Consider the following 144,179-nt stretch of genomic DNA (forward strand, 5'->3'; position numbering starts at 1 on the left):
CATTTTTAATGCCTGTCCGCGTTCTTTTTTCTTTTTTTTTTGTCTAAAACTTTTGAATATGCAGCTCTTACTCATGATGAAACAGACTATAGTTGTCGGGCTTATGGAAAGATATTATATAACTAAAAAAATGGCACATTAACGCAAAAGACAAAAAAAAATACATAGGCGCACGTAATAAAAGAAATGACATTCGGATGTCAAAGACGGCACCTATGTAACTCCCACCTCTTATCAAACACATTTCCTCTAAAAACACTAGTGAGTTCGGAATTTGAGACGTGTTCTGCTGGCCTCCAGTGTACACCGGGATAGAAAATACTGCACATGAACTGAACCTCGGGGGTGTGAGGCATCCGGCGCAAGGAGTGAAATGCTTTTTTCACCATTACACGGCTTTTGGTAGCGCTACATATTCGATCAAAATACAATAGAGAAACGACATCACCGTTATCATTTCGCATCGGTGAAGAGCCATCCGATCTGAATTGTTTTATATCTGGGCATGCGACCGAGGCGCAGTACGCATTCCCAAACTCGGCAAGCAAACGATGCAGGCCTGCGTTCGTTGGTAGTAATCCGGGCAGAAGTAGAGTAAAAAAAATACGTTCAGCCTTTGCACTCTGGTGAAGAAGGAAGACCAGCGGAGCTGTACAATGGAAAGTAATGGCCGGCCGCAAGTCGGCAAGCCAGAGTGGAAAGGCTGCCGCCATCTATGAGCGACGGCGGCAACCAGATACATGGCTTTCCGCCGTCGCTCATAGATGGCGGTAAGTGTCCAGAGTTCGGTGTCTTCATTTCTTTGCGGGGAATACGATCCTGGTGAAAATAGACCTTAACAGCTCCGCTGTAATAAGATGCCACTCTCATTACGTAACACAACTAGGATACGGATGCATGGAAGCCAGGATAACGTCAATTTCAACTGAATAAAACGTGTTTTCAGGAGCACGTGGAAGACCTTGCGGCGGCGTCTCGCATTGCCGACGCCTCGCTGGCGAACGCCGGCGTGCGTCGCCTACAAGGCGGGCGCTCGGAGGCATAATCGAAACTTAACTTAGCTCAACTTAAAAAAAAGTAATAATAATTTAGCAACAGCAAAAAATATCTTTCCTCCTAATTTTTTTTTTTTTTTTAGGTTGGACAGATAAGGTCGATTACACGTTTGGCTATTTCGAAAGTTCCGGGCACCGATGCCAACATTGCTTTTTATGGCTCTCAAAACGGCAGTTTCTGCATAAACTGGAGATTATGCCATTTAATTAAAACCCAACGAAAAGACTGAAAATTTAATACAAGCAATCCAATTACTACTAATAATAGAACAAAGGAAAACAGTATTGCAGTTAACACCCAAATCCGAGTTGCCAAAAAAAAAGAAATCTCAGTCTCTTCTTTTTGGAGCACCTATTTGGGCCCAAAATGGCGTCTTTCAATGTTTGCACTTTAGTGTAAGATAGGGCATGTTATTAATTATTATGCACCCACCTAAATTTGTGTGGTACGTAATCATTTTGTGACGATGTTTTTCTTAACTACACGGGTTTTATGCAAATTCCAGAAATTTAGAACATAATATCAGGAAAAATATTTTTTTTTACACGCAAATTTTTTTTTTTTTTTTTTTTTTATTTTAGCAAACTGCTAACGTTTCCTACAATGAACTTCTGCTTCTAAGATGTCAGTGATGTTCATAATCAAATGACAAAAGTTTTCTATCTAAATTAAGAACTGTAGTTTTATAGCAACCTCTAGAACTCGAAGAAAACATTAATTTGATTGCGCGAAAATAATATATTCTAGAATTATTTTAGTGGCACGTGCTATTTGGTTTACGTTTTATTTGCATCTAAAATCCCCATGCAAAGCGGTCCGCACTGCCCTTCATCAATCAGAATAGACCCATCCCGAAACTACTCCCTCTTCAGGCAGATATTAAAACCCTGCACAGTGACGTGCGCAAAGGACACCATTAATGTGGCAAGACTATTACTTGTTTAATACTCTTCTTAACTGTATCATATATAAGCGATCGACTTTCTATTTGTATTGTGTCTTTTGCACACGCAACTGTGCAGTATTCCAAACGCTGCCAGAAGGGGGCGTAATTTCGGGATGGGTCTATATCTTGTTACCATGTCTCGTGCTTCTACGCACAATCGAACTGCCAGCTAGGGAATTAAGCCTGACACGCTGTTAATCTCATCAAAAGGTTGCACAGAAGCAGAAAGGCAAAGTAAACACATCAGCTGCTCCAAAAGGTTCTTCAAAATTACTCAGACGCATCACGTCAATAAGGTTGTTCCGGAGTAGCTGTAGATCGAAAGAGCGGCGGACTTTGACTTTGCTCTGGTTTCAATGCGTCTAAAGAGGAGGGTCACTTTTAAAGCTCTAGTGTAGGTTTTCATAATATTTGTATGTGTGTGTGGAGGGAGGGGGGGGGTGCAGTTTATTTAGTAGATTCACAAAACTTGGGGGACGCATTTTTATTGTAGACGTGTTAGTTGATATGCTGATTTTTGCTGGCATTTTACAGAAATTATACTTACGCGCTACCGGGTTTAAACGTGAAAGGGGAAAAAGGTTTGATGCCAGGGGTCAGCAACCGGCGTCCCGCGGATCAATATTATACGGCCCCCGGCACTCACCAAAAAAGCCCCCCCTCTCCAAACTCTACGCCAAGAGGTATGTTTGTTTACAAACCCGGTATAACTGGCATCATTGACTCTGACCAAGAGATCAAGAGATTTTCCTGATAGAATTCGCTGATTTGCTGATCCCCAAACAGGCAATCAGCCGAAGAATGCATTTGTAGCGAAATAATTTGTTAAGTTTTCCGCTGGCTTCCCTGAATTAAAGGGAGGCTCAACCGAGATTCGGATTTCACAAAACGAGCTTGCAGAAGTGTTCAACAGGGCGCCATAAACCACGAAACATCACTTACATAGCCATATCTCGAGTGGATGGCCGTATTTATGGTAAACAAAAGGAGCGAGTGAGGGAGAATGTTGACGTCATCTTATCGCAGAAGAGTTGAGAAGGAGGAGAAACGGCCTCGCTCCCTTTCCTCTCCGCGCCCTCGCGGAGTCAAAACGAAAAGAGGAGGAAATCAGAATCGCGAGGTCACGCGTATTTTCGGCCTTGTGCGAGCGCCACTCTTCTTTTACAAAAATACGACGATCCGTCGGAGACACCGCTTATGAGTGACGTTTTGGGATTTGTAGCGTCCAGCCTATCGATTCTGCCTTGTTTCCTGAAATTCGATTTTCGGTTCAGCGTCCCTTTAAAGGGATACTTCAACGAAATTTGAAATACATCCGTCGTGTTCAAAAATACGTTGAATATGATCCACAATATCCGTAAATGACAATCGCACGTTTGTATTTTGAGCCTGGTGGCTCTATTTTTTTGTTATAAACGGCCAATTCTGGCAAGCGCTCGGAGAAGGCCCAGCTTAGAGCACGTGACATCCGACGCAATCATGACGTATAGGTCGTCTCGGGACGAGCAAAGCTACGGCGAGGCTGACGTCAAGAGAATGGCCTATAGTCGTTCCAGCCAGCGAAGCGGCTGCTTTTGTAAGAATTCTGAGTGACGGTTAAAGGGACCATGAAATGACCTTTTTACTTTTTCCAGATAACTTTTACATTAAATCGTCAATGTTAACTGAATGCCGAACAGGCATCCGTTTTCGTCTCCGTTTATTAACTTCTACACAAAAAATTATTGAAATATCGACTTTTTCATTCTCTCCAACTGACCGCAAAACAAGCCGTGACGTAGGCCGTTTCCGGAACCGGAAGTTCTCTCGGCAGTAGGAGAATGGGAGTGTTAACGGCAACGAGTTGGGGTGCGCCGGTAGGTTTTACTGCGCTGATGACACCGACGTATTTCCTGAATCGGCGCCTCTCATCGCCGCATCGCAGCTGAGCGAAATTCAGTGAGATATGTTGCGCTACAGCGACAGCATGGGACTAGTCCCATACGCCGGTATGCCTGTTGGGAAGTGCAGCGAGTCTTCCGGTGAAGACTCCAGAAGTCAACCACCCTGTCATTGTTGGCAGAAGGGCCGGCCCGTGTCAGTCGTTTGCAAAGCGACGTAGATGGCGTTTTTCGCGGCCTCGGAGATGCAGGAGCGAGCCGACGTTAAAAAAGATACGTTTGAACTACGAGTGTCAGCAAGAGCCACGTAAATACCTGTTTACACTCGGAGCGGACGCGCGCGCTTGATGGAAGTGCTGTATTCGCGCTGTTTGTAAGCGCTTCGGGACCGTTCTTTTATACGATTGCAACTCGATACTGACGCGACACTCGGCAAAGAAAGGTTGGACCGGGGTTGTACGTATACCTCCCACGAACTGTTATAGCTCGACAGTGACGTGCAGTCTGTCAGAATAAAAATGGCATACCAATAACAAAGTGTACATACCGTGTTACGAAGGTAATCCATACGGCGTTTATTTCAGCTCTATATCACACAAAACAAGAAGATAGAATCGACGAGAGTCCCTTTTCGACGAGTGTTCGTCAACACTGCCTCGGAAAACAAGGGGAAGAGATTGACCTCACCTCTTAATCTAAAATTGAGGTCAGTGATCAAGCTATAATACGGGAAGGGTCCACAAGGGTCACGCGGGCATATTCCATTTAGCACGCCAGCCGGTCGTAGGCAGACGGTCTTGCGACGAAGCAACGCAGCGCCGAGTCGGAATGCCTGCTAGGCCTATATTCTGAGCAGCTCGCTTCGTCGGAGTCGGTGGATCCAGCATTGTTGTTCGTCGTGGTCTGTTTTAAGTACTGTTTTCTTGCTGCTTGAAATCGGCACGCGCGGGAAGAACACGTAGAAAAATAAACGTTCAGTCAGTCAGAGTTTTGAGAGGAAGGAAAACAAAGAAAATAAATGTTCGTCGGTCGCCGCCACCCAAATAACTGTCGGCCCTGCCCTACTCAGGGTTGCCAGGTAGGTTCTAGCTCAAACCGCCAAATGCCAAAAAGGTGTAGCCCAAAAGTAACCAAATGCAGGAAATTCATATAGCCCAAAAGTAGCCATATTTGAAAAATCTGCAGAGCCCAAAAAATCGTGCGCTTGAATGTACCAGCTCAAGGCGAAGGAACGGCGTCAGCATATCTAGGGTTACGAGCAGTTTGCAAGGTCTACACATCTTGAAATGTACTGCAAACTTTTATTTCAAATACAAGCACGTAACAGCATTTTTCACACGCGTTTCTACAGTAACATAGTTATGAAGCACTTGCTCGTGCTCGGCTGACAAGCTTCTTACATATGATTTCCCTGTTAAAAGGGGCAAAACAATTCTTCAATAGGGCTGATGTCCGTGCATCACTCGTTCTTTCCAAGGAAAGCAAACTCTACATAGAGGATGTTTTCAAGAGTTCGAAGGGACATCCTGTTCCTTAGTTCTATGTGAGGGACTCGTGACTGAATGCTCTCTCCACGGCGGCCTTCGACTTGTGCAATGTCAGGAGCGCGATGGCAAGCTCGGGATAGCAACGGAAAGATGGCTGCTCCTGCGCTTCTTAACTTGGCCTTGTTCAGAATATTCATTGTTCTAATTCTGTTCTGTTTTGTTATGGCTCATTTCGCTTTAAGAAACGTCTATGTTTCGTAAAAAAAACCTTCTTCGTTATATGTAACACATCACGCGTCATCGGACGGCATGAAATTCTGCTGGATGTCTTGAGTTGCATTTAGTGTCCTTTCTCCTCAGAAGAAGTGCCTCTTGTACGAGGATGGTGGAAAACTCGAGGAGATAAAAGACGCCAGTATGAAGGAGAAAGGACTTGGGAGCATAAGATAAGCCACAATAAATACAAAAGTGATGTCTTCGGAGATGAATCTAGGACGGTAGCTCACTGGAGCTAATAGGATCTGGCGACGCTTACGCTTCTTCGCACAGAAAGTCCCTTAAAGCGGGAATTTCGAAAAAGTGGACGGTCGCTTTGTGCCCATGCTGAAGTGTCTTTTGTACATCTACTCCAACTAAGAAAAAAGATAGCTGCGTTAGAATCCGAAATAGCCCAAAAATAGCCCCATAGCCAAGCGTCTTATTTCAACGCCAAATGCTTAACGAAATAGCCCAATTTGGCTATTAATAGCCCAACCTGGCAACCCTGGCCCTACTGCGCACGCGCAGTAGTTGCTTCGTTTACCACACGATAGATGGCGCTTGGCTCTCAGCATTATCAAATTTGGCAATTTTCGCCACACATCTCTAATTATGCTACAAAATGTGGATCTGAATATTATTTAACAAAACTTTTAGGAAACATTCGCCGGCTATTTATTGTTTACGATCGTGCTCCATTTCCGCGGATGCATCGTAGTGAACAGGCGAAGGAAGGAAGGCGCAAAAGAGTCCAGTTTTCTTTTAAAAGTTCTACAGCAAATAATTTTTTTGGCTCCCTATTTTTGTGTTTTTGTGTTTCTTTTCACACCTTTTACGACGTGCGGTGGATGAAACTCGATTTTAAAATAATTTCATGGTTCCTTTAATCTTCTATAATCTTGTAGAGGGACAATAGCGACGTCTGGGACGCACAAAAGGAATTCTCGGGATGAGGGGAGTTCCTCCTTCCCCTCTTCTCTCGTCGTGGCCGGAGGGGCCGGAGGCGAGACAACAATCGCCACTACCTGTCAGGGTTCCTAGATGGGCATTACAAACGAGGCGTTAGCGACATATACCAGGTGCTCTTTGCTAATCGTTTAATTCGTTTAAAAATTCCTTTTCGTTTATTTTTGAACAGTATATTGGTGTGTCCGACGTAATACTGATCCTTTGAACACATATTCGCGACTCCAGCGACCTATAGGGGGCGCCACCAAACAAACATGGCGGCTGAGTCCAGGTCGCGCCGGCTCGGCCGGGCCGCCTGAACAGGGGGCGCGTTCAATTTAACAGATTTTCTTTTGTTTAGTGCCCAATTTTATAGGTATTTGAACTGAGACGGTTAAGTGTAGCCGGTGTAGATAAACTTGCAAAGCATAGTTTTGTTTTGCCGGTGTTTTTTGTTCTTTTCATGTCAAACTCTCGTTTCGGAGATTTCGTTCAAAACCGAAACTATAGGCTCCGGAGAGGCGGTAATATACTAATCAGTTTTGATCATCTAAGGAAAGCGGCGATGACTACAGAATTCTTCCACAGAGAGTAACTTTTCAGCTAACTCGCATGCCTCGACCATGCGACTTATCTGTCCGCGAAATCGAGCTTTTGTGCGTATCCGCGTTTAGGAAACAGCTCCAATCGTCCGCTCGGTCAACAACACAGGCTGCAGGAAAATTACGAAAATTAAGCAAGCGCTTCTTGAGCCAAGGACCATGTTAACCCGCTGACGCCCCACTAAGCAGCTGATACTCTTATTTCAATTGAGCTTTTAGTAGCGATCGAGAAGTCATTTTGACGAGTGGGTTATGTATTATATTACGTACTATATGGTCCCACTAAGGCGATATGAGTATATTCTTCGGGTTGAAATATGAGCTTAGTTGATTAGCTATGAGGTGAGCTGCTGAATAAAAGTATATTTGACAGACAGAGAGATACTACTTAAGCTTAGCCGAATGGTTCTATAGCCGGCAGCACGGAGAAACACTGAAGAGAGTCTTCATCGAACATTCACGCAGAACCTCCCTGCATTGAACTTTGCTTCAAATCCTGAGCGGAGAGAATGAGTATATTTTTGTGGCCGGTCAACCTGACCAATGTAGACGTATATTGCTGCTGGTTTCGACGCCCTCGTAATATAAATATTGGAGGCGCGATAGGTCAAAATGCCGTGACAGCATCTAACGTTGCGAGACTCCTCCCCCACCTTTTGAAAACAAATAATTTCCCTCATTCATTATTTGCAGCGAGCAGGTTTTCCTGAATCAAGTAATATCGAAATCAGCCTAACTCCTTCAGTGTGGTCCAGAGGCTATTTCGGCGAAAAGCAGCCAATATGAGTAGCCAACGCACCGACCGGCGTGGGTGGCTCAAACTTGAAGCTAATCAAACACGACCAAACTCAAGAAAAGCAGCTCTCGAACCTTCCCATTCACTTGACTGCAACATTGGTGTTTCCTCAGTCCACTGCTCTACATCCTTATAAAGAAATCACTTATCAGTTACCAAGGAGTCGTCACTTTGAATGTGATTCGAGACAGACAAGAAATCAAAACGTTTTTCCGTGATTCCTCCCCATCCAAGAAATCGAAAGCACGCGACCGTGTGCTGTGGAGTAAACGGGCTTTCAAACACGTAATAGAAGAAAACAGTCTACTGAGGCTTCACCACACTAATGATCACTCAGGAAAACTTAAGAAATATTCGGACCTTCCTCAAATTACACTGTTCGCCACCGCGCCGACAACACGTGTCCGCGAATGCCACCAGAGACGCGGAGGGGCGCGGAGCGACCTGGACCGGCTGGTTCCCGGTTTTCCCACTTGGTGGCGTCCGTTTTGCTGGAGTCGCGAATATACCATAAAATAAGCGCCGAAATTCCGTTGTAGTTCCCCTTTAAAGCTTTTCCGATCAACTAAATCTAACTAAGTATAACTATAGGAGTCAATTTACTGTACTAATAATCACCGCATTTTTTTTACCTATACTAAATACATCGTACCTACTTTCCTCTCGTTACTTTATCCTTTATATACTCCTTTATATAGTCTTAGGGCCTCTGGCCCTGAGAATATATAAAATAAATAAATAAATGCTTGTCGGTGGAACCTGGCAGACCATTAATCGCTTTGAAAAATATTTGCAGCCACTTTTATCTCGGAAGTCCTATAAATCAATGCATGAAATGTTAAGGAGTTAACGTTATGGGGTCGTATTGGTATCACGTGACAGTGTGACCTGACGCATCACGTCGTGGTGACGACGTCACGGCGTCAAATCGTGTCACGTCCCCTGACGTCATGTTACATTCCTCGTTATGGGACATGCGCGGGCGGACGCACGGACAAATTTCGGGAGTGGGGGCTTCGGTTACAAGGCATTCGATGCTTAAAAAAACAAACAAAAAAACAGTATAAAATAAGTAGCAAACACCTTACTACATGAAAAAAAAAACACTTCATGCAATGAAATTCTTGGTTCCCTACATGAAGGGGGATATTCGTAACGCTCCGTAACGAATCCGACGTTTGTACGAGTACTACGGTTGTGACACCGAGTAATGGCGAATTCGGGGGTCAATCGCCGGCGGCACCGGTAACCAAAACCACGCCAGCGGCGCACCACGTGACCCTTTCTACCCAAACACAAATCGCTGGCAACTGGCGTTTTCGTTTGCCAGTCGCGCGTGAGCTTTGCTAACTTCTTCTAATATTTTATGGTACAGGCACGCTGTGTGCACCAGCAACATATATTTAGATTCTGAGATGTGGGTAAGTAGAAGTAACTTGACAATATATATATATATATATATATATATATATATATATATATATATATATATATATATATATATATATATCAGGGTGTCAAACCGGAACCGAACCGAACCGAAAACCGGAACTGAACCGGAAAAAATATAACGGTTACCGGCTCATGTCAAAACGGTTCGGCCACGCGCTGTTGACAATGAATGTGCTATCAATGCCATTTGTTTTTTAAGTGCCGTCAACTGACACACACCTCGCTTACATATCTTTCTTCTCCACTCAGTCTTTGGAATATAAACGCTGCATCCATGAATCTTGACAAACGCTGCATCCATGAATCTTGACATAGGAACCAGTATTGCGCTGGTCGCGGCTTGCACGAAAAAAAAAAAAAAAAATTGAAAAGCTGTGAAAAAAAAAAAAAAAATCGCGTCACGGGATTTTATTTTTCTACAATCTCGTAAATCCTAAATGCTGCTGTGTGCTCATTTCATAACACGTTTCTAGAACGCGCGAGTTCTTGAAGCTTGCTTCCATCGGAATGAGAAAAGAAAAGACTGTGGAGTTTGATAATAATGCATCCGGTTTCGTATAGGCACTTAGAAGCTAACATATTTGTGAGACAGCGAACTCTTCTATTTTAATATTTATCCTATTGCGTCCTTCTGGCGTTGCGTTCGGTGTAGTGTTTTTCATATTTCGTATCTTGTTTAATGAAAACTTCTTTAATGGTCTAATTTGAGTTACCGAAGGCTAGTTCAAATAAAGAAAGCTGTATTTTCTCTTCACTGTTCCTTCAATTGCTTACACGCCGAGGTGGCGGGATAGTTAGCGAGTTCTACTTGTAAGTGGGTTTGTAAGGAGGTCGCGGTTTTTACAACGAAACCATTCCTGGTAGAAATCCCTGAGCCTTACACTACGATGTATCCCGTTTCGTATGTGCTGATTTCAGATGTTTTATTTGTAATTTATTTTGATGTTGCAATTCGTCATTTATAATTTCCGAACCGGTGCGCGAACCAGGTCAGCGCCCCGAACCGGTTCGCGGATCGAATTAATCGAACTGGAACTGAACCGGAACAAAATAAATTTACCTGAACCTGAACCGTAACCGAACCCGTATTTTTTTCGGTTCGACACACTGATATATATATATATATATATATATAATGAAAAAAGTTTATATATATATATATATATATATATGTATATATATATGTATATACTTTTTTCATTATGACAATACCACAGTCCGCACAAATTAAATGTAAACAGCGTCGCTGTTTACATTCAATTTTCATGTTGTCACCTTTTTCGAGAATCCTGTCTTTTCATTGCTCCCACCTCTTTGATATCGTAATGCGCGTTCAGGTGTCGAGCCGCAAAAAACATTTAATCTTTATCTTCGTTGTTTTTGCCATCCTTTCTTGTGGCTTTGTTTCCTACTCGAACCCGTTATCGGCGAGCATTGTATCGTTTCGTTTTCTTTGCCGATTAGTATATGACGATATTGGATAGTATAGCAGACAAGCTACTCAACCTCTTGGAGCTCGGGCAAAAATTGTGCCGACAAATAGACCGGTCTCACCATGCGTTCGGCGCATGCGTGACACCGCCATAACGTTTTTTTTTTGTTGTTGACAGGAGACAGGCAGCAGTGCACAAGACGGCTCGTGCCGCCTCATGCTCTGCACGCGCAGAGCTCCAGTCAGGGGGTCGCACGTGCAAAGACTGAAGTTCCCTCGATGCATTGCGGCGGCGGCGGCGGCGTAACCAAACTGGCTGGTGAGATCGGTTGTCACAGGTTCGGATGTTAAAAATCCCATTTAAACAAACAAATTTGGAATTTGACTTGGACCGCTGTCCAGGTGTTAGGACCACACCTTGGCGATAGACATCCTGAGAGGCGGGAAAAATTGAGAGCAAAGCATGCCGACGTTACGAACAGTATTTTATATCAAATAATTCAAAAGTAAGGGAAAGGCGCACAGGACGTACACACATTGAATGAAAGAAAAAAAATATCAAAAGTCAAATCGAGGTTGTCATACAGTTTTGGAGTGGGAGAGCCGAGTCAGCGTTCCAAGGTGCAGGTGGAGGTCCGGTTCGTTGCGCCGCCAGTCAGGGTCGAGAGCCATGGTGGCTTGGGTGTCGTAGTGACGCACAACACTCACTCACAAGCACTCACACCCCTCTCCGTCGAATACCTTCTCGGTGTTCGAACAACCATGCCGACGCGGATCTGCTCAGCGCCGACCATCCACACCGTCGCAGCCTTGCTCCGCGGTGTGTTCCACAAAACCTCGCGCGCGCGGGCTAAGCTCGTGCTCCTGTCCTCGGCGCTCGCGCACCCCACTCACAAACACGGCAACGGACAACAACATAACCATTGAAAAGCACAAGTAGCTATTGAATTCTGTGACATCGGTCTATTGCCGACACACGCCTGAGAAACGCCACCCGAACGGCGCGCACTCGCCAACCTTTCACCACGCGAACGCCCTTGCCGGAGATATGTCAAAATATTTTGCCGGGAAATGACCACCCGAGTTAGCCATAAATGGCTGTCCAGACCGGATGCAGCGAATGTCGTCCCGGTAAGAAGACCGTACGCTTCTATCAAAACGTGAAATTTGCGGCGCGAGTGTCCGTTTTCAGTTTGGACCACGCTAACAGCACAGCTTTCCTCGCCGTCGTTTCCCACGGGGAAAGCGTGGTACTACGCGCTGCGCTACCGTTGTGCACATTTTATATTATTACATTTTTACTATCAATGACGAAAGACGTAAGGGAATACTTTTTTGAATATCTACTACAACTTCCGCTTCGTCAAGAATGTCACCATCGCCGTGATGCCGACAAAAGGTGGTCCAGAGCGCGACATGGGCATATACTTGATTTACCTCTAAGCCGAAAGTGCTACAGCGTGACGTGACGAACAATCGACGCATGTGTGGTCCAACGAGCATGTATATCCTCTACCGCATTCTCAGGCAGAATGAATGACGTCTCACAGATCAGTAGATTCCAGCCCTGTTTTTTCTGCGATAGCAATTCGGCTGTGAAAGCGAAACAAACTGACCATCGATTGTTCGCTTCTGCAAAAACCGACAAAATTATAAAAAAAAAAAACTTGCAATAAATTTGGTACGTAAAAAAACAACCCCACGCCCTAACAAAACAAAACTAAATAAATAAATTCAGTTACGTGTAAAAATTAGGTACCGTAAAAAAACAAAAAGAAGTGTTTGTTTGTTGTACAAAAGCGTGCTTGAGATTTACGTGCAGTATATCCCTTCCTTGTTCGAAAATATCGTAGAACGATTACTTCCTTATGTTCCATTTTCGCTCGATTTTCGGGTGGTTCTTCGCGCATGTCCGTGCGCGGTGCGATGTACTGCTAGCAGTGCGCCGCCGCTGTTCTGTGCGCGCTAACTGCGTCGCGCCGTGCCCATGCTTGACCTTTTGCCGCGTCCCGCTCTTGGCCTGCACGCGATCTACGCGCGGATCGCGTACATCACGCCAGTCAGAGACAGCTCACGTGACAGCAGTCCATCATCCGAAGAGCCTCGGTGAGAAGTATAGCATTACGCGGATGGCCTTTTCCCACTACGCATTTTCTTTTTTCTCTCCCACGACGACAATATTTTGGCGTTCGCGCTTTGCTTCGCCACATGTTCTCTAATAAGTGAGCTGCGCTGGATGATTGTCGAGCTCGGGAAGAGCAGCGTTCGCAGTATTGATGTTTCCGTGTCAGCGGCTCACGACTCATTGCGAATCGTCACGGTTTTGGTACACTGCAACACGTGACCAACTTGCGCCATGGTTAGTAGTATCACTTTTAGCATAGCGTGACCGCATGCAGGCTCGCGCTGCACCCTTGGAACATGATTTTCAGCGCGCGGCAGGAGCGTTGCAGTGTCAACGGTAGCCATGCGGTGAGTAACTCTATGCTAAAACTGCCTATTAACGCCGTTGGTGTGTTTTATTTATTGCTCCATCAAATATAAATATTCTGATTATGTAATCCAGTGGAAATAAACATATTTGATACACTAACCAGATAAACCTATTTCTGCTTGCCTTTACGCCTTGAGATTTTATACACCAAGAATTGTGTTCACCACACGCGCAGGTCCTTTTGAGGACACTCGCATCTTATTTAATGGGACATACCAGACTGGCAGACTTGTTGCATTGGGCTGCACTCATTCCACTTTTCCTGAACACACCTCTGAGCATATACTTTAATCGTATGTGTTGATGCATTTTTATATAGCAGGACACTTCCTATACGTAGACCCTTTGCAGAACCCCATCAAGCGACACAATTGTTTGTTACCATTTTTTTTCGGCGTAAAGCGCACAAATGGGCCCCAGTTCACGTCAAATGCTAATGCAGCATTCGAGTCCAATAGGCGCTGAGCCGAGTTGACAGTGATGGCGGACGTAAGATTCTTTTCGAACAAATGACCAAAGTGTGAAAGCCTGGGGTAATTAGAGTAGTAGCTACTGTAATTTGTTTCATCACAATTTGGCAAACAGCAAAAGCTGCAGTCTCGGTGAGCCAATATGCACGTTGGAGAGAGGCACATGACAACATGTCATTCAGAGTGCTCGTCTGCACAGATTTGTCACACACCTTCGCTCTGTCTCTCTGATTGGCTCGAGGGGGCTGTGGCGGTTGTCCTTTTCCAGGTTACAATGATTTACAATGATACAAATTATAGGCAACTCACACTTTTCAAAAAAGGCTATTAAAGAGACCGAAAGGAATGGTCAAGATTTTTTAACAAGACTGCTCTTCAGGCAAGGGATGAACACAAATATGAATCATCTTATCCAGGTAATTAGAACAAGCAAATAATTGACTGACTAATACAATGCACTCTTGACGAAAAAAAGTATTGCTGCAATAAATCGTACGAAAGAAAAAAAGGTGCAGTTAATCTATGCATACACCAAAACAGTTGTTCTTATTGCAAGTCGAATAGCTTTGAAGCAGGTGCCTGCAACGATTTATTCATCCCCACACTCAATAAAATGTCATCCTCGTAGCTGAAAATGAGTGTGCACTTCGCACTCACCAAAAAAGGAGGAAAGGCAATCGAATGTAGAATCGTCAATTAGCACAAAGGGTTAAAGGTCACAGGAGCTTCCTTGCTAAAAATTGCTATGGTTATTCGGTTACGCAGGCCTGAAACAACTTCTCCTAGGCCCTAACGCGACGTATACCTTTCGTGTCGATTCATAGACATTTCAAAGTTCAAACCAAGCTAAGAGAACGCGAAAATTTCATGCTAAAAGCACTCAAAGTTCTATCGATCCTCGAACACATCCCGGAATCCGAGCACTGGTACGGCGATACGGCTGATGCTGTCTCACAGGTGTTAATATCCAGATGATCCAGAGCGATCTTGCTCAAAAAGAGTATAAAGTCTCATTCCTTCATATTTTCACATCATGCCTGCGTCAGCAAGCACGAAAAAGCCCGAAATCGTCGGAAAGCCGCTGCACATCACGGCTGCCGCGGCTGCCGCGCACCAAACAAACTCGCATCTGCCAGCTCTGGGCGCTGCCATCTTACCTTCGACGTCACGGCTCTTGTGAGGTCACGTGACAAGTGGTCACATTTGTGCCAAACATGGCGGCAACCGGGGAGGTGCCACTTCGGTTGTGTTGTGTTGCTTTATCACTCTAAGCCCCTCTACCTCGTTGTGCGATCCCCACGTTACGTCATCAAATTTTGCAAAGGAGAGAATGAATGAAAATGCTTGGTTTTGTCCTTGAAATTACACCGCAACAAAGAAGTTTCCTGGCCAGTGGCGTTGCGTGCGAGTATCCTTGAGTCCCAGGTGTGCCAGCAAGCTCGTGTAAAGTGAAAAACATTCCAGTTGAATATCGTTGCACCGCTGTTCTCACTACAGAAACCCCAAAACGAAATCCGAGTCAGACAGCTGAAGTGTTTTTTTAAAGCAACGTACGTGTGACGAATATGACTTTTTATTACATCCGGTGTTTGGCTGTTTGTCTATCTTGGTAACGATGTCAAAGTTTTTTTTTTTTTTCATATGCTAAAAAGAAAACAAAGTAATATCTTTCTAGAAAGCCTATTATGGTTATATGGCGTATTTATGTGATCGACGAGGCGCTTACTGGGGGCCTATATTGCCGCAATTTGTATTAATAATAAGAATACAATTAAAATAGTTTAACACGTACTTATTGAAGCTCTAATATAATTTGTTGCTTATAATCTAATCTCAAACGCGCGAACAATTATGGCAATCAAAAGTGTGCAAGTTATCATCACTGGTGTCAATTGCGGTATTTTTAATTAACAAGCTATAAAATAAAAGTAGACTAAACTCAATTAAAACAATCTAGCTAATCTGAGAAATCCATCTAAAATTACATAATTCCGGGTACAAAGTTGCCGCCAATGTTTCCGGAACAAATGTCCCCCCCCCCCCCCCCCTCCCCACCGCCGCCGAAAAAAAAAAAAAGAAACAAATTATCTTTTTTTTTTTTTTTTAATTACCCATTTTCCCAGAACATTTATTTTTTTTTAATTCTTACGCACCGTTGCCTTGCCAATCTCAGCGTTTCCAGTTCGAAGGAACGCCTACCTGCTTGCTCGTCTGCTCACCGCAACACGTTTCGTTGGCGTTGGGAACCGGTGAAAGAGTAGTGAGTTTTAGCATTGCGTATACGAGCGAACGCAAGCACTTTGTGCTAGCGTTGCGCGTTCCACACTGCGCGTGCGCGCAGTTCAAAATTGCGGTCTTAGATTGAAGCATGGTGAACGACGTTCGCCATGCTCCAATTTAGAGTTGCGTGGAGCACGCAACCCTAACGGAAAGGCACAGTGTTTGCTTCTATACGCAATACCAAAGCTCTCTGACGAGGTACAACCCCGTACCGGCTGCAGCACTAAATTGGAACAGTGAAGAATGTTGTTTGCATTCGGAAATGGCGTTTCGCAAGCCATTATCGCGAGCAGTTCCGCCGTGCCCGCTGAGCAGGAGAACCGGGGGACCCTCACTAGAGCGCTTCCCGTTTCCGCCGCGGGAGGGCGAGCAACGAGCTGCAGACGCGAATAGCTGACACCATAGCAAAAACCGAAAAAGAGTTTTTTTTTTTAATTGTAATAATTGTTAATACTTCCCGCTCCCGATGAAAGAATAGAATGGCGGCGCTTTAAGAAGAATATAGAAACGGAGTGCCGCCACTTTAAGCGTTGCTTATGCAGTGGCTCTATACAATGACCAAAGCAGGATTGACGGAAATTACAGAAAGATATCGTGGCAAGCTGGTGATCTTGTAAACGGCGAAACGAGCTTTACGATGACCGCATAAGAAGTAGGCCACCGAGCGTCAACATTGTAGTATTAATAACTCCCGCCTCCTGCCTTTCATCCCCATTTCTATGTTTCACAGTTTGGCCACCAGGCTGCTGCAGTTTTTGCTGCACACCTAGATAGGCTTAGGCGTCCCGTTTCTCTTCTTCGCGCCTTTTCCGCTGGGTGGAGCCAGTTTCATCGGAGTTGCGGATAGCCTTTTTGAACGCTGCAGTTAAGAGCTTACGCCGCTAATAAACGTCCACCCCGGTCGTTGGCAACGAAAGGTTGTGGCTGGAGTGTGCGCGCCCATTGAACAGTGAGAACCAGGTGTTTCAAGTGCTGCTTTGCTTTATTCGCTATCTTCAATTCGTCATGCACAGTTGACTCGCAACGCAAATGGCAAGGTGCTGCGTCACGCGCCGATTGCAAGACTGGCAAACACAGATCAAAACGTAAGAAGGTCAGATGCATCACACGGACAACAACAGAGCGGTGCGCCCAGAAAGTTGTATTGCGGATTCTGGCTCTTAAAAGAAATGCAGTGGCGAAGTGCGAATCTGCACCAGAGCTGACTGCGCAGTCAACAACGATCCAATCAAGTTGGCGACACCAATTTCGATAACACGATCGTTTTCTACGAATATGCAAGTATAGGGTATAAATGCACGTAATCACAACGAAGAAGTCATCACCCAAACGGCACGTCGACAACGATTCACCAATTAGTAAAATTTATTAAACGTACATCTATTAGTTCGGTTTGGTTTGAATCGCATTGCCAAGGAGGACTCAGCAGCATCACACACACACACACACAAAACAAAAACGTGAAAACAATATATATTTATACTATATATATATATTTATATATATATAAAAGAAGCGTGGCGATTGGTGGTTTCAGTCTTTACCTAGTCAGCCGTTGCGCCAGGCAAGTGTTGACCCTATGCACTCGTGAGAGAGGAGAATAATGCGACGACCGCCTTCGCGGATCGTATCGGGGGCGCTCAGGCCGCTCTTCATTATCACGTGGCGAGGCACACCGAACAAAAGGTCGGACCTCTCCCAAGAAGCAGATACCAGGTCGTCGGCGCTGTCCTCCCCTCTCCTCACTATTAAGTCACTCCATCTCAGGTTACGGTACGTGGACCGTCGAAAATTCTTCACACCCTAACATACTCGTCATCAAAACGGAACACAGCACTTCGATAAAGAAGAAAAAAAAAATGATAAAAAGAACTGCTGACTAGAGACAAGTTCAATTGATCCGAGGACTGCACCCAAAAAGGTAACAAGGGAGAAAACAAAAGGGTGCTGGGTGTCCTCTTGCTTCCCGCATACTTGCGTGCACGTTTCAGTCAGTTCGATTCACACTCTCTTCCACCGCGTCACACACCTCATACAATCCCTGCTCGTCATCTCACGCGGTTACGTACAGCGAGTGAGTGCAGCTCTTAGCTTGCAACTATACCGAGTGTATACATTTAGTAAGTACAGAAACGAGATGGGCCCAAGGTTCCCGGTTTAGGGTGTAACAGCGCTGGGGAAAAAGGACCAAATACCGTCTGGCCGTGAAGGAAGGCCATGCGAGAAAGAGGAGAATTGAAGGGGGTAAAAAAAAACATCTGTATCCGTAAGCTGCCACCGTGGGGGACTGCTGTTTTGTTCTAACCTACGTCTAGGACAAAAAAAAAAAATGAAAGCCATTTTACAGCTATTGTTATAATCCTAGTAGCCAGAAAAAATCTAAGCAAATATAAGGCACACCGAAGAGACTCCGGCGTTTTTGCTAAGAATGGAACGAAGCTATATTTACATCGATTACTACGTTCTCGTCTAAAACTAACACGACTAACTTGGTGTGAAGCTAAAGAAAGTGACCAGTCTTCAGGTTAAATACCCCTTTCCCGAGGAACGTCTGCGATATATCACATGACCACTTTGCGACGCAATAAACTGGCACGTCTGCCGAAGCATATCTTAGTGACAAAAAAAGAAATGTCTCTCACTAAGCTCGTTTCTCTGGAATGATAATCTGATGGGTTCGTATTGTACAACTGGCATTCTAGGCCATTTTTTTGTTGTTGTTGTAAACATTGGCCTCCAAAGCGAGGGAGAATTTTTGGGCAACTGAAGGACTTTACTTTTCATAGGTACCCTGCGACAACACTCCGACAGTGTTCCGACCGAGTGCCGAAGGCGCGAAGACGGCCTCGTGCAACTACTCGGCCATGCTTCGGACGCACCCGAAGGGAAACGATCAAGTTAGCTTCCTGGATAACGTGACTGCGTAAGCGTGTAAGACCGCTCTGTGCTCCATGCAGTACAATCTAGATGCCACGGACACTCATGGAAGCCTCTTTATGTTGTCTCTTGGACCACAGCCAAGTCGAGACAAAGAAAGCTCTCAATGAAGCGTAACCATATAGTCTCAACCCTAGCTCTTCTTTACCGTGATGTAAATAAATAAACTGCAACGAAGCTTGGAAGGGTCCGAAACCGAACACGTCTACGGTTCTAGACAAATAGTATACTAGAGATATCGGGCGTGCTAGTTTAACGTGCAACAAAACTAGAACTAGAGGTGAAATTACTGTCGAGTTCATGCATGAAAAAGTGGAAGTTTACACACGGGAGTTGTAGTACAAAAAACGACGAAAACTACCGGTACTGCGAGAGAACTGGTATGATGGGATACCACAAGGGAGCAAGGCTAGAGTGCATTGTGCACGCACAAACAAAGTAGAGGGCGCGGGAGTTGAACAGCTAGACGCCGGAGGGACCACAAGACGGCTCGATAATCGGCGCTTGTTAATGCATCTAACCTAACATCAAAAATTTCTCTATTCGTTCAGTGCTGTTCCCCATCACTTCCAGTTTCGCGCCGCCCACACACCAGTGTCTCGTTCCGCGTATAGGTTGAAAGTGCGCTTGCTAATTACTCAGGGTCTTGTAAAGTGACCTCCCTTTCGTCTAGTAGTGTATACTTTATAATAAGGTAAATATGGTCAGTCTGCCCTTGTTGCCGCAGGCCATAGTGTTACAAATAACATAACCTTTTTAATGGTTTAGCCTGGGAGAAATGTCACTGTGAATACATTGTCAGATGTGCACAGTCCTTTCAAATCTTGAAAAACGATATGGGCCTCGATTCTTCGGAGAAGAAAAGATAGAAGCTTAATTAACGCTATCACTCGGACGTAGCTGCCCAAGTGGTTTATGAAAACGGTGCAGACTCTTGTATCAAGTGCTGATTGATTTAACACTTCATGTATACAGCCAACTTTTCCCACACCGTGCACAATGACAGTATTTTCACAAACATACGCACACTCACAGTCCAATGTTTCAGTGTCATAGGCAGAAACAATTTTCACAGTGCCAATGATACATGACCGAAATTCGGAAGCACTGGTTATGTTACCTGAAATATTGGCTTGTGCTCCAAAGCAGACCGTCAAACACTTAAGATCAGACGCGTCCGGGAAAGAGTTCTAGAATGCAAGCAGAACAACTATATTTTGTAAGAAAGTCTCGCTAATAAAGACCATCAAGGTACTTTGCGGTAGTGGGTTCAGAATTCCAGACGGTAGGCAGCACAGGACGACTCGTGGTCTTGTAGATTGATGGTGCACCTGGACGCAGACGGAGCCACGTCGATCTTCTGTTCTTCCAGAGCCTTCTGGTTGAGGGCGATCCAGTAACACAAGGCGTCTGTTTCGTACGTCGGGATAACGGTCACAGGCACGTCCGGGTCATCCCAGCCACGCTTGGCTTCCAAAAGAGCGTTGAGGACGTCTTGGCTTGGACTGGTTCCGCTGAGCACGTAATACCGAGCGCGAACACGATTGAAGAATTCAACGTCGCAGTAGGCGGGGTCACCGTGGTGGGGGACGTAAGTCAGGTCGACGTACACAACGTCGCCTTTTTGCACCTTTTTTGTGCGTGATGTCTTGGAGGACAATGTGTCGTAGGACCGGGGTGGTTCTGGAAGGACGGGAAGGCCAAGAGGCTCTCCCCAGTCGTCAATGTTGAAAGGGGCACCACCCCTGTTTCCATTCCGCTCTTCTGGAGCCCCCCTAAACGCAGTAATGCCGTCGTCGTGAGAGTCCGCACTTGCGCTATCTCCGGGCACTGGGACATGTCGTGTCTCTACAACAGTAGTCTTCCAAGAAGCTTGCTGGACGATGTCTTGCTCCGCACGAGGCAGTTCTTGCCATTCTTGATCGCGTGTAAAGTCTCTGGTCGCGCCATCTCGAGGTTCAAAGGAGGTTTCAGATCGTTGTACAGATCCTAGGAGAATTCTCGAGGAGCCTTCCGGCAGTGCCTGCAGACCCGCTACATCACCTTGTAAAGTCCAGGTCTCTTGTATTTCGGTCACTGGTCCTTCCACGACGCGCCTAGTAATTCTGTGAATGTGTGGTCTACTTGGACTGGATGGGGCTTCGCTTTCCTCAATGACCACCATCCTTTGGACGGACGACGTAGACTCTCCATTATGTTTTGTTCGAGAATCGAACGGAGACCGAGGACTCGGAGGCTCCGACGGGGTGTTTCCGCCCGACAATTCCACGAGTTCAGGGTAGTCCGGTTGCAGGGTTTTGGCGAAGACTGGTTCTTCCACCAAGGGGCTGGCGTCACTCGTCAAGCTCTGTTCCATGGCACATTCTTCGTCTTCCTCGTAAAGTGGCTGTTCCTCCAGCATCTCCTTTGCAGCCTGCTTGGTCTGGGCTGCCATGAACTGCAAGATTGTCTGTGGATCGCTGCCTTCCGGGGGAAGGCAGGTTTCTTCGGCAGGGTATCCCATCGGGAAATGCATTTCGGAACTACTGCTTGGGTGATAGACCACCTGTCTCACCTGGGTGACATGCGTAACATTTCGTTCCTCCTCTCCCTCAACCGGTCTAACTGGACGCACGAGTTCCAGAGGACGCTGCGCAGAGGAGTCCGATGCACGCATGCTAAATTGGCCGTTGAGCGACTCCGAGAGCGCGGAGGTTGCTAATTCTGTTATGCGAGCAACTTCTTCCATTGCCACTTTTTGAATAGAAGAACCTGCGTGCTCTGGAAAAGAGATTCCTGAGTCGTCGGATCGGGAAATCGGAGTGTCTTGGTCTTCGCGGTCCGCAGGGAATTCATAAACCTGCCTCCGAACAGAACCGTCGGAAGTCTCTTCGTTTTCTTTGTGTTCTTCCTGATGGGGCGAACGAAGCTCTAGAACGCCTGACGTTTGTAGCGTTGTTGGGAACCCTTCCTCAGCGTAGTCGAAAGAGCCGGGTGCACCGGTAACCGACCGTTCCCAAACTGTACCGCCTTCGGCGCTATCGCCGGTTTTATAGACGTATGTTATAGTTGTTTTTTCAGACCCATCTGTTAGAGAGCGATCGAGGACATCATCTCTTTTGAAGCCCGCGTCATTAGGGTGAGCATCGGAAGGGTGTTCAGCTTGGTATGTTGTGGACGTTGTGTCAATTCGATGAGTTTCCGGCTCCATAGTCACATGGCGCAATGGTCGACGACCTTCATCAATATACCCAGCTTCGCTTAGCTGTTGCTGGTCGTGCATTTCCAAACCTTGAGCCGTTTTTGACGATACAGCGTGCTCCTCGGGAATTTCAGTTTTTGGCGATCCCATGTCGATCCCGTGAGTCGTGACTTCGGAGGAAGGCCGTTCTGTTTCAAGAGGATCCTTACAAATTCCTTCTAATGATTGGGGAATACAAACTAGTTCGGTCGCCAGTCCAGCAGCTAATCCAGCTACCAGTCCGACACTAGGTGACAGTGGTGTCTTAGCATCTGAAGGGGACTGATCATCGTGTTCATGTGCCTCTTGTTTTGCATCAAAGTGTTCAATCCTTCCAGATTTCTCATCAGACTTTTGTTTGTGGCTAAAAAGAGGGACTCTTTCTGCATCTATTTCGCCGTGAAAAGGCTCTTTACGACCACCCTGGGTCTGGCACTCGTCTTCCGAAGGTGCGTGAAACTTCTTGGGCTGTGACTCTTCAAACATTAATATTTGAGCGTCTGTCTCCGGAGGTATAGCTCCTGTGAGTTCGGCACTTTTTTCAGAGGCTTTGTGAGCCGCCTCTTTCCCGGCCCGTTTTATTTCGGAGCACACCTCCTCAGATTCCATCACACAGACCAACTCAACGGGAAGGCCAGATGCAAGTCCGACTGCGACATCCACTGGTTCTTCCGTATCTGGCTTATGACTAACAGACGGTTCTAGTTCCATTGAACCTAACGTCTTTGCGAGTGAAGATATGTCTTTTTGGAGATCTGTAGAAGACTGAACCATGCACACAAGTTCTGTCGGAAGAGCAGATGACAAAGCAGCAGCAAGTGTGGGCCCTTCCTCGTCTAATTCTTTCTCCTCCGTTGGGATAACAGCTTGAGTCGTGGGTTCAGTAGATTGCATTCTGGCAGGAACATCGTCCTGATGATCAGGTTGGGAAAGCTTCAAGGATGTGTCTTCTTCATCTGTCGTGGCACCTTCCAAAAATGCGGCTTCGTGAGACTGTTCCAAGCGTACAGCTTGTTCAAACAGGGTGCTTGTTTTATCTTCGTCATCAAGAGTTCCGAAGGCCGTCGACGGTGTTGGATAGTCTTCTGGTATTAAAGATAATGGCTTTTTCGATCCTGATTTAGCTGAGTGCTCATCGTGCAGTTGAAACCGAATCACCTTAATTTGATTCGCTTCTTTCGTTAAGTCGTCTTGCTCAGTTTCGTCTACGATTTCGGTCACTGTTGCAGCACCGTGGAGCTCCTCCTCGGGTTCCTTCCTTATTTCTTCACCAAGTATGCCAACTGCACCCGAAAGTTTTTTTTCTGCCGTGATTTTCGCATTTTCAGTTGTTTCGTCACTAACTACTTCTGATCGATCGATTTTCATGCTAGGCTCTTCAAAAGGAGTTGTATGCTCTGACGTGTCCATTCCTTGGTCTCTGGAGATCTTGCTTAAGCCCGATGTCAGTTCGTCCAATGGCTTCAGGTCCTCGTCTATTTTCTTTTGCGGAATGTTTTCTATAGAGCCCGAAGACGTTTTCTCTAATTGCGGTGTCACAATTGTCTCTGTCTCGTCTAGTACACCTTCCTTTAGCAAATCCGCGGAGTCAATGACACAGAGTTCTGTGCGTAGAGCTGCAAGAAGTCCTGAGACAATACCATGTTGCGGAACATCTGAATGCGTTGGCGACTTGATATTATGTGCAGCAGGCTCTTTTTTCTTGGCATCATCCTGCAGGATTTCAGACTCGTCTTCTTTAATAGAAGTAGTGGGAACGACTGAGCTCGAAGCAAACATGCTGCCTGAAAAAGCCCTTGCGGGAGTCCTCGCTGGTTCTTCAGTTTTTGCCAACTCCTCGGCCAAGCTAGATTCTGGCTCAACTGGTGCGGCATGTTTCTTTGACGACAAAAAATCAAAGATTCTATCTTTTTCCACGTCCTTTTCAGTCATGTCTGTTTGTTCAAAGTGTTCGGGCCCCAGTTGTTCCTGAGAGATTTCTCTCTTAAAATCTTCCCGCTCTTCATTTTTGTTGTCATAGAGAGAGCCCTTTTCAATGCCTTCGTTTGTGATATGTGCTACTTCATCATTGTAATCTGGTTTTTCTAATTCCGCATAGCTTCTTTCCTCAGATGTCAGGCTAAAAATAGAATCCACGCTCACTCTGTCGTCGCGGGTTAAATTCAGTCGCTTTGAATAGTCATCCAGTATTTCAGTATCTCTTGCTGATACGGACTGAGATGATGGAAGCGTGATGTCTTTAGCTGAGCTACCAATCTGCTGCTTTTGTTCTGGTAACGTGTAAAGGCTCGTACTATCATCCTGCATTTGTTCAGGAACTGGTTTAGAATCTGACATGGGAACTGTTGAGGGTTCTATTTGTTTCGACACAGTGAAGCCTTCCTCCCTGGCTGTTTCATGTGTTTCCGAGAGTTGAAGCTCGGATTGTTTTTCGGTTGTGTTTTGAGCCACTGCGTTTGTCATGTCCTTAGTGGATGAATCAGGGCGACAGTTTAATTCATTCCGTTCGCTTGGCACCGCAGCTTCTGTTGTACTAATCTGCACGAGGCTCCCCCTTCTTTCAGTCGTATCTTCGGGCAAGCTGAAATCCCCTTCTTTGCGCGTCGTATATTTTTGGTCATGCGTTAATAATGGCATATAGTTCTCTGATTCACGGTATTCCGTGCCATAAACGTCAGCTTTTTCCGGTTCAGACGAACCAAGTGAAGTTGACGACTTCCGTGCAACCATTGAAGTTTCACTTTGTCCTTGAATTTCGTCATCTGCACCACTGGTCAAATATTGTTGGCCCGGAGCACATTCTACCAGCCTACTTGCTTGTGCTGAATCCTCTCTGCCAGCTTTCTCAATGTGAGATGTATCACTCTGTACGCCTCCATCATCGCTCATCCCATTACTGTCTTCTTTCTTAGAGTAATCAGCCGCAGCGACCTCATGCGCTGCAATATCACGATCAATTGATGGCAAGTCCTTCGGTGCTACGACGTCGTCACCGTCGGTTGGAGCCTTTACTGAGAAAGTGTCTTGTGTTTTCACCGATTCGATACTTGCAGGTTTCTTGGGTGGACTGTCGTCTCCTTCACTCGAGATGTCCGCTTCTGATGATTCTTGGGGAAAAATGGAAGGTTTGGACTCAGTAGGCGTGCGAGCTTTCTTTGATAAACGTGAGCTATCATGTGGAATTTTGTCTACTGGCGAGCTCGGCAAAGAAACATCTGGACTTGAACGACTTCCCTCACCATCTATTACGCTAGCTTCTTTCAAAGCTTCGGAGCCGCTGTCGGATGGGGGAACTTTCAGGCCCTTGTCCTCCGGGCCACATTCCGTGTCCGAAACGGACGTAATAGAGCTTTCATACTCCAATGAAGGTCTTTTCTGCGAAAGTGTGAGAGCTGGGTCTTCAGTTAGGGAAATAGATGCCCTTGGATCTTTTATCGGCTGATCGGTTATTTCCACTGAAGGGTCTTTCATTGCCTCTGTTCCACCTCCTGTGTGTCCGCTCCACGGAACTTCTTGTTGGGTCGTTTCCCCGGAAATAGGTTTATCGCTAAGGAGGTCTTGGGAGTCCACGGCCGTCGAATCACCTGGGATTGAAGGAAGAAGATGCTTCGGATATGTTGTCGGAGCAAATGTTGTCCGCACAACAGCTTCTTCTGTCAAACTAATATAATCTTCTGCCAGCTTGTCGTCACACTTTTCACCATCTTCAATCCCTTTGCCCACAACATCTTTCAGAGTCTCAGTGACGTCGGAGACTTTCGTCATTAGAACGGCCGTGTCCGGATGTTCAAGGTCAACTTTCAGCTGACTTGCCTCATCTTCCGGGATTTTGTTAATTTTATCATGCTTGTCACCAGTATCAATTTTCTGAATCTCTGTTGGATCCTGCAATGGTGCCTCGGATGCCGGAATTGTCTGTTCTTTTGGTTTTGATGGTTCAAGGAGCTCAGTTTTCGCTTTAGTAGTCATGTCAACTTCGATGGGAGTTTCTTCTGTGCTTTGTCTGTCGTCTTCCACACGGTCTTCTCTCTCGTCTTCAGTTGAAGTGAAGGTACCTCGCTGAAGCTCGTACTGCTGATTTAGTTTCTCTGTTTGAGAAATTGTTTCTAGCGACATCTTATCGTACGACTTCTCAACTTGATATTTCTCAAACTCTTCTTGGCTCAGGACAGCACTCTTATCACCTCTTTTTCTCGACGAATCGGGCTCTTGAATTTGATCTTTGTGAATGGAAGTTCTCATCCAGTCTCCAACCCCCTCCACTCCTTGTTCAACCAGATTTGCTATAATTCCAATTTTTGGTGTCTCTGCATCGTTGACGTGATCTTCCATTGTTTTTACCTGATATTTTGTCCCGTCCTTGGGGAGTACGTCAGTTTCTGTTTTTGTTTGCATAATTTTGCCATCTTGCAAAGTTCCACAAGATATCAGGTCTTCTCTGTCGGGTACTGACATTGACTTTGGTAGAACAGGAAGTTTGATTTCAGAATTTGCCAAAACTGCATCTTTTGTGGGCTCTTGTTTCCCTGTGTCATGTTCAGGGGCTGGTAAGGTGTCTGTTAATTTTTCAATGAACCCTTGAGTTAATTCGTGGGCATCAGCAGCTTCTGACGGTTTCGCCGGTGGCTGCTTGCTTTCCATGGTTTTTTCTTCGGGCACTTGACCAGGCACTTTCTTGCTCGATATGTCCTCTGTTTCTGCTGGTTCAACGCTGATATCACAAGGAATTGCTTCTTTGTGCAGCTCTGGCTCTGTTTCTTTCTCTTTCCATGCCAAATTCGTCTCTTCTTCTGCGTGGACATCAACTGAGAAGACCTTTGGTACCGACTCCACGTATTGTATATTTGGGCTACCATTTTCGTGAATTTCGTCGTCTATCTTTTCTGTCAGCTCTCCCAGATCTTTTGCGGCCAGTACTTTTGGCTGCTGAGATATATCTCGCGTCTTAGGATCTTCAAGGAGTGAAATCACTTTAATTTCAAGAGTGGGCTCACTGACTAATGGCGTCTCAACCCTTGAGGCCTTTGAATGATCCGTAATTTCTGCGGTACCCTCGGGTTCTTTCACTTCCTTGAGAATAGTACCTGCCTCACTTGACTCCTGGATAACTTGGGAAGTAGACGGGTAAGATTGTCGGTCATCATCAGGGGTCCTAAGGCTTGTTTCTATTAATTCGCCTTCTTCAGATAAACATTCGAATTTCTCTATATCAGTTTTGTCGAGTGCTTTGTCAGAACCGTCCTGTCTTACCCGAATGGGAAGTTCGTCTTTTACACTCTCTGTGCCTGATAGCAGCACATCAGGGGTAATATTTTCCTCGTCTACTGTGGGTGCAACCCTGAAAGTTTTTTGTGTATCCGCTGCCTCGCAGACATCTGACTTCACTTCCGTAGCTTCTTTCACGTCTTCTTGTTTATCTTTTAAAATGTTATTGAAATCTTGATCTGGTTCCTGCTTCTTTATTTCTTTTACAGCTTCATCAGCTGAAGAAACCACGAGCTCCTCGCTCTTAGAAGTACTATCTGGAAGCTTGGTCAATATTTCTGACGAGGTGTCTTCAAGGTCTTCATGCTCACTAGCTTTTATCTTTGATGTCTTCGTAAGCTCCTCATGCTCTTCATTAGCAACAGGCAATGATGACGTATGGGAACGCTCTTCTGTGAAAGATTTTCCCAAAATAACTGGCACTACGTCGCCCAAGACGTTTTCTGAGGATGGCGCCAGAGTTGTTTCCATGGGAACCTTTTCTAAATCTTCTTTGGTGTCGGACAGGAAGATTGCGCTGTCAATTCCTGGCTTTGTCATATGAGCCGTTGGCTTCATGTAGTTTAAAGTTTCGACATGCTCGAGAAACTCAGTATCATGGCCATTCAGCCGTCTTTCAGCAGGATCAGATTCCAGTGCACCACGTGGGCCTTCCTCCACATATTTCATGGCGTCCTGTCCGTCATCCGGTGCCGCGTCTTCAATAGGTCTCGAAGCCGTCTCGTGCACATCCCGTACCGCTGGTATGTCCTGCTTCACATCTTCCGAACCGATGACTGACAGCTGTTCTGGAGACTTCGCGGGAGGGGCTTGATCAACATCAGCAACGTCCGCCGGTGCTTCAAGAACAGATGGTGCGGTTTCATAAACTTTAGAAGTATCTGATATATGCGTGTCAGTGTCGTCTTGTGGAAAGCGCATTTCGGGACCTAGTGTTCTCGATGGCTTGTCAAGTGCTTCTTCTGGAAGCTCCTTAGAAGAATCCAGTCCCCTTCCATCTTCAGGTTTTTGTCTGCTTTCGTTTGGTTCTAGGGTGTCGGACTGTTTTGGAAGTACCTCCTCATCTCGTGTGTCGTCAGGCGCTCTTGCAGTTTGCACGACAGGCAGTGAATCGTCAGGAAGAAATGAATCATCTTCTCCGTCTTGTTCGGGCTCTTCTGAGTGTTGATCTTTTATAGCAACTTGAGGTATTTTGCCGGGATGTTCAGCAGATTCTTCTGAAGGGCTCGAGCCGTCTTGCTTGTCGATGAGTCCGTCTGAAAATAAAATATATAATAGCCGTGTTAAAAAAACTATGTTCTCAGCGGCCATCATGTCTTACCTTTTAATGGTGACTCTCTTGAGAGAGAAACGGTGTCTGGAAGATCTGAGGCAGGCAAAGAAGATTCTTCAGCTAAGATATCCTCGGGCTTGTCGGCTGATAATATATTATGAGAATCCTCATCATGTAAGTCTTCAGCAGCTGAGGATAAGAATGATTGAGTGACTTTCTCTTCGCTTACGTGTGCGGGCGAAGGGGCCGTAGGGCGCACATCTGTGCCATCTTTCAGGCAAATCTTCCCAATTTCTTCAGCAGACGCATGATCACCAAGTAACAACTGCCTTGCTTCTGGCCTCTGTTCAACTTTCTCAGCAAAGACAGTCGGTGCTTTGTCTGAAGGGGCTTTGTCAGTGAGTTCATTTAGAGAATCAGCTGGTGGTACATCATGTTGCGAAAGTGGGACATGGCTAGCAACCATTTCACTTTGTAGCAAACATTCGTCAATTATTTCTTGTTTGAGAGATTCTAAAAGGAGCTTGTCGTCTTCGTTAGGAGATGCATTTTGTAGGAGAGCAGACTCGGCAAAAACCTCATTAATGTCAGACTCTTTTTCAGGTTTCGGAAGATGTACTTTTAGAACTTCTGATGGTGATCTGAAATCAAAACCAGTGGAAACGCCTTCTTTGGGGACGATTGCGTCTTCCTCGGTTACCTGGTCTTGCAAAGCTTTAGCAAGAGGTATTTCCAGGCTTTGCTTTACATTTAAGTTTTCGTCAGTGGGAAAAGTAGCTTCCATTCCATCGGTGACCTCCCCAGAATCTGCTTCAAAAGCTTTAAGGTCTTCCAGTAGTACGTCATCGTCTATTTGGTGATGCGCTCCCGGAATAAGCTTCTCTAAAACGGTCTGCGGTGCTTCAGAGTGATCGACTGCTTTTACTGTTGATGTATCCAAGGTTGCAGGTATTTCACTTTTTACTAGGGTTGCTAGCGATGCCAAAATTACGTCATGCTCTGCTGCGTGTGGTTCGAGGTCGCTTAAATCAAGCTTGATTTCTTCTTGGGGTTTTTCAACTTCTTTTTTGTCACCAACATGAATTCTTACCCCCATGTCAGGTGATTTTTCGTAAACTGCCGTCTCTTGCTTTTGGACGGGAACGTCCATAGCCTCCTCCTCGACGTCAGTCTTGTGTGATTGATCTAAGCTTTGTGACGTAGGTGCTAAACCAGCTTCCTCTTTTGATGGTTGAATTCGAGTGGAAGACACTGGCTGCTCGGCAATGTCTTCATCTCTTTTTACCAGGCCCGATGTGTCGGGAGCTTCCTCTTTATGATGCTCGTCGATAATGTGCTCACTTGTGGTCTTAAACAGCGTGGTATCTTCATCCTCTCTGGGGAAATCCTCTCGAAGGTTAGTTCCGATAACACCCGAAAGTTTGTCGCGGTGTTGTGGATCTGGTTGCCTTGTAGTTTCACCACTACTTGGTGCTTTAGCTTCGGAGGGCAGATATGGGGGTTCTGTTTCCTTCTCGGATATTAATAAAGATGTGTTTTCAACATCTTCAATATTTTCTTCTTGCTTCTGAGCTCCTCCATCCTCATCTGTAAAGGCTTCGTTCTCTAGTTTGGTCAGAGAAACTTTGTCAGCTGAAGTATGACAGGCGTCCTTAGGCTCTTCGGGTTTGTGATGTTCAGTGTCAATAATATGCGGGCTTCGAACGGATGTTTCGACGCGATCGGAGTCTTTTTGAATGGCAACGCTTGATTCGCGTTTGCTAAGGTACGCATCTTCTAGTAGTTCCTCTTGAGTCCCTGGTTTAGTTTGGTCTTGTTTTTCTGCTTCCCTCGTCGGAAAATCGGGACTGACTCTAACTTCGCTTTGATCCGAGGTAAATGAAACGACGAGTTTCTCGTGGTCTTCAACAGCCTCAGGCTCTACGGGAATGACCGATTCTTCGGTGGTTATTTTCGATTGACGGGTTGGTCCTGTGATATCTTCAAACAACTCCTTAACTGCACCCCTTGACGGTTTACGTTCGTTTAAATCTGTGAAATCTGGCATGTCAGGTGGTTCTTCGCCGATTTTATGTTTTGCTTCCTCAGTTTTTAATTCTAAAGTCGTTTGATCGTAGCCATCCGACATCGAACGTGCTGGGGTTTCTTGTGCATTCTGGTCTCCAAGTAGCTTTTCAACACCGAAGTCTTTTTGAGGCAAGTCGAATTGGTCGATCCGGGATTTGTCTTCACCAGATATATTCTGTGGCACTTTCCCCATGGTTGCTGTCATCTCTTCGGGCGTAGAAGGATGTTGCTTGAGGTGGCGCTGTTGGAGGTGATCCACTTTTTTGGGTTCATCAGTTTCTTTTGAGACGTCATCATCATGAAGTTCTGGATAGTCACGTTTTGTTTGTTCAGCTGGCTCGGACGGCGTTGCTGCTGTATCACCCGGCAGATCCGAAACTGAGTCGTCGGAAATACTTTGCACTTCAATTCTTCTCTGGTGTTGTCCCTCGTGTTGTCCAGGACCAGAAATCTTCTCGGATACTCCGAGCGTTTCGTCGTCTGACCTTGAGTCCTTCCTTGGCTTCTTAGTCGTCTTTAAGTGCACGTCTTCATCTAAAATGTCCCTTACAGCTGATTCTACGGGATGAATATAATGATCTTCATCGTCTGCGAACTCACGTTTTTTTCTCAGCGGGGGAACAGCCTCCTCAGAAGCAGCGATTGTAGGGGTAATAGCTTTAACTCCGGAGAGGTCTTCACTGCTAGGCAGCTTGTCACGAGTAAGCTCGCTTTGAGTTTCGTCTAGATGACTTAAGATTGGGGCCGAAGAGTTTGCTAAATCAGCAGTGGCCTTGAGTGCGTCCTCTACTAAATTTAGGTCTTGTTGAGGAATCTCGCTGTCCTCTTTTTTGATTGCTAAATCCTGAACCAGACGTGGTTCGTCTTTTCTTTCTTCGGAATGAGTGGGAAGTATGACGGGCATTTCATTTAGTTTAGGAGGTTCTGTTTCTCGTGCAAGTACGTCCGGAGCTTCTTTTTCTTTTGTGTGTGGAGTCCGGGCGTCAGGTATGCCATGAAAGTGACTCTCATCAAAAGTCAATTCGTCTTGTCGCTCGTGGTCATCTCTAAGTTTTTCAAGGTCGATTGTTGCTTGTTTTTTAGAAACTCTGTCATCCGCCTCTGACATGGGCTTGCTGTCTCGCTCCCCTGGCGTGTCTATCTCACTTTGCTGAATGACGGCACGTTCTTCAGGCCGCTTTTGTTCTTCAGGCGCAAGTGTATCTACACCAGGAGTTGTTGCTTGCAATTCTAAGCTGTCAGATCCATTAGTTAACGACCGTTCTTCATCGCGTGATATGAGAGGTTTCAAATCAGTTTTTTCCGGTGACTGAATTGTTTGGGCAGTAGTTTGGGAAGAGGTATCCTGGGTTAGTGTACTTGAATCGTCGGGATAACTTCCTAGTGAACTGGTAACTTTTGGAGTAGGTTCTTCCAATTTTCTAGGTTCTTTCTCCTCCTCTTCTTCTTCTTCTTCCCTGAAGCTCTTTTTCGTTTGCGACACGCTTTCGTCTTGCGTATCCATATCCTCCCCGGGCATGGAAAACTTTCCGCCAATGGTGTCTTCTTTAATGTTCTGGTTCGAATCTTCTGAAAATTCAATGGGCTTGTCTTTTCCAGATGGGTCATGCTCCGGTTCTAGTGCTTCACTGCTTTCTTTGTCTTTTTGGAAACTTGGCTTGTCGTCGCTGAACTCATGCGCTTTCTCTTTTTCCATAACGATTTTGGCGTCAGTCGTTTCCGCTGATTCCCTTCTTGCTTCTACAACAGCCCGAGGAACGACACTAGCATCAGGCTCACCATCTCTACCGCCGACTTCATCCTGCAGAACGGGCTCCCTCAAGTGGGTATCGGTTTTCTCGCTCTCCGGTGACATCGGAATATCCGCGGTAGTTTTTTCAGCTTCGGTGGATTGCGGCCTTTCTGATTGGGCATGATCTAACCTTGGTCTTTGAGAATCTTCAGGCTCAACAGCTTTGTCATCGGAGAGTTTGGTGGCGGCGGCTTTGCTTGGTTCTTGTTCCTTATCTTGAGCAATTTTACGTTCTCCAGGAAGAAAAGCTTTGGGTTTTGGTTCAAGATCCTCGAACTTCTCTAAACACGGAGCTTCAGTTTTGGTTCCGATGAGGAATTCTGACTCATCAACGATGTTTTCCGCGGTTCCCACTTTAAAGGGTTCAAGACCTGTGGTTCTCTCAGGCTTCAATGTTATAGGCGTTGTCGACGTATCACCATCCTCCGAGGCAGTTTCATGTGGTTGCATTTCTGACTGCTCTCTAGGAAACTCCGTGGTCTCTTCATAAATGCCACTGTCGGGAGCAGTTGGAGACGAACTTTCTTTTGCGATTGATGGAGCTTCAAAGTCTTCTGCTTTATAGTCAGGCTCTGGATAGGAAGCCTGTTCAACACCCAGGTCCTGGGTTGCTAAAGCAGTAAAACTAATATCAGACTTTATTTCATGATCGGTCTTCTCGGTGTGCACAGGTTCTGCCGATAATGCAGGCTTCTCTTCTTTTTGCTCGGTCTGACTTGCATCTCGTTTTTCAGGGGGCGCTGCAGTTTGCTCTTGGTAAAGTTCTAGTTCATTTGTTTTACTCATATCTTCTTTTGGGGAATGCTGCTTCGCTGAATCCGAGATAATTTCTTCTGTAAAAGCAGTTATTACTTCAGCGGATTGTTTCGTCTCCGATTTCATTGGTTTGATTTCCTGTTCCTTGGGCTCGTCATCTTCGAATTTGCTGGTTTCTGTCTGATCACTTTTTAAATACTTCAACGTTTCTTGGGGATGTTTGTCCATGATGGAAGGTGGTTCTCTGGCGTGTAGCTGAATATCTTCGTCTGTAGGCAAATGTTCCACTGGTCTGGAAGCGGCATCGCTGGGTTTTATTTCAGCTTCCTCAAGCCCCTCAGAACCTACTGGAATGTCACAAACGTCGCCGAGACTTTCATCAGCCTTTTGTTCTTCTTCATCTTTCCTTTTAGCGTGTTCCAGAAAATCTTTTTCCACTAGTGATTCCGAAGAGAAGCTCCCATCGTCAGGTTGCGCAGCTTGAAATATTTTTCCTTTAATCTCTTCAGGCTCAACAAACTGTTGTGTTGGTTTCGCTTCTCCAGGGATATCAGGCATTTCTTTTTCTGTAACTTGTTCTGGCTTTGATTTAGGGAGAGAAGGGTGCTTCTTTTTAGCATCTTCATTTTCAGCAGTAGTCAAGAACGCTTCGTGATCACCGTGTGAATCTCCGGCTGAAATATCTTCGGCCGTCAGGGGCTCAGCGCCAGGAGTCATCTCAGCAGAGGGAAGCAATTGGGAGCTTTTTCTACTGATATCTTCGAGGGGTACCATTTCTGTGTCTGAGACGACAGAAGCCTGCTGAACATCTGAGGTTTCTTTTTGATCTTTCAGTTCACGAATGTCCTCCTTATCTGACTCTTTTTTGTCTAATGCGTCTTCTGCTTTTTTCACAAAGCCGTACTCCTGCATCTCATTGTCGTCGCTTAACAGAGAATCTCTTTTACTATGGGGTACTTGGGAGTTTTCTGTAAGAAGAGGAGACCTGGCTGTTGCCTTTTTGTTGCCTTCATCTTCCCGTAAATTATAATCCGTCGAAGGCGATCGTTCATCGCGCCTTGCAACATCTTGTTCTTTTTCGTCTTTGTGACTGACTTGAGAGGTGGCTAGTAATTTCTCTTGACTTTCGTGTGCTACTTCATCGCCATCGATATTGTTGTCAGGGGTAAATGGAGGAGTAATAGGCCCCGGTTGCTGTTGAATATCAGCGACTTGGGGCGTTGCACCTGTCTCCTCTTTGTGGATCTCAGTGGAGTGAATGGTGTCAACGGTGATTCCAAAAGGGGCTTTAAGTTCAGGAGAAAGCCCCACTTCTTTTACCTGGTGAATATTTGACTCTGCCTCCCACGGTTTCGCTTGCTCGGAACAAACTGGTGCCATCTTTTCAGCATCTAGATGCAACGGGACGGCTTCCTCTTCTTCGATTGGAACTTCTCCTTCAATGGAGTCCAAAGAGTCTCGCCTTTTCATTTCCGCGACTTGTTCTCTGGAAACAAGCTTGTGTTTTTCCATAGCAGCCAAAATATCTTGCTCTGTGGATGGAGCAGTGCCATCTCCGACTTCGCGTGGTGTATCCAGGGAATCTGGAGTTCGCTGTCCGCTGGAGAGGGCACGAACTCGGCTCAGGTCCGCTTCAAGAGCGCAGGGAGGAACAGATGCGTTGTCTCTTGGCGAAATCTCTAGAATTTCATCCTCAAGAGAAGGAACGCCTTCAGACGATGCTGATACTGTCGGCTCCGGTGATGGTACATGGTCTAACTCGTCGAGCTCACCTTTTTCATCACTCGGTTTCTGCTCTGACGGCTTTTCTTCCCTACCAGTTTCCTGTAAACCTGCCACAGCTTCATGTAAAATTATTTCTTCTGGAGGTCTGATTTCACCTTGTACGTGAAGCTTATCGAGAGCTTCTGGTAGAGGTTCTTCTAGTTGATCTGCTTCGATTGTCTCCTTGTGGCTTTCACTGCTTCCCACTCCTTCAAAGCTTGGCTTTTCTTCCTTGGTCGCTTCCGTCGCTTCCTTTTCTTCGATTGCCTCTCTTGAAGTTGAACTTTCATCCGCAGACTGACTCACAAGTTCAATTCTTTTGTCGGGCTTCACTTGGGCGGTTGGTTTTTCGCCAGCCTTCGAAAGAGCAACATCAGCGGCTCCTTCCAGCGCTGCCAAAGCCTGTTTTGCAGTCCGTGCTCCTCCCCTTACCGACCTCACTGGTCGTTCATGCGTCGGCTTGGAAGGGGCGTGCTTGGGGGAACTGGAGGCTGAACTAGCTGGTGATTTCGACCTTGAGTCCCGGACCAGAGGTTTTGTAGGAGGAGTAACCGCCGGACGCGGCTTCGCTTTCGTAGGTTCGATTGCTTTGCGAGCAACAGCTTTAGCCTCCACGGTTTTTTTGTTTGTCACATCCTTGGCTCCTTTGGACTTTGCTGTTGGTTTCGGCTGGGTCACTTTTTTTACTTCACGTTTAGCGGAAGCTTTCTCCGTGGGCTTGTGCCTGTCACTGGGTTCTGTTGTATCCACTTTTTTTGCGTCGCCTTTTGTTTTCTCCAAAGTTCTGTCGGTTATGAGGTTGGTCAGTTCTTTGTCCACAATGTCATCCTGATCTTTCTTAGATAGTGCTTCGACGATATTGTTCTTCTCTATGATATTTTCAATGGCTGTCGTTTCATCTTTCACGGAGAGCTTGTCTTCTTTCTTTTCGTCTACTTGTTCCGCTATCTTGTCGATAACAGTTTTCTTTGGTTCTTTTTTGGCTGCCTTGTGAGCAGCTTTTTTCTGCTCTTCTGCTTGTCTTTTGGCAATGTGCTCGACGGGCTTGTTGGCCTTTACTTTGGAAGTTGCTTTTGGTTTTTCCGGGGGCGTCGGGGACGGTGACGGTGATTCCACTTTTCCGGTTGCCCTCCTAGCCACGCCAGACCTGGGCGGAACGGACGCCGCCCGCACCGGCTTTTCCTGGACCTTGGGCTTCTTGAGTCCGATCCGCGTCTCAGCCGTCACCGCACGACTTTTTAACACAGAAAGGTGGCTCAGTTTCTTCAAACCTTCAAATATGACGCTCTGTGTTGCGCTGCCAGGCAGCAGGATGCGGGTTACAGGCTCGGACACTTTGGCAGGTCGCCACACCAGAAGCACACACACAGAGCTGTCCTCGTCGTTCGCACGTCCTGGGCTCAAGACGTACATCTCGAGCGTCCCGTGTCCGACCTTGTGGTACAAGGTCAATGGATGCTGGTCTTGGCGACAGGCTTGAGGAGCAAGACCCATTTCCCGGACTCCTTGTAAAAATTCCAGTCCTTGCGCAACTACGCTGACAAGAAGCTGGTCCCGGTCTTTCTGCAGCTCCTCATCGGACGGAGACTTGACCGCATTACAGAAGACGTGTCCCACCTGCGGGTAGACTCTCTCGAGCGCTTTCCTCTGCGCAAGAGCAGTGAGGCCGCACGAGTTGAACTGGTTGAATCTGGTGACGAGGACCGAGTCCAGGCGGTCCAGGTGTCGTACAAACTCCCAGAAGCAAGGCTTCCTCGCGAACCCGCCGTCCACAAGCAGCGTGAAGCCGGTGACACCGAACAGGGCGCAGTCGCCCTGGCCGCCCGGAAACACGTACATGGTGGGCCTCCTGAAGCGGATGTTGCCCACCACGCTGGACGATGGCAGGAGGCTCGTCAGGGGCGGACTAGTCAGCACCGTGTCCAGGCAGGAGAGCAGGTGGTTGGATCCCGCCAGTTGGTCCACGATGTCCGGAGGGTTGAGGCTCACCCCGACCGGAGGCTGGCGCCAGGAGCCCTCGGGGGAGCAGTGGACATGGAGGGTGTGAAACCTCTGCTTTCGCAGGGCCTGTTCGACCTCTGGATCATGGAGGGCCGACTCCAGGTCGTGGCAGCTGAAGACGCCGTCCCGGAGGATCCAGTCCCCCGACCCCCCGAAGGCGTAGCCGGCGTGAATGACGTGTTTGTGTGTGGTGCCGGAGAGCATCATGTTCTGGAAACATTGCCGGAACGTGGACACCTCTGGGTTGAGGAGCACCTCCAGGGCGAGGCTCTCGGTCGAGTGCTGGATCAGGAGCTCTGTTCCAAATAGAGGAAACGGGATACATAAGTTCAATTCACCGTGTTTTTCTTTTTCTTTTGTTAAGGTAAGTGTTTAGTAACAGGAAGGCGTCAAAAGTCACGGTGTTTAGTCAGTGCCAGCTTAAGAAACGCAGAAAGTGACAATTCCGAGCATCCTGTTATCACTCCACAACCAATGAGAGTGTGGCATTAGCGGATAAGATCGCCGAAGAACGAATTACGAAGCAAGAAGCGTGAACATATGAACATATCATTAAATCAAGCCCTGCAGTTCTTATAATGCCTGGCCCTATAGTAGAAATTGCTCTGCAAAAGGTCAAAATAGGACTGGTCAGAAAAACTTTGCCGGTGGGCTAATCAAGATTTGAACAAAGTTGTATCACGCGTTTGCGTTTAAAATAAATGCGCAAACATGTTTGAAGTATCTTATCTTATATGACGCCGATAACGAGACGCAATCAATAGTCATAAAACGCAGTGTTAAGATTCCGGTATACCACGGCGGTTTTCGTAAATACATGGATTTTATATATAAAACATCGAACTATGATGTTGTACTTCCGACTGCATCTCTGGAACTAATTTTTTTACTTTCGCAGGCACGTCGTAAATAATCGTAATATTGAAGGTGATATAATTTGGAGATGAAATTAATAGATGTGACAATTATATTTTGTAGCAGCTTTTTTTATGCCATTCGCGAGGCACGCAATCACAATCTCTTCAATCTCAATCTAAAGAAATGACAATCTCAAAAGGTTGCCCAGCTTAATTTCCCAAACGTTAAAACTTACTTCGGAGATTTCTATACCTCATGTCAGCCCAAGTCTGGACGTATCTGACGATACGTACCTATGGTAGGGTGCCTTCATGTCCCGAACATGAAGGCACTTTAACCTATGGGACCAATCAAACCGCGTCGAAAGAGCAACGTCATTGTGTTTTCCACGTCTTTGTACGCATTCGATCAGAGCTAAGCCAATCATGTACAGGGAAGGCTCAGCGACTTGACCATAGGTTTGTTCGTGATTCTGTATATGTGTTAGTGCCTTCGACTGCGCTCACACTTAGGGTGACAGAGAGTATAGTGCTGCGGGCATTTCCCCAAGAGGCACGAGGGAACAAATTAAGCAACTGACTCCGGTGGAGATTTAAGCGTTAGGGAACATGGACTGCTCCTCTGTTCATCGAGCCTGCCCGACTTCAAGAGGGTTCTGACTTCAAAAGTGTGTACGAACGCGACAGTCGCCTGCGGTGACTAGGAGAGCGAAAACACTGCGAGGTTAATTTTGAAAACGGGAAAGCGTACCGTTGTGAGGGCCAGCGCTGACCTTGACCGACAAGCATGTCTTTTCGGCTGAGGAAAGGTCCGTGCCCGTTGCCTTCACGTCCCATGATAACAGTCCTGGAGAGAAAAATAGTAACAATTATAGACAACCCCACACTCCGTTCACATCAACGGTAAACAACTGATAATTAACGTGGCGGTGACAGTGCTCAGGCTGGAGTAAGTGCATAGTACACGTACTAAATATGATTCTGGGAAATCGGTTGGCAGCAGTGCAGAGTATCGCTGGGATCAAGACATAACTTATGAAGGGTTATACAAACTTCGACTTCCCCTAAAAGTTACATCAGTTTACGTGTTTTGCAGAGTATTTTATATTTGACGCGATTACTGGAGCATCGCGAATGGATATACGTGAAAGAGGATCATCGTATAGATACATAGTATAGCTCACATTAACCTACCGCGCGATCACAATCAAGGGCCGTTTGTTTTATGCACAGTCTCCCGCAATATGAAAGCCCCATTCGCTGAGGCAGTTCATGCGGCGGTATACTGAGCACATTTTGGCTACATTTATTTTTTTAGAAATAAAATGTAATTTACTCGACCCCAGAAATGTGGGCCTGACCACAAAGAGTCTAGCACAGCTGCCTAAAACATGAAAAAAGAGTCAAAGTGCAGGCTAGCTGGTGGAAGTCAACCATTTCGTCGTTTACCATGAGACTGGGTTTCTTTTAGAAGAGCTGTCTGTTTTTTCTGTTACTTCTGCTCTTCTAAAAAAAACCCAGTCTCAGGGTAAACGACGAAATGGTTGCCTAAAACATGTTTCGACGAATGGGTCTTTTTGTATTGTTGCACATCGTACTTAGGAATAAACATAGCGCGTAAGGAAATATCGACAAAAAACACGTTCGTGCATACCTAGAAAGAAAAAAAAAAGCTAACGATTGGTTCTGAAATTAAGATTAAAGATCAGTGCAAAACATATAAGGGTGGTACGTGAGTGCTTCACCGGAAAACTATACGTCCGCTTTGTTTATTTTTCTGGTTACGCATGGGTGTGGTACTGTACATACGTGGCAATGATTACATTTTCCACATATGTCGTTGTGCGTAAACGTTCTGGGCTTGTAATCTAAAAAACAAAAACTAATAAAAAAAGCGGTGGACGGTTCAAGTGCTTTGTTTGTTTTTACTGGACTTACTGACCGCAGCAGTATGATTTCAGCGCTGCTACTTCTGGTGTTTGTGCATGCCTTTGTAATGTAATAACGTTTAAACAAATCAGCCACAATAGTCACCGACAAGTTAAGAAACGCGGGGCGTAGTTTATCATGTTAACACTTCTCGGGTCGTGATTGCTTCCTCGGCGTTTTGATCGGCCAACGCCGCCATGTGATTGGCTACGGAGGGATAATGAGATGGAGGGGAACACGCCACGCCCTTCCTTCCTTGAGTTGTCGGTAGAGTGGTATTTCAGTATTTGGAGTCACCCGGCGCATTGAACGTCGCGATCCGTGATCAGTGATGTAATGTATATTACGCGTTATTTCGGGTAAATGCAGACGGCTATCCCCAAGCGTAATGTCTTCTCTTCTTCAATAAAAAAAAAAAATCTAAAAAAGTTCTTAAAAAATGAGTTGGAGGTGAATTTGAGAGTAATTTTTATCCAGTGAATCTGAATACCGCATTGACCTTTTTTTTTTTTTTCTTTTTTAAATAGCGCGAGTGTGCGTGCGTAGCTCTGATGGGCGCTGAAGATGCGCGAGAGATTCCAAGAACTGGATATGACGTCACTCTCCGGGAAGGAGGGGCTTCGGCAGTACGTAAAAAAATTAATTTCTGCAACCTCCGTGCTCCAAATTAAAAAAAACAAACAAACAAAAAAACTAGATATTTGTGATTTTGGATGCCAAATAAAGACGATTTACAGGTTTTTCCTCAAATACAGAACCTCTTCAGTTTCCCTTTAAGGGTATTCTATGCTTCGTTTCGCCTTCCGTACGCAGGCGACGCTACGTGCTGATGGCACTAATCAGACTACGTCAAAAACGCACCATCAGAATGTTTGTCATCTTTCCGTACGTGTTCTATCATCACTGAACCAATCAAAAACAACAAAAGACACAGTGACTTGCGCTTTTGACGCTGTTTATTGGCCCCATTAGCTTGTAGCGTCGGCTGCGTCGAGACTGAAGCTGAAGCGAAGTATAGCGAAGCGAAGCGAAAAAACTACAATTCCTGAATAGTCGTCTTCGTCATGACGGTGCGATCGAAATTTCGGGGGCGCAAGGCAGTCCTAGATCACAATGCGGTAGATCCCCCCTCCTCTTTCGCCCACGGTGCTTTCCGGGCGGCAAACTAATTCTGCAGCAGTGATTTTATTTAAATCATCAGTACCATCCAGGGCTTCAATATTGTATGTAATGTTGTTTTTTTCTCACTTTTTCGTGAATGGCGCGTCATGTGCCCCAACAAAATGTGTTTTGAAATTTGCCTTAACTCTTCCGCCTCTTCAAACATTTTCAAAATTCAGCAGCGGCTTAAATCCCTGAAATGGTGCGATGAAATTTTTTTTTTAATTAGGGTTAAATGAATTATCCTATAAACTCTTTACGGGATAAAACGCGGGTGCTTTAACGTTCCATCCAAATCATTATATACTATTAGAACCTCACCCGTACCTTATTTACTCGTTAAAAAAAAGCTTTGAGTGTATAAAATCAATTTGTAAAGCGCCAAGGAACGAGTGATGCAACAACCAAACTCAAACTACACAAGCGAAAAAACAAAAAAGGAAAATATGAATTTTTTATTGGCAAACGTTCTTACGCGGGTATGGTCCACGAGACTGATTAGAAAGTTCCTGGAAAGTTTTCCTAACGCCCCATTGGATGCCGCCCTTTCACGCCGGGAGTTTCTTGCCGCAATTTCGGGGCTGCGGACGGGCTGTCAGTCGGCAAAATAAAAACATCGGTATTGCTCCTGGATCCTATCTAAAGAAGAGATTGCCGCAACGTGGTCGTGATATGGACGGCCACGCGCGGGAATTTTCTTCTACAAATAAAGCAATCCTGGACCAAGTAATAAATGTCTATAGTGGCAATTGGAAAAAAAAATATTATCCCAGGTACGCACGTGTGCAAGCTGCCACGGGGATGAATAAAAACTGTAGGTAGCGCTCAGTTTTCCGTAATTACCTTTTACCCTAGAATGTAGGCCGAAAATGAGACACATTTGCCAAGAGACCCAGTGCGAGCGGGTTGGCGAGATACGTTCACTGATCGACGAAGGACCTTTCCGAAATATTCGCGACTCTTTGTAATAAGCAAAAGTAAAAAGTATAGGCAATATATTTGCATTAAAATCTGCACCAGCAAAAAGTATTGACTTGGAGGTAATTGAATCCGAATTTAGCAAGGACACGCACACACACACACTCACACACACATGCACACACACACAAAAAAAAAGGAAGTTATGTCGACCTTTGGAGTATTATTGATTGCGACAGAGCAACCAAGAGTTGAACATTTGTCTGAAACGGGAAGCCGGAGCTCGTCGGACATGCTAAATACTTAATCAATCTCCTTCTCAGTGCCGAAGGCTCGTCACTGTTTAGTCCGCAACGAGTCTAGGCATGTTCCCGAGCGTAATCATCGTTATCTGTCTGACATGAAAATAGTTTAGGTTTCTCGTACTGATTTAGTATTCAAAGACGAGCCCCAAACTAGGTTGTGGCTACGGGTTGTGAGTTATGGCGGACTTGCACTCTACATGTCTGGGTCATCTGTGCACCTCGGGACGAGCGTGCATGCGGAGCTAACGGATGACGCAAGTGATTTTCAAGGTTTCGAGAAACGTGCTTAGGATATATGGCACGGTACCGGCGTCCCATAACTCGCGTGGTGCTGTTCAGGGTGATTAGACGAAACTGCGTAGGCATAACTTATGTTCCTTGGACCAATTTGAGATTACATATGCACAGCTAGATGAGTATATTACGTGGGTTATCAAACGAGCCGCCGGTGTTTGAGTAATAAGAGGTTGTATGAGGCGTTTTTCTCGTTAAAACGTTCGCTCACTAAAAAATGTCGAAATGAGGTTAGCAGTTATAGTAAGTGAATATAATAAAGTCAACGAAAATGCTTGTTATTAAGAAGTCATTGTAAGTGAATTTATAAAGCCAACGAGAATGTTAGACATTTTAGTGAAAAACCCGAGACTGAGGTAATGACAGACGACGACAAGGAAGAGAAGGAGAACGTCTAAAAAAAATTTCACTAAAATGTTTAATATACACCAGCTCACTTGCGCCCAATTACGTTCTGCTCAGAATGTTAGCTAGTAATAAGTAATTGTAAGTGAATATCATAAATCCAACGAAAATGCCAGCTAGTAAGAAGCCATAGTAAGTGAATATCATGATGTCATCGAAAGTACTATAGTAGCTAGAAAGAAGTTGTAATAAGTGAATACAATACAGTAATCGAAGATGCTAGTTAGTAAGAAATTATTGCAAGGGAATATCCTAAAGGCAACGGAAATTCTAGCTAGTAAGAAGTCATAGCAAGTGAATATTGTAATGTCAGGGAAACTGCTGGGCTAGTAAGAATTCATAGTAAGTTAATATCATGAAGTCCCACTAAGTGAATATTATAAAATAATCGAACACGCTAGCTAATTTAAGTAACGTGGAGATAATCCTGGGCACTCGCTATAGAGAGTCGATGTCTCTTGGACTGAATTGCCGAAAACATACTATTATCTGAGCTCAGTGGTGGCATGTTACTTATGTGGCGCCGTTTATTTTATTTATACTCAATACGCTGTTTTTTTAGTTACACCTGTTAGTATTGGGACGCTAGAAAGGCTCTGAAGTGGATCCCGCCTGTCGCGAAAAACAACCTACATCAACGCACAACAACATGCTGCTATAATTTTAAATAAGTTATTAAATACCTTTGACGTAAAGTTAAAGCACCGCACACGGAGCTGCGTTTTCAATGTTTATTTTAGTTTCGTTTCAGAAATAAAGCACATTATACAAATGTTTTATTGTCACTGTTTTAACTGTGCACATGAAATAGTTTCTTCAATCAAGAAGAAGCAAAGCTGCACAGAATGCCGCAATATACACAAGTCTTCCAACTATAAAGAGCATTAAACGAAACGTCATTACGTGCCACTTCCTAACGTTTTTTTTTTAATTATTATTTTTTTTGTATATTAAGTTTGTCGATCGGTGCATTAGTACGATGAAACGAATGTGTCGTTGTAGCCAGGCCCCGGTTGGAGATTGTTCTCTGGGTACGTGTTCTAAGCTAGTAACGATAAGAGCAGTCACTCCGTGGCGAAATGAATCAGTTCCGTGTTTTATTGCCCTTAGCTTACAGAACACGTACCCACAAATGGGTGACCCGGTTCCTATACTCACCCGTCGAGAGTCGGATCACATGCTCCAACTGGACGTCATCCGCCCTTCAGCGATCGACTGGTCATCTCCGCATTCCCTAAGGTTCTTTCCCCATCACCACTAAAACCAGTGCTTGTTCTAAGATGTCTACACTCTAAGAAATGCCCACTCGTGTACTTACCCGCAAAAATCGTCATTCCTGTCTGTAGTGTTCAGAACAGTCAAACTTTGTGTGTGTGTGTGTGTGTGTGCGTGCGTGCGTGCGTCCCGCCTCATCATTCGCTGAGCTGATTTCGTAGATCACAGAGATTGGCTCTTCGAGTGTTCTGAGGGTAAATAGACGCGCAAGCATTTTTTAGAGTGCACGAACGTTAGTCGCGGGCGCTGAAGAGGGCACACCACCGGAACGTGAAAGCCATCCAATATAGCTGTTAACACAGTCACACAATCTTTACAATATGGATACTCACTTTACTTCCCATTGTGAAAAGGTACGCACACACACACACACACACACACGCACGCACACGAACAGGCACACACACACAAACACACAAAGTTTGACCTGTGACTGTTCTGAACACTACAGACAGGTAAATGACGATTTTTGTACTACTGTAGCCTCCGTTGGCTTAATAAAGGCAGGACGGGGCGTCTCCCGTCCCGAGCATGTTATTATAATGCCACAGGCAAAAGGAACAGCAGCATACTAGCCGATGAGAACGCAGAAGCACAAATCAGGAAGCTTGAAGTGTCAACGTAATATACCCGATGTTAGTGACTTTATAAAGATCCGAATTCATGCGGAGTGATGACTATATATAGACCCTCTTTGTGCACACCGGTTTATCCTGATCTTGACTCGTTCTAAAACACGTTCCATGGAACTTCCCCCTCCATGTTTATTACACTGTCAGATGCCGTATACGTTGTTTCGCGAGAAGTATAGGAGCGCTGTAGTCAAAGAAGACATACAGGGCGGATATAGAGGGGGGTTCCGGATATCCTGACCCGGGCCCCCTCTTGATTTCTGCATGTGTAAAATTTAGGGCGTAAAACGAGGGAGAGGGGGAGGGGGTTCCTAAACGGATGGTACGCTGACCAACCCCTGCCCGCCCCCCCCCCCCCCCCCCACCCCCCCACCCCCCCCGCTCAGGAAATTCCTGCATCCGCCCCTGAAAACATACACACCCTCGGAGACAAGTACAGTAAAAACGCAAGGTGATTCACATCTGAATTTATTCGCTCGATCGGCCCCATCATGTCCGTAGCGTTGGCTGCTGCGCTTTGACGTTAGGTGGAACAAAGTATAGAAAGCCGTCGGGCCAAGACATGCTGGGCGTGCTCCGTAGTTAGGCTTAACCGGAGGACGGGGAAGCGAATGCGGCCCCGCCGGCCGCGAATCGATCGAGGTGTCTGCTGTCGAGACGGGCAGACAGGCGACAGCGTGGTCACGTGGGGCGGCCGCTCGCCCGCCAGACGCGAAGCCGCCGCCGCCCGCCCGCCCGCCCACGCCCTGCAGCTGCAAAGATTCATTGACTCGAGAAGCAGTTATTGCGTTTGTCCGGCCCCTGATTCGATTTAAGGTCCGCGCGGGATGTCCGGTCCGTGAGGTGTTGCGCACCCTGCCGCATACCTTTATATATACTATACACGTCCGATCGTTTTAGTTTTGCCATGCTTTTTATTCGGCGCGGACGTCGGGTAGTTCATATTCTGGGTGTTTTTTTACGGATTTGTTTAAAGAAAAGGTTTAAGAGATACACCAACGTTGTCTGTGCATGTGAGTTGTTCGATCAGTCGATCAATCAACTAAGACCCGTTGATTCACTTTTTAGATAGTGAAAATAAGCGTAAACTTGCTGAGCATCATCAAAAATCACTAAATCGGTGAATTTGAGAAATATTTGAGGCGCGCGAGAAGCGCGGTGTTGCGCTAAACGTCACTACTCGTGCAACAGGCGCAAGGCTGTCGGTGCGAGAGCGCAGATGACAATATTATCATCCGCGTTTTCGTACAGCCAGCCTCGGGTTCAAACCCCGACGCCCAGTACTCGGTATCTTTCTTCTTGTACTTTCAGTCACAAGTTTGCCTTATTAAACAATTTTATTATATTCCTTATTCGACTACCCTTTCCATTCGTAACAATATACTGTGTCTCTAGCTTTACAGCAGGATATCTCAAATACATATCTGTCTCTCTCTCTCTCTCTCTCTCTATATATATATATATATATATATATAGATATATATGTATATATATAAAAGCAGAAGCCACCGAGGGTCAAACAAACTTGGAAGGTTTAATTAAACATGTATAAGTCATACAAAAACCGCGACGTTTCGAAGGGGGACCCTTCTTCCTCAAGCGGGATATATATATATATATAAATACATTTTTTTTTTTAACGTGTGGTTATTAGACGCTGTTCTTCTGGAGCTTCGAAGCCGTGTCCGCTGGTTTTTTGAAGTTGATGTCGTTATTGATTGCTACGAGTTTCATGGTTACGGATCGAAGTTGGCGCTTTGTTTTTGAGCGCCGCCGTCTGCTCTGCGCGAGAATGAAAGAGACGGGAAGTGTGGCACGCAGTTGGATCGATAAATGTGCGGCTGTTCTCTAGTGTCTCGTCGACAGCCCTTCGGGGTGATCGCTAGGCCCGAAGCTTCCTTTTCACCAGAATCCTAAAGGTGCTTCAAATGACGCACTAAATTTTCCGTAAAGAGGAATCAGGGGTGCGCCATACGTATTTACCGGTTCATTTTCCTGTTGAAGTATAAATATACGCTCGGCTTATTCACTTGTACACCCCTGTCAATGTTTATTAAAAAAAAAGAATATTATCATCATTATCACCGTAATTAGCATTATCAACATAATTATCATCACCATCATTATCATTTATTTTGTTTACGCTCAATAGGCCCTTCTATAGTATACCTGGTGATAGGGCGTTACCGGGCAGCATCGGCAGAGAATATTGCGAGGCCAGACTCGGTCATGTAACCTTTCCACTTACCTCGCATGCTTCCACGCTGACCAATAGGGACTAATGTTACGTAGCAGGTAATAAACCGGCTAGATATACGTATATGCTGGCATTTACTCATAAAGACTGTGTCCTCGTAGCTTCAAACCTGCATATACAATTCCCGCTTCTTTATCTTTACACGAAGCACGCTAAGCTTCCGTAATGACCTTTTCCAGGCTATCCTGGGGTTCCGGGTCCAATCCCATCTTATACAGTCAGTGTTACATCATAGACTTTGTCGAAACATTAGAATTCCGCCTTATTTGATCATGGTTCTTGACCGTGCTTGTTGATAAGATATATTAATAAAAAAAATGAAGTTGGTGGCGTCATTTGAGCAATTCTTGTGTTCGTCTGATGCGATCAATGACTCTGTGGTTCGTCCTTTTGTTCTCGTATCGTCTTCTGCGTCTTGATTACTTATTGACGTAGTACGTCTACCCGGAGAAATGCGTGTCCAGAGGATTCTCCGAGGACATGGTTAAAACGCCGAATACAACAAATAAAATGGCAGAGCATCCTTGTCTCAGAAACAAAGTTAAAGAAAAAAAGAGCACGAAGAGATATCGTTTATTCAGCTTTGAATGTTTAAGGGTACTTGACTGGACACACGGAATGTTTATGGAACGGTCTGAAGGGGTGGGGTTCGTTGCCCCAGGAACGAAAACGCGCTTCGGAAAAGGGCGTCGGCAGACAAACATGGAAGCCTTAACTTGACCATAAACAAAGGTGGTTCAATTATGTCCTCCATATCCACGGGGAAGCACCAGCTTCTGATGGTTTTAAAATTTATCCTGTTGTGTATTTCTTACAAGACAGATAAAGAAAGCCCTCTAGTCTATAGCAGTATCTTCGTAGATAACGTAGGAAGCCAAGCTTGATAGTGCAATTATTACGAAACCCACTAAATAATTTGTTCCCCACTGCGCCGTAGCCGCACCGTTTTGGACTATACCAGTGTCCCGGCGTATACGATAAGCTGAGTGCAAGATCGTCCACTTCTTGCGCAAGGGTTTCAGTGACGTCAAAACGCTTCGAGCTTTGATTGGTTCTGATGGGAAAGATAGTGGGTAGACTCTACCCACAATCCTTCCAATCGGAGCCAATCGGAGCTCGGCGTTTTGACGTCATGCAACCCCTGTGCACGAAGCAGGTGACTCCGCGACCTCAACCCATGACGGTGTGCGCGCTTGGCTGTCATCGTCATCACGCGTTCCCTGCGCCTTCTCTACGTTGCCCTTCGATCGGTGTGCTCCTTCTTTGCATGCCGACGCACAAGAGACGCGTTTCGGAACGCTAGCTCTCCGTATAGTCTATGACAGCTCAAGAGACGTATAGGGCTTGGCTTATGGTACGTTTACGCTCCTTTTTTTGTAATTCGCTCTTCGCTCTGAAAAAAAAATAAAATAAAAAAAAAGACTCCAGTTTGTCCGGTCTCCAGCAAAACATCTCGAAAGAGTCAGTCGCTGCAGTGTACGGAGGAAGCACGGTCAATGGCAATACTGAAAAAAACGTTTGAGCCTCCTCTGAGAGACTCCAGGCATCTGAGAAGTGTTCGGCGTTCTTGTCGGCCTTATGATGTAATATCATCGGCGGTGGCGCGATAATTTAAGCTGCGCGCCGACTTGTCAAGAGCTTAGATGGGGCTTCAAATTTAGACCCATTTTTAGTTGCTACTTATTTGTCCCGATTTTGCGTGTCTAAGTAAGTTCCACGAAAGCATTGTTTAAAACTTAACGGTCATTTCTTTTTTAGTTCGCTTTAATTTGCTTCAGTCGTCCCAAGGACTAAGCTAAAAAGACGATCGAGTGGGTTCAGGGTTTTCGTACCATAAAGCTAGCGAAGAGAATTAGTGCCCAACGAACCCGTCCACTCGGAGCTTTTTTTACTTCGGTACGAAAGAATCGTTGTATTCGAATAACTTTTATCTGTGACCAACAATTGAGACAACTTTGCGACCAGTTATGGAGAACATAGATACCAACATACGTGAATCGGGGACATTCTCGTAGCCTATAATTTACCTTGTGGCGGTACAGCTGAAGTGTTTATTTATTTATTTATGTCAATAACCGTCAGAGCCACTAGGGCATTAAAGAGGGGAGAGAGGCAAGGTACAGCACAAAATTCAGTAAAAACAAAATCAGGTACAAACGATGTAAAACACGAGCAGTCAAGGTTAGTATCAACGAAGATGATTGGTTATCGCTCTTTTGAGCAAAGAGGTGATGATATGGACACTAAAGATGCGGGTAGGTGGTTCCAGTCGGGAGACAATTCTGGCTGTGAAGGGATCAATGTAGGCGTTGGTATACTAGACTGACGAAATCCTACTTTGCATTAATGGTCAAGGCGAGCAGAGATATGCGGGAGAGGAAGAAGAAACTTTTTTTTAGACACTTTTTAGAGTAGGGTTAGAGTAATACATTTTATGGAAATTCGACACGGGCGGCTCTGAATTCCCTCATTTCCACAGCCTGTTACACAATGTAAAAAAAAAAAAAAAAAAGAAGAAATTAAAAACCAAGGTACCTTATTTTAATAACGCAGACCGTTCTACATATTAAGGTTCGCTACTTCTGAACATCGGAGATGTGTTATATATAATTATGAGAGCATTTTTGGAGCTCACGACCAGCTTCGTTTTAAAATCCACGAAATCGCCAAGAAAAAAAATATTAACAATGAACGCAGAAATACAGCTCTTATTTTATATGTATAAAAAAAGAAAAATAAAACTCGTAGAGATTCAGTTTGCATGGTATCGATAGAGCCCTCCGCAAAATAACGGTAGCTTTTTCTTTTTTTTAGGTCATTTTGAGCGCAGTTACGATGAGCGCGGCGTTTATTTTATATCTATGGACGACCCGATAACAGCCAGTTCTTTTCATAAAGTTTTGAGATCATTAAGCGCACCATAACCATACCAATTTACGTGGAAGCGACATGTGCTATAAAAACACTTTTCCTAGGAAAGATAAAAGTAAGCGAAGTCTTTATCGCTAGAACCATAGCGCAACAACTTCAGCGCTAAAATGCAAAAAAAAAAAAAAAAAGAAGAAAAAAAGAAATTATGGCTTTCTTTTTTTAGAATGTTTGTCTACAATTTTTTATACATTCCGTCGAATCAAAGATGAAGAGGGGCGTCTGGTTATTGGCGTGGTTTTAGAACCGAGCGCCGGCTTCAAATTATTCACTCGGTGGACAGAGTGCTTTTAGTGCCATATGCCTGCTTTCGTACTGGTAAACTTTGATTCGTGCTAAAGGTTTTATTTCAACGTTCACGACGAGCAATGGAGGCTTTGGGTGAACTGGTGTTAATTCTTGTCACGCTTCCTGATAACAAAAAGTGTTTTTTTTTTAAATTTATTTAAGCATATATACGCATTTCCTTCAATACAAAAGAAAAAAATGAAAACAAAGAGGAATATGGAAAGAGATAGACAGATATGTCCATTTAACACAATTTTTTATAATTTCTGATGTAATACCCTCGACCTAGCTATAAAATTTTCTTAGTCTAATGAATCGGTGAAGTTACGCATCTGGACCAGTACACTTTTTTCTACAGCAGTCGTACGCGCCGTACATTTGAATGAGCGAGTCAATTCCGCGTTAACTAGCTTTAACTTAACTTGACCAACTTCGCACGACGACAGTTAATTTATTACCAATTGTTTTTCACTCCGAAAAAAAAAAAAGAGTCAAATATCACGTTTCTAAGTCAAAGTAAAATAAGGTGTCGTGTTAATAACTACCCTAGCAGGGCCGGCATTCTTTGCCACAGATATCGTTCGCACGTACAACGGACTTTACGATCTTATCCTCCCCCGTAATTCCCTTTTTAATTTGCTTCTCCAAGACCCGTCATTAGCGAAAGCGCTTCGTTCCTTACTTAGCGATAGATCGGAAGATCTCCCATCAAACTCGGCCCGAGGGACCTCCGTCAGGTGTGGCGCTCGCGTTGATGGATCGTCCTTGCTCGGCGCTCTGACTCAGCGTATATGTTGAACCGCGGCGGACGGTACCAGCCGTCCGAGCCAATCCACGCGACGTGATGAGGCCACGTGACTACGTCCCCGCGCGCCGCCGCACCTCTCCTGGAGATCATCTGACACGCACGCGGCATTGGATTTGACTCGATGGCTCGTAGGCTCTTCCGCGGTCCATATCGCAAGGTAAAATGGAGTGGATCGCCTATACGCGAGGCCCCGTTCAGAGTTTCCCGAAGATAGCGCAGAATCGATGCTCGTTAATTAAATGATAGCTTTCCTCGTCACAACTCGTTTGGATAACGTTCCATGCCCATATTTGGGACATGGTGTTTCGCACGTCGCGTGCAAAGCTGCTCCTTGAACCGGTCGCCAAGCTTCATTCGACGCACGGACGTCCCTGTTATTCCCGACGTAAGTGGTCGTAAGCGATCGTAACGTAACGTAGGAAAGCGTCCCTGTGTGAACCGACCTTTCATCTGTTCGCCGTCTCAAGACCTCTTTGCGTACTATAAACATCTCCGGAAAAAGATAAGGGAAACCAATGATCTTAATTTCTCCAGTGGTCGCTGAGACCCTTGCGTCTCGAGGCCCGTTCAGACACTTGGGTTTGCTTGGGACCCAGTCCGTGCGACATGAAACTGTGAATGCGTTAACAATCGGATGGCGGACGCCTCCTGTGAGGATTGATCGCAAGTGCGCATACGCTGCGTTTTCGCGGTGCGAGGATGAAAACAGGAGGAAAGGCGGAGACGCTTGCGAACGATCGACGCTGTCGGCACAAGCTCGCAGGTGCGGAAAGCGCGATTGCAAACGCGGCCCGTGAACCACGTGACCCTGAACGAGCAGTTGAAAACTCTCGATACACAGGCTCTCGAAGAACAGACTGGCACGCTGGCGCCATCTGTGAGGTGACCCTAGGACTGCACTAGAGCGAAGATTTCGCGCTCTTTGTGAGATGAAGTGTGTACGTACCATATATGAGAAATTGTCTTTTATAGCAATATTGAATGTTTTATTTCAGCCCAAGAAAAAAGAGATAATAAACGATAAAAAAAACGGAAATTGCAAGTGTTCCATAGCCACCCGACAGATGGCACCAGTGTGGTCTCTCGTCGCAAGAGGTCACGAGAGGTCTTAAATCGCTCGGTCGTTAGCACTCGATGCTAGGGACTGGCCACGCCCTTTCTTTCTTAGACTATTAGTGGCTCTAGTAGCCATGAACTGCAGTCTGCCTCAAGTTGTAGCGGAGACGAAAACACTGAGAACCCAAAACAGATCGATCACGCTATCGGTATTTTCAAAACTTTTCCCACTTTTTACGACGTGCAATGAAGAGCGTGGTGGTGGAAACGTTAAAACTAGTTTTTTTTTTATTAATATTACTTTTTTTTGTTTTTTGGAAACACATAATGATGGCATATAAAAAACTGCGGGACCCACGGCTTTGAAAGATAGTGTGATGGACATTCCGGATAATCGCCTATTCACCCACACGTGTTTGCCTATTCAACTACCGAATAATACCAACGAGAATGGAAACACCCGGTGGCTTAATAACCTGCGTCACACATCGTGCAGACAGTTTCATAAAAAAAGTTCTTAATTGCGTTACGTGTCGTACGAAGAGCGAGCGTGTTTGCGAAACACGACAATTTTGCGCTTGATTGGATGTTGCGTTGTCAGTTTGGACGTTGCGACAAAAAAGGGTTTGGGATTAACGTCGGAAATTTGTTCTCATGCAGCGACCCTTTACTCGAAACTTTGTAGAGGAAGGACAGGAAGACACTGCTCTATTCAAACCAGGCAGCCCAGAAGGCTTTCTCATCCGCGTAAACTTGGAAACAAATAAATGAGCGCACTTTTATAACAGAAGCTACTATATAACACTTTAAGCTGTTTACCGGTGATCATTTTTTTTTTCATATTAGAAGGGACGTTTTTGATGGACTGTCATAAAAAAAAAAGACAAGTTGTCTGTTACGTGCTAAAAAAAAAGAGCTATATTTGAAATATTTTTTTACGGTTTTATGTTTCGGGTAGTCCTCGCACAAATCACAAAAAAACAAATTTGTTTTACCATCATTATCACAAAACATGCCGCTTTCATAAGCTGTCAGCGAATATGTTGAAGTACGACCGTGGTAATCTGTGGAATTTAAAATGAATACCCCAGCATGGAGTACACGAATGCACGCTGTGATACGACGTACTTCCAGGTCGAATCCGGCAGGAGCGTGTTCTTCGAACTGCTGCGTTGCGATGCGTAAAGAACCCCGCTTGTATGTCAATACCCAACTCCTTATTCTGGTAGATAACGACGCGAGAATGGAAATAGGTGTAGACGCCTTGTCTTCCTGAGAACGAGGCAATATCAAACGAATTCCGATTGTCTTAAAGACCACAGGCGGATTCACGTTTTTAAACTCTAAAAATGTAAAAAAATAAAATAAAACATGACTCGCTACAAAGAGTTTTTTTTTTTTTTTTTGCTTACACTGTTTTTCAGATTTTAGCAATCGAACAGTTACATTAAGAGGCGTTAGTAAACACGTAAATTATTTGTTACTAATTCCGACAGCCATTGTTGCCAATTTTATTGCGCACGCCAGTTGTGCGAGGCACCCACTAATTCGTATTATGTATTTTTGTATTAGCCAATATAAGTATGAACAACTCTTTTTTGATGGCACTATGTGCCTGATATAAAGGTTTATATTATGTGATATAAAAGTTTATATTATATTTTGTATGTATTCCTAAAACCTCGCGATGACAGTACATAGAGTCTGAACTCGGAAAGAGGTTGTGGAGTGAACCTAAGGTCATCAATTCTTGTTTAAGTCGAGAGAAATTAGCTCGCCAGGAATTCGTGCTGACGAGAGGCCTTTAATTTCTTTTCTTTTTTTTACGTTTATGCCTTATTAACTCTGGTCGAGAATCATTAAGATGGTCCCTACATGCTCTTTCTGGAAAAAGAAAATACAAAAAATCAAAAGAACCTGAATTTTTTACTGACGAACTCGGTGTTGAAACTCCCCCTTTCCCGCGGAAGCGTAGACCAAAAAGCGCAAAAGAAGCAAAACAAAGTAAACTGTTTAGAACGCATGCCTCTTCACTGCCAACATATATTACTTTTTTTTTTCTGGGTAGGAGGTATTGCTGGAAATATATTTTTTAGAAGTTTGAAAACCTTGGAGATCCTCCTCTAAACGGATAAATCTACAAGAAAAAAAAAAAATTTCGAGTGCTTGAAGAAGGGGAACCTGACTTGAAAAATTGCGAAGTCGGCTAGACGTGACAAATAACCTCATTTTAAACACCCAGACGCGTTTCTGCCTCGCGTCGTCTCGAACATAGTTATTTCTTTATTTTACTTGAATTTTTTTTTTACAAAGAATGATAGCTTCGAACAGTTTTAGTTGTTTTCCGTCTAGCAACCTCGTCCCCTCAGGTTAAAAAAAAAATTTGGAGAGGAAAGGAAAAAAAAAAAAAAGAAAAAATACCCGGAGCACAGTTCTCGATTTCTATCCGTTGAACGAAATAGCATTTTTTAACGCGAACTTGGAAGAAAAAAGAAATCGATGTATAAAAAGAGGAAGAAAGTTCTCTTTTTTATTGCCCGGACCCCAAACGAGTATCAGGTTGGGATTCTGGATGTCAATCGGGGAAGTCATGAATTGCTTTCACGCTTCCATTACACACCGTGTCAGTTGTACGTCCGCAGGAAAGTCGGATCTCAGAATGGTAGCAAAGACAACATTGCATTGCTTAGAAAAAAAAAAAAAAGAACTTGTAAAGTCGTTTGATTTTGGAACGAAAAATATAATTTTTCACGCGACCTTGGAAGCACAACGACATGTCGGATTGCAATGCGAATCATTCCTAAAAGAGAAAGCATGCTTGTACCCTTATGGAGTGAGATTTTAGCCATTGAGAAGATCGTCGTTTTTATTAACAAATACAAAAGACAAAAATATGTCAAATTTTTTTTAGGAGTCCTTGTAAATAGCGTGCGCGGAATCTGTACATCGCTCGTAAGTTGTGGCATCATTTGGGACTGCTCCATCCATCCGAACGAATAAAAGTAGCCTGCAGTATGTGTATACCTCAAAGAGAAACAGCTCTTTTAGAAAGGCGACGTAACCAGTTGTCGAGATCCCATTTAAATCGGGGGGTAAAGACAGATTCTCGAATGCGCGTTAGCGAACAGTGCCCTCCAGCTTCGGAGTTCCTTTCATCTCCACATGCGCGCACAACACACCATACTCGACGACATACGGGGAACATCCTGGTGGGGTGCAGCGCAAAACGCATTTCTGTCTGCTTCTAATTAAGGCGAGTGGAGTAGCGGGATCTGCCCGTCGCCCGCACAGCCAAACGTTGTCAGCCCTCTCGTGGATGCATAAGCGACACAAAAGCGTCTACCCAGTAAAACTACAACAAAACAAAAAACGCTCAAACGTCTAACATCCCTTCCTTTATTTTTATTTTTTTCCCCTCTCGTGCGAACACATCGACCGCCGTCGGGACGTCTGCGGCTCCTCTTCAATCTAGTTAGTGCTCTGAGTCAGAGCCCAAAAGTAGCCGACGCGACCAGTCGCTGCGACGTTGATCCCTAAGCTGACAGTGCGGTGGAGGCTACGTTCTCGTTGGAGCAGTCATCCCTCTATCTTTCGCCACCCGATCGCGCTCCCAGCTTCTTCCGTACCGTCAGCTTAGCGGTGAACGTAGCACATCGTCGTCGACTGCGCGCACCGACGATCGCACTGTCCAAATATGCGCCTGCATGCCAAACACTCGGAGGCAAACACACTTACGCGCTGGCACCCCGGACGCAAAAGTGGCGAAGCTAAACTCGAGAGAAAACACGGTACTTTGATGAAGGACGAGCAGGCGGGGGTGTTGTGTAGTGAAGGACGTACACTGGCACGGCCCAACCCTAAAAGCATGCATGCTCACTGCCCGCGAACTGGGAACTGGAGGGAGATGAACGACCTCTCCTACCCCTTCCCCTTCCACGGCACGATTCAATTTGGCCGAACCGTCGGCGCCCGTCGGTTCCGGCCGCGCCGCACGCGAAAACGAAATGATGTCCGGGCAGTGTTGTGCCACCCCGCCGCTGGACGGCGACGCGGTGGCAGCGGCGGCGAACGGGCCCAGCTAGTACGCGAAGCTAGTGCGTACATTTTAATGCGCGATAAAGCAATGTAAGAACATATATAAAAAAAGACTGAAAGTAAAAAGAAAAATGATCTTAAGGAATGAAAAAAAAAAAAAAAAGGAAAATGCGCAGTTTATTGCATTTGTCCGTTAGCTGTTCCTTCCCGACCAAAATGGTTTCTTGATGCGGCTACCTATTGTGAATTTGGTTGTCGCTTGGTTATGGCTGTACGTGCGTCGAACGCCTTCGACGCAGCGAACTGACGATTGTGACGCGGTTTCTATTGCATTTTATTATTTATGGCTGTTACGTAATTTTCTAGTTGTTCCCATACTGGCGTCAGAGGCCCGGGCTAAATAGATGACGTTAGGAGCATAATGATGATGATGATGCTCGGGGGAATCGTAACCCTAAAACAAACAAAAAAAAAAAAAGAAAAAAATAGTCGTTTTATTACGGGAACAATGTCCCAAGGATCAGAGATACTTAAAAAAAATTGCGGTGGCTTAGCTCGGCTATGCCAGGGCAGCCAGGCCATATGTAGCGTGAGCTTATGCGCTCAAAAAGAGAGGCGCTATCACGCGACTCCGGTGCAGCGTCAGACTTGGCTACTGTGCAACGGAGGCGCACAGCTGGGCACGCGGGGGCGCCAATGCGTCTGCCGCGGCTATGACGTCACTCCTGTGGAATGCGCAGACCGGCGAGGCGGGCGCGGCGGCGGCGGAGCGCGCGGCGGTGGCGGCTCCGGCGCGCCAGCTGTGCACCGTGTGACGTCACTGCTCCTAGCGCATGCGCAGCACGGCTCTTTGACAGCCACGCAAAACTGGTCAACCTCGGCCAGTGTAGCTCACGCTACAAAGAAACAAAACAAAAAAACAACAACAAAAAAACACGTTTCTACTTAACCGATGCGTACAAAATATGTCACGACTAACTTTTAAAAACTCTTATGAATATCAGATCGGCTGGTTGCTCAAAGTTCATTTAAAGATCTCATACAATACAGTCGGTATCACGCGAAGTGTAAGCGAAATGAATTAAAATGTGCATAATTAGGTTGATCAACAAATTAAGAAATGCGGGGCTTGGCGGACTCTGAGCATCTTATAATGCCTCGGCCACCAATGGGACCACGGCATTGGCCATTAGAGGAACGCCGCAGAACGAATCGCGAAGCAAGGAACACGAACCGAATGACGCGTGCCATACCTTTTCTTAAATTGTCACTGACTGTGCAGCGTTCTACTGCGAGGGAGGATGAGTTTTCTAGAGTAGATTTGTTAAGTTGTCATAATATTACGAGATGTATTTTTTTTTGCTTATTTAATCGATACTTTACACGTCAAGGTCATATAGTTACTGGAAGATATCCTTAGTGCCCGAAATGTTCACATTCGAATATTGCTAATTCGCCTAAATGTTCTGAATTTTTTTTTTATTAGCGGGAAATTTGTATTTTTTCGAGATAATATCCCCATCTTGATCCGCGCCGCAGTGAAGGCTAAAAAGAATAGATGTTCTTTCTTTCTTTTTCAATTACCTCCCGGAGCGGTGGTATGAATAAAATGAAAAATAATGGTTGCGCTAAAATAAGTCTCATAAAACGCAAAATAGGAATCTCCAAAAACTAAAATAAGCTCGTTTACTTTTAGGCGTTTAGAGCCACGCTTCGGGTAAAGCGATATATTATTCTTGTTCATGGATCGGCGGATCCATATCGAGCGGTCTAATGTTTATAGCCAAAACGAGTAAAACGATTGGAGTGATAAGGCTGGACTAACGACTGGGCAGGCGCTATGAACGGTAGATTCTGATAGTGTACTTTTTTTTTTTTTTTAAAAGATAGAATTGTGAATTTGGCGATGCTTATTACATCAGCTAACCGGCTAGAGCGTTAATACGGGCACCGCTCTTTCAGTTGGCTTTATCGACCGATGGCTGGTGATACCGATGCCATACATCTTAGTGCCTTATCTCGTAGAATTGCAATCTGCCTTATTTTATGTGGTTAGTGTGCTCACTGGTCCTTCGCCGCATACTAAAACGTGGGCATTACTCCTTTCAGATTTCAAGATTTGTCGCATTTGCTTCACATTACAGGATTGAAAATCAGAGATTATAATAGCTCATATATTGTACGCAATGTTTTTGTTATAATTTTTATTAGCGTTTAATTAGCTCGGTAGCTCAAAATTCCCTTCCTCAACCTATAGGTATAGATGATTGATTTGCATTGTTTTGTGTGTTGAGTAAAACCACTCAATCTTCGTAACCCTCTAGAATGCAGGCGTTGCCGCTTTAAAACGAATGGATTCGTTTCATTCTCTTTACATTCCAGGATTTTAAATTTGGGATCATAAGGAAACATATATTGTATTTCATTCTTTTTTTTTCGTAATTCGTGAATTAATGTTATGACACAAAAATAGCTCCGTAGCTCATACAAACAAAATAATTAGTAGCTCTTCTTAGGGGAAGTGAAACGAGCATCCCAAGATTTATGAGCGCTTCAAAATGCGGGCTCACTTTAATCGCAGTCGCGTATAATCGGGATAAAAGTTCCAGATGCGAGGAAAAACAAATGAATGTGCGACTGACGAGCAGCAGGAACACTGGGCGAAATTGTTTTCTGGGAACAGATGCCGGAGTTCTCACAATTAAGGCCATCACGGTCTCGTTGCATCTTCTAACTGGTCTCTCTATATAACAAAAATGTCGAGAAAAAAAAAGACCCGAAAGAACATAATTACTACGTCAACAACAACTAAAACGTTCTTGCTTGTCCCCGCCCCCCCCCCCCCCCCCCCCCCCCCATAAAAAGAAGAAAAGAACACGTAAGGTTGCGAAAAATAAATGTGGAAAGAAACTGAATTGCACACCGACGTGCACGAAGTGGGGAAAAACATAGTGCCGACGGCAAAAGTAAAGTAGTCGCTAACGCTGACGACAGATGGCAGCACCATCAGCGCTCCGAAATAGCAACGCCAGAGCGTCGTCGTCTCCCAAGTTAAGTGCAACGAAGGCAAGCTAGTCAGGACTCAGTAAAGGGGGACTTCTGATCGGCAGACACACTGCACGTTGGCACGAAGGAGAGTTTGCACGCGAGCGCATCAACTATACTCACTGGCAATCTAAGAAACACTGGGCGTGAGCTATTTATTATATTCGTGCTTTTTTTTTACTCGTGGTTCGTTCTTTTCCGTTTTCATCGGCTAGTGGTGCATTCTCATGAGCCGCATTAGCCGATCACCATTAACCGATCGCCATTAGATGATCGGGACTCACCGCGCACGCCCTCTGTTTCTTAAGTTGTCAGTCAATATAGCGAGCGACGCGATATGTAACGTACGCTTACAGGAAGCATTTTAGCTCCTACCGAACCTGAGACGCTGGCGCAGCAAATGTGCAATGACTTAAAACGAAAGAAACACACAAGAGGACGAAAGCTGTGTCATCTGTTTCGTCCTCTTGTGTGTTTCTTTCGTTTTAAGTCAATGTAGATTACCAACACGCTCAAGTCTATAATCAAATGTGCAACTTTCGTTATTCCTTCTGAGCCTCAGTGTGATTGACAGTATCTTTCGTAACGCCATTTGAAAGATAATTGATTGCCATTATTGCAGTTTCGCTATTAAGAAAACTTCGCTGCTTAATAACTGCACCCCCCCCCCCCCTTATGTAATGCCCTAACTGGGCCTTTCAGGTGAAATAAATGATATGAACTGAAAAATGAAATTGTTGAAATAATCCGGTAAACACATATCTTATTTTGCGTGTCACAGGTAAAAATCTTGGACGGAAAAAGGGGGAAAAAAAAAGAAAAAAAGAAAGAAACAAAGCAATACAGATCGTTGTCTTTTTTTTTTTTTTCTTTTTTTGCCATTTGGAACTTTGCTGGAGTTAGGGACCGACCACATGATTAAAAATAAATGGCATTGATCTTAGAGATGGATATCTTTTCTGAATGATCGATTTTGTAATTAATTTTGCCGCACGGTAATGGTAAAATGGCCAGAACATTTGCTAGTTAAATGTACAGATAAATTGGGTGCCCAACCTGTCCCGTCTGACCTATCTCTCATTAAAGTATCCCTATGCCTATCTTTATATTTTTCTGTCAAAAATGTAGAAGCCTTGATAAAAAGCTGAAAAAATTAGACAGGCCGTTATGTTTTTGTTTTTTTAAGTTAATTTTCTGGATTCGGTAAAATACTTCTATAGGCTCCGAGTTTTCGACGCAGCAGGTCAAAACCGTTAGATGCAGGCGTGTTCTCATTTTGAGCATCTTCGTGATCATACGAGGGCGTTCTGACCCGTTTTGCATTTCATGCAAATGCTGATTTAAAAAAAAAAAAAGTTTTCTCGAAAACATAGGCTATGCAAGGGAAGACGTTCAACAGTGTCAACTCAAGAGAAACCACTATATACATTCTGAAGGGGACAATGATATCAATCAGCTTTTAAGGAAACACAGCAATAAAATGTTGCGATAAACGTATTGTTATTGTTGTGCAGCCAGCGGAGAGCACGCGACACCCGCCTCAATCGTGACGTAGATTGTCTCCGGACGAGCAAAGCTGCGGCGAGGCTTACGTCGACAGGATGTCGTAACCGTTTCAGTCACCGAAGCGGCCGAAGCACGCCAGCGATCGGGCCATTGTAACTAACGCCAAAGCTGTTTTTGTACGAATTTTGAGTGACGCGTTAATCTTCTGTAATCTTGTAGAAGGACAATAGCGACGCCTGGAACACAAAAAAAGACAGTCCCGGTGAGAGGGGAGTTCATCCTTCCCCTCTTCTCTCGTGGTGGCCCGAGAGCTGCCGAGATGACGTCGTGAGGCGCGACAGCCATCGTCACTTCCTGTCAAGGTTTCTAGACGGGCATTACAAACGAGGCTTTAGCGACATCCACCAGGTGCTCTTTGCTAATCGCTTAATTTGTTTTAAAATTTCCTTTCGTGTCTTTTTCAGCAAGAGATCGGTGTCTGACGTGATATTGCTCCCTTGAACACGAATACACCAAGAAATAAACGCCGAACATTCGTTGTAGTATCCCTTTCAAATATCGTGGACGTGATTAGCTTAGAATGATATATATGAAATTGACTGCAAAGTGGTACAGAACTCTAAAAATCAGATTTGTTTAATATACCTATTATGGTGACGTTTGTGGCATCATGTGTATAGTTCCTTCGCTTACCATATTTGCTGGGGTAACAGCCGCGCTGTTTATGAACAAAACCTGTGGGTCTGCTTCCTCGCGGAGCACGGGGATTAGCGTATCACAGCAGTCGGCAGAAAAATGGCAGCGATTTGCGGGACAGAGATGACGTCTTCGAGCGAAAATGCTGTCTGCTCAGATCTCATTTTTATGGAGAATAGAGTTCCCGACCCCGTGAGTCGCTGCGTGTTTATGCAGAACGCGATGATTGGTTGTATATGCGTTCTGCAGGAAAGTAGACTTAAAGGTATTGTTCATAAAGCTATTAGTCAAACAAATACAATATGACAAAAAAAAAAAACAAAAAAAAACGTAGCTGTCCATTTTTTTTAGGTTTCACGTAATCATATTTTGAAAGAAAAAGTCGGAAAAACTAAATTTGGGTTAGGTCGTTGTTCTAAAGCATTCAAGTCTTTGGCGAGCTGCAGTGCATGAAAAACAAACTTGCGAAAAAAAATACCAAGAGATTTTGAAAACACACTGCAGGAGCGGAATGTGTGATTATGGGGTATATTTTATTACACATATGAAACTAAATTTCAGAGCGATAATAAACATTTCGTTTGGTCTTCTGGCACATTTACAAAGATGCCGATGTTGCAGTGTCAAGCATCCTTTCACCGAAGGCCGGCGAGACAAAATAAAACGCATAAAAGCGAGGGGCCGCTGACCACAACCGGAAGATGGCTGAAACTTGTGCCGCAGTAAATCTGAACGACAAATATAAAAACTAAAGAAAAAAAGAAAAGCAGGTTGCCTCGATAAAAGTTTACTGGTATGTGCGGAGTTCGGTCCCTGTGGAGCCTCCGCCCTGGCGAAAAACAAGCTACTGGCATCAGACTCGTGCTGGAAGTTCGAAAGCGAGCGGTCGATGCACTTCACTTCCGGGCGCTATTTAAGCACCCCATTTCCGGTCAGACTTCAGCAGTTTTAGGTTTATGGGGCCGGCAGTCTCGAAAAGAGATGAAATGGATTATATAGATTGTCGGCTTGTATCAGGGTAAACGTTGCCTGTTTTTTTGTATTTTTTAAATTATATTGTGTTTGACATTTACAATAAATGCAAAAGATAGCCGCAGGGGCGCCCTCAAAGTCCGTCTACAACGCCGGAGAGACATTCAAAATGACGACGACATGATTAAAAAAAACAATACACACGACTGGCCGGTGCAGGTGTTGATCCTACAACAGCCTTGTTCATAATTGCTAACATTTTTATCTTTTTTTTTTATAACAACATGTAACCCTATTTTTGTGTGTTTAAACTGTGCGAGTATTTTGTTGTTTTTTTTTTACCTAGATACCACAACGTCGATAAGATCCCCCTATAGGTGGAGTAATTCTCTTGCAGCTTGCAGAGCTGACGTATGGAATCGAGACGCCTGCACTTCGTTTCACCCAAGTCCAGACGCCGCCGACGTCACGAGCTGATGAGAGAAATCAGGCAGCGTCAAAAGCGCACCGTCATGGAGTCCGTCATGTTTCTGTACGTGCTCTATCATCGCCGAGTCAATCACAAACAGAAAAGGCCCAGTGACCAGCGCTTTTAAAACGCTGCTTGAGTAGTCCCCTTAGCTTGTGGCCAACATTTCGACCTCCGCTTGACGATGCCGAGGCGGATGAGGGTATAATAGTCATACAGACACACGCACACACCGGGGCCGTCTGCACAGACGGCAGCAGGAGCACGCGAGCATGCGCAGTTACGGCGCTGGAAGACAGTTGTCTTTTTCATCTGCCTTCCTCTTTTTGTCATCATCTTTCTTTCGGCTCGGGTGCCTCGATTATTGGCGAACTTTCTGAGCGAAGCCCCCGAGCTGCGTCTGTACGAAACACTGGTGTGGCGTGGGAGCAGCAGATGTAGCCAACGACGCCGGAGACGACGACGACGACGACGACGACGACTTCCGGATGCCTGCCGTCGTTGCTGGCGGCAGCCGCCGTCGGAAGGGTTCGCCGAGCTCCACCGGCGACTCACCTTCCAACTATTCGGGGTCTGCTGCCAGACTTGCGTCTCTTTTTCTTGCTGCTTCAAACGTGTCTGCACTACTTCCCTTTTATTTATTTATTTTTCTCGTTTTTGCTGCGGATTCCTAAGAAACAGAAACATGGAATAACAAAGTAGGAACGCCCTAACGGAATGGCAGAGGCGAGGAAAAGGAGAAACAGGAAGAGAGAGAAAAACAGAAGGTTTAAAAAGACTCGCTTTTTTCGGTGACGTAACACCGGGTTCACGCTCCCTTAAAATAACAAATTGTTGGAACAAACGATATTGAGCTAAAGCTTAACATTTGACCTCTTGAGGCGAGTTATTGCACAAGGCTGGCATCATTGTAAAACTCGAAGCGAGGGAAAGACGGAAAAGAGGACCAACAAACCTTCGTGTTCGTTGTCCTTCGTCCCTTTTTAGAGTCGTTCCGGGGTTTGCAATGTCAGCCTTAAAGCAGCTCGGCTGCACTCTTGATTTAGTTATATTTTGTTTAATGAATTACTCTTGGGGATTCAAAAAAGATGTTTAGGCTCAGGAACGAAGTCGAGCATTGTATTCACGCGATGGTCAGCCAGTTTTGCTTGAAAACTAACTTTCTGGTGAAAACAAAAAAATTTACTCTTTTAGCCGCTAATCCCACAATGCCGTGCAAGATACGTGCTCGCTGAACCAGTCAACCATCAGTCTTGCACCATGCGATTATGCTAATGCGCACTCTGCGCATACTCACGTGTAGAGAGAGGGATTAAGCGATAAAAGGCAGGTATCGATTAGGGATTAAGCGATAAACGGCAGGAATTAATCGGTCTGGCGAGCAAGTAGCTTCCACCGCCCTTAGCTTAGCGGTGATAAGAGTTGAATTTCAACTTCAATTATTAAACTTTTTATTTCAATGTCCGCTCCACACGACACGCTCGTAAGAAAACGGCATGGTTCTAGTAAATAATGACCAAAAAATAACAAATATTTTAGTTTCTTGAGCAATAACTACGAAAATAACGCTCAAGCCCGAACCGTCCAATTCTTAAGTAATCCACAACTTAAGAGAAGCGAAAGAAAATCTCAGATGCGGTGATAATCCTCAGCCAAATACGATCGCGTCCTGCCTGAATCCATGAACGATACAACAGTGATGGCGCAGGCGAGCCGGTGTCAGGTTATAAAACACCCGAACTTGAAGCAACCAAAGTAGGAGGGAAAGGACGACATAAAACTACATGTTCAATCTGAGGCATCCGACTTTAAACTGGACCGAATTGAATGTTATTTCCATTGACTACTTCAGTCAACCCATCGTTTACAGCGCAAGCTGTAGTCACCTATAGCGTTACGACCAATATTGAACACTATACGGAACGCAAGTTCGTCTGCTTCTTTTGCAGGGGCTGTGGTGACGTCACAAGGCCAAGCTCTGATTGGCTCTGGTTGAAGGATAGTGGGTATAGACCTCAAAGCAAGCTGCCTCGAGGTCTGCCCACTATACCCTTCAACCAGAGCCAATCAGGGCTCGGTGTACCGACGTCACCACAACCCCTGCAAAAGAAAAGCAGACGAAGTTTCGCTCGACGCATTGGTTGGGGCTTTGTGCGCCTCCAATTGCAGCTCGAGCGGTGAATTGAAGTGCAAGGGACGCATCTGCGTTGCACGCCGAAGTAACGAGAGGCGGCTGTTTCCCTGAACCGAGGCAAGGCGTTGTTCTGATCAGATTACCGGAATTTGGGGATGAGAACGAGGCTTAACGGAACGAGCAGATGTGTCCTCGAGCAATGCCTCAAAGGAACGCGAACAGAAAAGTCGGCACGTGTGATACAATTAAGTATCTATCGGCCCTCGTATCGAAAAAAGATACAAGTCGGAAATACGCATCGCCATTCTTAAGGCGATGTGCTGCATCTCGCAATATGGTAGTCACTTGGCGTCCCCCGTGCATCTCATTATCTCTCCGTAGCCAATGAAATTGCGTCATTAGTTGATAAGAACGCCGAAGAACCAATCACGAGACCGCAAGCGTGAACAGAATATGCCACGCCCTTCTTAAGGTCTCAATGACTATACACGAACTCAACTATGTTACGTCACGGCGCGGTGGTGGCGCGTCAAGCAGACTTCCGGTCTGGGGCTGCACTCTAAAAACCGTTTGTGCGTCTACTTTCACGCACAGTCCTCGGAAAGCCAAACAGCGAAACTTACGGAGGCAGCTCTGCGAATGACGATGCCGAAACATCTGTTTAGACCAAAAACGCACTCTGAGTTGTGACATTAAGCAATGCAAAACGTCACGCTTGCATTGCTTAATGTCACAACTCAAACTGCGTTTTTTGGTCTAAACAGATGGTTCGGCATTGCAATTCGCTGAGCTGCCTCCGTAAGTTGCGCTGATTGGCTCTCCGAGTGTTGTGCGGGAAAGCAGACGCACGGGCTTTTTTTAGAGTGTGTGGGCGGAAGTCACCATGTGGGACGTGCATTTCTTCGTTGTTTTGAAGAAAACCAGACAAAAACCTGTTCACTTGTCAAAACGCCGCGACGAGGGCTGTACCAAAAGAGTCGAGAAAGGTTTGAAGGTCAGTTTTCATGTGCTCGGTTCGTCTGAGACCGGGGTTATGTGCCGTGAAAAGGGAAAACCAGACGCCGTCGGACCACGATTGCTTAGGCGGGAAGTACTTTGGGTTGAATTCACGGATACTTGGGGTCATCAGATTTATTTGTTTTGTTCCAACATGAACGCGGGAAAACCGTCAAGTTTTACGGACCACCTGCGGGCCACTTCAGTGCGTCTTGAAGTTCAGCGCGTCTTTAAGGAGACAACACCAAGCGCTTCGTGTTGTCTCCCTTAGTCTGTCCGTGTCTTGCGGGGCATTTTGTCAAAAGTTACCAGTGGCCATCACCGACATGTTATGCCTGATTTACTTGATCCGATTCTGCTTGCGATTTTCAGTATCGACGTCGACTATTTCAGCTACGGTTCACGCTTTTGCAGCTCTAGCGACGTCGCGACTGAAAATTGCGAGTGGAAACTCATCATGCGAATCAGGCTTTAGCGTCCATTCTGCGGCGTCTACTCTGAATGAACCGCCGTATGTCACATTATTCAAGCGAAGATTTGTGGTGTAACGAGCCTCGGTAATTTCGCTGAGGCCGCTCACGTAGTCAGACATCGTCAGGAATGCGTAGAATCAACAATTCCAGCGCAAAAAAGGGCAGGGGGACTCACACCGACGCCGACAACATAGCATTTCTATGGCTTGTTTATGGGCGACAGCGAGCTTCTTGCCCACACTCCATTGCGCATGCGCGTCGCCGGTGGCGACCGCGAGGGGCGCTCCGGTTTGTTTGTAAACATGAGTTGACCTATACAGGGTGTCTCTTTTTAGGCTTAACAGATTTGTTTAAAAAACAAAAAAATAAAGCCGTGAAAGCTACACTAATGCGCGGTTTGTGCAGCTATGTGCGTAATGCGGCCAGGGAGGCAGAGTATAGAGCGCCAGTCGTCACGATAAGTCTAATAATTAACTAAAATTTCTAATGAACTTTTTGTTTTAAATATTGAAAAAAGACGCATGGTTACAAGTAGAAGCTTGCTGAGCGTCGTTGAAAACCACTAAATCAGTAATTTATTGGAAGACTCTGAGCGTCTAGGAAAGCGCAGTATAGTCCGCTAAAGTTAGCATTCGTGCAACAGGCACAAGGCTGGGTGGAGAAAATGCGGATGATAAGAGACGGAAAAATCGCGTGGGCGCGTTATCGCATGCGTATACCCTTGCTCCTGCTGCGCGAGTGGTAATTAATTAGCGCTCCACCGTGCTACCCACGTGCTCCAAGTATTTCTGGTGTTGACTGATTTAGTGGTTTTCGATGACGCTCAACGAGTTTCTAACTTAAAACCACAGGTTTATTTTCAATAATTAAAACTTTATTTAACCTGTTTTAGTTAATTAGCCATCTGATCGTTACGATTAGCGCTCCCTATGCCATTTCCCGATGGCTGTATAACTCACCTGCCCAGACCGTAGTGTGGTTTTCACGAATATTTTCAACAAGTACCTTTAGCTTAAAGAGAACACACTGTTTAATATTTTCTGGAAAACAGGACTCGGTTATAATCGGCGACAACTTGAGAACTGCAAGGTGTTGCAAGCCCCGTCTATGCTATTACCAATCGGCAGCTTACGAAAGAGCTGCGTCACCCGTTAAGAAAGGCTAAGAACCAAACCCCCAGAGACGATAATGTTGCAGAATAGTCACGTCTTTCAATGAATTAAAAAAAAAAAACCAAGGAGAGTCAACGACATGTGCGCAGTTCCAATGACGTCACGGCGGTCAAGCTTATTGCGCGGTAATTAAGATATCTATTTAGAATCAAGTTAGAAATAGTGACTGATCTGTATCGCAGCTCGCATCATGCTAACGCTTGCGGTCATATCGAATGAAAGCAATATCTATGGTCACGCCGATGTTATTAAACGCGAAAAAAAATGATAATTGTCTTAAGAGTCTGTTGACGTAACTGTAAAATGCTGAATGGATAACCCTTGCTCTAGTAATTTCCTTTTACTTGAGCTGTATTTAAAAAAAAAAAAAAAACACGTCATTCGACGACATTTTTGAAGCACTTTAATGGACTACTTGCATAAATCCTTCACAGCGCGCGTTGCTTTCTGGGCTCATATGGGCAAGGAGCGGAGTGCGTATGGGATTTTGTTTCCGCGGATTCCGACAATCCGTATCGTGGCATAACGCCGCGATCAAGCTCTTCGAGTTTTGGAATAAGTCCACTCGAAAAGGATAAACATCGGCTCCATACATAACTGTACGTTTCCATTAACTATTGATTTTAAAGAAACTCTTTCGAATCAAGATATGCCAAAAAAAAAAAAAATACTGTAAGCACAAATATATATATATATATATATATATATATATATATATATATATATATATATATATATATATATATATATATATGGGAATTTAGGTTAGCCAAGGAGCGAGGTGCCAGACCTTTACCGCCAACATCCAAGAAGCTATCCCTTACAAAACAAATATTTCATGCAGTTTATAGAAATCCTATCCACATTTTAACGGTATCCAGTGTCCACACACGTCGTATTGACTATTTTCAATAGACTTTCCATAGACTTTCTTTCAACCGAAGTCTGTAGAGTGCGGACGATAGAAATGCTATAAAATTTCTATCACCACGTCTCAGTCGACTTTCTGTCACCATATTTATATAGAATGTCCATACACTATAGAATCGATAGACTAATAAGATGGAGTGCGGACAAGCTGCATCACACCCCGTTAGAGCCTCCATGTGAATGCTTCAACAGGGTGTGTCAAACACGTATCAGCTCTTGCAATGCTTTATCGTTGTAGATGCCCAGTTAACCAACCCTTACAAACCTAACATACTTGCCACCTTTTTATCTTCTAGAACGGTCCTCGCTCAAATGAATGCCTTTCAAATATAAAGTATGTATAGCGGTGGAACAGCCAACACCACCGAATTACTAGTGTTGTGAGTGCTTCGTGGCCCGTGTATTTTTGATGTCAGCGTAAGTGCACACAGCAAGTGGCAAGGGCACATCTGTACATGGATATATCGTGACAAACCTAAATTTCATATTCAAATTTATTTTTGCTGGGAAGACTGATTTATTTTCGTTAAAAAAAAGGATAGAAACGTTACTACAATCTCTATCAGTTTTCTTGTACAATTTATTTCCAGTCTCAATACACTACTATAGAAAGTCTACAGAAAAAAGCGACCAAAAGCTTTAAAATATCTATAGCCTCTATTTTTTATAGAAATTCTACAGAAACTGGATAAATATTTTTGTAATAGATAAACATTTAAAACAACAAACTTTTGTCATATTCAACGTCGTAATTATCAGAAATGCTTATAAGCCCAAATTTAGGTTCCTCATGACAACAAATAACCAGCAAATGAAGCTAATAAAGCATCCTGCTTACAAAACAAAAGCAAAAAGTGGAGTCATTACAATGACGTAGACTCGTGCGTGTTGCGAAAGATAAAACGCAATGTGAACCAAACTTGCGACGAAAACACGGAGACCCAGAACCAGCCCTAACGAGCTGTGGCCTTCCAGTCAGCGATCCGTGTAGTAAATAAACTATAATGTATAGATAAAACATAAAAAGGGGCGCAAAAAACGTTCGTCTTTTTCTGCCTCTGGCGCCTTTGCTTTGTAACAAACTTGTGTTGCGCGATTTTTTGGTCAACTATAGTGCATTTCGTCGCTTGTAAGTGAGATGGAGTCGGCGATGCGAAGCACGCAGTTCGCTGTCATTAAAAGTGAGCCAGATGACAGACTTTCTTTTCCTTTCACTCTCTCTCTCTCTGCGATCATCGGTCATCAGTCATCGGCACGATTCATTTCCGTTGCCCACATGAAAGACTGGGATATAGTTATTTGTTTTTACAAGAGCAAGAAAAAAAAAAAAAGCTGTCTCGGGCTGCCGGAAATACACAATGTGGGCGTGCGTTTCGCTTTCCTATACTGCGGACGTAGAACATATATGTGTGTTTTTTTTTTCTTAACATGACACGATTTGCGGCCTTGGGAGAAAGGTTACTCAAGAGGAAGTAAGCTGTATAGAGTTCAGTCTGCTGCTTTGCTTGGGAAATGACCATTGTTGCAAAAACAGCTATTACTGAGACGTGCAACTGAGCAACGGAAATATCTCACGCTTCTATAACCCTGCCTTTGACATAGTGAGTCTATGAATTTATATTTTAACAAAAAAACGTGTCCAAAAAGTTAGGACGCGAACAAGCTGGTGAAGGTTTAACATTTCAGACAAAACCCCGATACTGGGGGGAAGGCAGGACAACACAACAAGAAGTCTCAAGACTTCGTGTTGTGTTTTCTTTCCTTACTCCAACCTCGGGGTTTTGTCTGAAATGTCAAACGTTTCTCTTCCATGTGCGACGTTAAAACCTTAGATAAGTGGGCTAATTCACTGCTAACTTAAGGAACGTTCAGATTTTAGGTTAGCCGCATTGATTTTGTATTCGGGAAACACCACCCAGGTACCAACAAGGCCTTCGAAAACTTTCTCCAGTGACGCCACAACAATTGCACTCTCTAACCGCTCATTCACACTGGAAGCGGATCCGCGTTCGCAAAGCGGTTGCGAACGCGGTTGTATAAAGATCCAGTACAATTGCACGCGCACTCGATGACATCAAGTGCGCGTGCAATTGCACTGGATCTTTATACAACCGCGTTCGCAACCGCTTTGCGAACGCGGATCCGCTTCCAGTGTGAATGAGCGGTAAAGCCAACAGTGTCCGGACAACCAGTGGGATGTTTGGTGCTGTGGAGAGTGAACAGTGCAAACGACATTCATATCGTGCTTTTTTATTGTCGTTTTCTGTTTTTTGAAGATTTGTGCCGTTGTTTTGTGTCTAAGATGTTATATGCGTACATCGACGTTCATATATGTCTGCGTTTTCATCTCCGGGCGTTACCTAATTTTACGGCTACTGTTTGCCAGTTTATTGCGTGGCGTGCTTTGTTTTTGTGCTGAGCGCAATACACTTAGTTGGAACGTGCTATGGGCGCCTTGTTGCGTTTTGTGCATGCAAGTTCTGTCAATTCAACCGCACTGCTTTCTCTTTGCTGGGAACCGTAGCAGGTCTGCGAAGTGCAACATCTCACAAAACAAAAACGCTCGTGCCGAGATACAATATGCATAAATGTAATATAACGACAACAAAAAGATGAAAGTAACAAGTCATTCGCCGCGTTGAAATGAACACTGTAAATAATAATTGTTCTCAATTTCGTCAATTATTTCACGATGCGCAGTCGCGTGCTGAAGCCCATACCATTCTTCAAATCGCCATCGAAAAAAAAAAAAAGAATGCTTGAAACAAGTGGTTTTACCAGTTATGGCCATTAATGATGTGCTAAGCACTTCATGACTGGACCGGTGGATCCTGGTTGTACGTATTTTATGCACGCTTATGCTAAAAGAGTTATTTAAAAATTGGAATAGCACTTGACGCCGGATATTAAATTTCACCACCTATAGCCAGATGCTTTGCGCCTGCAAACAAAGTCACACAGAGCAAGTCTATTGACAGCTTGAGATAAATGAAAGAAATCGGAGATCGCATATTCGGTCTGACAAGATATGGTCACTAACATCTCAACACTGTAACACGGTAAAAAAAAAATCTTTTTTTTTGGTGTGAGCTTTTAACATATAAAAAATTTACTTAAACCTTGAAATCAGGGCAAAGTGCTTTTCTTTCCAACTTTTAAGAAGACGACCCGGTATCGTCGAAGATGAAGACACATCAGAATAAATTCATCGAGTTCCAGGAACGAGCCTAAAGTGCGTCTAGAATATTAAAACAAAGGATCGCAAAACACACACACACACACACACACACACACACACACGCACACACGCACACACGCACGCACGCACGCACGCACGCACGCACGCACGCACGCACGCACGCACGCACGCACGCACGCACACGCACACGCGCGCACACACACACACACACACACACACACACACACACACACACACACACACACACACACACACACACACGCACACACACACACACACACATATATATTTCGAAGGTTGCGGTTATTTTGGCAATTTTTAACACACAAACTCTCATTAGAAGAAGAAAAAAAAAAGGGGAACGCAATTTTTAATACTGAATGTTGCAATCTGAAACGCAGAAAGTTCAGTGAAGAAAATGTCAGTTAACTAGATGTGGCTTTAGGCGTCTTGTTTTGCGGTGCACTGGTAAGGAGCATCCTCAATAAGAACAAACTATGCAAATCGCTTGCAAGCAAAAACTGAAAAAAAAAAAAGAATCAGGTTTATGACGTTACACGTTTTCACGAACCCATACTGATTTTTGTCTGTACGACAGCACATTGCCGTTTGGATAACAAAAGAAAAAAATGCAAACAAGACCGTTTTTCAGCGGAAGGGGACCGATTCCAGCGACATCCGCAGCTTTTTTACGAGTTCATAAAGCATGCTCTACTCACAGTATGTTTCCATGAACTGGGGATATCGCTCAGACGTATAGATGCACGACGGCGCCGATCGAGTCGAAAGGGCACCTATAGGCTTTTCTTTCTATCCGCGCATCAGAGAAGAAGTCGCATCCTGCTTTCGGCGCATAGTATAGACGTGCACCACCCGATACCGAAGAAACAACAAACAAAGGCGGACGAAAGTGGAAGAATAATTACGAGGATTTGGGCCAATCCCGTGACTCGGCAGGAAATCGGGGCCGGGAGGGATTTGAAAGCGGAAAAGGTTTTGCCGCTGCCAAGAGGAAAAGCGCCGGGTACACGTAAAAGAGAACAGCTGACGCATACATTTCTGACTTCTTCGAGCCATGGGTTTCTCTTCGATTTCCAAATGGCTTCTTATAATTGAACGATTTGCTTTACTTTAGCTCCGAAAGGGCCGAAATGGGGGGGTCTGATTCCCCGGCTTTAGCCAGTAGATAACGTAAAAATAAGTGTAACAGGAGCCGAAGAATAATCGCAAAAACAAAGCTACGAAACAAAAAAGAAAAAGAAAGATTTTGTGTTAATTTGACGCAGAGATATGGGAATATCAATTATGGCACTCCGTAGTCAAACTCGGACAATGACGAACCGGAAAAAAAAGAAAGAAAGAGATTTAATGACAAACTAAGGCCTACGCTAGCTGTGACACTAAGCATTAGATTTCACGTTATGCTCCTTCTCACAGTGCCGGTTGACTTTATCTTTTGAAACGTTTTTTTTTTTTCGGCATTTTTTTTTTTTTACAAGTTTTCGAAATATATCTTAGCAATTGGTTCAGTCGGTGTTTTTTGAGAAAGCAGGCGCGGGGACAGGGAGCGACTCAAATTAAAGCTGGAATAAAACGCGTATGCAGTTCTGTACGCGGTTAAGATAAAGGCTTAGTTGGAACATCCCGAAACATTGCAGAGCAGTCTTAAAGGCCGACCTACAAAATCATTTTCCGCAAGGTGGGAAGTCCTCGTCCTCGCCGCCCTTACATATCTTAATAACATACCCGAATAACAGGTATGTTTATATTCCTGGTTCTTAATTTGTATATTAATCTGCTATGGGGGACCCGATAAAATAAAAACTTTTGCAAAATCAATAAAAATAGCATAGACAGGACGAGAGGAGTGAACAGAAAGGTGAAGGCCAGTAATTATTTAGAACAGTTGTGTTTTGCTAGGATGACCGCTTCAAAACCCATGCTGATTCGAGAAAATAAGGATGCTGGAGGACAGGAAGGTCATGTCTGGAATGAAAGTACATGTTTTCCATGATTTTGCATGAAACGGAAGTGAGCGATATGAGTCTGCAGGTACCGAAGAAATTTTTTATCTCCGGCTTTGAAAATTGGAAATACGTGAGCAAGTTTCCAGTCATCAGGTAGCTTACCAGTGGTGAGCGATTGTTGAAATAGCCTGCTCAGTAGAACTCCAGATATGTGTTTCGTTGATTTTAAGAGCTGAGTTTAGTCGGGACCTGGGCTAGAGTCAGTTTCCGATCAATCAATGGCACACTCAGCTCCATGACTAGAAATGACAATGTCGTTCATAATATTTTCTGTAACTGATGAAAAAGCAGTCTGACGTAGAGACTCGTCCTCCTCAGAAAAAAAACACTGATAAAAAAGTATTAAAGCCAACAACTAATTGATGTGAACATTGTAAAGAACCGCCGTCACAAATAATGCATAACAACACTGGAGTTGGCTTCGGATTTATCACTTTAAAATTTTATTTTGCATCAGATCGAAGCACGTTTGCGACATCATTATGAAGAAAAAAAAGTTGCTTGGCATCTTTTATTTATTTTTTGCAGAATGCTGAGTGAGCATGATAAACGGTCCAATCTTGCTATCTGTGTGATTGCGTGGCACGACTGTACAGCCCTTTTTATGGTACCGTTTAATTCTGGCGCTAAACAAGGGTTTGTGCAAGTTTTAGGCGATTTTTATAGTGGGTACACATGCAGCCTGGGCTTCCAGTAACTTTTCCCGAAATATAAGACAATTGCCGTTTATAAACCGTTCATTAAGCCCACTCAAGAATGTACTGGAAGTCTCACTTAGTAGAGAGCACAGAGTTTCCATATCTACTATCTTGTAATAAAAAAAAAAAGTTTCTGGTTAGTTCCCGCTCGTTTACAATCAGGGCAAAACCGCGTTGTATAGCACAATTATCACTAATTTTGTCGATGACCCTTACTGATGCATGCTCCGATGGCTGGTGAAAATTAAATCTAAAACTGCATCTTCACGCGTAGGGGTGGTAACAATTTGCCGCATAATAAAGTAGTCCGCCATTTCCAATAATTTCCGGCACTCCTTTTTTTTTGCACTATCATCGGACACGGTACACGCAGCCCAGTCAATGCCGGGGTAGTTGAAATCGCCAGCTAATACGAGAGGGCTATTAGGGAATTTAGAACGCACCTCGTCGATGATTGTTATATTTTCAACAAAGTCGGTAAGAGAGTTCGGGGGAGGGGGGGGGGGGGGGGGGAGGGCCTGTAACACACCCCGACTGAACACGTTCGAAAAGAAAGTTTAACGGAAATTCGTAGTATTTCGAGCAAGCTACCGAGGAAAAACATAGAGGATGGAATGGTGTTTCTGATTGCCGCTAAAATTCGCCTCCCTTGGTACCAGTTCAACTATCGCATTAAACAGTAAACAAGTCAGAAAACGACAACTTTGAACTCGCAATATTCGAAATAAGCGAGGTTACTGTTCCCAAAAGAACATCAGCGGAACCACGGTGTGTGAATACAAGCCTTCGAGTGATCTGTTGGCTACTGGAAAAAAAGAGCGGACCTATCTGCGTTGTGGGGCATGAGTTTTTTTGTTTTTTTTTTCTTCTTTTTTTAATTTTTATTTATCGGTGTAAGTTGTTAATTCACACGCACTACGTTTCTTAAGCTTTTACGTGACCTAAGAGTCGTATTCTGAGCTTCGTCATTCGCTACGATATATCTTTTATTGTTTGCCGTAAAAAAAACAAATTTTAAGGTATTTCTTTTTATTGTTCAGGTAGAAACGCGCCTAGGACGGTGCCTGCAGAGTGTTTTTTGTACGATGTACTAAGCGGTGCGACCACGTCCGAAAATCAAGCACGCGTTATTTCTCCGAAGAACGCGAGGCGCGCGTAATTTCGCGAAATTTCTCTACTTTTTGAAAACGAAGACTCATCGAAGCGTCGCCGCCGCCCTCGTTTATTTACTTCGTGGATCCAGAAAGTATTTGCTACCTTTAAATCCCCGGCTTCACCCTGCGCAAAAAAAAAAAAAAAATAAATAAATAAATAAAAAAAGAAAAGCTCGGGCACGCGTCTCCACAAGTGCACGTACACAGCGGGGCGCTCAATCGTGCCCATTATCTTGCCGCCCGCAGACTCAGATTGAAACATTCAGGGAACGATTCATCTTCATGCGTAAACACGAAAAAAAAAGGTAAAACAAAAAAGAAAAAGAGCGAGACAAGGCGTCCCTGGCCAGTTCGTAATGAAGAGAGATGGCATCGAATAAAACGACTCTAGGCAACGTATACATTACGGCCGACAACTTGGGGAGGGCGCTCCTTCCAACTGCCCGCGGTCGTTTTCGGTTCCCGCTCTTTCCCCCGTCCTTCCCTATCTTGAGAAAGGGAACGCACACACGTAACGAAAAAACAAAGACAAGAAGAAGTTGGAATTGGGGGAGAGGTGTATGCTGTTTCGAACCACAGACGCGGACACAGACGCGCACACAGACGCGCGCACACACACACACACACACACACACACACACACACACACACACACACACACACACACACACACACACACACACACACACACACAGACACACACAAACACACACACAAACACGCACACTCACGCACACACACGCGCACGCACGCACACACGCACGCACCCCCCCCCCCCCCCCCCCCCCCCACACACACACACACACTTGCGCAGCCGGACGAAGGCGCTCAAGCCAGCCGAGCTCACAGCAAAATCCCCAGCTCGCGGGAGAGAGCGCTGTATGGATTATATAGAGTTTCAAGCCGAGAGACGGCTCGGGGAGGGAAGAAGGAGAGGGGAGGGGGAACGCGACTTAGCAGCGTCTGTCGTATAGATCCCTTCAGTAGACCTCCTAACGAATGGGAGAAGAGCATATATATCGTAAAAAATGAAGGCTCCGTTTTTGCACCCCGACTCCGTTTCACCTTAAACTGGACCGCGGTGGAGGGTACGAGCCGTACCGGCCGATCGAGCGCCGTGAACGCATATTGTGCGTCCGCTGCGCCCTTTTTAAAAGTCACGTGACACTTACCGAGCACCGGATTGGTTCCCGTGGCTCGTAGCATCCACTGCGGTTCATCGGCGAAACGGAGTAGAGGCGGGAACGAGCCATGAATACGCAGTGAGGGATGCTTCTCTCGCGAGAAACCGTCCCCGCGGTCCGTAATCACGCCACATATTGCGGTCACTCGAGCCTAACTTTTATTATTATTATTATTATTCTATTTGGCATTATTGTTTCCAACGCAGTTCGCAAGATTGAGTATTATAAGGGCTCCCCTCCCGGCTTTAGCCGCGAGGATTTAGGAGCGAACGTCGTACGCGCAGAGACGGATCGCCCAAGAAACCCCAGAAAAAGAGGGATAAGAAAAAAACAAGTTTAAAACGAGCGAGCGAGATGCACGCAGCGGAGACCACTAGAAACTGAAGCGACATGTACGAAGAGCGCACGCTCTCGTCTTTCAAGTGCAGAAGTTTCGAGAGGAGAGAACGGAGCGACGAAGGAAGGCATTCGCATTCCACGGTCGGCGGTGATAGTACCACACGGCCCGCTGGAATTGTCGTTCCGGGCACGAGTTTGTGTTTTCGGGCTGCGCTATACGGCGGAAATGAGACCGAGGTAAACAAAGAGTAGAGGAAGAGGACAGTTATACAAGGTCGAATTTTTTTATTTTTTTTTTTAGGCAGCCAGTACTCCGAAGGAGTTCGCTGGGACAAGGGGAGAGCCCCTGTTTCCGGCGACAAAAAGAGACAGGCGCTCGACGAGGCGGGAATGCAGACAGGAAGCGGCGGGCCACGAAAACGAAGACCGATTGGCCAAGCTTCGCTTCTCTTCTCCGCACTGCATCGAATAAAACGACTATAATATATATATAGTGGTTAGCACACCCGACCGGACATTGGGAGGCCCAGAGTTCAAATCCTGGCTCCGCCGTTTTTTGGCTTTCGGCGGGTTCCTGAAAACTTTGATTCTTTGAATTAAGTACGGTTCATTCATCTGCACATATTCGTTTATATATATATATATATATATATATATATATATATATATATATATATATATATATATATATATATATATATATATATATATATATATATATATATATATATATATATATATATATATATATATATATATATATGTTTTTTTTTTTTAATGTCTAGCATTATGCTTAAGGAAGAAAGTGTGTGGAATCAGCCTAAATATTCGAGAATATCCAGACGATAAATATTGTGTATAAACAAGGATCCCGATATGGAAGAAGAAAAAAAGTACGCTTGCAATTTTTTACAAGATAAACCTGCCATGCCTTGTTTTCTTTTCTTTTTTTTTGATCGGATATTGGGGATTTAAACTTGCATCGCAATGCTAAAACTTTAAGATGCCTATACAAGTGCTTTATAACCAAAAGTGTACTCCAGAGTTATTATTTTAAAAAAGACATCCTTTTAGTAAGAGGGAAAATAAAAATAGTTTTGAGTTTCTGAGAGGTTGTTTTCACATTTCCATAGTTAGGCAACTTATCACGTTCAGTAACTTGGAGAGTTTCGGTCGTATGTAGTTTCTTGGACCTAACGTGTAGTAGTTACTAATTTGGAAGAATTTATTCTTTGCGCTACTAGCAAGTATCAACAACAATCGTTCATGATCCGAGTGGTCAGGTTACTGGTCCCGAGTTTACGTCAAAACTTGGGTGTTCCTTGGGATGATCCTTTCATCATCGCATCATACCAACAAACTTTACGAGTGTGAAACCCGTACAGCACGACATGGAATACAGTTTCGAGCAAAATGTGTTAGGGTTGCACCAGTTTACGCGCGTTTTAACAATGTGTTCAGTGATTTTATGACGACAGTCAGTTTTGGAGTTGCTCACAGCAGAAGCCTACTAGCTCTCAAAGCAGGGTAGAAGAAATATATTTTTTTAAAAATCAAGTGAATCAGCTTTATTTGATCGAAATCACATTCATTTTATTTAAATGACCGTAGCGAGGTAAAAGCAAATATTTGTCAATACATGTATTCTTAAACATCGAAGATAGTTTGATAAATTTATCAGATTATTGAAAACAATGCTTTATAAAGGATTACTGTACATTCAAAGTAGACTTTAATTAACAACTTTTTAATTGGTGTAAATCCTGCTATGCCAAAAAAAAGCAGCTTGATTTTTTTTATATATAAACTAAGCTTAATACCACTTTTTACATTTTTAATTGCTTGCAATATGGCATTACTTTTATTGTTTTCCTTTCCATCTTTCGCGTTATTATTTATTGCAATAAAACACCAGAGGAAGAAAGCTCAACATTCCGATTTCCTCAGAAGAGTATACTGCCTTTTGCTTGCGTTCAGCTTTTTTCTTGCTTTGTGATTGTTTTTGGGCAGGTACAATGAAATAAAATAAATAAAAATAAATAAAATTATTATTTGATTTGGATACAAAAGAAATGCACAGCAAAAGCATCAAATAAAAAACAAAACTAAGTAGAAATATTTTTTTCTATTTGCGCGGGTAATGTCTGATTTAAATCATCAGAGTAAAACTGGTGTATTTTAAATGACAATTTATGTCGTTATTTAAATCGCGATGTGAATCATCTTGATATTTATTTTCTACCCTGTCTCAAAGTCTGAAACATCCAGTCTCGTATAAGCGGTTCAAGAACCCTCGTCAGAAGTCGATGTTTTGGTCCCTTTTAACGCTTTCTTTCCTAAAGAGATGACAGAAACGAGGGAGAAAGGTAAGTAGGTGGTGCAACGATCCCTGAAAACTTAAGAAACTCGGAGCGTGGCAAGTTCTGAGCACCGCGTCACATTCTCCGCAGCCTTTTTTTCTTTTTTGTTTTCGGTCGGTGACCGTATAGACAGTGTCGAGACAGTATACCTCCTCCATTCTACCGGAGCAAACCCCGCCAAAGCGATCTGCGCACAGCCCAAAGTGCGGAGCTCCAACGAGTTCGGTCGACTTGCTCCGCCGTAGAATCCCTTATCACCTGCAAGTGTAGCGCACCTTTACGCGACACGAGTGTGCGCAGGAACGCGCCACGCTTATTTGCGCACATTGGGTGCGCGTTTGGGTAGTCACGCGAACTGGGTCAGGTGTAGCGACGCCCGAGACAGACCCGGACGACGCGAAAACGAACAAAAAAAGTCAAAACGAAACAAGGCTACACGGCACGGCCGGTTCCAGCCTGTCGGATCGACCCACAGCAAAACGGCCCAACGAAAAACGAGCGAAAGGCCGAGCCGTGGCGCCAACCACGGCAGCGGCACTCCGAGCGTTCGTTCCGCGACGCCCGGCGCTCTCATCATCGCGGAATCAATATCGCCTAAATAAGGCCGAGCGCCGAGAGGTATATACATTAGGGACTAGGTTTGCTGCGCGGACGACGCTTCACGCTGCGGCCGCCTCTCGTAATTCTCTGTTCGTTATACGGGGGTCCCTCATTATTACGGATGATTCTCTCGCTCCCCGAAAGTGCCTCTCTCTCTATTGAACGTAGCCCCGCTGCAGAGGGATGGGAGATGGAAGTTTGCCTGGACACCGGAGACCGCTCGACGCCACAAGGAGAACTCCGAAATGGTCGTCATTCGGCTGTTCTTTTTTTATGGTGAAAGAAAACGCCGGTTAGACAAAAGACGGTCGTAAAGGAACGCATCTTTCTAGCGGTTATCACCAGGGAGAAAAGATTACCGAGTTTTTGGGCTGTGGACGAGGGTGATATTTGCACGCGCTGATTCGGTTTTGAACTGCTTGTACGTTTGTAGCGGGATACGCGAGTCTTTCGGTGATGTTGCTGACCATGCCGGACGGTGGCCACTCGCGAAGATAAAGCCGTGTCTAGCCTTCTCACGTCATGCATCGGGCTCTCGTAGACCGCGTATCGCAACCTCTGTATGCAGTAAACCGACCGGGATATCATTAAAGCCGTCTTGATGTTTGGAAGCAGTGCAACTTTCGTGGGCAAAACAGGTACAGCGTAGAAAAACTAACCCCGTCGCTTGTTTATTTTTTCTTTTTAGAACGAGTACGGACGATAAAAACAAAATATTTTTGCCGAGAGTTTTTTTTTTTTTTTTTGTATAGCGCAGGTTTTGAAAAAAATGTTTTTGCTTCTAAGATCACTTTCACATCCTGCGATGATGTTCAACAACAATGTTTTCTTCTGTGTCTCCCTTCCACGCTTTTAACATCTAACTAATGCCGTTTTTTAAAATATATTTAGAGTGCATTTTAAGGCATGTTTCGCCAATCTGTCAAGCATGCCTCAAAATTCACTCCTTTGAACTTTAGTGGGCTAAAGTTCAAAGGAGTGAGTTTTGAGGCATGCTTGACAGATTGGCGAAACATGCCTTAAAATGGTCAGTATGGTGTTCCTCGCCAGACACACCATACTGACCATCAATTCAATTATCGGTCACTCCTTGCAAGTATGCCTAAAATATATTACGATGAACCATAGCTTGTTACCTCAATAAAACCTAGCTAATTGCTGGCTTTCTTGCATTCGTCATACAGTTTACACCCTACCGTCACCGTATATGTGTTCCAAAAGTAGGAAACGCTACACTCTCGGCTAATTTTGCTCTCATTTTTGAACAGAGAGATACATACAACAATTCCTATTAAGAAAAGAACGGAGAAACAAACGTAAAAAATACAATTTATTTAACCTTTATTTAGGAAATTACCCTTTATTTAAAAAAAAAGAGGTCAAATTCATGGAAACAGATCCACACTTTTTTTTTCGGATTTTAAAAGAAATTATTCATACGAAGCTCCGTCGGTTTCCATATGAGCCTTAAAATGAAATAACTCCGAAGCGTGGATTTATTTATAAATTTTCAAGCGTTTGGTGTCTTAGAGCAATAAAAGAAAAGCCGATTGGACGTATCAGCATCGAACATGATAAGATAAATTTGCAGAAACGTCCTAGAAACCTATTTTTACGAACCGCACGTGAAAAAAAGAACGCAGACAATCCAAGACCCTTGGGGAAATTCCAGGATTTCTTGGAATTCCACGATTCAGACAGGAATGTTTTGCGGGTGTCTTCTTCCTACTTTTCGTGTCCCGATCTGTTACGCCACCCTCCTTTCTCATGTGCGCCACGTGTGATGTTCGCGCGATGCGATATATTTCTGAACCGGTGCATTCTAAAACAGGCATACTTTAATCCACTCGGAAGGAGGCCTCGCAAATATACCCCGGAGCAGCGGATCTGGAACGCCTGTGCGTCGCGCAAACCTTCTCCGACAGAAAAAAGAAACGGCGAGGTTTAATTGCGTCGGAGAGAATGCGAAAGGGCTTTCGCAAGACGACGACGCTGAATAATAGAGGCCAGCTAAGCTCACCACGACCGTAGGAACACGAACCGTTTCGAATTCCTCTACGACGGCGGGGAATATACTCCAAGCGATCCTAGCGGCGTAATGCCGCGCAAAGCATCTTGGGAACACATTGCCCACTGAGTTTCGGTTTCGATTTGGGTAACCTCACTTCACATCATCGTCGGGACCAAATAAAGTGCTTGATTTTTTTTACCAATATGCGACTTTACTTAAAATGTATAGTAATTGTAGGTATTGCGTACCGATACGGATAGAATGCTGAGGCACGTTTTTTTTTTGGCTAATTGTATTGGAGTTTGTGCACAGGTAAACACAAAGCGACGATGACACATGAAAGAACGGGTGTGCTGGGTCGGTCATCCTGTTCCATAGGCTCCTTAGTGGCCTAGGCTTCTTAAATTGTCCGCGAGTCGGGGGGGTCATGCGGCAATCTCTGCAGGTCGTTCTCCTCGCAAAGCCAGGCCCTTACGGCGGCTGGAGGATCGTGCTTCAACGGGGGCTCTTACGAAGATGAACGGTTGCAATGCAGGCGAGCCCTAACTTTATTTTCATGCAGTGCTCAGATGCACTAGTTCGTCAACGGAGCGATCGAAACCGAAACCATGTCACTCATCCCCATGGCCAACCAGGTCCTATAACGCAACGCGCTCAATGTTGCGTGCCGTGTTTTGTTTTAATTTTTTTATGTGGTTGATTATATTTTGTTTATGTACGAATAATCGACCGAAAACCCCAAGAACGTTGTGAAAGGATGTGCTACGCGTACAAGCAAAACGACCTGCTTTTCCTGCACGTTCTCGAAACACCCCCCTAAAAGGGTATAGACCGACACGCGGAGCGGCTCTGTTTACCAACACGGCCGGAAGGCCGCGCATGCGCGGTAGCTATGTGGGCAAAAGCAGCCCGGCTCTCCGTGTTTTCGCCATTGCGCTCTATGGCGTGCGCTCGTTGTTGACGTTGTAGGGACGCTTGTATCTTTATTTGTGCGTCGTATTTCCTCACAACGTATGTCCTATGCTATGCCCGACTATTTGAGCTCGTTGCCCGAGCCTGAACGGTAGCGGTATCGAACCAAACTGTGCGTGGACGGCGTTGACTACGAGGATCCGTACGCCGTATAAACAAGACCTGCTGGAGTTCCGACGTAAAGTTGCTGTCACCGACGTCGATGGCTCACGTCGTCGTTTATTTAGTTTTTTCGCCAAGCCAGTTCACGGCCGACACGGTGCAGGCGTCTCTCGAGGTCTACGATTACTTCGACTTGGTTTCCGCACTGCCGGCGGGATCAGCAGACTCTGGGTCCGCGGAAGTGTGTGTATTCATTAATTAATTAAATACACATAGCGTCTTCAAGTCAAGGTATGATATTTTCCCTGCCCTCATGACCACAAGGCATGACAAGCAGTAACGCTTTGTCCCCTCTGCAGTCTTGGCGGTAACAGGTTACAAGTAAGGGCGTTGTTGGTAACGCGTTACTTTTTTCGGTAACGTAGTAACCCACTCGATACGTTTTCGACACAGTAAGGGGTAACGTACTTATGTTACTATTTCAAGTAACGTATTTACGTTACTCGTTACTACTTCATAAGTATTAAATAAATTACACATCAATTTTTTACGTGTTTTAGGCGTCAAGCCATGGTTTTCTGTGCGTTTTTTCTCGTAACTATTTAGGTGAAACCGTAAAAAGAGATAAAGTAATTATGTTCAGTTTCTGCATGAACATAATGTTTCTTGACATACGAGCTTATACATACCTGTATCGTCAAAACCGTAAAATGTGTTAAATCATACTTTAAAAAAGTAACGCAGAATCAGGAGTAACGTGCGTTACCTTTTATCGGTAGCGGTAACGAGTTCCTTTTATTTTTAGGTAACGTAGTTCAGTAACGCGTACCTTTTATTTACAAGTAACGAGTAACGTATTTCGTTACTTTTTTTCGGTAACGCCTACAACACTGCCGTTCTGACGCCGTTCCCCTTCTGCTGGGTAGCAGGGGCGTAACGAGCCTCCGACGAGCGCTTGGCCGGTGCTTTGTGCTCGAACACCATGGGAACAAAATCCGGGTGGTCTCGATCAAACAACGGTTTCCCTGCACATAAGCAAGCCTCGGGACGGAGATTGAAATGGAAGCCGCACTTGCCTTCAAGAAAGTGTTGGCCGCACTCCGGCGCGATCGCAGCGCCGCCGCAGCTCCGTGACGTCAAGCCCGCGTGTCGTTCTATATACTCTAAAAAACCTGGAGTGTCTACTTTCCTGCAAGACACTCGTGGGAGCCAATCGCTGCAATCTGCGGGTTGGGGGGGGGGGGGGGGGGGGGGCTTTGCGAATCGCATGGCTGAAAACATGTTAGGATCTGAAAATAAAAATCCTCAACGTGCCACAATGCAAACAGTTTCTTTAGGCCTAATGTACAAACATATTCATCCAGTTTGAACAGAATTTCTATAAAATAAAAGAGTGTATAGAGGCTATAAATATTCATAGGAAACGTATCCACTATTCTATTCACTGTTAATAGCTTTTTTGCCTCTTTTTTTTTTCCCTTCTCTAGAACTTAGTCTACATAGATTGGATAAAAGTATATACTCAAAAAAAGATAATAAATTCGGGATGAGGACGATTCGTCGCATGCGCACTCGTCACAGGACGATTCGTCACATAGGAACATTCGTCAAAGGATGACTCGTCATGCGGGCAACTTTTCACATCGATCGGGCAGGGGACGATAGTAAACTGTAAATTTCAACAACTGCCCACATTCCCTGATGAGGAGTTTCACGACTTCCCACTGTCACATAAAGTAATGGTAAAAAATACTGATCTTACAATACTCCTCCACTTTTACTTTCATTATGTTACGAGTCTTCAGCAGGTTGATCTCAGTTGCTGGCTTGAACGAGCAATAATCCGACTGGCAGCCAAATCAGTTTTTACTTTTGCCCTGCATAAACCCATTCGAGAAAACCAATACGTATCGGAATTCTTTCTGCTCAATGTGTACGAGTACCCCTCGTGCAGCATCATGGCTCTACCTCTCTCTGTTGCGATCACCTCCATTATTTTGAATGTAGTCCGAGTTCAGAAATAGTCGCTCTTCTATGGCCTCCGCATTCACCGTTCGGGACGGACCCAGAAGCTAAAACGTCTGTTACAAATTCTTTGACCTTGGGAAGCGAAAGACACGCTAAGATAAGAGGTGACCCACTTTGTCAGGCCGAAACAACATTCAATGTTCGGGACCGAACCAGAAGCTAACACGTCTGTTACGAATTCTTCGCCTTTCAGAAGCCAAAGACATACTAAGATATGAGGTGAGCCACTTTGTCAGCCCGAACCACATTGAACAATACATTGTTTGGGGGACGAACTATTGTGGGACCGGTTGGCTGCTTTACGAGTCATCCTATGACGAATGTTCCAGTGTGACGAATCGTCCTGTGACCAATCGTCCTGTGACGAGTGTGCATGTGACGAATGGACCGTATCCCAATAAATTCTAACAACGTTTCTCTCCCATTTTTATACGGAGCGCAAGTTCGTGTGCTTGATTGGCTCCGAGTGGCTTCGAGCTCTGATTGGCTCCGATTGGAAGGAAGAAAGGCAGCTAGCACTCTGGTCCACCCACTATCTTTCCAACCGGAGTTAGAGCTCAGCGTTCGGACGTCACCGAAACCCCTGCGCAAGAAGCCGACAGACTTGCGCTCCGCAAAGATAAATGCTCAATTTTTCGCGAAAAAGGTTTTTTTTTTATGAAATTTGAGTTAGGAGCGGATTTCTATTGCTTTTTGGCCCGTGAATTCAGTTATCCCACTTTCTTGAGCAGGAGTAAACGTAAACCACATTTATTTTGAAAAATACGTGAAGCGATTGCCGCCGGGCATGCGGCGATCCTCTCTGCCGCCTGTCATCTGTCCGGAGCGTAGTGACGTCATTGACAGCACCCCGCAGCCAGCTTAGTGGCGAGCACGGTGGAAAAAACATTTAGGTGATGACTCTCTGTCCGACGCGGCGACCACATTAGGTTCGGCGCACCGAGCGCTTCACTCGCACGGGGATAGATGGTGCCCAAGTATGGGGTCCCTCCCAAACCGACCGCTCCGGTTGTTTCTCCCTGCGGTGGTCGCGCATTCCCTTCCTCACTGCTTCTTATAGAACCTCACCGCCGCCACGCCGCCACCAAGTCGCCAGATTCTGTAAATCTGTGTTATCTTCCTTCTTCTTCTTCTTTGGGTTAAGGTTCACCTTCGTGCACGATGGTGCACGACGGTGCATGATGGTGTGATCCACACAATACCAAAGCAAAACACGAGGCCAGCCACTGGCCGCACACCACCACCACACCACCACACCGCGAAAATGGCGAGCACGCTACGCCGCCGACACCGTGGCCGCCGAGGAGGGACCTCATACCTCAGCGCCCTCCCTCGGCGGCGCGGAACTAACTACTCCTGGTTCTAGGCTAGCTCCGAACACGATCTGGCCGCTCGCTCCCCGCTGGAAGAGCGGCCAGAGTCATCACCTAAATCTGTTTCCTTCACCGTGGTGGCGAGCAAGGTTCATTTGGCCCCTGACCCCGATGATGACGTCACTTTTGCTAGTTTTCTCTACGATCTCGCGCTTTCTTACCTTCGGCGCACTGCAAAGGGTGGATCTACGTCGAAATTTTAATTGTATATTACGATGTTTCTACTGATAAGATAGAAATAAAATTTAAGACACAAGTTTTAACGTGTCTACATTACAACTTTTACTGTTTGTTCGAATTCAAGGACCTCTTCAGCTTCCCTTTAAGTTGCACTGTAGGATATGGATGTTCCTGCCACATTCCGGCCACAGGAAATATGCGAGTCCATTACAACTTCTTACGAATAGTTTAACACACGTCTTAGCAGTGCCTGAAGCATGCTGGGACTTGTATTATCAGCTCGTATCACTGCACCCTTTACAGTCACGAAATAGTTAACTGGAGAAAATTCTGACAACAGAAAGAATAAAACAAAGTCGGGACAAGGGATGACGAACATTTCGTTCTTTTCTCTTTTTCTGTATGTTCGTAAATGCATTTGAGCTAGCATCGAGTTGCTTTTTTGTCTGTGTGTTCTATCGCATTCGTGCTATGGATATATATTCGATTCATATAAACGTGTGCCCAAATAAAGTTATACTCCGATTTTTTTGTGTGTGCATTAGCCTACTTTTTTGCGCTCGAGTTAAGTGTTGTTGTGACCTGCATCCGAATTTTTACGCGAATAATTTGGATTGAGCTAGGCTTTGTTCAACGTGGCCGTTGATAAAACAGTTTAACCAACGAAAAACAATAATCACTGACAGATTTAGCTGAAAACCTTACTGCCGAATTTACTAACTTGCGCGAATAAAATTAGCCGTTATCGGTAGCTTCGGCGATAACCTTTCAGTTCTAACATAAAAAAAAAAAAAACACACGACGATCGCTTACTTTATTTAGAGATGGGGTCACACTGCTTATACATCAAACAAAAGGCAGTCTGCAAACAGATTCGAATGCAAGTCACCACGAGATCCGTGCTTTGAATGCAGCATGGCAACGAATGCAAAGGGAAACTTGGTACGCGGCATTCGAACCACGAAACTCGCGGTCACTGATATCTGCAAAACTGTCTTTTGTATGATGTATAAGCAGTGTGACCACGGCTTAAGCGTAAACTTTCTGCATAAAAAAATATTAGTGGAGTTTTTTTCTGGCAAACTTAGACAAGCAAAACTTAATAAAAACTGCACTGCTATGTAAAAAAGGAAAATAAATCAAAGAAGTTAGAAATCAGATAAAATAAAAAAATAGGAGAGCGAACTTAGGAACGAATTTATTGCGCTCCTTAAGATGTTTAGCATACGCAAATAACGTCCAATTGTTACATAATTGATGCGATATTTCCTTAACGCACGCCACTGGGGTGATTCACGAACGCATTTTTGGGCCTCAGCCGCTCAAACGGAATGCAGAATAGTGCTCGGATCAATATGGGAAATCGTCGGTATGCTGCGTGAGCATTTTGTTTTTGTTTTTTAAGAAAGAAGATCATTTATATGTATGTTTAACTGCATCTGGCCTCATGCGCAACGAGAAAAAGCGCGCTGCATCGAAGTTAACGGTCCAGATTTTACGGCTCCTTGCGCTAGCACTCGGAATGACACCATTGCAATGAAAAGAGGACGAGTTGTTCTCGCTGCGTGAATAAGTTAAAATACGCCATAGAGACGGTCAGTCGTATTCGAACTTACAAGCAAAATTATAAACTAAAAAAACAAAACAAAAAAACATTACTATGCGGTATTGCATCCAGTCTTCAGTTTATCCCTCCCTTCGAAGACAAGGCGAATTTCACCAACACGTTATAGTTCGGATATGCATGTTGGTACAAAAGGGTACAATGTGAAGCTTTCTGCGTTAAATACTGCTCCTGATACATTTTTTACGAAGACTGAAATGCTGTACCCCCCCCCCCCCCCTTTTCCCTTAAAGGAGCTGTGCAACGATATTTAATTGGAATGTTTTTCTCTCTACACGAGCTTACTGGCACACCTGGGACTCAAGGATACTCACACGCAACGCCACTGGCAAAGAAACTCTTTTGTTGCGGTGTAATTTCAAGGACAAAAGCCATCATTTTCATTCAATCTCTCCTTTGCAAAGTTTGATGACGTAACTCGGGGATCGCAGTACACCCAAGTGACGATATTTGAATGCGGTTCATAGATTGGACCCGAGCATTGCGTGGGCACTCGACTTGGGCTCGTGACAATTGCTAGCTCGAGAAGCATTCGGGTTGTGACTCGTGTCCAATCGCTGCAACGACGACAACAGCCGAGCCATAACAATGTCTGGAACTCAGCGCGTGTCCTGCGCTTTGCCAACCCCAGCGCGTGGCTATGATCAACACTGGCGGCATATAATCGGCTCCAGATCACGTGGCCGCTTGTTCTGGCTGCGAGTTGAGGGGGTGAACGCTGGTCGTTTCTCTTAAATTTTTTTCTGGGACTTCTATTGCGTGGGGTGAAAAACGAACGCGTGTTTCAAAGATCATTAACGTTAGGGATCCGTTTTAAGCGGTATTTGTGCACAGTACAAAAAGTGTTGCATCGCTCCTTTAAACTCCCATGTTGTTGGCAATCATTTTGTGAACAAATAAGGGCAAGTATGAAAAAGTTAATATGCAAGGTCACTCGGTCACGTCACGGGCGAAGCGATGCCCTGATCTATTTTGTTGACATAATTTTTACCATGTCACCAAAAACTAAAAAAAAGAAAAAAATCTTACTAAAAAAAAGCTGGTGCATGCAATTTTTTCTTCACTTACATGAAAAAAAAGTTGATTTTAAGGAATTTAGAGGGGACGGTCATCCCCTTCCCCTTAAATTCGCCCATGTGTTCTCCTGGGATCTTTCGCAACGAAACCTGAATTAAGCGCGCACGGGATACGTTTCATGCCTGTTGCCCCGACCGACAATATGCACTATGATTCATTTATGATCATTGGCGTACACAGTACCTGAAAGTGCAGCATGCAAGTACGGTATGCCGATGTAAATGCCCGACCTGTGTGCCAGTGTTTTTTTCTCAAACCATTAGTCATATTGGAGCAGTGACGTATAAGCTTTCGGTAGATGGCCACAATTGGTTTTCGGTCCTAGACAAACTGGTCACATTACGATCATTTTAATCAATCTGCGTCATTCATAATTTGGATTACCTTTTCTTAGAAGCGTATTTAAAAGTGTGGGTTTTGTAAGTAAATAATGTCTGGGAATAAAGAAAAAAAAAAGACTATTTAACGCAGTGGGGAAATGTAGAGCTCGCAATCATGTGGTGCGGGTTCGATTCCCATTGGGACGCGCTTAGAATTTCTTCCTTTCATCTTAATTTACCACTCTTTTGTACAGACTGTCCTGTGAAGTACGTGTTTCACAACTTGCAACGCTCCACGGGGTGTTTCGTCACACTTTCTTCAAGAATCCCAGCCCTTAAACGCATTTTGTGTAAAAATTGTTGTAGTCATCAATGGCGGAACATATTTGTTTGTAAGAATTTAACGAGTAAAAATAAAAGAAAGTGTTTACGAAAGAACCTTTCAACAAATAATATTTTTAATATATATCTTTTCAGAACTCTATTTCCATTTACTCGCTCGGTCTGAAAGATTACCTTGTTCTTAGGAATTACGAGAGCAAATCTCTGCTAAGTGCGCTAGTTCACAAATCGGGGTTAATGATGTCTGCGTCACATATGCTGCCGAGAAAAAATTTTGAAGGCAATTTTGTGATGAAGAAGAAAAAAATCTACCCGAGGCCAATTGCAAGGCCATGGAGCACGATTCACCGATAAAACTTCAAAATGTGCTCGTCCATAACGAGATAAAAAAAAAGAGAAATGGAGAAAGAGAGGGCTTTTAAATTGACTGCGCTTCAGCAAAAAATAAAAATAAAAACTGTACTTAAAAAAAAAAAAAACAAAAAAAAAACGAACAAGACAAAGATGTCCCGGTGTATGGGTCGCGCAGGCCCCTCAGCAGTCGACTATCGTGTGCTCTGTAGTACGAGGAGCACTGCGAGACCTGAATATGCAAACTAGGTTGATCTGCCGGCTCACCAATCTCATTAAAGGGGTAGTGGAACCAGTCGAAACATTATAACAGCCAAGCGTGACATGACTCTGCGCTTTTTTTTCTTTTTCAATTTTTACTTCTCCGGCGTTACTCGCTGCTTTTCGTTCTTTTCCGTGCGTGCTCTCACGAAGCAACTGCACTCAAGGCTTTGTAGTGAGCTTGTTAAAAGGTTAGCGCTGCCTACATCTGTTGGCAGTTTCAGTAAGGTTATTTGTTTCGTAAAAAAAACATTTGACATAAGTTATTTACGTGAGCCCCACTGTTTTCGCCTTGCGCAGCCACTCTGGCGCACTCATCGCGTTTCTGGGGGCCCAGAAAGTGGGTCAGCTTGAGGCAGTTTTTCTGCGTCCACTCCGCACATGATTTTAAGGTCCGTGCCTTGAACATTGGTTTTCATGCCTGTGAACGCTTTCATAATCTTTTCTTTTTTTGCGCAGAATAAGACCGTATGTGTAGCACGGTATTATTAATTAGATGGTGCGGCGGCAAAGCTTTAAAAGGGAGACTGAAGAGGAGACAAACGAGGCTCTGCTAGCGATATGTCTTTCTTATTTTGTAATTTTTTTAGATATGGTTGGTGAAGAAATAAGGCTAACGATAGCATGAGAGACAAGAGGCAGCAAGCGGCAAAACGACATGGACGCCGTAAGGACTACTCACTTCGTGTGTTCTTTGTGTAATTTGCCCAAGTCTCGGGTTTCCCGGAGTTTACATGGTTTGCAGCATGCCTTTTCAAACACGAGACCGCGCGGGAGACTCGCGCACCCTTTGATTGGCTCTTGTTTATCGGAGGGTTGACGACATCTGTGCAACGTGAGACCTTTTGTGACTTAAAATGGCATACGGAACCTGCGGAGTAATAAAATTAGCAGCGACTTTTATCTGCAAGGTCCCACGATGCCTAAACTTCAGTATTTCAGGAGCGATTGTTTAAATGTCTTTAGAAGGCAGGGGTATCTGTTGCCGAGTGGGTTAGCGCACCTCAGCTCGGAGCACGCGTAGCGAAAGCTCGCGCTGCAGAACCAGGAATCCTACCCCTGCCCCTTTTGATCTGGATTAGCATCGTACTGCGTGCGGTTGTGTATCACTCCTGCGTGGTGCTGCACGTTCAAGACCCCAAGCCAGCAGTGTTACCGCAGTGAATAAATTTATCATCTACAGCTAACACTCCCAGACGCCCACTAGGGCAAGGCAGACTAACTTCCAGCTCTATAAACATACCTAGAACGCAATTATTATTATTATAATACATTAGAGAGTCGTTTCGGGCAGTGAAAAATAACGTTTTTCTTTTCAAATTAGTTTTACGGCTAAATTTAGCAGGGAAACTAAACTGGTGTATAAGTCACGTGACGTGGACTCACGTGACTTCAATTTTCTAGCTAAATTTAGTGTGGAGACTGCATTGATGCTTCGCTCACGTGACGTATATTTCAGCGTTTAATTTAGGGGGAAAATACAGGGACGGACGGACGGACCGACGAATTATGGGGAGGGGGGGGGGGGGGGTTTCGTTGAAAAGACTCACGTTTTAAACGATATATTTTTCTCGTTGCCGCCTTCGATAGCACGCCAGAGCGCGTGACCTTCGACAAAACGCGGCGCTATCTTCAGGCTGATAAAATAGCGTAGTGGATAATGGGGGAGGGGCTGCGAGGGTGCGCACATCGGAGTAGGCGCACTTTACTAGGGAAAGTACGAGAGTACTCTCCCTAGTAAAGTGCTAGAGAGTACGTCGAAAAAGAAGACAACGAAGAACCGCGGAGAGACGTGTGACGCCGGCAGCGGTATACCGTCTTCGCATCCGCCAGTCGTCGAGTAAACCACTCCACCAGGGAAGGATTCGGCGCGGCCGTCGTTGCGTCCAATACAAATGAGAGGAGTGTCCTGTATTCCCCTAGTAAACTATTTACGTACACTCTCGCAGCCCCCTCTCCACTCCAGAGTTTTATCAGCCTCGGGGTGTCGCCCACCATGAATCGAAGGCCACGCGGTCGGGCTTCCCCGCTCATCCCGTTTGCGATAGGACATCTAATGCGGAAGAAAGCGCATACTGCAGGAAGCATCAAGGGACAATCCAGGTAGCAATCGAAGGCGTTCGGATCGACCCGCTCCGTGCAACCACGAACCGGGGAAACACTGCGGACACGTGCGAAGAGAGGACATTTGCTTGCGTAATCTTCCGACATTAAGGACGGCAATCCGAGACCACCCCGGAATGGAATAAAGGAAGCCCGTGGAGAAAGAGAAACGAAACTTTATCCGTGGAGGCATCTGGACACGAAGAACGCGTGAAGGAAAAGCTATCTTCCCGAATGTGGAAATGCCCTGCGTTGTTGCTTGGTTCTATGAGGAGCACCTTACTTGCACAACCCGGTCATTACTGTGGCGCTCGTTTCTAGTTATTTCGCAACATGCAGACAAATTATGATGCGCGCTGGGGGGAGTTTCTGGAGGTGCATGTACTCTCGAGCGAGTAAATTGTTAACTTTGAAAGAATCGTCGACGGGATGCTGGGATATGGATTTCGGTCGTAATAAATGATTGTGCATCTGTGCTGGTGGCGATGTTCACAAACTGAAGCGCGTATATCTTTTTAGTAATTTTTCGCCCTTTATCTCATAAGGGTTTCAAGTCTCAATCGCTGCGGCTGCCACGTTGGACCTACTAGATTTGGTCTATCCTTAAGACGAGAAAGTTCGAAGTGGGGCAGCGCTATTTAATTATTATTATTATTATTATTATTATTATTATTATTATTATTATTATTATTATTATTATTATTATTATTATTACATTGGTTTATAACTTATTTTTAACCAATGTTCTCGGAAAGTCGCTCTAACATCGCACAAACCTGGTCTCTTGTAAATGGGCTTCGAGGCTATCAATGCCAGCGCTCTCTTGATGGCGTGATAGTAAAAACATTCGGAGAAAATACTCCGAACGTTACGGAAAACTTCAATCGCTTTTTTGCCACTTCATCTTAGCGTCATCTGAGCGGTCCGTGGGTGTGCCTGCTGGTAAGTTGACCTTAAATGAGACAAACGAAGTGTCAGATTTTTTTTTTTTTTTTTTTTTATGGCAGGGGCGAGGAAGCTTTGCGATCAGCTTTATTCAGTATGAAGTGATCTATAGGTCACCTGGTGCTGACGGTGTCTGAGGCTACGTTTACATGGATGCGACTGCAGCGCATCGGATCCAGTTAACGAATCGAATCGGTCCATGTAAACAAGTCGGATCGGATCGGATCGGATCCGATCCGATCCGCTGGGACGGGGTGGTTTGAGATGGTCAATCCGAATCGAGACTCTGCATGTATACGCTAGCGGATCGGATCGAGTGCTCGAGCGAGGGATTACGGGAGCTTTGCTTCGCCTGCCGCTAGGCAAACCGGTCACCTCGAAAACAATCTGAAGGTCACGAGGTTTGCGTTGTGATCCTTCGACACGAGGTGCCGCTGCTGGCCGATCCGAATCCATGTAAACTTAGTGGTTGAAGTGGATCCGATTCTCTAACTGGATCTGATGCGCTGCTGTCGCATCCATGTAAACGTAGCCTGAGTCAGTTTTCTTCGAAGGAACTTTAATTCCTTAAAACACGTGATTTTATTTAGGAGGAGCGCTTTTATTAGGTCGGCGATCGGTTCCGGAGGAGCTGAAAACTGCTGTTGTTCGGCCGGTTTTTAAAGGTGGCAAACCGGCAAGGATAAAAGATTATCGGCCCATATCCGTATAACATGTTTTGGGCACCTTTTAGAAAAGCACTTTTTCTTTCTTCAAAATGACCAGTTTTTTTTTTGTACAATTACCCAATGTTATTTGATTTATAATATGTGTGTGTTTTTTTTTTGTTTTTTTTCCGGGATGATGTCGCCGCTAATTTGCACTCTGCGTTTCGTAATAAAGTGGTTTCTTGTGCCCTTCTTCTTTAGACGTTTCCAAGGCGTTTGAAACGGTGAATCATTCTATTTTGTTGAGAAAACTGTTTAAGTACGGCTTCCGGGGGCCTTTATTTTAATTGGTGTCGGATCTTTTATCTTGGCGATCACGGCGAGTCCGAGTGGGTCTACAAACGAGCGCCCCCTCGTTGTTATCTCCGAGCGGGTGTCCTTCAGGGTTCCATGTTGTCGCATTTCTTTTTTTAATATTTATGTCAGTGACATTGTTTCCGGCCATTTCGAATGTTCATGTTACCTATACGCCGATGGTACTTTATTGATTTCTCGGCATATAAATTTTGGCACTAAACATTTTGGAATCAAGTGCTAGTAAGGCTATTTATTGACTGGTCATTTCAAGGTTAATCCGGCGAAAACTGATCGGATATGTTCTCGAAGCCCATTAAAACAAAGAATTCTAAACGAGCCTTTTTTTTTTTTTTTTTTTTTTTGCGTGGAGAGGATTGTGCACGTTGTAACTCTGTTTCATACAGTCGGCTTACAGCACTGAGTAGATGGGTGTCTTTTTTCGAATTGGACTTGTCATGAACCGAGCAGTTGGGTTACCTATGCCGCGTCTTGCGAAATGTAGCGTGTTTGTTGTACGGGCTGACGGTATTCGCACGCATTTCGGGGCTGTGGCAATATAAAGTGGATAGTGGTATGAAATGTATTGTAAAAAAAGATTGCATACAAATCTGTTTTTTTTTTATAGTACAAATGTTTCTTGTAATCTGGAAATGCCCTGATTTTTATTCATTACTCCAACAAACAGTGACACTCGGTTATTTTTGGTATGGTAACTATATGCTTTCACATCAGCCAACTCGCATTTTCAGGCAGGCCGACCGTTTTAAAACGCTGCCATATTTCACTAGGTACGGGAAGAGAACGCGGGCTGATTACGTATCCGATATTTTCTATTGTCTTCCGGACTTAGTTTCTCCTCTTGATTCCACGACGGATGTAAAAAATGACTTCGCTTATCGACGTCGGAGTCAGTGTAGTTTTCAATATCTTCTTTTGTTTTTGTATGTGTTCTCTTTTTGCTTTGAATCTTGGTTTGAGTGACTTTCTATAATATATATATTTATTTAATATAATTATGAGTAGTTCCTAATTTCTAGTTCCGCATATCTGTGTTCGTGTGTGTGTGTGTGTGTGGGGGGGGGGGTAATGTACGAGTGTGGGAGTGTGTGCTTGTTTACCGAAGCGCTTCGAGGTTGTTACATCGCTTCGGCGACTTTCCGGGTCCCCGTCCCACAAGCCTTTGTTGGCTTTGACAGACCCGGTAACACCTGTATTATGAGTGGCCAATAAATCATTATTATTATTATTATTATTATTATTATTATTACATTTATTGACAATTTACGTTAAAATCTGGCTGTGAAAACATAAGTTTACAGCAAATCGTTCGGGTGGAAACTGACTTTTTACATGCCTTTTTTTCTTGTCGACGATAATCTTATCGACGAGAAAAAAAAGCATGTAAAACGCCAGTCTACTCCCCAATAGCTTGGTTTAAACCTATGATTTTTTCGTATTCTTACTAAACTCTTTTAAACGATCTCTAAAAAAATATTCATGAACGCAAAAAAAAAAAAAACCTGTAAAACGAGGAAAATACACATTTGTAGTTCATTGGTGATAGAGAGAATCCGAAAGCAACCTATCGTTTTCTGATTGCTCATTGTTATAAATAAACTTGTTAAAGCTATAAACTTTAGTTTGCGTGCACCTACAATCACGATAACTATGTTTTTTATATATAATAACTTTTCTAATTATTCTACTCCAATTAAAAGGTAAAGCAAAACTTTGATATTGTAGACCTTGGGGTCAGCGAAGTCAGCGTGCACGAAATTTAGTTTAAATGTTCGTACGTAAAATCATTCATGAATATGATTTTTGTTTTGTGTTTGATATTTATAGGCGTTTTTAAACTTCACTTTGGAAAGTCATAAGGAAAAAAAAAAGCTAATTCATAAAAGACACAAAATGAATTTTTTTTTCATGCATGTCAAAAAACATTGTTTTATATTTTATGTTGCAAAATACGTAGATTTTTACAACACAATAAAATATAATGACCCCCAAGACTGGTCTGGAGTCAGCAAAACTGGCTGTTTCAGAAAAAAAAAAAAAAAGTTGCTAGAAGTGAAAAATTACTACATCGACAGGCAACACGTCTTCTTTTTCTTAAAAACACGCGCGATCTTAATTCCTAAAGGGGGTCACCGAAAATAAATTATTTCGAGCAACACAGAAAGCAAATGAAAGCGTGACGCTCACGCAGCAACAAGTGTGATTGTTTGCAACATCACGCGTGCGTTATATGATCGGAGTTATGCTCGATTACGTGATGGCTTGTGTGGTTTCCCAGATGCGTTGTGACACACACATGCAAACCTCGGGTTTAACGAAATGATAAAGAGAAGTTTAAGTTTAATTAGGACCCGCGACGTCACAAAAATTACGAGAGCAACGCCTAGTCATTCAGAAACCAGTTGCGCGCGCCGCAGTCCCTTAGTATACCCCGGGAATCCTTCTCTTGTTCTGTTCCTGCTCCTTAGTGTCGCCGAGCAAATGCGTCCGATTACGAAGCGCACTGTCCGGGGTTGGATTCCCATCGCGAGGCTTGAAAAAAACTCGCTCACTATGGAAAAAGTAAGAATAATTATTACCTAAGTTCGCCTCTAGATGCGTTGTATGCTTGTGTACTGCCTGTTATGAGTCGTGTATGCTTCATGACGCCGTAGCCTGTCTGTAACGGCTTTTTTGTGAAGCTTGAGCGTAACTCTTTTCAAGTGAAATCCAATTCTTAAATAGATTCTGTCTTAAAAACTTATTTTCGTATTGCGCTTGAGTCACCTCACGCACCGAATCCATAATAACGTTAAAAAACAACAACAAAAAAACCTAAGCTAAAAAAAAGAAAAAAAAAGTTGTTTCTAGTCATTGAAAGCTAGCGTCTATGCGGCTTTCGCCGTCGTGCGTGCGTATTTGTGGCTGCGGCTCAGGAAGGCATTAGGACAAGTCGCATACGGAAAGGATACTGCACTGTGTCTTGCGCCATTGACGCTGCGGACTTCCGAAAAAGTTTTAATCGGTCTAAGAACGCACAAAGGGGGCAAAGAGCCTGTGAGGTTTGGACATTAAGGCAGGAGAACTTTATTAAAAGAGCTTAAGGGTTTCGGAAACTAAGACAGGATAATTTTATCAAAAGTCGTAGTCGAAATAGTTCCCTCCCCTCGCCCCCCAAAAAAGCCTTGTACTTGCAATGAAAATTCTGTATGCGTGCGTGTGACGATGTACGTGTGTATTTGTATGTGTGTTTGTAAAAGAGAGAGAGAAAATTTTCATTTTATTTCCTTGTGGAAAGTTTCATCAAATATAATACCTACTTTCTACACGAGTCTAGTTCTTATCGTACGAACAAACATCTCGATGTGGGTTGCTTATCTGTGCCTAGTCAAAGCTTGTTTGCTCTTTAGAAAACAGATCAATATTACCATACGATTCTCACTAAACAGTGATAATCATTATTTTCTTGCTTGGCGGTGATTGACAGCCGTCGCCATTCAGAAAAGTGCACAGTAACTACACTGTCACAGAATAACCCAAGTATAGCGTACGCATTAGGAGAATAAACGCAGTGAGCAAGGAGGAACAAAGACGAATATTTACAGCTTGTACACACATCATCTGTGTGTACACACTATTTGTAATCCCTATTTCTGTAGAGTTTTAATTTTCTTAATAAATACACAAACATGTTCGTCCACCACCACCTTTTAAGGTTTTTTTATGCTTTTAGTATGTTGAGAAACCCGTTTCAGAGGGTAGTTATTTTGTCTTTGAATGCGATGCAGCTGATTTTGTAATTTATCTTTCTGGGCGCCTCCTGCTATCTTATCGGGCGCCTTCTGCAAAAATAAGTTCAAGTAAGATTTACGTGTGGGCTTCCAAGGAAAGCATACACATGTAACTGTCTTTAGCGCAGAAAGCGATAATAATATTCTTCGTGTTTTTAATTACTTAAGAGAAACATCATGCACCTGTAACGGCTCCCATCTACACGCATAGCCATTGAAAACTTAACCAGGATTAGGATATACCATTATCACTGGCAGCAAAAAGAAAAAAAAAAGCAACGCGTGCCTTTTAAACGAAAATAAAAAAAAGCATCAAAACAAAACACAAAATGGACGCCCTGCAGCTTCATCAAAGGCTATCTCTGATATTTTAGGAAAATGTATGCAAACTCCTTTTGCCTTGGCCCGCGTGTCCTTCTTGGTTATGAGGCTAGCCGGCCAACCGGAAAGTAACCACGGTGATAACAAGAACACGTCGTTGCAAATATGTGTGGCCTATTAATGGGGACTCTGGAAGCCCCTATTTCTCTCGCCGTAATTAGAAACCGGGGCTGCTTAGAGAGTGCCGCTGCCTTCTCTCTTAAAAATGCCTAGGCGACTTCTTACCCACAAAACACTCGGAGAGCCAATCTTTGCGATCTAGGAAATCAGCTCAGCGAATGATGAGGTTGAACATCTGTTTAGACCTCAAAATTAAGTCTGCGCTGTGGCATTACGCAATGCAAAACGTCATGCTTGAATTGCATAATGCCACAGCGCAGACTTCATTTTGAGGTCTAAACGGATGTTCCGCCTCATCATTCGCTGAGCTGATTTCCTAGATCGCAAAGATTGGCTCTCCGAGTGTTTTGTGGGTAAGTAGAAGCTCAGGCATTTTTTAGAGTGTTGAGCCTTTACCGTAAAATGGTGGACTACGCGTCAGAAGCTTTGAGCAGAGAGTTCTGTGTAGTCCCAGTTGCGTTGCATATAAAAGAATGCGTTTTTTTTTCAGACTTTTTGTCGATTCAGGCTTGTCTTGATCACTAAGAAAAAAAATCAATTGAAAGAAATATGACCATGAGGCGGTACTTGCTTGGGAAACGAGTACGGCCAGCGGGCATTTGCATTTCAAAAAGTGAAATTTTTCTCGAATTTAGCAATTTCTAAAAAAATATTTAGGATTTTTTCTCGACATGCTCAAGACTCATCATGCCCCGCGTTTTTTTTAAATTGTCAGGGATTACAAAAGTGTTTTTCACCAAAAAAACAAAACAAAAAAAAAAAAAAAGAGCTGAAGTGGATATTTTGTTTCTATTGAAGCTGTATAACTTAAGAAAAAATTTTGGCAGCATTGAACACGGGTCTGTTTGTGTTGACGTATGTCACTTTGAGTCATAAAATGTGCACTGGAAATCTGGACAAAGCAGTACCGCTGTTAACACGGGGTGTTTAACAATCATAACAACGCAGAAGTGGTTGCATAAGAGCATTCGGCAGCGGAGTGCGTAAAGTGCATTCACACTTGTAATCTCGTCACGCAAGGTCTGCCATTTCCAGTTTGTGCTGCACTTTGAGCTGGGCCGCTTCATTCTCTGCCACATGTTTCCGCTACATAAATGAAAAATACAGCTGCGTAACGCTTTAATTGAAAAAAAAAAAAAAACGAAAAATATAGTCAGAACGTTTATCGCTGCACTTTTAATAAAGACATAGTTTTAACATTTTGTTGCCCTGTGAGCGGTTATGTATTTAATAATGTTGTTACAAGATGGCCGTTTTCGTGGGTTTACTTTTATAGAATTTTTCCTACCACCAAAACTGACAACGGTGGTTCGAAGCCGAGGGCTCTGGGCTCTTCAAATTGCTGCGTATACGCTTAGGCTTTGCCTCGAAGAAGGACTGCAATTCAGACTGAAAATCAAAGTCGCGTTCAGTTGATCCAGATCACTGGGTTTACATACGCAGCGAGCGCCAGGATATAAAATAGGTAACGAAAACTTCCGACACCACGCGAGCATTATATAACCGTGTCAATGAGAATCGCCCGCCTAAGTGTTACACGAATCTGGCGGAAATCACATCACTGACGCAATATACACCGATTCATCCGAATTCCGCTACTGTCCTAGGTCTTCCTTTCGGAGCAGAAAAAAAAAATCACACGGACAACAAAAAAATAGCACATACGAAGTCATGATTCATCCGTTCACACACGCCGCCGCTCTAACCTTCGAGCACGGCCCATTGCAGACACCGTGGCCGCCGCCGCAGCAACAACTACCTATCCCCGTTGCAAAGCAGGGCTGCCGCATGGCTCACTAACTCCGACCGAGCATTGTGTTCGCGAACGCCGGCGTCGTCTGGCAGCGTTAATATCTCCGGCGCCCCACATATCTCCGAGCCGCGATTGGTTCCTTCGCAGGGTCGCACGCCAAGAGGCGCTGTTCAACGCGACCGATTGTGCGTGACACCTTTTCACGACATTTCTTTTGTTTTTTGTTCCGTCTTTCCCTCTTTCCTTCCTCTCCCCAGGAAAGCGGGTGCCTCTATCGTCACACCGTTAATTTAAGAAAGGTAAGGCGTGCCATAGTGCGGACTGTTTCTCTTTTTCTTTTTTAGGCTTAAACATATTTGCAGTCACGTCATTCCCATATCTACTTGCTTAGATTGTAGGGGTGGGTTCTCCCAGGGTGCTTTACGGGAAAGTAGACGTTCCCGATTTCTTAGAGTGTTTAGTCAAAGAGAGTTTAAGAAACACAGGACGTGGCTTATTATGTCGGCGCTTCTTGCCTTAAAATTAATTTTTATTGTGTTTTTGTCGTTTAATGTTGCGACGACCTGGCGAAAAGTAGCCACGTCGTTGTCAGTGAGCCGGGAGCCATCACGCCCTCTATTTGTTAAGTTGTCAGTCCCCGTAAGAAAGCCACCCTTCAGAGTGACGCTGTTTCAGCCAGCTTGGATTGCTTTTAACCATTGTTGCCAGTTATCTCAAGCTCTTTATTTGAAATCACGGGAGCGGGCTCTTTCCGTTCTCCAGAGATGTTAAACCAGGCTTTGACAAAGTGAAACGATGCCGCCTATGAGCTTCTTCAATCAAGTCGTGTACCTAAAGCTCAGCGAGTCGCATTTTTGAACTGTAGATCGCTGCACCAAGCACCAGGATGGCCGAGCCCGTAATAAGAACGTGGGAATAAAATGCCGATTCTTTTATGCGTATAGCTATGGTATGGCAATAAACTCCTATATACTGACAAAGCCTGGCAGATCGCCACCAGAAGCGACCGCCGAAATGGAAAAGGTAGAGCGGCAGACAACGGATGAGAGGGGAGCCACGCGGCTGGCGCCCCGCTGCGGCGAGATGCCGAAACACAGTTCCCCCGAGCGAACAAGTGTGTTTCGGCGCCCCGCTGCGGCGAGACGCCGAAACACAGTTCCCCCGAGCGAACAAGTGTGTTTTGGGTCCTCGCTGCTGCAAAAGCTTTGCGCTGACGTCCATGTTCCCCGAAAAATGACCTTTTGTTGCTCTGTGCTACCAGATCCTCGCGCTTCAAATCTGCGACCGGGCACTCTATAACTCCGTCATCGAACTGCCAGGCTTTGTGAGTATTCGCGACTCCAACTAACTATAGGTGGCGCCACTTATTTTCCAAGATGGCCGGTTTAGTGAGGGTCAGAGATGCGTGCCGCTGTTGAGCCTGTCTAGTGTGCTGGCTTCACTGAGCGACATAAATTATTTCTGGTAATACGAGGAAGCTAATATTTTATGAGCGCAGGTCACCTCTTTAACCTGAAAACAAGAACGGTGTTCAGCGTATTAATTACGGAAGGATGCGCGTTTTAATTCTGGAGCGAAACCGAAACTTACCTCTCTTTTGGATTTAATTTATCGACAGAGGTCTTAATTTCGGATTCTTTCATGACTCAAGATGTGTCTCACATCGTAATTATTTACTTAGAAAAGTTGTTCGCGGAAACTTTATTTTGTGACATACTGTTCGATCCAGGCTGATATTCGTAGTTGTTGAAAAAATCAGTGCTGATATCTGTTCGTTGTCGCTGCCTCTTTCTCGCTCAGATAATAGCCTTGGGAGATAATGACAATTATCCCAGCACAAGAATAAGAGAATAATTCCAATTTTTACAATATGTCCACGAAACGCATAAACTAATAAACGCTGCTCTCACTGCAACAACCCAAGACGGAATCCGAGTCAGACAGCTGAAGTGTGTGTGTGTTTTTATAGCACCGCGTGATGCGTAGGATTTCATATTACATCCAGTGTTTAGCTGTTTGTCTATCTTGATAACTATGTCAGAGTTTTTTATGCTAAAAGAAATCAGAATTATACCTTTCAGGAAAGACTATTATGGTTAAATAGAGTATTCTCGTGATCTTGGCGTTAATTAGAGGCATACATTGCAGCGATTTCTATTAATAATAATAATATTAAATTCACATATTTGAATAAGTAATTCTTCAAGCTCTAATATAATTTGTTGCTTATGATCTAATTTTAAACGCGCGAAGAAATATGACAATGAAAACTGTGCTAATTATTATCACTGGTTCCAATTGCTACATTTTAATTACAAGTAAAATAAAAATAGTCTAAAATCAATTAAAACATTCTAGCTATGTGAGAAATTTATATAAAATTACATTAATTGTGGGTAAAGTATATTGTGCTATCAATGTCGCGACTTTTGACAATCGGCGAAACGTCCAAAGTCGCCGCCAATATTCTTCCAGACCAAATGTCCAAAAGTTAAAAAAAAGAACTCTTTTTAATTATTAGTTTTTTCCTAACATTTATTTACTTTTGTATTTGCTCGCCGTCGTTTTGCCAATCTCAGCGCTTCCAGTTCGAAGGAACGCCTACCTGCTTGCTCGTCTGCTCACTGCAGCACGTTTCCTTGGCGTTGGAAGCCGGTGAATCAGTAGTGAGTTTTAATACTGCGTATACGAGCGAACTCAAGCCCTGTGCGTTTGCGTTAGCTTTGCGCGTTGCACACTGCGCGTGCGCGGAGCCCGAAATTGCGGTCTTGGATGGCGCATGGCGATGACGCGCACGTACAACGTGGGGCACGTAACTCTAACGCAAACGCACACCGCTTGCGTTTGCTTCTATGCGCAATACTAAAAGTATCCAGTAAGGTACAATCCCATACCGGTTGCAGCACAACTAAGAAACAGTGAAGAGTGTCGTTTGCATTCGGAAACGACATTTCGCGAGCCATGATCGCGAGCAGTTCCGCCATGACCGCTGAACAGGAGAATCGGGGGACCCTCACTAGAGCGCTTCCAGTTTCCGCCGCGGGAGGGCGAGCGTCGAGCTGGAGACGCGAGTGGTTTCTCTAGGCGGGACGAAGCAAAACGCGCGCTACCCTTCCCCCTCCTCAGTTTCATTCAGCCTTGCAGGTTGGGGTCACACATCGCAAACTAGTCAGTCGCAACGGATGCCGAGACCAAGGCCGTGCAGGTCTATACAGTCACGCGCCTGCAACGAACGCGTTGCAGGCACTGCTGTGCGGGTGAGCGTGGCTGACAGCTCGCGTATACCGACAGGGTGCCGACGTGGCGAGCTCAGGATGACGTCACTCTTACGTCATGACGTGTTTTGGCGGCGAGGGAAAGCTGTCAGTCACGATAGTGAGTTGTGAGGCGAGTATTCGCGTCTCCAGCTCGACGCTCGCCCTCCAGCGGCGAAAACGGGAACCGCTCTAGTGAGGGTCCCGCGATTCTCCTGCTCAGCGGGCACGGCAGAACTGCTCGCGATCATGGCTCGCGAAATGTCATTTCCGAACGCAAACAACACTCTTCACTATGCCAACGTAGTGCTGCAGCCGGTATGGGATTGTACCTAACTGGAGAGTTTTAGTATTGAGCATAGAAGCAAACGCAAGCGGTGTGTGTTTGCGTTAGAGTTGCGTCCCCCACGTTGTGCGTGCGCCTCATCGCCATCCGCCATCCAAGACCGCAATTTTGGGCTCCGCGCACACGCAGTGTGGAACACACAAAGCTAACGCAAGCACACAGCGCATGCGTTCGCTCGTATACGCAATACTAAATATACTGTTCCACCGGCTTCCAACGCCAATGAAACGTGCTGCAGTGAGCAGACGTGCAAGCAGGCAGGCGTTCCTTCGAACTGAAAAGGCTGAGATTGGCAAAACGACGGAGCGTAGAAATGAAAGTAACTAAATGTTATGAAAAGATTGGTGATTAAATAAATATATATATTTGTTGCCATTTTTTTACTTTTGGGCATTTGATTTAGAAGGATATTGGCGACGACTTTGGACGTCTTGCCGATAGTCAAAAGTCGCGACTTTGATAGCAAAATATATTTTACCCACAATTAATGTAATTTTACATGGATTTCTCACATTAGCTAGAATATTTTTATTGATTTTAAACTTTTTTTTATTTTCTTACATGGTAATTAAAAATGCTGTGATTGGCACCAGTGATGATAATTAGCACACTTTTTATTGTCATATTTGTTCGCGCGTTTGAAATTAGATTATAAGCAACAAAATATATTAGAGCTTAAAAAATTGTGTATTAAAATATCTTAATGTTATTATTATTATTAATACAAATCGCGGCAATGTATGTCCTCAATTAACGCCAAGATAACGAAAATACGCCATTTAACCATAATAGTCTTTCCAGAAAGGTATTATTTTGTTCTCTTTTTTGCATATGAAAAACTCTGAGATCGTTATCAAGATAGACAAACAGTCAAAGACTGAATATAATATAAAGTCATATGCGTCACGCGTTCCTATGAAAAAAACCCACACACACACACACATCAGCTGTCTGACTAGGATTTGGTCTTTCGATTGTTGCAGTGAGGACAGCGTTTATTAATATATACGTTTTGTGGACATATTGTAAAAATTGGAATTATTCTCTTATTCTTGTGCTGGGAATAATGTTAAACCAATTAATAATCTAAATACCCAAAAACCAATTAAAAGGCAGGCATTTCATTATTTTTCATGACAATTATCTGAGCGAGAAAAGGCAGCGAGAACGCACAAATATCAGCACTGATTTTTTCAACAACTACAACAACTACAAATATCAGCCTGAATCAAACATGTCTGTCACAAAATAAAGTTTCAGCGAAAAACTTATTTAACTAAATAATTACGACGTGAGACTCATCTTGAGTTATGAAGGAATTCGAAATTAAGACCCATATCGAGAAATTAAATCCAAAATAGAGGTTAGTTTCGGTTTCGCTCCAGAGTTAAAAAGCGCACCCTTACGTAAATATTACGCTAAACACCGTTCTTGTTTTCAGGGTAAAGAGGTGACCTGAGCTGATAACACCTTAGCTTCCTCGTATTACAAGAAATAATTTGTGTCGCAGAGTGAAGCCAGCACACTAGGCAGGCTCAACAGCGGCACGCATCTCGGACCCTCACTATAACCGCCATTTTGGAAAATGAGTGGCGCCACCTATAGTTAGTTGGAGTCGCGAATAGGGTGCGCCCAGACGTCCCGTTTTGGCCGGAACGGTACCGTTTTAGAGGTTCGTTTCCAACGTCCCGTCATTCTGCCGAATATAGCCAAATATACCGTTTTTGCGGGAGCTTGCTCGCGAAACCAGCACATGGCAAATGGAAGGAAGTAAAAAGAAGATTACTTCGGGTCGTGGCAGTAAAGCATATATAGTGTAAAAATGTTATCACCCAACACACCACTATCTTTAGTTTTTTCCGCGACTCCACTTGGCAATAAGTTTTGCTCGCACAGACGTGTGTACGGGGCACTTTTTTATATTACTACATTTGACATGCTTAGGTTTTGCGGAATGGGTAAGAAAGGTGCGTGTGTACTCAACTACTCAACGAAAACCCCATTAAAGTGTGTATTTTCGCGGTGAAATGAATAGTAGCAGAGCTTTTTTCTTTCTGTCTCGCTTTGCCCCTCCCCCTTGAAGTCCCGCTTTCAACTCTGAGGAGTCTGGTCACTCTAGGTGAGTAGCAACCTATCAACGCTCAACGACACACTGAAACGCAGAGGCACCAGATAAGAAAACAGGCGAACGAGTACATTTGATACATTGCCGAACCTCCAAACCAGAGGAAAGACACAAAATGGCCAACACGCGCGTACAGCCAGGATGGATCCTGGGACAAGAAAATCGAAAGCAAAAGAAAATAATCGATTGGCCCACACGTCATTCCAAACACGGCTAACCACTCTGTTGCAGAGAGTAATTCTATGCAATTCTAGTGGGCCGTCGCTCGCTCGCTCCTTTCTTCCGGGAAGTCGCCGCAGAAAAGAACAGGAACCAAAAATAACGGAGCTTCGTTCCTTTTTACCCATCTCGGTAGAGCTCCGGAGTTTGTTAGTGTTTTGATTCGCTTCGTTTATGCTTCGTATAAGGAAGAACCTCTATATAAGGAACCGAGCGGCACGTCCATATAAGTGCCTGTCTATAATAATATGTGGTTCGCTGCGGCTACAAACGATATAGGATGTGTTTTCGCCTTCGAGTAAACGCGAGCCAATCATACGAAACGATCCGGACGTCCTCTTCTATTTATTTATTTTCTCTAATAAACCGATTTCTACCGAGTATTCGGCGCACGCGCGATGCCGCCATAACCTTAGTCTACACAGGAGGCATTCGGCAGTGCACGAGACGATTGGTGCCACCTCGTGTTATGCACGCGGAGAGCAGCAGCGGGGATGATGCATGTATACGTGCAGAAAGACTAAAGTCGGGGGGTCCCGCCCGCTAGTACGTCGTACAAAAGAAAGTTGGCAGACACTACCTGAGGCATGTTTCTTCCTTGCATGACGGTCACGTCGGTCGTACAAAAACCGTCTGCAGACACGCTCAAAGCAGACGGGCTTAGAACAAGCTTGAGGTGTGCCCGCAAATAGTTCTGCAAGCACGGCTAAAAGTCTTCTCGGTGCATCACAGCAGTTATGGCGTGTAGTCAAACTGTGGAATAAAACCCGGCGATTCCTCGCAAAAACAAAACAAAACAACAACACATTAGCAGTACCTCTGTTAATAGCTCTCAAAGGGACGCTTTCACCCCATGTTTGTTAAACGCGCCATATGAGACCTGTCCATTCACCGGCGCACCGTGCCTTTACACGCGCATTGATTCAGCGGAGTGAATAGTGAACGCTCGCCTCTATATATGTACGCGCCGTGCCTCTGCTTTGTGTGCGGTTCCTTTGTCTTTCTGACGACCTTTTAATGCGGACCGTGCGCGGACAGCGGGAGTGCCGTCGGAGGCCGCGCTTCAATCGAAGCACACGCCGACCGTTCAACTTCGTGCTCGACCTACGGTAAAATAGCGGTGCAGAGGACACCCACCGCGAAGGCCCGCGGGGGTCTTTGCACCTTCGAGCCTCCCCGCGTTAAATTGGACTTGAGTCGTATAAAGGCCCCGGGGTGTTTTTGTTTTTTTGGAGGATGTTGCTGTGGGCAATAAAGCTATGTACACTTTTATACATTTTTGTGAGTGTGTGAAGTTTTGCGTGGCACAAACAAGAGGATTCGCGTGGGCGACGCGGATTCTTGAGCCACGTTCATTTATCGAGGAATTATAATCCTGTTGACGTTTTGTTTGGAGAATACAACGTAAAAACAATGTTGTCGGGTCGGGTCCAGGGAGTGGGTGTCAGGAGTTTAAGAGCTTATCTTTTACCATGGTCCCGTCAATACATCGAGTAAAAGAAAGCAACAACAACAACGACAACCAAGAAACAACACCACAGACTATTAATTGTGATTAGAAGCGATACATTTAGTTTTTACATCATGTAAATTGGTTTCCAGTGCTACTGCGTCGCAATGCCGCATCTCATGCCTTGAAAGTTTTCCGGGAGCGAAAGGTTGGTGGAGTCATGGACGGCAGTTTTTCTACCGTTTTATGTGGCACGCTTTATTTTTTCGTTATTCGCTGAGCTTCCTTCCTGGACTGCGGTGATTGGCTCGCAAAGTGCTTTGCCGGACAGTAGACGCCCATGCTTTCTTTTCCTTTTTTTTTCAAATAATGGATGCATTAATTGTGTGACTGCAATAATAAGAACACAAATAATTACTTCTCATTTGCGTTGGTCGTGTTTTGAATTGTTCGGAAAAAACAAATATGAAAAGGGTTCTTCCTTTAATTGATTTGTTACGTCAATTTATATTTCTGTTGGATCGAACGGATAAGAAGGCTCGTCAGAAAAAAGACATTTTTCTATATCGTGACCCCCCCCCCCCCCCCTTTCCTTTAGCACTCCTTTTCCGACCTTGATAAATAAAAATAACGTGGCAACAAAAAATAAAAGGCAGAATAAGAGTTACTGTACTGGGTATCATAACACGGCGCCGGACGTTTTAGTTAAGCTGAATTAGAATATTGGGCGGGATTCCATAGTGCGTCGGGGATCCTTAATCGCTTTGGCTGCATATGGGTAAGACCTTCATTCTTAAATTATTATAAAAAAATACACAATTGATTGCTATTCGATACTCTCAAATGTAAGATGGTACGCATTTTCGCTTTTATTTTAATTATAATTTCTTGACTCGTGTCCTAACCATGTCTCCCCTCAGGGTAACCGGTACCAATACCAACCATCAAAGTTCTAATACTCTTTATTACGAATCTAGCTGTTTTGACGCGAGGCAAGTAAAGCTAAAGCCGGGGGGCCGGCAAAAATTCTCGCATAATAATGCGAATACTTTATTCCGCTGGTTTAGTGAAACTTTTTAGTATTCTCTTGTTCCGTTCTATTTCGTCTATTTTACTGTAGGGCAAAGAGACAATCCTTTCTATTCGTCGTGTTTATCGCCAACGAGGACTTCTCTTACATATTTCTAAATTGTCCTGGATTGCTTTTGAGTATATTCGGAACATAGTTCTAAACTGCGCCATTTAAAACTATTCAAGGTTAAATCCGCTAAAAATATAAACTCGTGTTAAAAAAAAAAAAAAAAAAAAAGAATTTGTAACGAAATTGCATATAGTTCTGGAAACTCGAATCTTGGATTCTATCATCTCTTGGAGACGACTTTTTTTTTTGTATTATTATATTTTTTTTTCTCAAAATGACACAACTGTCGCGGCGAGAACGTTTCTCGAAACCCTTGATTGCCCTGGCAGAGGAGTCGTTTCGAACAGTTGTATAAAACCCCTGAAATTTTCAGCTGGCTTCGAGCCATTTCCGGCCGGCACTCTTTTTCTTTTTCTTTTCCGGTGTAATAAAGTAAACCGGTAAAATTAAAAGTAAACGAAAAGTTTAAAATATTTCGTTTTTACTGGAATAGCTTTTGCGGTGCTTCTAAGCAGTGCTCCCGCGGGAATGCTTTCCTGTAGAGCTCACCAATAGCCAACAGTTGATATCAGCACTATAAGACTAGCATTTACGAACATAGACAAAAAAAGAAAAAAAGACGAAAGGAGAAAAAAAGACAAAAACTAAATGGTGGTCTTGAAAGAAAAAAAGTATCTTTCATCTAAAAAAAAATGATATCCCAGATTTGACATTGATAGCGCATTAAAGGGATACTACAACGAAATTTCGGCGCTCATATTTTGGTCTATATGTGTTCAAAAGAGCAGTGTCACATGGAACACACCAATATCTTGTTAAAAAAGTCTCGAAAAGGAATTTTAAAACGAATTAAACGATTAACAAAGCGCACCTGGTGGATGTCGCTAACGCCTCGTTTGTAATCCTCGTCTAGGAACCTTGACCGCTAGTGACGGAGGTTGTCTCGTCTCCGGCCACGACGAGAGAAGGGGGGAAAGAGGAACTCCCCTCTTCCCGAGAATCCCTTTTGTGTGTCGCAGAAGTCGCTATTGTCCCCCTAGAAGATTATAGAAGATTAACCCGTCACTCAAAATTCGTACAAAAACAGCCGCTTCGGTGACTGGAACGACTAGGCCATCCTCTCGACGTCAGCCTCGCCGTAGCTTTGCTCGTCTTGAGACGACCTACGTCACGATTGCGTTGGATGTCACGTGCTCTAAGCTGGGCCTTCTCCGAGCGCTTGCCAGAGTGGGCCGTTTATAACGAAAAATACAGCCACCAGGATCAAAATACAAACGTGCGATTGTCATTTACGGATATTGTGGATCATATTCAACCTATTTTTGAACACGACGGGAATATTTCAAATTTCGTTGAAGTATCCCTTTAATGTTGTTTAATGCACTGAAGATTGTGTATGCACACAATCTTCAGTGCATATTGCGTTTTCGCGTTCGGGAGATCACAAAAACTCGTTACTTTAGTGCTCTACGTAACTCCAGGCGCGACAGATTGTTCCCATAAAGTGCGCAGATCGTTGAACTAATGTGAAAAATCTGATGCGAAAAACTCGCGAATTCAAATCAAGAATTTGCTCGAGGCATGGGCTTCTTAGTACCTAATTTTTTTTGTGTGCAAAACGCAATAAGCACAAGTATGCTTTAAATCAATAAACCAACAACAATGATATATAATTTGAATTGCTGCATAAAATTAAGCATCTTTTCTTTTTATAAAATTGGGCGCAATCTATTAAGCTGCCAGTACGTAAAACTGGTAAATCCTAGAGAAAGGACGCCAAGACTGTTGTCAAGATTTTTCGCATGTCAAGAGTCAAGGATTGACCAAATCAGGCAGTTTAAAAGCTTAGATGTGAACATCGTTGTCTCTATCAAATTTAGTTTTGAAAACTAAAACTGGCTGCTAGATGGAATCTAAAAACGTTCTGATTTAGAGGGACAAAACCTTAAATATGCCTTTTGCAATGCGTTAGATTATCCTCCCTCCCCTACCTTTTTTTCTCCTTTTTTTTTTCCAGTTCATGTAAATTTTTTCTTTTAACCTTCCACTGCCTTTGAACGTTTCACAAACAACATAGTGCAAAATTCAAGTGACAGTAACGACCAAAAAAGCGCCGAATAAAAATAAAAAAATTATTTCGCGCGAAACAAAATGCTTCATATACCTCTGTAGCTCTTAACCTTAAAGATCTTCACATACAAGTCCCAGTGCTCAGGACATACAGTCGCCCCACAGTTGCTCTCGCCGATGTTCCCAAAGGAACGCTTCTTTGCCAAATTCAATCGCAACCTCCACGAATTGGTTTCCAAAGAACCAGACATTTCGATTACACGGAGAGCAAAACAACGCGGTATAAAAGTTATACCCAAAATAATCCAACTCTTCCGAAACAGCCAAAAAAAAAAAATTGAAACCGGGAGCCCCAGCCAAATCCATCACGGACGCGAGCCGCTTGCCACTGCGTCGGAGAACGGCTACAGCAGAGCCCAGGGGTGTGAAAAAGTTGGCAAGCTTCCAACGCACCCCCCTCCCCCCCCCCCTTTTTTTTTGTGGGGCGGGTGGGGGGGGGGGGGGGGGGGGGGGGAGCTGGCTTCGTTTTGCATAACGATCCGACGTGCTATCCTCCCACGCAGGCATCCTTTCTCGACCGATCGACCAATTCGCAAGGTCGCCCGGGGGGTCGCGCGCCGCCAGCCGAACCGAATCGAAGGCACGAATACGTGCACAGGCAAAGGTACACACCTAAGGACGAACAACAAACAAACAAACCAGCAACAAACGAAGACACAAAGCGAACACAGACACACACAAAGAGCAAGACCCCGGGCGTTCCGGCTTGTTGGTTTCAGCACGCCTTCGCGAACAGCTGACAGCGACTGGCGCGAGTGTTTTTGACGTTGCTGTTTGTTTACCGCTGGCCCTTTTTGCCTTGTACGCTCGTTCCTAACCGGAGAGGAAAAAGGGGGGGGGGGGGGGGGGTATGCAACTGCATTGCAATCGATGTGATTCGCGATTGAAAAAAGGAAATTGAAGTGAAATTACCCCCCACTATTCTCGTACTCCAAAAAACGCCAGTATAGAATAGCCAGCCATACACACGTATGAGGACACGCGCATTTAACCCTGATTGTTGGGGAGCGTGTGTGCCTGTACTCCAAGATCCGCATCGCAGTTCTGCCGTAGCGATAACCTACATACTGCGGTCGCTACTTGGTTTTTCTGCCTCTATTGTTAGTCGGTCTTTTTCGGCCGCTGTCCCCCTTTTTATTGTAGAGCGTACAAAAAGAATGTGTTTTTGTTTTCTTTTCATCTCTCGCGTCATTTACGAATTGTCCATTTTTCGTGGGGCTAGAAATATCCTTTTCAAATTGAAAATAAAAAAAGTTACAAACACACACACACACAAACACATATATACAACGCTCACAGTACGACGTGCGAACACGATAAAATTGATTACAAACAAAATGTAAGCGATCATGAGCGCTTCACAAAAGAACGAGGCATGGAAAATAGCGATGAACAATGAACGAAAAAACATGACGTGAATGAAATGGCCCGTTATGAATTATGTAATGGGCGGAGTTTAAAGTTTCTTTGCAAGTTTCCCAGCATGTACTACATCGCTCCGCTACATCAATATTGCTAAATGGAAGCCTTTTAATTTTCTACCTATATAGACGCCACAAATTAACTACTGAAATAAATACCGTATATTTTTCAAAAGATACGCGGGGAAACTGCTGTGCATTTAGGAATAGCTCTACGAGCAGGATGATTGTGGTTCAACAATTTATTCTACTATAGTAGAAGTTCGGTTAAGAGCGCATCTATTCTGCGGAAATTATTGTTGTTGCTTTTTCTTCAGGCCGCTACACTGCCTTCTAGTGCATTTCGAATGGCTTTCGGAATAAGGAACAGTTTATGGTTAAGCCGGTAAAGCAAAAATGCAACGCGGCGAAGAAGCTTTAGTTTGCGCGCTTCGACCCAAAGGCATTTGCGAGTAAAACCCTTTGATTAAATTCACCGTACTCGTTTAAGAACCACATGTAAGGGCTTTAGTTAGAAGTGCGGCGCAGCGTGAGTTAGCGGCGTTGAGTTTTTAATGCCTTTTTAAGGTTTAAGGACATCGATAACGTCCACCCTAATGTCATTAAGATCACTGCTCGCGCCAACAACATGTGTGTTCTTCTGTGAACTCGAACTTGAACTATTTCTTTAGCATAGCAGTAGTATGAACCAATTCTGAACATGCGATTGGGTGAATTCAGTGGGATAGACTATAGAGCTTATTCCAGCGTACACATTTGCTTCTTGTTGTTTGACCTCGTCCATTTATGGAGTGCTGCTTCGAGTTATATTACGTACAGCGTATGTATACACTTGGATCATAAGCCTAAACTAATTAGGAGTTTTATTTGTACATTATGATACGTTCCGTTGAAACATTTTCTCGGACTGTTACTCTTCATGAAAGTGTGATAAAGTTCACGCCTCTGGTGACCTTTTCCACAATATCATCCATCTTCTGCAGCGGCCGCTACATAGAGCATTCTTAGCTTTTAGTTGAGCGATATAATAGTATGTTTTGGTAAGCGATTCAGTCAGTGGTAAGCGAAACGAGAAAGTATCAAAAGTTCAGAAAAAGAAATGGAGATTACAGTCTGCTCAAGTACGTGTACCGTTGATGTTTCAGACGGTGACCGTTATGATCATAATCGTCATCGTTGCGGAGCCCTTGGGTTTTCAATGTATAGGTGCTGTTCTCACCCCAGATTATGACAGCATTCGCCACTTGTGCCCTTTAATTTACTTATGCATCAGTGCCTTTCCTTGTGTTTACAGAGTTTGGAGGTTTTTTATTTTTTATTTTTTTTGAAGTAGACCAATACATTGAGGATATTTGCTACACACAAGCGAGTCTTTGACGAGGTGGGAAATTAAATTTAGTCAATATTTCGCGTGCTCTCCGGTGGAGGATTGCGGCGATTACAAATATGAAACATCACTCCCGCAATGGAGCTCCTATATTCAGCGAATATCGAACCTGCGTCTGAAAAGCACAGATTTCCGAAAGCACAACTCGGACGTACTCTTAATCTGGGTCAACGGTGAACGCCACTAAATTCAGCGACACGGGGAAGAGCTCCATATAAATAAACGCACCCTGTCTCGCTCTGAAGGACGAAGGTCGTATTACAATCTCACTCAGAAGTGACTGAAAAAAAAAAAGAAAACTAAAGACCGCTAAGAAAATAAAACGAACCGATAAACGAGCAAGCAAAAGAGACGAAAACAAAAGCGCGCAATTGGCGGGTACCATAGATTTATTTTGAAAGGAGTTAGGCCTGATCCCCCAGACGGTATAGTATAGCTCGCCATATCGACCGGAGTTGCACGGGATTAGGGAAACATTCCCGGGAGGACCGAGTTTCGATCACTCGCCTTATTAGCCGCGGGAACTCGAGGAATCAGAAATAAGATGACGTTGGCGTTACATTACGATAGCAGGCTGGCGGATAGTAAGAAAAGAAAAAAAAAAAGGGAATCGTCTGGGCTCCGAAAACTGCCGACCATGCGGAGCGCAAGTTGGTCTGCTTCTTTTGGTGGTGGTGTGGGGTGACGTCACAACGATGCCAAGCTCTGATTGGCTCCGATTGAAGGATAGTAGGTATAGGCCTCGAGGCAGCTTCCTTTGAGGTCTACGCACTATCCTTCAATCAGAGCCAATCATAGCTCGGCGTCTTTTTGACGTCACCACGACCCTTGCCAAAAGAAGCAGACGAACTTGCGCTACGCATAGTCACTGCGGCAGCTTAAAGCCGCCGTCGATCATGCGCTGCTCGAACATCCCACGAAAGACAAGCGTTCGCTGCACAGACGATAATAGAATTATGTGCGCTCACACCTCACAAATGTTGGAAGCATGTTCATTTCGTACACGGGTATAATTCGAATATTTTCGGCTGACAGTCTTTTTTTTTTCTGCGACTAATTTGATAGAATTGTCGTATACAAGGGGAGAAACAGCTGTCAGTCATTATAACCACCCTAGGAAATCTCCGGTACACGTATACTTTCCCGCAAAACCCTCGTGAGAACCAATGGCTGCAATCTACGCAATGTTTACGCTTAAGAAGAAAAACAATGAACTGTGACCTTGACGTCATTAGCGGATGAAACGTAAGGCTCGTCAGTTTGTCAATATTTCCGTGCTCAAAAAACTTTGAAACGAGGTTATGGAACGGTTAATATCGCCTCCCCTCAGCGACATATAAACCAACGCACGGCTCTGAGGTCACGCCACTACGCGGTGGCGCTGCTGTCGGGTCAGCGCGTGCGCATACCCTCGCGTAAACCCAAGTCGACTTCTTTTTCTTTTCTTTTTCGAGTCACCACAATATCCGTGGTTCAAATGCCGTGTGCCTCAGTTTTCTTCTGGAGCTCATTGCCATGCGGCATTCGAAGCACGGATCTCGCGGTGACTCGCGTTCGAATCTGTATACGCAGACTGTCTTTTGTCGGGTATATAGGGAGTATTCACTGGCGGCCATAGCTGTGTGCGTGGCTGCTGAGCGTTTGTTGACGGCGAGCTTCTGCAATTCTTTTGCAACGTGCATTCCGCACCATCAAAAGTGGCGGTCTTAGCAGTCTATTAATGTGAGCTCGTTCCGAGCATGCGCTCTAGACATCGCCCTCAAATATGGCGGCCAGTGAATACACCCTATAGGCAGTGTGACTCCGGCTTTTTCGATGAACGAGGCTGGCGCGTCTGTTTTCCCGCTGAACAATTGGAGACGTAATTACTGCTACCCAGTAAGTAGAGTAAGCGAGTGATGAAGCAAAAAAACTAATAATAATAATCGAAAACTGAAGACCGAGTGCATGGTCTAGAAATAAATTCTTAGAAATATTTTATTTAATACCAATCAGAAAATGTAAAAAAAAAAAGACGGGTTTCCGTTTACCACGTGCTGTTGGTTAAATTCTCAGAAAGACTCGAAGGTGGCAAAAACACCCTGAGTATATGGTTGTCGTAAACGTAGCTACAATAAAACAATAAAAAGTAAATATACCGTATTTACATGAGTAATAGCCGCACTATTTATGAACAAGGCCCTTGCGTCTACTTTCCCACAGAACACATATACAGCCAATCATTGCGTTGCGCATAAATAACATAGCGAATAACGAGATCGAGGACATTATTCTTCATGCAAATGCAATCTTTACAGATGGTATCTCTGCACGAAGACGTTGTCTCTGTCCTGCAAACAGCTGGAATCATGATGTCGATCGCGGTGATTGGCAATCTGCGTGCTCCGCGGAAAAGCGAACCCTCCGGTTTTCTTCATAAACAGTTCGGCTATTACTCGAGTAAATACATACCGTATTTACTCGAGTAATTGTAAAATAGGCAGCTGTCTTCAGGTGATAAAAATACCATGGCCTCGGGCTACAATAATCTCTAACTGTTGTAAAATATTTGAATGTTTTTGAACCAGAAAGTTAGGTCTTAAAAAAATTTAAAGTAACACCAAAAATGTCGCAATTTTTTTTTTTCTCTAATTGACGCTTTCAGTTTGGTTTCAAGGTTAAGAACTAATATATAGATTTAAAAAAGGGCATAGCGCAGAAATCTCGTTTGCGCATATTTGAATTCCTGGCTACAGCTCAGAGCTATACCCGTGCCACACGGGCAACCCGAATGCCATTTACTACGAATGACATATGTGTGATCGACGAATCGGCTCGCGATCTGTCGCGTGTGGAACGCCCCACGCTCGAAGTGTCGCGCGCTGATTGGCCGATCGTTCAAATGTCATTCGTTGTAAATGGCATTTGAGTTGCCCGTGTGGCACGGGTGTAAAACTAACACTATCTGATTAGAAATATATAATTATCATCTTATACCCGTGCCACACGGGCAACTCGAATTCCATTTACAACGAATGATATTTGAGCGGACGGCCAATCAGCGCGCGACACTCCGGACGTAGCGCATTCCACGCGCGACAGATTGCGAGCTGATTGGCCAATCACACAAATGTCAGTCGTATTAGAGGAACATTAGATGGTATCTTAGATGAACTATAATCTCTGAGAGCTTAAGAAATGCAGAGTGTGACCTATTTTAATATGTTCATGTTTTTCGCTTCGCGATTGGCTCTTCAGCTTATCGTTTAAAGCCGCAATTTGATTGGCTGTCAGTGACTCTAGCTATTTTTGCCAAAGATCCGACCCGAAAACACAAGGTTCTACAAACTGTTCCCTTGGCGTATCTGAAGACACCTGCCTTCGAGAATTTCCGTTTCTGCCAATAATCGATAAGAACCGTATTTAGATCACGCCTGTTTTCGGCGCGTAGAAAGAGCTACAAACGAAAAAGTGTTTGTTTCAGCGATCGATATCTCTCTTGGCTTTGACGGGATGAAATGTAAACATCCGCGTTTGAAACCAAGGAGCAAAAAAACAAAGGCCAAAAAAAGTAAGAACGTAAAATAGAACAAAAACAAGGACAAAGGAGGTCGTCAACCGTCGCCAGACGGTACAAAACGGTACCAGACATCGTTCAAGGCCGTTAAGGAAACGTTCTCGAGCGCGGAGGAAGTGTTTCAGTGTGAACGAGAAACGACGCTAAAAAAGCTAAAAACAAAACAAAACAAAAAACAAGAATGAGATGACGTCTGGTTGCTCAAACTTGTTTCAAAACTTTGCTACGAGGTGCGTCATTTCCGGGTTGACCAGGAGACAGAAATAGTATGAACAAAACTACAAGCGAAGCGGCGACAAGTCCAGAAAAAAAAAAATGAAAGAAAGAAAAAAAGATCGAGGGCGCGACGTGTCACGCCTGCGCCCCCACGTACGCTTCACTGCACAATACCCGTGCACAGTGGAGAAGCCGATCGACAAACTCTACTAACCTGCGATGGTTCGCGCTTTTCTAACAGATAACATTAGTAAAAATTACGCCAAACCACGGGATCTTTAAAGTGCATACTAATAAACAACTTTGAGCAAGTACTAAAGTTTAGAAGAAGTTTTATTTATTTTTTATTTTTTAAAGTTTTTTAACGTCATAAACGTATTACACCTTGAAGAAAGAGCTCCGTTTAGAGGTCCGTATTTGCGTTACAAGGGAAGGGATAGCTATCTGTCTTCATGGGAAATCAGATCGTTGTCGTTTCATTCACAATCGAAGGCGGCCCCTCCCAGAAGAGAAGGGTAGTGGCGACCGCCCTGCGCTACGCATCGACACCGCCAAGCCGCCGCAGCCGGAATCGGTTGGGTCGAGACAGTACTGTCGCTACAGCTGTAACCTCAATCCGATCTTCGTGCAGCCGAAGGTTCGAACCGACAAAAATATTGCCGCAATGCCGAACCACATCATACCCCCGTTTAAAAAAACACGCACAATACAAAAGAAAGAAAAGGAAAGAGTGCGCAAGCTTGATTACCCATACACTGCAACACTCCCGAACCGGAAGTTCGATTGAGCGGTCGCGTGAAACGGTCTGCCAACTAATCCTCCTAAAACGAAGGCTCAAAAAACTCGAAATATCGAAAAGGGAGATATAGTTAGTTCACAGGTTAAACTCGAGGCTGGGCCTCAAATCTCGGGGAGGAAAGAATAAAAAAAGTTGGGGGGGACTTGAGGAAGACGTGCGTTTAAGGCGGAACCGAATTTCCGTCTGCTACCCGAATCGCCGGGCGTGCACCGGGGGCTCGGTCAAAACATGGCCGAATATTAACCGATTAATTGTTCGGGGCTTCTAGGGGAGGCTCACCTTTAGCGACGCGCTGCAGGATGGGCTCCTTGTGGTCGGGCGACCAGGGCGGGTTGAGCACGAGCAAGAGGTAGCCACCGCCGCCCATGGCACCCTCCGTTTCTCCGAGCGGGGCTTGCGGGCGCTGCTCCACTCGACGCTAACGGGACCCCCGGGGCAAATGGCGGCCGCCGCGGATCTGCAGTGGCGAGCTTCGAGCCACGTGACTCGTCACGTGACGCTCCGCGGCGCCGCGAAGCGGTTGCCGCGGCGACGCGACTCGATCCGCCATGACGCCGTTTAGCATGGCGGCGACGCGGCGGGGATTCGGCCGTCCCTCCTCCTCCGCAGCTACCCTTTCTCGCCGCGACTGGGACCGGTGCAGTTCGGATGCTGCGTATGGTCTGGTATTGCAGCTGCTGCTGCTGCTGCTTGCGCGGAGAATCGTTGGCTCGAGCGAACAATGGGGACTGTATACGACCGCATCAAGGGGTGCGAAGCAATTTTTGTCACGTAACAGCGCGTTTCGATGGTGGTTCCCGCGCTCTTTTATGCGAGAGGGGGGAGGGGGAGGGAGGGGGGGGGGGGGGCAGGGCGGTGGTATGCTTTTGTGCGTAGCGGCTCCCAGACATCCTGGTTATCAGGGATATTGAAGGGTTGTACGCCTGCTGCGTTATTGGCGCGAGGAATTGGGGGGGGGGGGGGGGGGGGAAGAAGGGGTATGTTCATTTTTGTTTTTAGGTACTTGGTATTGGGTTTGAAGCCGGTATGGACCTGGTCTGGCGTAAACAGAATGATGTAAGGGAGCACAGCACACACAAAAATATGTTCTAGGTGCGATTGTTGGCAATGAGTATCTTTGAAAGGATTAAAAATAAGACAGTAAAAATATATTGTGGGGTTAATGGGGGCCCTTATACTACCGGTGAATTATTTGTGGTTCAAATTTCAGAACATAATTAATAAAACGGGCAATTATGTTTTATTTAAACGTTACTTAGAGCACAAGAAGCTTCACGCACGCAGCTGAAAGCTTGGTACACCATGTCCTGCCACGGATCCAAAAACGTCATTTTAGGCTGTCTGCAATTGTAACGCTGTGTACAATGTGTTTTATATTTTTATGCACTTTGCGGTGCAGTGAATATTTGACTTCGTGTGATTCAAGTGCAACTATTGATATTTATTTATAGATCAAACGACGCAAAAGTTGAACAATTTTTTTGGCATATATAGCGTGAGAAACATAGTTACCCTTGACGGTGTGGAAGTAAACACGTATAGAAGTTTTGCCGACTGGTTTCATTCCATTTTTCCCAAGCTGGGTGCAAACCCATAGTTTGTCTCCACAAAATTCTTACAAGCAATAATTAACTAAGCACTTGAGTATTTACTACTTGGCTGATAGATTATTTCTTCAAATTTTCTTTTCGACGAAACACTTTATTTATAAAAAAAAAAAAAAAACATTTTGGCCTGTTTCATATAGCTCTCGCAAATAACAATTTCGCGAGTTAAAGATATTAATTTATAATATAACCACTTACCTCGAGCACACTCCACGAATAATTTTAAGTGTCATTATATCATATGATATTTAGTGCATGTTTTTGTTCGTTTTTTCCCAAAATAATTTATTGTTTTTTTTTAGTCCCCTGTTTTGTTTCATATTCTCTGCCTTCTCTTCTTTTTTAATAGCGATACTTTCCAAATGTTTTAGTTAAGAATTATAACGCACAAATAGATATAAATAAGAACCATTCCTGAAACCCGCCAGCTAGCCCTCAATTAAGGCTTGTGCGTGTATGTAAAATAAAAATGAACAAACCTTTAAAAAAATATTCCTCCTGCAGTCGTTTTTGTTAACCAAGGAATAGTCCAACAACTCATTCAGAAGATTTAGCTCAGCCTAGAGTTCAGGCGATACCATAACCCTAATGCTATGTGCCGTCAACCTTAATTTGGGCAGTACGCCTTCGGTCTTTAAACGTGACCGGTCATGCGCATAATTCGCAAGGACTAGAGTACGACACCATGGAGGATCGGGAAGCGACGCAAGTGCAGAAGTTTGTCGGGGAAGCTCAAGTACCTCGAAGGTCATTAATACAAAATGGATGCAAAAGCACACTTTAGATTAGCGCATTCATGGCAGACATTTCAATAGAAATTTGTTCAGAATATTCGACTAGTTCACGGGAATCGAACATATTCCTAACGCACACACGTTAGTTAGAAACAAAAATACGTTTCAGTTTTTACGCATTGTGAAGAGGACATTTACATAAATATTGCTATGTCGTGCTCCCGAATACGCGTGTCGGGTGCGGACACAACGCGGAATATTCGAGTAAATTTGCGCGGCCAAATCTACGCATAACAAAGTGGGTGATTCCAATACCCGGCGCTTCGTTCGCTAGTAGTCCACTATACGAGGCACTTTTCGAGAGGATCGTTCGCCGGGTCCCAGGGCTTTCATAAACAAGCCCTCCCCATACTCCGCTTTCCCTTAAGCTGACAGTTCGGTGAAAGCTATACATGCTCGCTATGCCAGCCACGCGTCCATCGTTTTCCACGTGTCACGCTAGCGATCCATACACCCACGCGCAGAGGGCGGAGCGATGCGATGAATGGAAGGCGGGTGATTGTTCCGGCGGGCCCGTAGTGCTCCCTCCGCACTGTCCGCTTAGCGGTAAAAGGAGCGTGGCCTTTTTAAAGGACGAAAGACTAAAGCGGGAGAACACACGGAGAACGGGCAGCTAATCTCGGAATTAGAAACGCGGGCCGGTCGCGGAACCGCGTGAGCGCGCGCGCCCTTGAAAACGAGGGCGTTGCGGACAAGGTCTCGCGAGCAATTGTTTTCCGAAGCGCGGGAGCTGAACACGTCAGCGTGTGCCCTTCTCGAAAACAATTATATTGAAAGAAGGAACAACGAAACGACATAACGCGGAAGTGTGGAGTGCTTCATATCCGGCGCGGAGAGTGTGCATGGAAGGGTGACAAAGTGGAACAACTACAAAAAAACGTACGAAGCGGAAAATCGTTTTAATTATAGAAGCGGAGACAATGGCTCGTGAGTGAGCGCGGCAAACACCGAAAGTTCCAACGTTGCAGCGAGCGAGCTCATCGCTCGCCCGCGAGTTCCCCCGGGGGTGTCTTTTGAACCACAGTCGCGAGCTGCTCGTATACATAGTGCAATAGACACGATGTTTTGTTCCAGACGTGACTAGAACATATATTGCGAACACGGCTCAAATGCGTTCGGAGTATGTTCATCCCATACGTGTGTGTGTGTGCTTTCAATGTGTCTCCAGACGTTTTTTTGTGTGGCAGATGTGACGGGAACGTCATGGGAGAGACGCGACTCGGGCACTGCCTGCAAACTGTTTTTTGTACATTGTATTAGCAGCTTCAGATATCTCACGTAAATCGTGGAGAGAGAGAGAGAGAGAGGTAGGCACAAAGAACGAGGCCACACTCATAGCCTAGTTACACGGCCATCTTTAACCACACTCAGGTGAGATTAAGGTCAGACGTTGCTGCGCTTGAAAGGTATTCGTGTGACCATGGTATAGTTGGCAGTAACTGCTCACCATACTTAAGCGGACCTGCGGTTTTTGGGATGCCTGTCGGACACCCTTAACCGCAGTTAGGTCTGACCTCAGTCACTTAACTGCGGTTAAAGGTGCTCGTGTAACTAAGGTGTTAGCGTGAACACAGGTCTCTGGAAGTTAAAAGAGCCAGCGAATCCCCTTTAGAAACTTTAAAGGTGGCACTCAAGTGGATTTTGAAATCGTCTTTTTATGGTGATAACTCAATCTACCGGCTCTAAACGTCTTCAAATAATCCAAATTACATTCTTGGGCGGCCGATTTTCTCTAATAAATATCTAATAATAAATCGTGACGCGCCCTCTTTCTGCGCCGGAGGGCACCACGTGAGACTGCGTTTTGAAACAATAATAGCTGTATTACGTCTCCTACACCCAACGCCTTAACGTTTTTGGCAAAATGTGACACACAACGCCTAAAAAGAGCAATACTAGTAACGTTTGAAACCTCCACGTATTGAACTATTTTTTAACTAGTAAAATGTCATAGGAGGGGGCGGGGACCCGAGAAAGGCCCCCCCCCCCCCCCCCCCCCCCCTCCCCTCGAGAGAGAAAGTAATGCCTTTGTATTCCGATTGATGTGAGCTCAACAAAGCCCAACAAAAATATGCCGTCAAAAAAAAAAAGAAAAATAAAAAAAAAACTCCCAGAAGAAGAAGTTGAGTGCCCCGAGAAAAGACATCCAGATAGAGCGATCGTCGGATAATTTGTTCCTAATTACCGTAGGCACTGGCAGCTTAAGTAATGCGGGGCGTCGTCTCTTCCAAGCATCTTATTATCGCTCCGCTTCCTTAGTCACTAAAGTTAGTTTTCTAGTGCGCCTAGAGCGCAGACGAGCTGGTGAAAGTGAAGTCCCCGTGGATACTTTTCTTTTGCAAGTCACGACATCGAACGCAGATTGCGAAGCACATTTTGTGAGAACCAAACGTCGCCCTTCAGTTCGTTGCACTGAAGTGTGCAGCCATTCTCTTCCCGGTGCCTACACGCTCGCGCAGACGGCGCTTCAAAGGGGGAACTGTGCCGACTTTCTGAAGCTGAGCAAGCCCAACACATTTTCGGAATACCCAGAGGTTACTTTTTCCGAGATGCCGAGTACCTAAACTGCCACATTCAGTGGGACCGTGGCCTTAAAATAGCCATTGAGAAAGCGGGGGAGGAAGGTGAAGCCAAAAACCAACATTTTCCGCGTTCTTCTCCAGTGGGGCGACATCAGATGCTGTCCCTTCGTCATCACTGGAGAAGGACATCACATGATGTCTTTCTCTGTGGGGCGACAGCACCTGCTGTCCTCCCCGAACATATTTTTTTTTCTTTTTATACAATGGGGTTAAACTCTATTTTTCACCCAATTTAGAAGTAAATTCCACCACTTTCCGAATTACACTCCTCCGTAGATACTTCCTATGAAACAAAGTTGGTGGGAAAACGTGCGTTAAAACTCTAGTGACAAATCTAGTACCAAAATGTGGTTTTGAGTCCATCGCAACTTATCATTTTCCTTCCCCTCTTTTCATTTCGACTGGGAAAATTTTTTTAACAACTTTGATTTGACAGAAGCGGCGGATACCAGTAACATATTTGTGCATTGTAAAATATGTAATGTTGAGAGAACGTTCTCTCAATTCGTATTCGTCCAAAAAACCGGACAGGTGTAAGATGGAGACTGAGATGCCATGTATGCAGATGATCATGCAACCACCAAGGTTTTTGTAAAAATCGAAAACACAATGTGATCTCTTATATCATGTTAGAATGCTGTCTTGCCTACATTAATGACTTGCTTGCTGAAAATAATTATTCATTTTACATAAACTTATTAAAACTCTTTACTTCTAGATATATACACTTTTATTTAATGAAAAATAAACTGAAGACAATTTTTTGAGAATCCTGATTTCTCCCCGATTACCAGCTTGTGGTGAATTCCGCTCGCAGATCTCGAGCGCTCGAAAAGCGCTCCATTTGGAGCGCGCATATTCCGCTCGCAGATCTGGCTCAAGTTGGTCATCTTCCGCTCGTAGATCTCTGGCAGCGCCCGCTCCACGGAGCGCATCCAACCCCGCCGAACTTGCTCTGCGGGATTTCACAGATCTCTCCGGAAGTTGACAGAGCGGTCCACATGATTTCCGTCTAAATCGGCAGTGCGCATGCGCGGCGAGGTTGGAGAGGACTTGGCGGGCCGGTCGGGGCGTCGAGTTGGATCTGTGTGGGTGCGTCGGTTGTCTACGCGGGATTGTGACGGCTCAAAGGCTTCTACCTCGCGTACATCAGGGATACAAAGCCGGGACTGTGGAGCGTGGCAAATTGTAAGCGCTGACATCTGTGATCGTGAGAGGAAGAACGACATAGAAGCCGGAGGCAGACGCAAGGTTAGGCCTGTTCATTCTGCAGCCATGAATGTTTACTTTTTACACTGCATTCCGCCGGCGTTTTACCGTGAAATAAAGCAAGAAGTGAATAGGCAACGACCGCGCAAGTGATGATTTGTTACCTCTGTGTTTATTAAAGTCGTACTACCAATCTGAACTTCACCGCTGGCAATCGCTGTCCGTGCCCCGCCGCTTCGAGGCGGCCGAAAGGTATGTGACGGTGCCGAACGCGGACGTATTCGTGATTTGTGACATTGGCGCCATGGTACGTATATTTTTGCCCGGCCTGTGTCACGTGTTATTTCTGCAGCTAAGCAGTGACAATCGTCACTGGTCGTCGGAAAGATCAGCCGGCTGAGGCGTTGGTGGGCTTGTCAAGTTCGAGCAGCAGCCATTTTGAACGGCGGAGGGGGAAGCTGGGAAGCGGTGGGAAGGGGTGTGGGGGAGGTCGCTCCAAAAATGCAAGTTTATCTTCCTCTCGTCGATTCAGAGCAGGTCCCATGGACCGGAGTTTTGCCTCCCTCGCGGATTTTTGAAAGCGCTCCCGGTCTACGAGTGGAATTCACCATTAGAACAAAGCGCCCAATTTTTACCCCCGCCCGTCCCCCCCCCCCCCCCCCTCCTTTTCCCCAATTTTTAAAAAAGAAAAAAAAACGAAAACGAAGGCTCCTACGTATAACTTGCGAGTCCAGCAGGCAGCCTAAAAACGCAGTATCTTAGGCTTTTTTTTGTTTTCTTTTCTTTGGCGTTATTGTTAGCATTTATTTCACACCATCACACTCGCAACCCGTCGGGTACAAGCTGTAAGGTCCTTGTATGGTCTCAAAATACATCTGACATCACGCTTTCAGCATTGCCAGAAGATCTCCTCAGCCTCTCAGAACAAATGTAAAAGTTCAATAATTTCGCAAAAAAAAAAAAATTGTGGCTTTTACTTTGAATTATAAATCATCCACTATAAACTTACACCATTTAAAGGATCTCAGTACTTGTAACAATCACCGAGTGCGCCATTCATCCATGCACTCTAGGTGGAAGTTTAGCAAGGCGTTAGTTAACCTGAAAGGAAGAATAAACAACAAAAAAAAAGGTAATGAAAAGTTCCAGCAGTACATGGGAGAACCAGCGTCTCGAAATAGGAACATTTGCTATGTTCATCTTTTTTTTTTTTATTCTTCCACTTTGCACACTTTTCGTTTCTCCGATCACCTATCTCGGGTTAACTTAGGTAGCGGTACCTATATTTATGCCTTCGTATTTTGATTTCGAGTTTTACATATTCCAACCTGCTTTACATTTCAAGAAGGTCCCGTGTGTGTACTGCCCCGTGATGGAGTCAAAGAACCAATCATTCGTCTTCATTTGATCGCTTCAGCCAAGAGAGGAACGAACGCTCCAGCGATTGACCCGAAAATTGGGATCTGCTTGATGACGCTGCAGCTTGCGAATTATTGACATACACTGATCAGCCAAAACATTTCGACGACCCCTACACCGCGTGAATAAGCGCGCCCAGCTGACGGGCCATTCGTGTTATATTTTGTTTTTTGTCGACTACGCCCTTCTAGGCGACTACGTGCGCATGTATGATAAAAGGCTACGGTTTTAGGCGACTTCGACAAAGGGCAGATCGTGATGGCCGGACGACTTAAAACAAGTATTTAGAAAACTACAAAGTTCTTTTGGTGTTCGCGAGGTGTCGTCGTTAGTACTTATTGAGAGTGGAAGAACGAAGGTGAAACCGCTCGCTCGGGGAAGCGAAATGGGCTGCCAGGCCCGTGTCTCAGTCTGACAGCTGCAGATACAATGCGGATCAAGGTAGAAGCGGTTTTTGATCCCACAGTTCATCGGACTTCGTTTGATACGAGACTACGCTGCGAGCGACCCTTGCAACTGTTTTGCGCGCCAAAGATGAATAAACTCGGTGTTATATTACGTAAGTGGTCATTATGTATTGGCTGATCAGTATAGAGTAGACAAACGCGCCGTTTACAAGCACCAACCACCATGTTTGTCACATTGTGCGCCGTTCACCCCCCTAAAGCCCGATTCACACGGTGCGATGTTGCTCTCGAAGTCGCAGCTGCGACGACGGGCACCGCAACGTTCCCCGTGCTTTTTCGTTGCCGCACGAGCGACGTCGCATTTGCGAAATCGCGAGTAAAATCGCACCGTGCGAATCGGTCATCAGCTCATAGTACGGTGGGAGCTACGCGCTCGGCGGACCATTCAGCCGCCTCCCCTTCATCACCTGACCCCGCTTACTACTACTATATCGTACATCTGCTACTACATCGTACAAAAGTCACGGCGTTTCTTGTAGACCTGACGACAAAATTACGTGTGGGCAGCCCTCACGCGTGTTCGAAACACACCCGCTTCATGCACAACTGTGTGCTTCGAACGAACAATTGTGTGCTTTGAACGCACAACTGTGTGTCTCTGCTGTGTCTGCAGAAACAGTTGCTTTATAGAACTAATGGGACGGCAGTGTCCATACATGGAAGGAACGCTCCTCCAACAGTGTTTGCAGAGTGTCTTTTGTTTAGGTTTTGTATTACCTATAAGTAGTGTGACCGTGGCCTAAGGGTGCGGTAAAAATCACATTCGCGTGAAGCCGCGAAGCGTTCGCCGCGTCGCCGCGCCGAAAGCAATGCGTGACGTATGAACCGCGCGTTAGTGCGTTACACATATATACTTTCGGTCGTCAAGCAGGAATGGCACGCGTCTAAATCAAGACGTTTCATTGGAATAAAAAAGAAAAATCGCTACGGCTGCGGCATCGAATCGCCGAACCTCTTTTAGCTCTCGGTCAAGTCTGACGTTAAGTGGACGAGCGAATCTGATTTAAAATGATGCAGTTATCCGGGGTTGTAAATACGTTGTTTTTTGTTTATGCGTAGAAAATTGTTTGTCACGTTCAAAACGTGTCCAAATTTCCAAAAACTGTCATTATATATATATATATATATTTTTTTTTTTCAGAGTCCCGAATGGCGAGAAGAAAAATTTATTAGTAGTACTTGCGTAAGTTTCGAGGATACATTCTACAAGTCGACTTGCTTTGTATCTAACTATCACCGAAAAGATTGTTTACCACACTTTGATGCGTCTTGTCAATTTAAATAATATCGATATACTCCTTTCTTCTTTCTAAATCAACGTCTCGAGGAAAACGAGATGATAGAGCTCACACATATTTGGTACCGGAAACGTCTGCGGTTTCAAATGTGTATTACTCAAGCCAGTTCGCCTGTTTGCTAACTTTAATCTTCACTGATGACGTAGCGCTTCCGGCATCTTAGTCATTTCATTTGATAGACGAAACTACGAATAGATTTGAGGACGATGTACGCTTTGAACTGACTAGTTTACAACATCCATTTTATCGCGAGGGAATATGTCGACAGCACCAACAAAGACAAAGATGCGAGGACATTTTTTTTTTAAAACTTTATATCTTTCATTTTAGAGACCGTATAAACGGTCTTTAAATACTTTCAAATACTGCGAGGTTTTCAACCGACTTTTTGCAATGAGGTTAATGCTATCAAATATGAGCTTTTTAAATAACTGATACGAAATAAACGCCTCCTGACGCTAATCACCAAAACAACAAGTTGTTAAAAAATGGATATGTTTTTTAACAAGCGAACTGTGGTGCGGCGAATATTTTTTATCTCAAAGAATGCAGTTTTGTTAAAGGTACATACATAAATAACACAAATTATAATTCGAGAAAAAATACTACGAAAATTGTTCGGCAAATATTTTTCCCTCAAAGAATGCAGTTTTTTCAGGTACATACATAAATAACACAAATCGTAATTCGAGAAAAAAAACATAGAACGCAATTTGACACAGCTAGCATATTTTCGAGGACGGTGAATTCAAGGTGAACCTTCTTTGTGTAACCTCTGCCTTCGAAAAATAATATGTGGCGAGTCCTCAAAAAACGTTACACACATTAGAAGGTTCGGGATGGCAAAAATACAAATATTTCTGGAATCGCATACAGAAGCTTGCACCGAAGGATCAAAATGAAAACCTAAAAATACTGTTTGTGGTGCTTATTTTTTTTTTTTTTAGTTATAACCCTTTGTGCTTTCTGCTCACGTTCTCAATCTAAAACGAGCGCCCCTTGTTGGTCTCCTGTGCGCAATAAAGAGGCCACGGAACACATTTCTTCTATTTCGGTTGGATTCCGACAGTGTCGAATATGAAACCTTTGTAGCAAGAATCCTGTTTCTTGCTCTACACTGAAAAACAGCCCTACACAAGGGCTAAAGATATCACCGGGGTGTTGACGCACCCAGAACGGAAAACAAGAAATTGGCGTTCTTTTTTTTTTTTTTCTGTGATGCGCCAAAAGATACTTTGTTCTTTGTTTGCTTACTTATTTGTTATTCATTTCAAAGACGCGCTCATTCTTGAACACTGGAAGTTTTGTAGTTTTCACCTTTCATTTATCTCTATTTATATTTGTGGAAGAGCAGGAGGAACGGTAATACGTAGTACTACTGTACGGGAAGTTTTTCTAGAGGGACCAGAATTAAAAAAGAGCTCCCGCGTTAAGGTTTTCTTTTTTTAAACCTGGAGCATAGAGGCAAGCTTAGTAAATTAGTTAAAGGGGTACTCCGCCGATTTTTGAGCTACCTCAACTAACTATATTTTCTGACTCCCCGGCCTTTGCCCTTTCTGGTATGCTATTTAGTATCGTGAAATTCATAATAGTTATTGCGAAATCGGCAAATGAAAATGATGCAAAAACAAACATTCAAATATACCCGCCCTTTTCAGGGCCGTGACGTCAGTGGAAGGTTAGCTTGCCAGTCGGGCGAGCAGTCTAAAAATAGAATATGCCAATCGTTTGTTCTGTGATGGAGCGCGGGGACTGGAGCGAGCTTCCAAAGCATTCATTTGACACCATGAAACTGCTTCGAATCAGTTGGGAACAAATTCTACAGTCCAAAGAGTGAACCCCTGCACTTCCAATGACGTCACTTTTTCATTGTTGCCTGTAGAGACTTTCAGTTTGAAAAACACGGTGAGGACCAGAATTGTAAATTCAATAACTTCGTGAAAAAAATTATTTTGACCTAATATTTGGGATACTATTTTGGCGATGTTGTTTGGCGAGTTTAGCAAAATTTCAAGCAAATCAGGGACCATGAAGAAATCGGCGGAGTACCCCTTTAAGCTAATTAACTATAGATGTGACTTTTTTTTTAAATTTTCAGTCGGGGCATAATTTAATTGGGAAATCGAGGCTCGATCTCCTTATAGTCTAAACTTGACCTAAAATTGTGATAAAAAATTAGTAGTCGACGCTACGGGACGAGAACATTCATCCTTGTACACGACTTCAAACCAAAACTAACCCGCCGAAGCGCGCCTGTAAAGTCAATTCCTCCGCTTTCCGCAACGTTATCAGATTAGTCCAGTTACGGAACTCCTCATAGATGTGACTGTGCGCTTGCATTGCAGTACGTTACCGGATTGGGGTGGATTAGATTAGACAATGGCAGCTGAAGTCTTTCTTTAATGGCAATCTCAGTCTAAAAAACTACATCTAGCCCAAACAAAACAAAATTATTAAAAGCCTACGGCGCGGATACAGAGGTTAAAGAGCCGGCGCCGAGCGGAGGGATGAACGTCACACATATTGTTTCTCTATTACCGTACGATGTATTTTGCCTCGTTTATTACGTGTTAACATGCCCATCATGTCGCATGCAGCAATCTTCTAAGGAACGTGTTTTTTTCATGCTTGTACGAAACAAGTTACAAGTAACGGATTACTTGTAATTAATTACAATTTACTTAAACTTTGTAACGTTGCAATTACTTTTTTCTGCGGTAATGCTCGCTGTAATTGAGTTACTATTTTTGTAATCAATTGGAAGTAATCAATTATATGTTTCCGAAAGAGCTAAAATTATTTAGTTGAAGCGAAGCAGGCAACAACCGAAGGACGTCGCCAGGAGCTTCATCGCCTTCTGGCAGACGAGCTCAGTCGTCGCTGCTGTGGTTGCGCATCGGCCACCGTCTCTGCAGACGCTGCGGAGAATTCATCCAAGGACGATTTTTTAAGCTTTTCGCTGCCCCCACCAGAAACGCTTTCAACAGGCGGTCACAACAGTGGAGCGTTTTACTTCCTAGAGGACTCGCAAACGTTCGTCGAAGCACTGCGCAACCAGGAACTGATACGCAGTGTTTGGGCGCTACAACGCCGCTTTTCCTTCAAGCGCATCCGTCGAGAGGGTCTTTAGCGTCGCGGCAGATATCTTTGCCAGGAAACGTGGGAAGATGAATGACGAGAACTTCGAACGACCACTGCTGCTGAAGGTTAACCAAGGTGTGAATGACAAAAAAGAAACGAAATGTAACCACTTCGAACATATGTATGCATTTTTTAGTTTCGTAAAAAAAGGGCAAAAAAAAAAGTAACGTGAAAAGTAATTGATTAGATTCTGGTAATTTTTCAATTACTTTTGTAATGCAGTGATTGACTACTGCAATCAGTTACATTTTCAACAAATTAATTGTAATTGTAAACAGTCACTTTTTTTCAGTAACGCGTACAAGACGGGCTTCTACGCATGGCGTTAAACCAGACGACTTGTCCATACTTGATTTTACTGTCCGACTTCCGAGGTAATAATTACGCCTGCGATGCAATGCGTTCTTGTTCATTCAAGGTCTCGCAGCAACGGACTCAACGACCCCACGTTGGGCGCCAAATGTGGGACGTCGAGACGAACAGCCCGTTCTGCTCGTGTGCCAGCTCGTGGTGCTTGTTGTTTCACACGCCCCGTGACTGCCGTGGAGTCGGCGTTCATGGGGTGTTGTTATTCTCTACCTTGCTCATGCACCGTGGCGTCGAGCAATACGAGTTTAAAAAATTGCTTATTTTAGACCCGAGGGAAAGCGGTTGCCCTCATATAGTTCAGTAGAGCCCTGTATCGTATTGGAGCATACTGGACCTGGATGGATGGATGGATGGATGGATGAATCCGGCTGAGCCTTTTGGATCGGGCGGTAGCTTACGCCACGTAGCCGTTTTGTTTTACCATTTAAGCTTTTTAGAGAAACGAGCGCCGCCTGGGAAGTTGTCTGCGTACGACACGTGTAGAAAGGACAGCCCGAAATCCCTGTGCCCGTCAAAACACGTTGGCATCATGCCGTTCTATTTTTTAGGGGCAAAGCTCCTTAGGGGCTAGCCATGTCCGTATGTCCGTCCGATGTCCGGCGTCGGGGGCTCGTGCTCCTGCTCGTGAGCTCACGCGCTCACGTGCTCACGAGCACGTGAGCATGTGCTCCCGATCACGTGAGCACGTGCTCGTGTAGGGCAAAAAAAAAAACACAAAAAAACAACCTCATCTCCACGTGGTGAATGATGTTGGTTGGGGCGAAGCTCTGGTGGTGCTTGTCTGCGTAGACTGTGAGCCGCAGCATGCCGAGCCTTTCGTTCGTTTTCATCCATGTCAGAAAGAGAATGTGTGGTGTGGAACGTGGTTATATACGCATTTGAGCATTTGACCGCAGCGTGACATGGATGCAAACGAACGAAAGGCTTGGCATGCTGCGGCTTAGCGTCTACGCAGACAAGCACCACCAGAGCTTCGCCCCGATCAACATCATTCACCACGAGGAGATGCGGTTGTTTTTTTATTGCTTTTTTTCTAAAAATAATTGTAGCAAAAAGACGAAATGGGCGCAAAGATGGGTGCTGACAATGTTGGTCGTACCCTCTGAACTACTACTCCCCTCCTTCCCCCTCCCCCTTCCCCCGACACACACACATACACGCACACGTAACTGCAAATTTCGTCCCTGTTTTTATTTTTTTTTTATAAACGCGCAGTGTTTAATCGAAGGCAGGTACATTTAGGTGGCACACATATTGTTTTGTGGTGAAGTATCGAACGTAAAATAAACTTCCGACCTTTTTTTATTTGTTTATTTAAGTTTTACTGCAGTTCATTTGTCGAGTATTTATAGCGCACTGAGTGACATCAGTAGCGAGAGGCCGGACTTTTGTTCGTTGGCCTTGAATGAATGCGCATAAAAAACCATAGAGAGCCGTTGTTTCGTTCACTTTTCCCTCCTTTCACTTGTCTCGTCGGTACTGTGAGTTATTATTCAGTCGAGAGCAAATTCGTTCGAACTTCTACTCCGATAGGGATGCGTGGGCCGGTCGGACAAAAACGGAGTTGGCTCATTTGTTTTCGTGCCTCACCCATTGTTTTGTACCAAACTTGCCCCCCTTGGGCTTGTATCTTTCAGACACTGGGCCCGAAGAGCGTACATGATCGATTGCTCCGAGAAAGCGCGGAATTTTGGCCACCGGGGAAGAATGGCCGTCAGACATTGAAGCATCGATTTCTGAAAAGGACCAAAGTCTGCTGCTTATATGTATGCTAACAAACCGGTTTATCAGACACTTTAAGCGCCTTTACAAGTTTTGGAATAAACAGGTACAAACGTAACAGCACGTTTTAGCAACAAAAATGAAGGAAAAAGCGAACTGTTTTTTTACATGATTAAATTTGAGGTCATAAGCTCATTTCATATATAGATTGGCTATACTAAGGCACTACGACTGAAGATTTCCTATAGGTTGAAAATCTGAAACTAAAAATTTTTCATTCTTCATAAAACGGAGTAATCAGATTTTATTATTCAGTTCAGTATTTTTTCCTGTCTGAAAGTGTTTCGAAAGCTTTACCTAAGCAATTTGCAATCATATCGGAGAGTAAGGTTAGCGGCTCTGATTGTCATTCTTTTTTGTTCACGTATTTTTTATAATAGAGCAGAAGAAAACTCTACTCACCTAAAATGTGAAACCCAACATTGCATTTACTATAGTTAGAGGTTTTAGAAGTTACACGATTTAACTATTTCCGTTTTTTAAAGTGGTAGCTCAATAGGTCCAACCACGCTCAAGGTCATGTCATTGTCCTCAAGGTCGCGTAAACAAGGTCACATAAGTGCCGACTGCGTAAGTTGCGTTCGCGTAAGCGCCGGTCGCGTAAGCTCGTAAGCTCCGGTAGCTGAAGCTGACTTGATTTGTTAACGTCGTCCCGGAGGTCGTCCTAGAGGTCATCCTAGAGGTCGTCTTCGAGGTCGTTCTTGAAGTCGTCTTAGACATCGTTCGTTCAAGGCGTCCTAGACGCCTTGCTTGATGTCCTCGACGTCGTCCTCTAGGTCGTCCTAGAGGTCATCCTAGATGTCGTTCTTGAGGTCGTCCCAAAGGTCGCCCTAGAGGCGTCTTTGCCGTCGTCTTCGACGTCGTCCTAAACGCCGTCCATGACTTTGTCTTCAATGTGTGCACGACATAAAACAACCATTTCATCACAATACCATTTGTTTTCCTAATCGTTTTCACTAGCGACGTTCCTGTAAAGCTACCGCATTCTATCGCGTTTGGTCGAATAAACGTGCCTGTTGTGTTTTTATTCGTTTGACACGGCGCGTTTTAGTACTTCACATCCGAGTGGGCGTAGAGCAAGTTTTATATTTTACATAAACCAGGACCTAGAAGCGTGACGCCGCTCCATTATTTGGCTGGGCGGTAGTGACATTAGCTGCCATGCTTGGCACTTGATAAAATTATAGTGCCGACATTGTAGGCTAGCTCGCATACTCGTGGGGAGTAATTAAAGTAGGGTGAGTCTGCTTACGCACGAGCTGTCGGGTAATTGACATTTTGACACAAAGACTAAAACAGAAACGGGTACTCTCATGTAAAACGCGTTCCTAATGAGCTACTTTTAGGCACATATATGTATACAATATATACGTATGTCCATCAAATAGGAAGAATCAAGATACTGTAAACGACGGAATTTTGACGTGGACCTAATTTTCGCGAATTTCGCGAACCGCCTCCGATTCGCGAACAATAGGTCCCGCGAACAATTCGGGAAAAATTTCATCACCTTGAAAGCGGCATTGAGACACCGGGGAAACACGCGTCCAAAAAGGGTAACGATATCATGATACGCGATATGTGAATAGGATACGTAAAGTATCCCAAAGTAAATAACGCCATAAGTCGGAATTCAGCTCACCTCAAGAAGTTTATTTGGCACCTTCAGACAATTCCTGCCAGAGCATAGCCGATTCGGATCGTGTCTCTGCGGTTCTCGAGATCCGCATACACTTCAATCAGCCATGCTGCGTGAACGGGCTTTAGAACACTTGCTCGCAAGTCGATCTTAACGTCAGTTGCACCTTGTCCTTTCTCCACCACCTCTTGTACACATCCGGCATACCACTGAGTAAAGCGGTTCATCATGGCAGTCTTGAACACATTGTTAATGTTTAGGTCGTTCGGTTGCAGGAGTCCCGTGCAGCTTGCCGGGACGAAGACGTACGCAATGTTGTTTTCAGCTAAGTTCTGCAGAAGACTCTTCTTACGATGTGCAGCGAAGGTGTCAAAAATGCAAAGTGCATGTTGATTGGCACAACCAACACGACTCCTGCATGTCTCCACGTACGGAAGGAGAACAGTGTCGACAAATCGCAGCATTGTGGCTTCGTTGCTCCAGTGGTTGACACTGTGCCACACGTCCCAGTCATTTGGAAACATGACCTTGGCATGGCACCTGTCTGTTTTGCCTGCATATAACACTTGAGGAGGCAAGAGTTTGCCAGAAAGCGTCGTGGTCATCAAAACTGTGACTTCCCTTTTGTCGTCCAAGCCAACCACCCCAACTTGCTTGGAACCTCGGGCCTCCATCGTCCACTTGCTGGCCGGAACCAGCTTGACACCTGTTTGGTCCCAGTTGAGCACCAAGTCGTCGGGAATACTAAAGTGGTTTTTCTTCTCGTCAATAGTCTGCAGGAACTTCTTGGCACCCTCGAAATCGTTTGGAAAATTTTGCGCAGTCTTCGTAGCCATACGCTTGACGAATCCAATCCTGTTCAGGAAAGATCTTGCCCAGGGTCTGTCGAGAACGAGAGTCCCACCAAACTCTGGCAAGAGTGTGGGCTTGGATCGCCCGCACAATGCCCAGTGCAGCAGCGATGCAAATCTTGCTTGACAGCTCGAAGTTTACCAGGCAAGGTAGCCAGCTCTTTTGAATGACAGGACTTGCAGGCTTGGATATAGGAGGTTTTCATCCCCCTGACGGTGCTCTCGTTGAGAAGCTTTTCTCTTCCATCGGAAAACTTCCTCACTGCAGCAATTGTCCCATTTTCCGCAGCATATTTTCTAATCTTACATCTAAGTTCGCCATTCTAAGCAGAATAAGGCCCTCGTTTCCGCTTTTGGGAGTCCACGGCGGTAGAAGCGGCAATAACACTTTGATTGGCCGACGTAAAAGAACGCTTATCACGTGTGATCTTGCATACCTGTGGGTCAGGCAGTCCCGGCATATGATGATCTTCTACATTCTCGACCACTGGCTTGAAGTAACGTAGTAAGGACATCGCGGGACAGCAGATTGACGGGCATAAGAAAACATACCGCAGTGACACAGAGCGTGCTGGCGTCGACGACCACGGTACGCAGCCAAGTTTGATTGGCCCCTAAACCTACTTTGAATCGGTTTATGTACAATCGTTGGATCCCATCGCCCTTTGTCGCTGGCCTTCCATGCAGAGTGTGTGACCTCGAAAAGTGAACCCAGGAAAGGTTAAGGGGTGTGTGACCCAGTTAGTTTGGACCCTTAACTTATTTACACACACTGGTTTGACCCCATTGCCCTTGGCGGTTGTCCTTTCATGCAGAGTGTGTGACCTCGAAAAGTGAAATCGAGAAAGGTTCACATCGAAGAAAACCGATGTGAACAGTAACCCAGCCTGTGTCGGCGTCTCGAAGCTGCGGGTAACGGCAGTGACTTCCGGACCATTAGTCACACAACCTACCGCCGTCTTCCCTTTCCTAGATTTTGACTGATTGACTGAAGCCGCAGAATCCTAGAAAGATGGAAAGACAACCGGGCCGGAAAGGGGAGGTCTGGTGTCAGTTTGGATTCGCGAAAATTAGAACCCGCGAATAATTTTAATTGTTCAACTTTGGCCCGATTCGTGAAAATTTGAGCCCGCGAAAATTCCGTCGTTTACAGTATTACTATTGACTTGCATTGCTATAAAGACCGGACTTTTAATATAATATATAATTTGCCTTCACGATGTTTTGGGCACGCAATGAATACCAATACCAGTACGCCACATATACTGGAAATTATTAAGCAGCGTTGGAACAATGGATCATGATAACTGAGGAAAAAAAAGATTGTTGTCGCCTTTATTGCCTCAATTGTCTTTGTGTAGGTAGGTACGTTATCTGACGTTTTTAACAATGAAATATTGAACAAATTTCCTTTTACGTGTCGCATAAGCTTTAGCTAAGTTTGAGCCTTTACGTCTTTATGTGTGTGTTACCTCTTTTCCTTGCCTGCGGTCTCGAGGTCTAATCATTATGTTCAAACTAGACCAGCTCGTTTGAACCCTTGCAGTTTTATGAGCAAAGCATGGCCTGGTTTATGACTAAATTGAAAAAAAGAGATATCTATATTTTAATTATAGCGCTGGAAAGAGGCAGGCTTTGTTTCGAAAAACATCGAGCTTCCTAGTTCTAGAATAATATACACGCTATAAACTATTATTTTTGATTTCAGCTTACTTTTTTGCGCGTCGCTTTATTATACAAGTAATTTTTTTATTATTAAGCTTTTCAGACTCGTTTTGAAGAAGCCGCGAAAGCTACATGAATGTGGTGTCTGCAGGTGAGTTACACGACCAGGGTAGTGTCGTAGCCAGTAACTTTTTCGGGGGGGAGTGGGGGGGGGGGGGGGTCAAAGCGCATGCGATTATTATAGGGTCGGCTGGATCTCGGGGGGGGGGGGGGGGGGGGGGGGGGGCGAGGGCCGAAGCCCCATAAGCCTCCCCCCTGGCTACGCCACTGTACCAGGGGGACATTGTATAGCGGGATAATCGTAGTACTAAGTAGGATGACTGACTGAAATATGTTGAATACCATCTTAAATAGTCAAACGGAACAATTTCTTTTTTTATTTAGAATCTTGCTGGGCTTCATCAACAACTAGTAATTAAGTAACTTTTAGAAAGATGCGGGACGCCTAGAAAACACTGCGGTACGCTAAAGTTACCGCTCGGTCAATGGGCGCATTGCGAAATTGTGGAGGATAGCCTTGCACTTGTTGCACTAGTGGTAACTTCAGTACACTACCGCGCTTCCTACGCGCCCGAAATATTTCCATCATTTACTTATTTAGCGATTTTCGATGACGCTCAGCAAGTTGGTGAAAGAAACCATGAGTCTTTTTTTTTTCTTCAACAATTATAAAGTTAAGTTACTAATTTTCGTTAATTAACCGACTCATCGTAGGGATATTTTCTTATATTATGTCCCCCTGGCCGTATGACTCACCTGAACAGACCGCATTAGTGTAGCTTCAAGGAATTTTTAAAAATACATTTGTAAGGCCTTAAAAGAAACACTGCGTACAGCTCTTTACGAAAATATAGCGCCAAAAAATAAGCATGTCGATTGATTGAGATAAACGAGCGTAACCAGGTTAGAAGTGAAACAATTAAACGTTGCGCGTTTTACAAAATGTTTCCGGGTACAAAATTTCCAATTTCGATAAAATTAGATAGGAAGGGGGAATCGGTCTGGAAAAAAAAACATTTCTTGCCCCCCTCCCCCTCCCCCTCCCCACACACACAAACGCACGCGCATACACGCGCACACACACACACACACACGCACAGGCACGCACGCACGCACGCACGCGCGCGCACACACACAGCGTTTTACCGAACACTTGGATTCAACCCATATGCAATTGGGGTGGTTTCGATAGGATGCGAAATTTTCAGGACATGAAACCTTTGGCTTAAAAAATAATAAAGTTTTCCTGTTTTTTTTTTTTCTCAAGAATATGGTTTTTCCTCTTGGTAGCTAACGCTCTATGTCTCCATGCGTTCTTTTCGACAGACGCCGACAACTTAAAAAACGTGGGGTCCGGCAGGCCCCGAACCCCTTCTTAATACCTCTCCGCGTCCAACGTCATTTAAAATTAACCTTTCATGATACATGATACATGATTTAAGATGAACTCTTTCATGATGCATTTAGTAAATAACCAGTTGTGAGTAGCGCTCTTTCCTGCCCCATTGTTTCTTCCTGTCCTAGTCCTTCGCGCTATAATTTTACAATTTTGTAATCCAATGTGATGGTGGCATTCGAACGATTTGAACGAATCATGATTCTTATGTATATGCGACGTTATTTGTTTCTTATGTTTTCACTAATATGTGACGTTATTTGAGAAATCCCAACTGCAAGTCGTACATTCGGACCGAGTTGGTACTGTGGACGCTGCGTAGTTCATTTGTTCGCAGTAAAAAAACTAAGCTTTGAAGTTGTTAGCCAGGGCACTGCGAATGCATATAATGAGGTTTTTTTTAAAAAAAAAGTGTAAACATATGCCTATGAATTTGCACAGTTATGCAATATGTAAAACCATGTCGTTAATTATGAAGCTGTTACGAGTGGCAGACGTGCCTCTCTAGAAAAGCGCTTGATTACCTTCTTTTTATATAGATTCGAAGCTCTATGTACTAAATACACAAATTCGCAAAAAGCGTAAAGGATGTTTTAGACTCGATAAGCTCAGCTTTTTTGACGACGTCATTTTTCTACATTACCGGCTTAGCCCAATCATTTGTAAGTTGTGAGTTGAACATATCTGTCTTGTTGAGATAATCTGATTTGATAATTATACAATTTTGTTTCATGTTAGTGTGTGTCATACCGCTTTTTTGCGGTCAAATAGTGAATACATGTAAAAAAAAAAAAGTTCAGACATAACACACTGTGTAATTTAGAACATAAGCTGGCATGAGAGGTTATTCTGCAAAAGAGTTCAGAAGGCATACATTTTCTTGCAAAGAAATTAGGTGAAGACTCTTTAAAAAAAATAAGAGGACTGACAACCAGAATATATTAATTTTTTTTTCACCTCGGGTTATGAAAGGGCGAGATGATATTTTCGCCTTGATGCAAGACAAAGCTCGGGGATGTAGCAAGTAGAACGTTTCAATATTGAAAATCAATATCATAAAATAAACAAAACCAAAGCGATGTTTTGCAAAAGTGACAGGTGGTGCACGCCCGTTAATCTTAGTTTCTGACAACTGTTCGAATATCATGTTATATTATTTTGTCTCCTCTGGCGATTAGAAACCCCGCGAAGCTTAATTTTGAGAGAAAAACAAAACTGAGGATGTAATGAAGGTGTTGGTTGTTGTCGAAATTTTAATTTATCGCCGACATTGTGCAAGGACTCGGTAGTTACCATAAATAATTCCGTCCGAAAATGACTTCTCCGTCCAATCTTCTGAACCGGGCTGGAAAACACTAATGTGACTAATGCGAATGAAAGGCCTCTGGGAGGTCGTGTTACACAACATAAAAAAAAGCTGCAGAAGTGATTTCCCTCAGCGCTCCATGCATCAAGACTCTCTGCGCATTAGGCAAGACTTTAATTTTCCGGGCGCCTACTTTTAAGGTGAGTGATTTTCACAATTCTCTGCTCGCAAGTGACGTATATTTTCCTGGAAATTTGCGGTTATAGCCTATTTTGTAGTTCCTAAGGTGCGTCAGACGTTTCAGTGGCTATGGATTCACTTTCTGTAATGTCCCTTTGACCTAGTAAAGCCGCAAACCTAGAGCGGTACGTTTACGCCTCGCGCATTCGAGTAAACTGTCGAGCTCTCGTCCAACCCATCCTAAGAAGCGTCCAGAGATTCTAAATGTGAAGCACGGTGCATACTCCTACAAAAACGTATACCTACGCCTTTCCAGCGCATATCACTCAAACGAAAACTGCCGAGTCATTGAGCAGCGTCTGATATTCCACAAAAGAGAGGTGTTGCGCATGCTCAAAACGCGTTCTACATTCCAGCAGACAAAGATGGCAGTGCGCAGAAGGTGAATTCTTGGGAGGGTCTACTATACTTCGCCGCGTTCCCGATGCAACGCAATGATTCGGCCTTGCGGAGTGTCCTCTAGAGAGACCTTATAAATAGACGGAGGTACGTGCCTGCGAAAAAAAAATACGTGTCGCGGGCTCCGGGATTCCAAAGAGCGGCGACGGACCCCGCCCTGTCGAGTGCCGATGAAATATGCAGGGGAGCCCCGTCGCAAGCAAGCTGGACTCCGTTCTTGCCTTGCTTCCTGCTTCGTCCCGCACAAGGCGCCCTATTGACCGCGGGAAGGCTATTACGGAACATTTATGTTCTTTCGCCGCGAGCACGCTTAACCATTGCTCTTAACTATTATCCCTAATCTCTGGAGCCGTTAGCCACCAAAGGACGCCCGCTTTCTGCTTCCCGCCGTAGAGGTGCTTTATAAAATGGGAGGTGTCGAGGCGAAAGTGCTCGGGTGGGTGGAAAAAAGGGCGGAGGACCCAACAAAGAGCTAGTCCTTGCAGCCTGCGAGAGGGTTTTGCCGCAGCGCCGCTGATCGCTTTAGTCGTTGCGTTCTTGAAACGGCTACGACAGATAACGTATAGCGTAGAGCAGTGCTTCCCAAACAACCCCTACAACCCATCAAAAAATATATATATATACCGTGTCACAACCCCCCCCCCCCCCCCCCCCCCACCCCGTTTTGCCTTTTCCCTGGTTCCACAAGCTTTGCGATTCCACTGCATAAACAGATTTTAAAACTTAGGCTGAAATTTTATCTGACAGTTAACATTGTCAGATAGAATCAGGTGACCTAGAAATCGGTGAAAAAACGCGTGACAGGTGAAATGATTGGGTCTAATGGCTAAAGTGACCTTGCTTGTTTGAACAGAGTTCCTTAAAACGAGGGTAGAGTTTGGACATCGAATCTCTTAGTTCCGTCTTGATGTTGAGCTGCAACTTTTATTTTCATCAACGCCACTGCAGAGAATCCAAGTAGGCGGTTTCGAGACACTGTCGCGACCTTCCTTGGGGTCGCGACCAATAGTTTGTGAAAAACTGACGTAGTGTGTGTTGGGGAGACCGGTTGTATTCAGTTTCAGTTTTATTTTAATTTTTGAAAAGTACATAAAAATAATTCGAAATACAGATGGATCCATAGCCAATCGGCAATGTGGGTTCATTAAAACAGACATTCATATAAGATGCAGAGCTAGTAATATGTAAATTACAGTACAAATTGAAAAAAAGTCTTAACAGGATATGAAGAACTTATTTTGAGCTATATTAATGAACTAAACGAAAGTGGTGGCCATGAGGTGAAGATGACTTAAGGAGAAAGCGGAAGATAGTGCTTCAGAGATTTATAAATGTTATGCCGATTTCTAAGATCAACTGACAATGAGTTTCAGGTTTTTGTATTAGTAAATTTGATCAGTGTTTCCCCGTATAGGTTGTGTCACTGTGGATGTTTAAAAAAACGAGACATATTTGCTCCAGTCTGACGAAAGCCTTCACGAAGTATTATTGTTTGAAATGGGCTGTTTGTAGTTACAAATCTTTGGAACATTATGGAAATGTGTATATTATAATACCCCGAAGGTGTTATTATACCAAGTGACATTACATGTATTAAGTGGAACATAAAAGATTTCACCTACGCGGCATTCATATAAATAATTCTTGGTTCTGGTATTTAAGGGCTGATCGTCTGATTAGGGATTGACAAAGTTGCGCGGCTGTTTTACGATTAGCGAGCAGGCAGCCGACTTTGCATGAAGAAGTTGATACAAACGTTTAGAAATAACGATTTACGTATTAGTATAGCGTTGAATAGGTGCTACATTTAATGTCACAATAATTCAAATCTCTGATATATTTGGCTACAGTGATGCACGAAGAAAACTTGCGCCTGGTCAAGAAATACTGGAAACTTATGATGTCGCAATAAGGAAGATGGTTACTTGTGTCCTATGAGAGTGTGCGAAACTTGTTTTCAGTTTCACGCGAGAGGGATTACCATAATGCTGGTTATTGTTTATTGGAGCTGAAGAGTTAAAAAACTTAGCAAAACGAAATGAACAAAAATATTTAAACGAATATGCTTCCATCTATTTCAGTCGCTTCACATTTAAAAGTGCCGAAATGACAGTTTATGGGCCATCAAAAAAGAGACCCATAGGTTATTGGCATGACAGTGTCAAGAAAACAGACTTGAGAAAGCACTATAGATTGAGGAATATCCTTTTCTTTTAGAAGTTTAGAAAAACAAAGAATAAAACTATTATTTAAAAAACCTGTCTCCTAGAAAAAAGAAGAAAAAAAAAAACTCATACTACAGAGTTTATAACATTTTAGCGAAAGGTAATAATTTTTTTTTAAATAGAAAACTGAGTGATCATGCGCTAGTAACGCCTCGCAAACAAATATTGAAAAATTTAAGGACGTGTGAAAACTATTGCGCTAATTATTTTCCCGATGTTTATTCAACTGGTTGACAGTTAATTTTGATTATGGACTAGAAGTAGACAGAAAAATCTGCGACCCCGAGTCAAGGCGTCAACTCCGGCCTTTGTGCGCGCAAACGTCTGGTGGCTCATTGAGGTGCGCGTGCCGGGTAAGTGATAAGTAGTTTACATGTTAAAGACATTCAGGTGGTGTAGACAATTCTTCAGTCGTTTGTTCGGGTATGCCAGACACTCATCGCCTTTTGCGCACAATGATCTCGGAAAGGTGATTCAACTTCTGAGCCACAAGCACTTGTAGTAAAACGACTTCACTGCTTTTATTTTTAGACTTCTGAACCTTGAGTAAATATGGGCAAAGAAAACCTTACAAAATGTACCAGTAACTTACTAACAGAATTGCCCTAAAAAAGAACAAAATGAGGTTCATTTCCGTGTCTTAAGTAACGCAGCGTCTTTTTTTTTTTTTTGT

General features: G+C 44.4%; 1 protein-coding gene across 1 annotated transcript; it reads right to left on the bottom strand.

Annotated features, from left to right (window-relative positions):
• Positions 1–17,064: 17,064 nt before the first annotated feature.
• Positions 17,065–119,555, bottom strand: LOC8033651 (microtubule-associated protein futsch). The gene is made up of 4 exons (XM_040222569.3): positions 119,337–119,555; positions 38,785–38,880; positions 28,845–37,472; positions 17,065–28,779 (listed from the first exon to the last, which is right to left on the bottom strand). The coding sequence occupies exons 1-4, from the start codon at positions 119,422–119,424 to the stop codon at positions 20,309–20,311; spliced, it is 17,283 nt and encodes a 5,760-aa protein (XP_040078503.1). The 5' UTR covers positions 119,425–119,555; the 3' UTR covers positions 17,065–20,308.
• Between the last annotated feature and the right edge of the window lie 24,624 nt (positions 119,556–144,179).

The sequence above is a fragment of the Ixodes scapularis genome, unplaced genomic scaffold, assembly GCF_016920785.2.
Source record: "Ixodes scapularis isolate PalLabHiFi unplaced genomic scaffold, ASM1692078v2 PGA_scaffold1__304_contigs__length_218370807, whole genome shotgun sequence".
Taxonomy (NCBI): domain Eukaryota; kingdom Metazoa; phylum Arthropoda; class Arachnida; order Ixodida; family Ixodidae; genus Ixodes; species Ixodes scapularis.

Bases quoted from the DNA above. Each gene is read 5' to 3' on its own strand.
- LOC8033651 (XM_040222569.3), bottom strand. From the start codon at position 119,424: ATGGGCGGCGGTGGCTACCTCTTGCTCGTGCTCAACCCGCCCTGGTCG. The intron at 38,881-119,336 runs GTGAGCCTCCCC...TTTTCTCTCCAG, and splicing joins CCTGCAGCGCGTCGCTAAAG to GACTGTTATCATGGGACGTG. The intron at 28,780-28,844 runs GTAAGACATGAT...TTTTATTTTCAG, and splicing joins AAGAGAGTCACCATTAAAAG to ACGGACTCATCGACAAGCAA.